The 144,179-nt window shown below is 37.9% G+C and overlaps 3 protein-coding genes across 6 annotated transcripts; 1 reads left to right on the top strand and 2 right to left on the bottom strand.

The window, feature by feature from the left end:
• Nucleotides 1-33,494: 33,494 nt before the first annotated feature.
• On the bottom strand, nt 33,495-34,103 carry LOC138080632 (securin-like). The gene has a single exon (XM_068973510.1). It carries the CDS (start codon nt 34,101-34,103, stop codon nt 33,495-33,497), a length of 609 nt encoding a protein of 202 aa, XP_068829611.1.
• Nucleotides 34,104-56,020: 21,917 nt separating this feature from the next.
• Nucleotides 56,021-77,740, bottom strand: CEP44 (centrosomal protein 44). Of its 4 annotated transcripts, XM_068973823.1 has the most exons (13): nt 77,124-77,740; nt 75,834-75,942; nt 74,354-74,401; nt 69,301-69,439; nt 66,625-66,772; nt 65,323-65,469; nt 64,597-64,719; nt 62,431-62,592; nt 61,539-61,745; nt 60,678-60,753; nt 58,039-58,163; nt 57,749-57,786; nt 56,021-56,966 (listed from the first exon to the last, which is right to left on the bottom strand). In XM_068973823.1, exons 4-13 carry the CDS (start codon nt 69,387-69,389, stop codon nt 56,924-56,926), a joined length of 1,158 nt encoding a protein of 385 aa, XP_068829924.1. In that variant the 5' UTR covers nt 69,390-69,439; nt 74,354-74,401; nt 75,834-75,942; nt 77,124-77,740; the 3' UTR covers nt 56,021-56,923. The 4 variants fall into 4 exon arrangements, with proteins under 4 accessions (XP_068829924.1, XP_068829925.1, XP_068829926.1 ...); XM_068973824.1 differs by lacking the exon at nt 75,834-75,942; XM_068973825.1 differs by lacking the exons at nt 56,021-56,966; nt 57,749-57,786 and having other exon boundaries at nt 57,971-58,163.
• On the top strand, nt 77,601-115,176 carry FBXO8 (F-box protein 8). Its single transcript, XM_068973827.1, has 6 exons — nt 77,601-77,830; nt 91,817-92,153; nt 93,705-93,831; nt 111,026-111,144; nt 113,184-113,380; nt 114,645-115,176. Exons 2-6 carry the CDS (start codon nt 91,825-91,827, stop codon nt 114,830-114,832), a joined length of 960 nt encoding a protein of 319 aa, XP_068829928.1. The 5' UTR covers nt 77,601-77,830; nt 91,817-91,824; the 3' UTR covers nt 114,833-115,176.
• Nucleotides 115,177-144,179: the final 29,003 nt, after the last annotated feature.

Genomic DNA, 144,179 nt, shown 5'->3' with positions numbered 1-144,179 from the left:
CCTGGTATTCAGGTGGTTAAGAATCTGTCTTTCAATGCAGGTGACACAGGATAGATCACTGGTGGGGGAACTAAAATCCCACATCCCGAGGGGCAACTAAGCCCAGATGCCACAAAGAACAGCCAGTGCCGCCAAAAAAAAAAAAGATGTTAAATTCAACAATAATGATGATAATCACTAAAACTGATATACTCACATTCTCACTCTATGAGAATTCAAGACATCAATAAGTATGTAAACAACAACGATAATATTTAAAGGCATTTCTACAACTTCTAGAAAATAGTTTAAATACAGACAAGAGATTATTTATTTTCCTGATTGTTTGATAAACATTTTGCTAAACAATTTTTTTAAGGTATTGAGTTTCCCTAAAGCTATCTTTTCTAAAAACTATTCTCTTCATCAGACAGCATGGTTTAAAATTTCAGGCATGATCAAAAAAATTTTTTTTATTTTTGCATGAGATACTCTGACTATATCCTTCCCCACAGTGATGCAAATCAAAGGACACTAAATCTGGCCGTCTTTTCAAAACCTGTTTTAAAGTATTTAACAGGAGGATACTGAACTTGACAGTAGGGTTTCTGGAAGTTATCAGCCTCAGCTTCTGTACAAATTCTGCCTCTTCCAGGCACCCCTGGTTGTGTCAGAACTTTCCCACCACAGCAACTTTGTGGTCGATTGACACAGTCATAGAGACCCGGACTAACAAGGCATGTCTGGAAGAGGGAGCGTTTGACTAAGCTGGGAATTCCAGGAAAATTACCAAAAAATAAAAAATAAAAAACACATTAAATGTTCATTAATTCAACCAATATCTCATGGACACCAACGTTCTGGACGACTTTTTGTTGTGCTTAACAGTAAAAATGAGTAAGATATCCCTCCCACCCTTGAATAAGTGTTACTTCGTCTACAGACCAGAGAGAATGAACTAGGAGCCTTAGTTGTTGTTGTTTAGTTGCTAAGTTGTGTCCAGCTCATTGCAATCCCATGGACTATAGCTCACCAGGCTCCTCTGTCCACGGAATTTTTGAGGCAACGCACTGGAGTGGATTGCCATTTCCTTCTCTGCAAGGGGCAGATCTTCCCAACCCAGGGATTGAACTCAAGTCTCCTGCATTGACAGGCAGATTCTTTACCACTGAATCACCAGGGAAGCCAAGTGTAGAGCACACATCAACCCTTGAAAGTACTTCAGAAAAAGGAAATGCTAATTTTTCTACTCAGGGGCCATTATTTTATATTTTGATTTCTCCTAATATAAGAATGTCCATTAGACATTATCTAGGAAAAAAATAGGTTTATTTCTCTGAACATATATTATTCCACTTTAATTTTTAGTAAACCCTTAGCCTTCACTAGGTTCCAAGTCTCATTGTAGTTACTTTTTGAAAATTAATCCATTACTTATTAAAACAATCCTGAGAAGTATACATTATTATTTTCCCCAGTTTTATAGATGAGGAAATTAAGGCTCAAAGCCTGTAAGTAGCCCATCCAGGTTTACACAGATAGCAAGTAAGTTACTTTTAAGTAAGATAATCAAAGATTAAAAAAAAAATTAAGTGTATCAAAATAAAAAGGAAAAAAATCACATTCCATATTCAGGGTTTAAATTAAATCAGAATGGGGTTCTTTAAGATTTTTCAGTGCCACACTAATTAGGACAAAATGTTCTGTCCTTGATATCTAAAGATATCTAATATCTCATGCAAGATATTCTCTTACATAAGAGAATAAAATGTGGAAAAATAAAATATTCCTCCCCATATCAGGTTATCTTACTATCCTCTTCAGACTGGGTAAAAAACAATTAATTAAATTATATGAACCTTCCTTGGATATATTTAAATGTTTGGCTTATGCACCCTCTATCAGGGAAAACATTTAATCACAGGTTCACATGGTAATTACCACTAGAATATGGTTTGCACATCTGAAAAGTGGGGATAAGGATAGTATGTACAATGCAGGATAGTGAAAGGATATCTCCTTTTATGGTGTGATGGCATAGCATCCAGGTAGATTACATAGGAACTGAAAAAGAATGTTCTTCAGCATGGCCCTTATGCTTTGCTATAAACAAAATATAGCTATAAAGAAAAAGGAAACTTAACATCCACAGAATCAAAAGTAAATGCTGGAATTTCCCTAGTGGTCCAGTGGTTAAGAGTTCACCTTCCACTGCAAGGGACACAGGTTTGATCCCAAGTTAGGGAATTAAGATCCTTTATACAGTGGAAACAGTGTCAGACTTTATACTGGGGGGCTCCAAAATCACTGCAGATGGTGACTGCAGCCATGAAATTAAAAGACGCTTACTCCTTGGAAGAAAAGTTATGACCAACCTAGATGGCATATTGAAAAGCAGAGACATTGCTTTGCCAACAAAGGTCCGTCTAGTTAAGGCTATGGTTTTTCCAGTAGTCATATATGGATGTGAGAGTTGGACTGTGAAGAAAGCTGAGCATGGAAGAATTGATGCTTTTGAACTGTGGTGTTAGAGAAGACTCTTGAGAGTCCCTTGGACTGCAAGGAGATCCAACCAGTCCATTCTGAAGGAGATCAGCCCTGGGATTTCTTTGGAAGGAATGATGCTAAAGCTGAAACTCCAGTATTTTGGCCACCTCATGCAAAGAGTTGACTCATTGGAAAAGACTCTGATGCTGGGAGGGATTGGGGGCAGGAGGAGAAGGGGATGACAGAGGATGAGATGGCTGGATGGCATCACGGACTCGATGGACGTGAGTCTGAGTGAACTCCGGGAGTTGGTGATGGACAGGGAGGCCTGGCATGCTGCGATTCATGGGGTCGCAAAGAGTCGGACATGACTGAGCAACTGAACTGAACTGAACTGAACTGATGCCATATGTAGTGACCAAAATAATAATAATAAAATTGAAAGAATAAAAATTAAAAATACAAAAACTGCAAATTGGCTTCTCAGAAAAAAAGTAAATGCCAACACATAAATCAACCAATAAACTAACATGGGCTCAAAAACTTCCTTCCTCAGACTTCCTCAGCCCACCAAAAACGTTCCTTTACTCTAGTTAGCAAATGGGCTTCCTTATCTTTCTAGTATTAAAGGTTTAAAAAAACAAATAAAAAACTTTATGCTTCAAAGCAATATGAAACAAAGTCCTACTTATTTTGGAAGACCTTATGGAACTTGTTTATGTACTTCTGATCTCTTGGTAAAGTGATTAAATCAGTACTTTTATGATAAATGATTGGGCTCTCAGACACAGAACAATCAATCCAAGAATCACATTTTTGAGGGAAGCTCAAGTTTTTAGCTGTATTATACCTTGGGCTAGGAAAGGAAAGTCATCCACATATCTGATTATGCTATCTCGAAAAATAAGCATTAATTAACAAGTTTCACTTCGTGTGCTGTGCTTAGTCATTCAATCATGCCCAACTCTTTTGCAACCCCATGAACTGTAGCCGGCCAGACTCTTCTGTCTGTAGGATTTTCCAGGGAAGAATACTGGAGTGAGTTGCCATTTCCTCCTGCAGGGGATCTTTCAGACCCAGGGATGGAATTTGAGTCTCCTGCATCTCCTGCATTGCAGGTGGATTCTTCACTGTTGAGTCATTCAGGAAACCCAAGCTTCACGTTAAGAGATTGAAATTCTAGTATTTTAGTGCAGATTAAAAAATAGGATGTAAATTGAATCCTCTGTTGTAAAACTGATGGCTCCCTTGAGCTTATTATCAGAGCAAACAATGTAAACCAAATTGCTTCAAGAACTGAGTCAACTGTTTCAATTGATTTCCATCAGATTCACAGGATTTCCGAACTCATGGAAATATATTTTTAATTTTACAAGAATTCTCATCAGACCTTCGCACTGGATACCTAGGATGACCTCTTTGTGTTGGGCTCCCTAGCTCATTGACTTTCTGGTCTCCAGTTCTTTCGGAAACCCAGACCAGTCTTCAGTCCTAATTTCTGGCTCAGCCCTTTCCCTAGTCCCATGATCCTGTGGATGGTGCATACAGGACCTTCTCTTGGACAATCTGCAGTAACATCTCCTGGTAACTGCTGGTGTGCTAAGGTGCATACTTTTGTTTTGTTGTGCTTAGAACCTTACATCCTAAAAAGTGAAGCATACCACCTTCTGACACACCTGTTTACATTATGTCTAAGAACTGTGGTCCCAGAAACTGTAGATATCTACAAACATGACAAAATCTTTCTAAAAACAACCCAGGCCATTATGAGAAACATTCCAATTGGACAAGACTATTTACTTAAGAAGTGAACTCAAAAGCAAGGACTCCCAAATCAAACATACTGAAATACCTATTTTAATTGGCATGCAGAAGCTTCCAAAGACTTAAAAACTGCAAAATAGCTCCGTGTAAAAATTTGTTGCAGATGGTAATGTATAAATGGCAACCCCAATCTCCCAATTCATTGCACCTCCCTTCCTTGCCCCGTGTCCAGAAATCCATTCTCTATGTCTGTGTTTCTATTCCTGCCCTGCAAATAGGTTCAGCTGTACCATTTATATGCATTAATATGTGGTATTTGCTTTTCACTTTCTGACTGACATCACTTTGTATGACAGTCTCTAGGTTCATCTATGAATGATCAAAATTTGTTCCTTTGTATGGCTAATAATCTAGGGGGTCCAAGAGGGAGGGGATACATGTATACATATAGCTGATTCTTTTTGTTGTACAGCAGAAACTAACACAACATTGTAAGGCGACTATGCACCAATTTTAAAAATGTTCCAAAAAGTTAGTGAAAAATTAAAGACTGTGGTTCCTAAATCAAAAGACTGAGTAACATAACTTTTACTGCTCCCCTCTGTCCTCCTTCAGGTGTCTGTCTGCCTGCAGCACCCAGTCCAGACAGAAAATTAAATTTTCCATTGTTCCCTCCTTTCCAAATCCAGATCCATTGTGAAACTGAGTCCCCCTAAAACTGAGCTCCTCTCCTGAGTTTATGATTAAATTCTCTACCCATTATCCCCCTTCTCATCCAACACTTATTCTTCTCATGACTGATGAGTATCGAAGAAAAGGGGGGACTGAAACCAAGCAGGACCCTGTGGGTATGAATCCTTTCCTTGTTCCTCATTTTTCTGTTTGGTCTGTTTTCCTGTCTCTGGCTAACACCCCAAAATTAGTGAACTTTGCTTCCAGGCTCTGTAAAAAAGAAAAGGAACATGAGACAAGGGTAACTAGTTTAAAACTTCTTGTGTTGTCTACAGACACTTAAAATTAGACTGGCATCCATGGCTGTCACTTTTTTCACCCTGATTCAAATACGAATTCCCAGGAGCCATTCGTGATTCAGCACTCACTTCCTCTGGTAAGGTCCTACTTCACTGGCCAAGGCTACCTTCTTCACCCAGATTAACACCTCTAGGGAAGTAGAAACTTTGTCACTTAAGATCACTGAATAAGCACTGGGCTTAACAAAGTGGCTCCATCAATGGAGTCTTTATTTGATTTATTTGATTTTGACTGGTTTGGGTCTTGGAGACTACAGTTCTGACATGAACCCCAGACATTGGGAATTACCCAGTGTATAGTAGTTACAGAATCTCCCTGGCATGCTCTGTACTCTCAAAGGTTTTCAATGCCTGTCCACAGCCACTTACCACCAAGCACATCATCTTCCTGAGACTGAAACATCAAAAAAAGGGACAAAGAGAAACACTGACTTAAATATTGTGAACCTAAAGTTGTAGCATGTGAATATCAGAGAAATTAAGGTCACAAAAACATTATGACCAAAGACTATCACACAAGGATCAACAAAAACTGCAAGAACTTCAGAATGGGAGCTGGAAAGAGCCCTCATGCCTTGCAATTTGATTACATTTTTCAATGAAGCTGAGTGTCTAATCAAAAGGGGAGAATTGTTTTTAAAAAAAGGAAAGAGAAGCCCAGAATGGGGTCACTTGCTTCACATAACAGCAAATCAAGATTTAATATCTAACCTAATTACAGTTTCCACCTCTCCCAGAAATGTGACCTTTAACCAGTTAATCTGGAATTACCTGATCAGTACTAATGAGGTCACCTGCAGGATAGAACCCCACCCATCTCCCAAAATATGACCTTACTGGAAACAACCCACTCTTTGTTAGAAACTTCCCTTTTCCACCCCTTTCTGCCTAGAAAACCCTTCCATTTTGACAGCTCCTCAGAACCCCTTTCTGCCTGCTAAATGGGATGATCCCTGGATCACGAATCATTAAATAAAGCTAATTAGATCTTCAAATTGGCTCACCTGGGTTTTGCAGAGCCATCACTTTGCCAACAAAGGTCTATAGATTCAAAGCCATGGTTTTTCCAGTAGTCATGTATGGATGTGAGAGCTAGACCATAAAAAAGGAAGAGCACTAAAGAACAGATGCTTTCAAACTGTGGTTCTTGTGAAGACTCTTTAGAGTCCCTTGGACAGCAAGGAGATCAAACCAGTCAATCCTACAACCCTGAATATTCATTGGAGAGACTGATGCTGAAGCTGAAGCTCCAATACTTTGGCCACCCAATGCAAAGGGCCGACTCATTGGAAAAGAGCCTGATGTTAGTAAATACTGAAGGCAAAACGAGGAGTGGCAGAGGATGAAATAGTTAGATGGCATCACCAACTCAATGGACATGAAATTGAACAAACTCTGGGAGATAGTGGGGCACAGGGAAGCCTTGTGTGCTGCAGCCCATGGGGTCACAAAGACTCAAATATGACTTAGTGACTGAATAGCAACAGCAACAAGTCCCTCAAAAAGTGCACCACGGAAAGGCAGTAATTTGCTTCATGATGAGTTCTATGCTAAGTACTTCAGATATCTTTTCTCACATCACACTATATTTATTCATTCATCTGTTAACAGATATCGAAGTTATTTTCATATACTGACTGTTGTGAATAATGCTACACTGAACTTGGAAGTGCAGATACTGCTTTGAGACACTTCTTTAATTTCCTCTGGGTATGTATTCCAAAGAAGGATTGCTGGATTACATGCTTAGTTCTATTTTTGGCTTTCTGAAATATTTCCACACTGCTTCCCATAATGGCTATACGCATTTACACTGCCACCAACAGTGTACAAGTGTGCTAAAAAGGACTAGGTCTTGAGGTAGACAAATCAGGGCTTAAAACCATGATCTGTGAACTTATAGACATTTTTTGCCAAGGGGGAAGGTTGGGGGGAAGGGACAGTTAGGGAGTTTGGGATCGATGTGTACACACTGCTATATTTAAAATGGATAACCAATGAGGCCCTACTGTATAACACAGGGAACTCTGCTTAATGTTATGTGGCAGCCTGGATGGGAGGGGAGTTTGGGGGAGAATGGATATGTGTGGATATGACTGATTCCCTTTGCTGTCTTAAACAATCATACTTAAAACTATCATAACATTTTAAATCAGCTATACTCCAACACAAAATGTTTTTGGTGTTAAAAAAATTGAAATTAAAAAAAAATCTTAAAAAACAGTAAGAAGCATGTTCTACCTTTTTCAAGCTATGTGATCAAAAGTCATCTCACCTCTCTAAATTCTAGTTTCCTTGTATGTAAAAAGAAATTTTCATCCTAGGGCTGTAAAGATTTGATGATAAAAAGCAGTTTTATAGTGCTTAGCACAACACCCATCACATACAAGGTGTTAAAACAATTTTGGATCTTTCTTTTTTTTTTCCTACCTGCCCTGATTTCCACTCAGTTGTGAATTTGATAGCACAGATTAATTGCCTGCTCACAGAAGTAAACTGTATTTTCATAGGTACAGCCAAATGCTTCTCAAGTGTTGGAAACCATCTTCCCCAGCATCTTCTCACTCTCTGCTTTAACCTTGGCACTAATGAAAATGGAGTAACTGCCTCTTGCTACCTTGCTAAGAAGGCAGAGATGAGGTTGCATGTAATGCTGCTTAGGAAGCGATCTGAGCATTTAAAAAGAGTTTCCATGTAAAGGACAAGGGATGCCAATCAGGTCAGCTGTGGGAAAGCTTGGAGGAAACTCTCTGACTTATTTATTACTATTTTAAAGCATGAAGTATTAAAAATTTCAGTGAGATTTATTCCAAAAGGTCTCTTCTTTATGACTTAGTGGACAATTTCTTTCCTACAAAGATTCAGGCAATTTTTCAGGAATGTGAATTATTGGGTGCCAATACTGAGCACAGGAATCAAATTAACTCTCACAGTAAAATATTCATCTGTTCCCCTGGTGCTTTTCCTGAAAGTACTAGAAATAAGCCTCTTAAAAACTGTTTCTAGGAGGTTCTAGAGCCCAACTTCAAGAAACAAGATAGGTAAGGTCAAAGCTTTATCAGAATATGATGGTATTTAACCTGACAGGACAATTTTGATATATATTCATCTTAAAACATAACACCTGGATTTTGAGGTCCAGAGCCATATTCTCTGAATGCCTGTCTGTAGCTATCTATATTACATATATTCTCCAAAAGACTCATTTGGATCAAGGATAGATTTTTCAAGGAGAAACATCATCAGCAAAGAAAAAACAGAAAAATGGAGGTGTTGAAAGGATTGAAGACAGTAGAGTGAAGAGACAAAAATACATGTTATGCAAGATTATCAGGGGCCTGAGCCTATGCCAGGTTTTAGAGAAAAATGAAACTGAGGGAAGACAAGATCAAAAGTATAAAGCCGAGAGGATTTGAGGGACTCACTTTTAATTATTGATCTCTCAGCGTTAGCCTCAGAAGCCCCAGAGAATTTACAAAACTCTCCAGAAAGCAGGAATAGAAGGAACATACCTCAACATAATAAAAGCTATATATGACTAACCCACAGCAAACATTATCCTCAATGGTGAAAAGTTGAAAGCATTTCCCCTAAAGTCAGGAACAAGACAAGGGTGTCCACTCTCACCACTACTATTCAACATAGTTTTGGAAGTTTTGGCCACAGCAATCAGACCAGGAAAAGAAATAAAAGGAATCCAAATTGGAAAAGAAGAAGTAAAACTCTCACTGTTTGAAGATGACATGATCCTCTACATAGAAAACCCTAAAGACTCCACCAGAAAATTACTAGAGCTAATCAATGAATATAGTAAAGTTGCAGGATATAAAATCAACACACAGAAATTAAGGAAACAATTCCATTCACTGTTGCAATGAAAAGAATAAAATACTTAGGAATATATCTACCTAAAGAAACTAAAGACCTATATATAGAAAACTATAAAACACTGGTGAAAGAAATCAAGAGGACACTAATAGACGGAGAAATATACCGTGTTCATGGATCAGAAGAATCAGTATAGTGAAAACGAGTATACCACCCAAAGCAGTCTATAGATTCAATGCATCCCTATCAAGCTACCAACGGTATTTTTCACAGAGCTAGAAAAATAATTTCACAATTTGTATGAAAATACAAAAAGCCTCGAATAGCCAAAGCAATCTTGAGAAAGAAGAATGGAACTGGAGGAATCAACCTGCCTGACTTCAGGCTCTACTACAAAGCCACAGTCATCAAGACGGTATGGTACTGGCACAAAGACAGAAATATAGATCAAAGGAACAAAATAGAAAGCCCAGAGATAAATCCATGCACCTATGGACACCTTATCTTTGACAAAGGATGCAAGAATACACAATGGATTAAAGACAATCTCTTTAACAAGTGGTGCTGGGAAAACTGGTCAACCACTTGTAAAAGAATGAAACTAGAAAACTTTCTAACACCATACACAAAAATAAACTCAAAATGGCTTAAAGATCTAAACATAAGACCAGAAACTATAAAACTCCTAGAGGAAAACATAGGCAAACACTCTCTGACATACATCACAGCAGGATCCTGTATGATCCACCTCCCAGAATACTGGAAATGAAAGCAAAAATAAATAATATGACCTAATTAAACTTAAAAGCTTCTGCACAACAAAGGAAACTATAAGCAAGGTGAAAAGACAGCCTTCAGAATCGCAGAAAATAATAGCAAATGAAGCAACTGACAAACAACTAATCTCAAAAATATACAAGCAACTCCTACAGCTCAATTCCAGAAAAATAAATGACCCAATCAAAAAATGGGCCAAAGAACTAAATAGACATTTCTCCAAAGAAGACATGGATGGCTAACAAACACATGAAAAGATGCTCGACATCACTCATTATCAGAGAAATGCAAATCAAAACCACAATGAGGTACCATTTCACAACAGAATGGCTGTGATCCAAAAGTCTACAAACAATAGATGCTGGAGACGGTGTGGAGAAAAGGGAACCTTCTTACACTGTTGGTGGGAATGCAAACTAGTACAGCCACTATGCAGAACAGTGTGGAGATTCCTTAAAAAACTAGAAATAGAACTGCCTTATGACCAGCAATCCCACTGCTGGGCATACACATGGAGGAAACCAGAATTGAAAGAGACACATGTACCCCAATATTCATCACAGCACTGTTTATAATAGCCAGGACATGGAAGCAACCTAGATGTCCATCAACAGACGAATGGATAAGAAAGCTGTGGTATATATACACAATGGAGTATTACTCAGCCATTGAAAGAATACATTTGAATCAGTTCTAATGAGGTGGATGAAACTGGAGCCGATTATACAGAGTGAAGTAAGCCAGAAAGAAAAATACCAATACAGTATACTAACACATATATATGGAATTTACAAAGATGGTAACGATAACCCTGTATGCGAGACAGCAAAAGAGACACAGATGTATAGAACAGTCTTTTGGACTCTTGGGAGAGGGAGAGGGCAGGATGATTTGGGAAAATGGCATTGAAACATTTATAATATCATATATGAAATGAATCACCATTCCAGGTTCAATGCATGATACTGGATGCTTGGGGCTGGTGCACTGAGATGACACAGAGGGATGGTACGGGGAGGGAGGAGGGAGGAGGGTTCAGGATGGGGAACACGTGTATACCTGTGGTGGATACATGTTGATGTATGGCAAAACCAATGCAATATTCTAAAGTAATTAACCTCCAATTAAAATAAATAAATTTATATTTTAAAAAAAGAAACTGTCTAATTTGAAAGTCTAAGATCCTGTTTGTTATCAAAGCTAAAGCAAAAGTAAAAAACTGATAAATATTCAACGAGGCCCTTTAATGGACCAGAACCTGGTGGTCCGGAGTCAACCGATAAGAAAGTAAAGGAGAGAGAAAGATGATGATATTCCTTGGTTTACACAGAAAGCCAATAAAGCACCTGGCACAGGGCTTGCTCTGTTCACGGAGGCCACATGCGCCCTCTCGATGGGGTGAAGGTGCAGAGCGCCTTCTCGAGAGGGACTTAGAAGCCAAGGCAGGAAAGTGAACTCAGAGAGCCTCTGTGCTCCAGGGGATCAGCCTGAAAGAGAGAGAGAGAAAGCAAGACACGGGGACCAAAGCTCTGATGGAGCAAAGGTGTTTTATCCAACATTGTGTAGGTATTTATACTGTCTTACAAGATAGCTATTTTCAGCAGAGATAAAATCAAAACTTACATGGAAACATGAGGTCATCCATATGAAAGAGAGAGGGTTGTAAATAATCACTTTTACCATATGGTTCATAAAAAGGAAGAGGGTACTTATCACCATATAGAAAAGCTAAGGAAGGAAATGCCTGGATTCCTAAGCCCCCGGAAGAGGGGGAGAGGCTTGCCTCTCCTCTTAATTCCTGAATATTCACGAATTAATAAGGAACAGAGAATTCCTGACAGATCCAAAACAGCACACAGAAAGCCTCCTGTTAAATGCTTCCTGACAAATATTGCAGTTGTGAAAAATATTTTAATTGCTTCATCTCATTATCAGTTATAGCAAAATTATAGTATAGAAGAATTAACTATCTTTATTACTCACTTATAGAAATACAGAGAAAATAAACAACCTTATTCTTCTACTAAAAAATAGACCTTACATGCTGGGGGAAAGAGTTACGGAGTTTGGGATGGACATGTACACAGTGCTATACTTAAAGCAGATAACCAATAAGGACCTATCGTACAGCACATAGAACTCTGCTCAATGTTATGTGGCAGCCTGGATGTGAGGGGAGTTTGGAGGGGAATGGATACATGCATATGTACGGTTGAGTCCCTTTGCTGTCCACCTGAAACTATCACATTATTAATTGTTCAATATGAAATAAAAATTTAAATTTGAGATAACAGTAAAAAAATAGACAAAGACACCCACATTCCTTGAAAAGCTGTGTTCCTATTTATACCAAAGATGGATATACAGAAGTATTATTATGTCATGAAAATCAGATTTCTTAAGGTTTGCTGATGTGGATAAAGTAAATGAGAGAATATCAGATATTTCTCTCTGCTGCTGCTGCTAAGTTGCTTCAGTTGTGTCCGACTCTGTGCGACCCCATAGACAGCAGCCCACCAGGCTCCCTCGTCCCTGGGATTCTCCAGGCAAGAATACTGGAGTGGGTTGCCATTTCCTTCTCCAATGCATGAAAGTGAAAAGTGAAAGTGAAGTCACTCAGTCGTGTCCGACTCCTAGCGACCCCATGGTCTGCAGCCTACCAAGCTCCTCCATCCATGGGATTTTGCAGGCAAGAGTACTGGAGTGGGATGCCATTGCTTCTCTGATATTTCTCTCTACTAAAGCATTAAGAATACTTGTTTATTTTTAAAGTCTGTTGTGCCAAGAAAGTACCATGAATTAGCATCTTCTTATCGCAATCAGGTTCACAGCCAATAGGATTTACTGATCACCTACTCTGGGGTGGGAAAAATGCCAGCCCCATCTTTTTTAATTTATTTATTAATATGGCTATGCTGAGTCTTCCTTGTGGTGCACAGGCTTCTCTAGTTGTCAGTATGTGGGCTTAGTTGCTCCGAGGCATGTGGGATCTTAGTTCCTCACCAGGAATCAAACCCTGATCCTCTGCATTAGCAGGCTGATTCTTAACTACTGGACCACCACAGAAGTCCCAGTGCCAGCTCTTTCTTTCCTGGCACTTTCATCCTCAAACTCCAGGATGGTGCTGTTCTGTGTTACCATCCCAGCCTCACCACTGAAGTCTCATTATGGTAATTTCACTCCTCTTTCAACATCTAGCGTCCATAAGGTTTAGATGGCATTGTAGAAGGCAGACTGAAAGTTGGACCATTTTTCTGTAAAAATTGTTCTGATGCCTGACTCATGTGGAAATTTGCTTCAACAATTCTGTGAATTTTCCACTGAGATTTTCAATGTGTCTCTCCTACACAGAGAAGGCCCAGACATAATACTCATTGTTTCATTTTGTCTGACATTAGGATGACACAGAGGAATAGTAACATATGCAAATAAATGCCTCAGAAATATTCCTGATGACAGTATATAGTTAGAGTGAGAAGCATGAATGGGTTAACCTTATTAGTTAACCTCTAGGAAGAAAAGCATAGGATCTCTTTCTCTCTCTTTTTAACCTAGAAAGCCTTTCATTAAAGACTAGGATGGAACCCTCATGGGCCTGTCAACCTCCACTTCCTCACTTCCCCATTGCAACCCCCATCTCTTGAACCTTAATATTAAGACAATGCTTCAATTTGTCCCTAGCAAATAAATTTCACAGAAAACCCAGCAAGTGATATAGAGATTTTTCAAGATGAAAAGATACTGAGTATTTTGAAATGTGATAACACAAAAACAGCAGAATTTTTTCCCTCTGCTTCATATGGCTTTAATCTGTAATCTAAAAGAGGAAGACTTTTTCCCGGTTATGAAATGATGGAGTGGAGAGGAGGATAAATTAAGAGTCTGGGATTAATATATATACATTACTATATATAAAATAGATAATAAGCAAAGACCTACTGTATAGCACAGGGAACTCTACTCAGTATTCTATAATAACCTAAATGGGGGGAAAATCTGAATAAGAATAGATATAGTGGCTCAGATGGTAAAGAATCTGCCTGCAATGCAAGAGACCTGGGTTCAGTCTTTGGGTCAGGAAGATTTCCTGGAGAATGGAATGACTACCCACTCTAGTATTCTAGCCTGGAAAATTTCATGGACAGAGAGGAGCCTGGCAGGCTCCAGTCTATAGGATCACAGAGTCTGACACTACTGAGGGACTAACACTTTCACTTCATTTTTTCTTTTTCATAATTGGATAAGTTTGCTGTATACCTGAAATTAATACAACATTGTAAATCAGCTATACTCCAATACAAAATTTAAAAATAAATTAAGTTAAATTAAAAACAAATGACAAGCAGCAGCTGAACTTTGTATAATCATTAGTGAGAGGAGGCAGAAATAAAAGAATAGCTTAAAATTTCTGAAAGATATTGAGATTTTGAACCATAAAATCTCACTTGCCATCACAGAGCTCAATGCCAAATTTTTTTCTCTGAAGTTTCTCATTTTCATCCAGACTGTTATCTCAAGATTTATTTTACAAAGTTTACTCTGCCTGTGATCTTTCAGTTTGTTATTTTTTGCAAGTTTATTTAACTTACACCATACTGACTATTTTTTAATGATAGCATTTGCAGCTTAAACCTTGCTAATTACAAATAATGTTTATCATTACAAATGTGTGTTTATTTTTTTATTTGGTTCTGAAAGCAGAACCAAATGTGTCCCTTATTTTCTCAGCCTTCCCCTGCCCCGCTCTCCTCCGCATATGCCAGGTAAACAAAAAAGCAAACCTCTACTGCCATCCAGTGGTGCCTCTGAATTTTTTCAAATAAAACCTCTGGTGCAGCAAACCATGACTAGAACTTTAAAAGGATTCTCTCTCTTAAATGGCTAGAATGTTTTAGATATTTTAATCTGAAACAACTAGATATAAAAAATTTTTCAAATAAACTGTGCGTGTCTATTATATGTACATTATTATTGATAATACCATTTTTATCATTACAATAAGATCATGAATGGAGTGATGGCCCATTCCCATCTTACCACGTTGGACATGTGATTTCTTTAACTTATTATAAAACAGAGATTCACATGAAACTAAGAAAATAGCATATAGACTCCCATGGAAAAAGTGCCAAATTCTTTCCAGAGTAGTTGTACCTTTTTAGATTCACATTATAATTGTGTGAGAAATTTAGGTTCTCAGCATCCTTGATAGCATTTGGTCTTATTACTGTTTCTTATTGTACATACTGACACATATATAGTGATGTCTTGTTGCAGCTTTCAGGTTTATTTCCCTAATGGCTAAAGATGCTAAATTTCTTTTCATGTGCTTGCATACTGTCTACCTCTTCTCTTTGGGAAATACTTGTTTGTACCTTTCGCCCATTTTCTATTTTTCTTTTTTTGCTGCTGATTTTTGACAGTTCTCTATATTCTAAATATAACTTCTTTGTCAGATAACCAGTTTGAAAACACTGTCTACCAGGATATAGCTTGTCTTTTTATTCTATTATTAACAGGAACTTTCATGGAGCAAAAGATTTTATTTTTTTATTGAAATATAGTTGATTTACAATGTTGTGTTATTTGAAGTGTATATTAAAGTGATTTTTATACATATATACACACATACATATATATATATATATAACATCAAAAGGGTGATACATAAATATATACATAAGGTTTTTTATTTTGATGAAGTCTAGTTTAGCAAAAAAATTTTATGTCACTTTTATCACACTTTTGATGTCATGTCCAAGAGTTCTACCCAGGCCTACCTCCTAAAGATATTCCCCTCTGTTTTTGTTTCAAATGTTTTATAGTCTTACATTGTATATTTAAATCTCTGATCCATTTTGAGTTCACTTATGAATAAGACATGAGGTTTTGGGTGAGCTTCACGTTTTAGTATGTTCAATTGCTCCAGCACCACTTGCTGAAAAGACTGTGCTTCCTCCATGGAATTACTTCTGCACTTTTGTTAAAAATCAGTACATAACATAGGATTTTTCTTTTGCTTTATAGTTAAATACATTGTACGAGGACTCCCAACCACAATCCTTTGGTGAAACTAATACAGAAAAATTTTAAAGAGATAATTTGACAAAAATGAAAATGAAAGCTCAATAACATGAAATATTATTGGCTAGAAATACACAGAAAATTATTCAAGATGAGAAACAGATTCATATATATAATCTTAACCTCACTCGCTGAATTCAAACCTAACTTTAAATGAAAAACTATATAACACATCAGATGAAAGTGGGTCCTTACAATGGCTTCCATGGCTTAAATCCTTGAGGAGCCCTCAGCAACAGGACCTTGGAGCCCCAGCAACTAAAACTTTGATTTCTGCATTTGTCATCTTTGAAATATAAGTAATAATTCATGTCTCACTTTGAATTGCTATGAGGCTGAGTTAATAAACATGAACCACTTTACATATGAGAAATGCAGTCAAAGCCAGCTATCACTAGTCAAATTCAACATAAAAAGCATGATAATTCCAGTGACAGCTTTATGTCAAATCTGTTTGTTAGCGTGAGCTATATTCATCTTAAGCCTTACGCAGGTTCTGTACTCTAAGTTCATTTCCTGCTTGTAAAGTAGGAACAGTGAGCAGGAGATTGTATCACCATGGTTGGTTCAGTTCAGTTCAGTTCAGTCGTGTCCAGCTGTTTGCAGCTCCATGAATCATAGCACCCCAGGCCTCGCTGTCCATCACCAACTCCCGGAGTTCACTCAAACTCATGTCCATCAAGACGGTGATGCCATCCAGTCATCTCATCCTCTGTCATCCCCTTCTCCTCCTTCCCCCAATCTCTCCCAGTATCAGGGTCTTTTCCAATGAGTCAACTTTTGGCATGAGGTGGCCAAAGTACTGGAGTTTCAGCTTTAGCATCAGTGCTTCCAATCAATACCCAGGACTGATCTGCTTTAGGATGAACTGGTTGGATTTCCTTGCAGTCCAAGGGACTCTCAAGAGTCTTCTCCAACACCGCAGTTTAAAAGCATCAATTCTTCAGTGCTCAGCTTTCTTCACAATCCAGCTCTCACATCCATACATGACTACTGGAAAAACCATAGCCTTGACTAGATGGACCTTAGTCGGCAAAGTAATGTCTCTGCTTTTCAATATGCTATCTAGGTTGGTCATAATTTTCCTTCCAAGGAGTAAGCGTCTTTTAATTTCATGGCTGCAGTCACCATTTGCAGTGATTTTGGAGCCCCCCAAAATAAAGTCTGACACTGTTGCCACTGTTTCCCCATCTATTTCCCATGAAGTGATGGGACCAGATGCCATGATCTTCGTTTTCTGAATGTTGAGCTTTAAGCCAACTTTTTCACTCTCCTCTTTCACTTTCATCAAGAGCCTTTTTAATTCCTCTTCACTTTCTGCCTTAAGGGTGCTGTCATCTGCATATCTGAGGTTATTGATATTTCTCCTGGCAATCTTGATTCCAGCTTGTGCTTCTTCCAGCCCAGCATTTCTCATGATATTCTCCATGGTCGGTTACTCTTTTAATAAAAAATACTTCTAAAATTTAAAATACTCTTTATCACCATTGACTGTTATCAATAACATCAAATGTTTCTGGAGCCCTGATATGTACAGAAAGTCCTGTGTTGGATACTAGAGTTAAAAAGCTATAAAAGCTGTTGTTATGCAAGATTGCATGTTACAGTCCACAAGCAAAAGTAGGCCATTCAAAATATAAAAAGGAGGAAAGTGGCTCCCAGAGGCTTATGAGACTAACCAGGTTCAGTATCCATCAAGCCCAAATGTAGTTAAAGGGCTGGACAATTTCAACTCCAACAACTCTATTGACCTAGCTTTTAAAGACAGAGGCAACTCCACAAAAACTCATACAAATCAAGTTTCTCAGCTATCCTAAGAGAAAGAAACAGAGATTAAGGAAATCTTCCGCAACAGAAGAATAGCAGACTTTGGTCAACAATTAGCATATGTGAGAATTAACCATCAACAAACAAAATTCCATATGGTACATTCAAGCATCACAGTTATTTATTTCTCATGAAGATAATGATCTACTTCATAATATTATTCTTTATATTTAAATATTTATATTACATTACTATAATATAATAATATTATATTTAAAGAATAATATTATGAAGTATTTAATATTTGGGCTTCCATGGGGGCTCAGCGGCAAAGAATCCATCTGCAACACAAGATACACCAGTTCAATCCCTGAGTTCGGAAGATCCTCTGGAGGAGGGCATGGCAACCTACTCCAGTATTCTTGCATGGAGAATCCCATGGACAGAGAAGCCTGGTGGGCTTCAGTCCATACAGGGTCACAAAGAGTCAGACATGACTGAAGCAACTGAATATGTATGCATTTAATATTTAATAGCATTATTTTGAAAGAAAAGTAGCACAGGCTGCTTGTTTGCAAGATCCTGGAACCTCTGTTAATATTCTAGAGTGCACCAGATCACTGCCCACATCACCACTGCCTCCTGACAAGGCACCAATTTTCAGCAAATACAGAGTGACATCTTGTTTATTCAACTCACTTTAGTGACAGCAAATACCTCCCTTGCCCAGAGAAGCACGATGACTCAGAAAAGTCATCTGAGCTCACTATAAGCAAAGCCACAGCCTGCACAGGGGAGCAGTTGCTGGAACAAAACCACAAGTGGCTTAGCAAGTTTAGATTGAAAAAGAAAATTTATTCATATTCATGTGATAAATAAGTAGATGCAACTTGGAAATCAAAGTCTCCTCTTGATTTTATAATATCACTCTCTCCATCCTAGTCTATTTCTTTTTTTTTTTTTTTGAAAAATCGTAACAGCATTATACTTTTCCTTATGGATTACTTTGTTGAATATTTAACATTTTGAAGACAGAAAATCTTAGCACTGTTATTTATTTATTCATTCATATATTTATTTTCAGGATCATGTCCATGTCTTTTCAAGAAAGATAAGAGTCCCAGTAATGTAGCCAAGATCTGAATGGCTCACTAAAGCTGAACCATTTCTGCCAATGGGAGCAGGAAAGAGAATTCACTTACTGATGCAGTGCAAACCCAGAACCATCCTGAAATGCTTTGGTCACCTGAAATGCCCAAGTGTCTGCTTCTTTTGATTTGCAACAGCCTGTCTCTCTGTTTTCTTGCCACCTAAATGTAGTTCATGAATCCAAGGAAGTGTGATCCTAAGCAACTCAGAGCAAGAAGGGATGTAGGAATTGAGACCAAGATAACTTGTTACCCTGTGAGGTGAAGGGGTACTGTTTGTTTTGATCATTTTGAAGAGGGCTCAGAAAGCAAGAGAAAGAACCAGTTTCAACTGAGGGACTGTGGGTGTTTTATTTCAATAGCATCCCAGGATCTCCCTGGTGGTTCAGATAGTAAAGAATCTGCCTGCAATGATGGAGACCTGGGTTCGATCCCTGGGTTGGGAAGATCCCCTGGAAGAGGGCATGGCAACCCACTCCACTATTCTTGCCTGAAGAATCCCATGGAGAGAGGAGCCTGGCGGGCTATAGTCCATGGCGTCACAAAGAGTCAGACACAACTTGGCAACTAAGCATACACAGAGCCCAGGGCTGACCACAGGTAAATTTCCATGGGTCAGTAAGACTTAAGTTCTTGCTCCTGGCTCCATCTGGAATTACTCTGAATGTGAGTTTCTCCCAAACCTCCAATTCTAATTACAAAGACTATCAGAGAAGGAACAGGAAACTGGAGCAAAATTCAGTGTGGAGATCTCAAAGAAGAAGGGAGGAAATGGCCCAAATGAAAGACATAATATCACTGGATGGCAAAGGAAAAGTTTTCTCTGAAGAAAAAATTAAAAACTGACAACACTTGACTTTGTAGTTGAAGTTTCCAAGAAGAGACCTATGAAGTATAACTTTAAACATACCTGTGCGAGAACAGAACATAAATAGTTTCATAATTTATCTCTATTTAAAGAATATGGATAAAGAAGATAGTGCTACATATACACAATGGAATATTATTCAGCTACTAAAAGAAATGAAATAGGGTCATTTGTAGAGATGTAAATGGACCTACCAGAGAAGGCAATGGTACCCCACTCCAGTACTCTTGCCTGGAAAAATCCCATGGATGGAGGAGCCTGGAAGGCTGCAATCCATGGGGTCGCTAAGAGTCGGATACGACTGAGTGACTTCAGTTTCACTTTTCACTTTCATGCATTGGAGAAGGAAATGGCAACCCACTCCAGTGTTCTTGCCTGGAGAATCCCAGGGACGGGGGAGCCTGGTGGGCTGCTGTCTCTGGGGTCGCACAGAGTCGGACACAACTGAAGTGACTTAGGTAATGGACCTACAGTCTGTCATACAGAGTGAAGTAAGTCAGAAAGAGAAAAACAAGTATTGTGTAGTAACACATCTATGTGAAACCTAGAAAAATGGTTCAAACAAGCCTATTTGCAGGGCAAGAATGGAGACACAGATGTAAAGAATGGATATGGGTACATGGGAGGAGGGAGCATGGGGGTGGGACAAACCGGGAGATTAGAATTGACATACATACACTGCGGAGAAGGCAATGGCACCCCACTCCAGTACTCTTGCCTGGAAAATCCTATGAATGAAGGAGCCTGGTAGGCTGCAGTCCATGGGGTCACTAAGAGTCGGATACGACTGAGCGACTTCACTTTCACTTTTCACTTTCATGCATTGGAGAAGAAAATGGCAACCCACTCCAGTGTTCTTGCCTGGAGAATCCCAGAGATGGGGGAGCCTGGTGGGCTGCCGTCTATGGGGTCGCACCGAGTCAGACACGACTGAAGTGACTTAGCAGTAGCAGTAGCAATACATACACTGGATCCTCAGGTGGTGCTGTGGTAAAACATCCTCCTGCCAATGCAGGAGATGCAAGAGATGCGGGGTTGATCCCTGGGTCAGGAAGATCCCCTGGAGGAGGAAATGGCAACTCGCTTCAATATTCTTGCCTGGAAAATTCCATGGACAGAGGAGCCTGGAAGGCTACAGTCCATGGGGTTGCAAAGAGTCAGACACAGCTGAACAACTGAACACACACACACACACACACACACACACACACACACATATATATACACTACCATGTGTAAAATAGATAGCTAGTGGGAAGCTGCTGTATAGCACAGAGAGTTCAGTTCAGTGTTCTGTGATGAACTAGAAACATGGGATGGTGGGGTTGGAGGAAGGTGCAAAAGGGAGGGGTTATATGTATGCTTATAGCTGATATACTTCATTGTACAGCAGAAACTAACACAACATTGTAAAAAAATTATGCTTCAATAAAAATAAATAAAATGAAACAAAACTAAAAGCACATTTTATCATTATGATCTTCAGTAGAGCAATTTTACTTTCTGTTCTGATGACCATGTAAGCAAGTCGTAGATGCGCAGGGATGTATTTGGCTTAGGAAAAGCCAAAGCTGAGGCAGCACAGGTGAACGAAGAGGGTATGGAATATGATTGATGTAAACAGAAGGATTTAACCTAAAGAATCTCATTCTATGTTAAAAATAAATGCCTAGTCAGGGAGCCAACTTTGAAACAGTGTGAACTCTTTTCTGGTGTCTTTATAAATTGGTGTAAGTCATGTGTCATATGAGAGCTCGTCTGATCCTTGGTGAGCACGGTAAACCTGAACTGAGCCCCGTACTTCCCCTTGCTGCTGAAATTCAAAGCCATTCTGGGACCCTTGGTGAATACCTAGACAGTTTACTATCACACAGCTTCCTCTACTTCCTGGGCTCCACACAGACTGACTGGGTGCCACCTCTCATTGATCTGGTTATAAACACAGTTCCTGTTTCATCATCCTCAGATGATGAATTAGAACTAAAGCATTTGTAAATATGTGTGATTTTACTGATAATTGGAAAGGTGGAAACAAAAACATATCACTTTTTTAAAGATTTTTTTCACGTGGGCCATTTTTTTAAGTCTAAATGTGTTAGATTAGTGTTTGTATTTTATGTTTTGGTTTTTTGACCATGAGGAATGTGGGGTCTTAGCTCTCTGACCAGGAATCAAACCTATAACCCCTGCAGTGGAAGGGGAAGTCTCAACCACTGGACCACCAGGGAAGTCCCCACATCACTTATTATATTGCCCTGTTCTCTGGTCCATTTTACCACTAAAGACCAGAAGTTTCTCTCCTGGCTTTTTCTCTGAAGTACCTGTTCTTCTGTTTTGCTGGCTTATGTCTGCTCTTCTCCTAAAACTTGTCTCTCTCTCCTACCCTGGCTTCTTGGTAAAAAAAAATACATTCCTCCTCTTACCTCACCCATAGCATCCCCTGTCCTCTGAAGTCACCAGCTGAAACTTTCCAATCATTTAGGAACTTGTTTTCTAAGCAGAAACAGCTCATAAAGAAGAATTCTGGCCCAAATGTTAGGCTGATATTTTCTAACCATATTATGTTATGTCTGCATTTGAATGAAAGAAATCTGGTGTGATAATGCTGAAAATCATTAGACTGGAACAAATGACTTCTCAACAGTTAATCTCATTTAATCCTTACAAGTATAGGGATGGAGAAACTTTTCCTCTATCCTTTTGGGCTCAGTATGAAGAACTTGAGAATTAAACAAGCAAGAGACACATTAAGTAGAAAAAGAAAGGTAAAATTTATATTGATGTTAATATTTTTACATGCACAGAGGCATCACAGAAACGTGAAAAACCTCAAGAAGTGGTCAGATTAAGGGGTCTATGGAACATTTTAACAAGGGCCAATAAATTGTGGGGGTGTCACAGTTGGTAAGAATCCATTTGCCAGTGCAAGACAATTGGCTCAAGACAATCCCCTGGAGAAGGGAATGGCAACCCACTCCAGTATTTTTGTCTGGATAATTCCATGGACAGAGGAGCCTGGTGGGTTACAGTTCCTGGGGTTGCAAAGGAGTCGGACACAACTGAGTGTGCACATGCACAATAAATTCTGAAGTAAGTAGACAAAAGAAGAGGGATTTGGGTCTTCTAAGGCTGATAAATTATGTGAGAAAAAATATATATGAGAGAAACTGATGCTAAAAACCTGGACTCTGTGCACCAGTGCCAAACCAAATCTCAGAGACAGAGTTTTGTGTGAGGTAGAAAAGAATAGTTTCATTGCTTTGCCAGGCAAGGGGGGACACAGTGGCTTGTGTCCTCAAAAATTGTCTGTCCCAACCTGGAGGGATTTGGTGAGGTGTTTCATAGGAATGTTTCAAGGGCAGGGTTATTGATAAAGATCAGCGTGTATATAGGGACAGGATTCCTTTAATCTGGCTTTAGGTGGTCTCCTGATGAGCTGTGGTTCCTGAGGTTTTGGAAGCTTCCTCAAGTAGTTAACATTTTCCATTTGTTGATGGTTTTATTTCTGCAGTTGAGCTCAAAGATACTGTTATGTGTATCCCTTCAAGAAAAGCTATGACAAACCTAGACAGTGTATTAAAAAGCAGGAACATTACTTTGCCAACAAAGGTCTGTACAGTCAAAGCTATGGTTTTCTAGCATTCATGTATGGATGTGAGATTTGGACCATAAAGAAAGCTGAGCACAGGAGAACTGATGCTTTTGAACTGTGGTGTTGGAGAAGACTCTTGAGAGTTCCTTGGACTGCAAAGAGATCAAACCAGCCAGTCCTAAAGGAAATCAATCCTGAATATTCATTGAAGGACTGATGCTGAAGCTGCAGCTCCAATATTTTGACCACCTGATGTGAAGAGCTGATTCATTAGAAAAGACCCTGATGCTACGAAAGATTGAAGGCAGGAGGAGAAGGGGACAACAGAGGACGAGATAGTTGGATGGCATCACAGACTCAATGGACATGAGTTTGAGCAACCTCCAGGAGATGGTGAAGGACAGGGAAGCCCGGCATGCTGTAATCCATGAGTTTACAAAGAGTCGGACACGACTGAGTGACTGAACAAAAAATCCCTTGAAGGGGAACCAGGACCTTGCCCCAAGGTTGCACAATTGTTTCTCCACTGCTCCTCCCTTGTCTCTGCACACCCTCCCTGATTAGCAACTGTTTGAACCTGCCCTTTGGAACTAAAGCACTCAAGGAAGTTCAAGAAACAGGGGACACACAAAGAATTTCAAGCCCAGGAGCCCCATAAGGTTCTACTCAGTTTCAGAACTAATGGAAGTAAAGTGTTATTTTAGTAAGGTTTTTCTTTATGTGCACTCACCTTGGTGCCAGGTCTCCAACTCTGATTATAATTGCTATCCTCATCTTGGTACAGGGTTTTTGGGAGGGAGTAGTTTGTGTGTGTGTGCTCAGTCATGTCCAACTCTTTGCAGCCCCGACAGCCTGTAGCCCTCCAGGCTTCTCTATCCATGGGATTTCCCAGGCAGGAATCCTGGGAAATCACTCTGGTGAGTGGGTTGCCACTTCCTCCTAAAAGGGATCTTCCTGACCCAGGGACCAAACCCATGTCTCTTGGGTCTTCTACACTGTCAGGCAAGTTCTTTACCACTAGCACACCTGGCGGGGAGTTCATACTCTACTTGTAGGTAGAAGGGTGAGGACAAAGGACTTTTCTTGGATGTGCTGTTTCTCAGTTGCTTTCAGTTCAAAAAAATCAATATGTCAAAGTAGCAAATTTGGGGTGGCGTGTCCTGATCCCCTTCACAAAACAGTGAAGTGTCTTTATGCTCACTTTATAGATGAAAGCTCTAAAGCAATAAAAAGCTAGGAAATTTCCTCAAGATGGCTCTGGAACTATCTGGAACCAGGATTTAAACAAGATGAACAAATATTTGAGTGGAAGTATTTGGAAGCATCATCACTTGGGATTAAACTTTAGCAAAATGTTGTGAAATGCAATTTGACACATATAAATCAGACAATCTCATTTTCCCCTATTGTTGTTTTGACCTTTCCCAGGAGCTCTTTTTTCCCAAGGTTATTTACTTTAACCCTTCTATCTGGAGCCACGCGTCTCATTAAGCCCTTCTTTCTATCTACCATATTAGTCAAGGGAATTCCTTGATGGTCCAGTGTTTAGGATCCACACTTCCATTTCAGGGGCATAGGTTCTACCCCTGGTCAGGGAACTATGATTCTACATGCTGCTAGATGAAGCCAAAAAAATGATATGAGTCAAATAAAACTATGCAGTTAAACAGGATTAAAAAAAGAAAGGAAAGAAAATCAGGTTTAAGATATGAGTTAATATAAATATCTAACCATTCATGGTGGGTTCTGATGTTATTTCATTTCTCTTTTTTCTTCTTTATCTTTCTTTTTTTCTGAGAAAGGGGAAAGAAAGAAGAAAGAGTACTGAGTGAATGTTAGAAATATTATATCACTAGTTGACTAGAAAAATTTTTGATTTCCATTATGTCTATTAAGCCCTCATCCTATACATAGCCTTCAAACTTTCTATTCCAGAATTTATACATTGTAGTGCACTGGTTGCTTCAGACGTCTTCCTCTACTAAACTGTAATCTTCTAGCACAATTGTTTTTCAAAAAATATTCTTGGAATAAGGCAGTAAGTATCAATGCAATTTTAGTGAAATTACTAAAGGAAGTTCCTCAGTTTTCCTCTAGAGGCTTGATATTCAACCAAAGTAGTGGATTGAATGAATCAAAATGAGTCAATCTTGAATTGGGGTTATTAACATCTAGCTTCAAATAGAGGAGGAATTCTATCTCACAATGTTTCATTCATGTTTCATTAAGTGTTATCCACTTACCCACAAGGGATATGAACTCTCATTATTTGGTAAGTTTTTCTCTAATATTGTTATATGCTCCTAGAGCCACAAAAACTGTGTTGGGTGGGTTCAGTTCAGTTCAGTTGCTCAGTCGTGTCTGACTCTTTGTGACCCCATAAATCGCAGCACACCAGGCCTCCCTGTCCATCACCAACTCCTGGAGTTCACTCAAACCCACATCCATCGAGTCAGGGATGCCATCCAGCCATCTCATCCTCAGTAGTCCCCTTCTCCTCCTGACCCCAATCCCTCCCAGCATCAGAGTCTTTTCCAGTGAGTCAACTCTTTGCATGAGGTGGCCAAAGTACTGGACTTTCAGCTTTAGCATCATTCCTTCCAAAGAAATCCCAGGGTTGATCTCCTTCAGAATGGACTGGTTGGATCTTCTTCCAGTCCATGGGACTGTCAAGAGTCTTCTCCAACACCACAGTTCAAAAGCATCAATTCCTCAACGCTCAGCTTTCTTCACAGTCCAACTCTCACATCCATACATGACCACTGGAAAAACCGTAGCCTTGACTAGATGGACCTTAGTCGGCAAAGTAATGTCTCCGCTTTTCAATATGCTATCTAGGTTGGTCATAATTTTCCTTCCAAGGAGTAAGTGTCTTTTAATTTCATGGCTGCAATCACCATCTGCAGTGATTTTGGAGCCCCCCAAAATAAAGTCTGACACTGTTTCCACTGTTTCCCCATCTATTTCCCATGAAGTGATGGGACCAGATGCCATAATCTGAGTTTTCTGGATGTTGAGCTTTAAGCCAACTTTTTCACTCTCCACTTTCACTTTCATCAAGGGGCTTTTTAGTTCCTCTTCACTTTCTGCCATAAGGGTGGTGTCATCTGCATATCTGAGGTTATTGATATCTCTCCTGGCAATCTTGATTCCAGCTTGTGCTTCTTCCAGCCCAGCATTTCTCATGATGTACTCTGCATAGAAGTTAAATAAGCAGGGTGACAATATACAGCCTTGACGTACTCCTTTTCCTATTTGGAACTAGACTGTTGTTTCCACATCCAGTTCTAACTGTTGCTTCCTGACCTGCATATAGGTTTCTCAAGAGGCAGGTCAGGTGGTCTGGTATTTCCATCTCTTTCAGAATTTTCCACAGTTTATTGTGATCCACACAGTCAAAGGCTTTGGCATACTCAATAAAGCAGAAATAGATGTTTTTCTGGAACTCTCTTCTTTTTCAATGATCTAGCAGATGTTGGCAATTTGATCTCTGGCTCTTCTGCCTTTTATAAAACCAGCTTGAACATCTGGAAGTTCACGTTTCACGTATTGCTGAAGCCTGGCTTGGAAAATTTTGAGCATTACTTTACTAGCGTGTGAGATGAGTGCAATTGTGTGGTAGTTTGAGCATTCTTTGGCATTGCCTTTCTTTGGGATTGGAATGAATACTGACCTTTTCCAGTCCTGTGGCCACTGCTGAGTTTTCCAAATTTGCTGGCATATTGGTTGGGTTAGAGTAATTTATTTTCTTAATTTCCTTAATGGATGCGTAGCTCAGAGAAGTAAAGTGAGCTGCCCAGTTCATCACAGTTCATCACCATGATTATCAAAATCATGCTCAGGTTTTTTAGAAAGAGCATCCGTGCTGCAAGCCAGAGTACCTGAAGCATAGCTGATGAGTAACTGAAATGTATTGAATTAATAAATCAACAAGTTAAAGCACAAGGGGTTTAAGTCCTAAAAATACCCATAATTTCCCCCTTTATTTAAGCCATTGGCTTTATCCTCCCTGAAACAGTGGTAAGAATTTGTCAATCAGAATCAACTCCCATCTTTGACCAGATGTGCAGGAGAGGAATGGGTACTTCTCTGAGAGACTTTTTCTAAAACAAAGGTCAAAACATTATCTACCTGAGGTCCTCCCCACCTTGCCTTTTTAATTTTTTTTTTTTTTTTTACCTGCATGATTGGGCCTGAAGGATCTTAGTTCCCCAGCCAGGAATGGAACTTGAGCCCCTTCAGTGGAAGTGCTAGAGTCTTAACCACTGGACCACCAGGGAAGTCCCTTAGCTTATCATCTTTAATTGTTGTCAGTTTCTTTGATTTTGACTCCAGGTTTCTCATCAGTGAACACTTGTCAGTAAGTCTCCCTCATGGGGAGGTTGTTCCTCAGAGGAGGACATGTAGTTTCTCTACCTTCCACAGAGCACCGAACAACACCTGGGCCACCCCAATGATTACAGAATCACAAGGAGCTCTCTTACCCTCTGTTGAGGTCCTTTAATGACTGGAACCTGGTGGTCCGGAGTCGACTGATAAGAAAGTAAAGGAGAGAGAAAGAGGCTGATATCCTTTGGTTTATGCAGAAGCCAATAAAGCCCCTGCACAGGGCTTGCTCTGTTCACGAAGGCCTCAGGCGCCCTCTCGATGGGGTGAGGGTGCAGAGCGCCTTCTCGAGAGGGTCTTAGAAGCCTGAGCAGCAAAGTGAACACAGAGGACCTCTGTGCTCCAAAGAAATAGCCAGGGAGACAGAGAGAGAGAGAGAGAGAGAAAGCAAGACACGGGGAACAAAGCTCTGATGGAGCAAAGGTGTTTTAATCAACATGGTGTGGGCATATATATTGTAGTTTTTCTCAGCAAAGATAAAGATTAAAACTCCAGACTTGCAAAACATAGGCGATCCATATTAAAGAGAGAGAGAGTTGTAAATAATTACTTTTACCATATGGTTCATAAAAAGGAAGAGGGTACTTATCACCGTATAGAAAAACTAACAAAGGAAATGCCTGGATTCCTCAGCCCCCGGGAGAGGCTTGCCTCTCCTCTTAATTCCTGAATATTCAGAAATTAATAAGGAACAGAGAATTCCTGACAGATCCAAAACAGCACACAGGAAGCCTCCTGTTAAATGCTTCCTGACGACCCTCAACTGATTTTCTGGGCTAAATTGCAAGGGAGGCAGAGTGATTGAAGAAAATGACAAAGCTATTGATTAGAACTTTCGCTCCCACTTCACAGCATGGGTGGCCAACTTCAGCTTCCTCTGAGCGCTACCGCCTTCTCCCTAGGGTGTGCCCTTGTCTGCATAACATGCCCTCCCAAAGCATAACCAGGAGAAAACGAATCAGAGTAGGATTCTGAGCTGATGTTGTTCATCACTGAGTGTGATGAACCCTTCCCAAGGCTGGGAAAGACAACCAGGAGCCAAGGTTTCTCCAGAAGAGGAGAAGCTGTGCTCTCCTTCCTTCCCATGAAGTCTTAGCCCAGCCCTTACCTCTATTTTTTAAGGTTTAGAATGATGCTGATTCTTGTCCTGCATCAGAATGATCATATTAGATGCATCAGCATAATAGGCAAAATTTGAGGCAAATGTTTGGCTCTGCTCAGAGAAGCCACATTTATGAAAGCTCAGTTAACAACAACTGGCCATTGGGGGAGGCAAAGAAAGCAAGTGAAGAGGCCCCTGTGGGATGAGGTTCTGTCTGCCTTTGACAGAAGGATGAGGAGGCTTCAGAGTCTGCAGGGAAATAAGTGCTGTGCTATCCAGCCTCAGAGGCCACCCCGTCAGGTCCAGACACATGGGCAACATGTCAGCACTTCCACCTGTCTCCAAAGGCACCCTCTTCACAGATGCTATAACTCCAATAACTTCAGTTTTTATGTGTTTCTTTAAGAATAGATGCATTGTTATTACCTTGTAATGGAACACCAGAAACACATCACTTTTACATCTCTCCCTTATCTAGAGTTCAAAGTATTGCAACAGAGTTCTTTTTTTTTTTTTTTTTTTTCTGTAAGAAACCACAGCAGGTGACCCAGAGGTTTCCCCAATGTGAAGAGTCAGGGGTTTGAAGATTTAGCTCATGAACTAAACGTCCACATTAACCATCATGTCGGTTTGAAATGACCTGCTGTTGGAAAATAAACTGCTCTAATAGTTCAGAGCGAACACTGAGTTTTGTCAAAAATCTGTCACTTTCAGTGAGAATGAGGATGACATTTAAGGAGTCATTCTGCTTCTTGCTTTGCAGATGTAGTTTCCGACACTGCCTATAAAATGAATCTGTGGAAGTAATCAAGACTGTCTAATACCCAATGATGAAATAAAAGAATCACTCAAGAATTATTAGTTTGTTTTGCTACATACCCATCAAAAAACAGGTTCCAACCTACTTTATTGATAATGGATGTCATCTATTTGGACTTAACTCTTTAATTTCATTTCTAGGAAACAAGGCACATGATTCTCTCTGTGAAAGTTCAATTACCAGCTGAAACCACATTAGGTTTTTAAGCTACTGAATTAAATTAGGTGCTTTGAAACAGTCATTGACTGAAGAGTTTAACATCAAGCTTTGAGAACACAGAGACATTTGCAGTGAATCAATAGTATTGGCAAAGCCATCTCCTGGCTTGCCTGCAAATAGTGAATCGCAGCTCCTATTCTTTGAAAATTAATGTGTTCTCACACTGGGAGTAAAATTGCCTCTTTTTTTCCCCTCAAATTAAATCTGAGAACAGGGAGAGGGCTATATTTTAGGGAAAGATGCTACCAAACAGCCTCCAAACCCTGAAGTAGAGGCAGTGAGGCCTTCTTTGTTCAGTTCCTTTTCTTCAGGCTCCACCCCTAAGCGTGCAGACCTTGCTGCTCTCAGGACCCACAGCCCCATTCTCCTCTCCCTCAGCTTGGGGACCCTCTGTGTCCTCTGGAGGAGCATGTGTTCCTTGATGGTTTTCCTAGGCATTCTGTTTCTGTTTTCAAATTATACCCCACCCCCACCTCACTTTCTGCTTCCTCCTAAACCTAACTTCCCTGAAGGTTTGAGCCTTTGAAGATACCAAAGAATGATTTGCAAGCCAGTTGCACTTTCTGCCCTGCCTCTAAACTGTTTAAAAGCAGAAAATACAAAGGGATAATATGCATTTACACACACACATCATATGCCAGAATATACACCACACATTTTACATATATTGGCTCATTTAAACCTCCTACAACCACATGAGAGAGTATTATCTCCATTTTATAAGTGAGAAAACTGAAGCTAAAGGATATTAAATTATTTGTCCAGGTTTAAAAAATAGTTCAAAGTAGAAGTAAGAATTCAAGTAAAAAAACCTCATCCCCAAGTCCATCTAATTAATCACTTGACTAAGCTTTGCCTAATGATAAGTTTTCTGAAGATAAAATAATGTGGTTCTTTATTTTACACAGATCTACTGAAACAGCAAGGGACTTCAGAAAGACCTGCCTTTTATTTATAGTTACGTGGAGTTTAAAGACATGATTAGTCCTGTTTCCCAGAGAAATTTAGGAAAAAGGACTTTAACGTGGATATAATAACATCCAATATTTTTTTGGAAAATTAGTCTTGAGACTTTTTGAGGACAGGGTTAACACTCCCCTTAAAAATGCTTAACACATCCCCTGTAAATAGTAAATAATAAATAGTAATCTATATTCCCACCTTTAAATAGATCTGGGCAATTACTCAGTGAGGCTCATACAGGGCTCAGGGAGGAGGTACAATAACTATCTTGGGAAAGCAAATCTTTAAATATTCACTGCCAGAAAGCCTTGTGCTTATCTTGAGGCACTAGTGCATTTTTATTTTAGGAGGCTTCTCAAGTATGCTGTTGATTCATAGGTGGCGCTAGTGGTAAAGATCCCACAGGAGACATAAGAGACAGGTTCGATCCCGCATCAGGAAGATCCCCTGGAGGAAGGCATGGCAACCCACTCCAGTATTCTTGCCTGGAGAATTCTGTGGACAGACAAGCCTGGCAGGCTATAGCTCACAGGGTCACAAAGAGTCAGACAGGACTGAAGCAACTTAGCATGCATGCATGCATGCATTGTGGTGTAGGTACCCCATTACCTTCCTGGGGTAGGTAGTCTGGTATCTATCCCAGGAAAATTCAGGGATAGAGTGGCAAAGCATAGAAAATTGTGACAACCCTTTAGAAAAGGGACTTAAATATATGTATCATATTTGGGGGTGCTTCCCAGGTGGTGCAGTGGTAAAGAATCCACCTGCCAATGCATGAGATACAAGGGACGTAAGTTCAGTCCCTGGGTCAGGAAGATCCCCTGGAGAAGGAAATGGAAACCCACTGCAGTATTCTTGCCTGGGAAATCCCATGGGCAGAGGAGCCTGGTAGGCTACAGTCCATGGGGTCGTAAAGAGTAGGACACATATCAGAATTTATTTTTAAAATCCATTTCCTTTAACTCAGTAATTCTACTTCTAAAAACTTTAGCCCTGATGGTCTTTGTTGTTGCTGTTGTTCTTGATGGTCTTTTAATGAGTCAGCTTTGCTAAGCTGCTGCTACTGCTGCTAAGTCGCCTCAGTCGTGTCCAACTCTGTGCGACCCCATAGACGGCAGCCCACCAGGCTTCCCTGTCCCTGGGATTCTCCAGGCAAGAACACTGGAGTGGGTTGCCAGTTCCTTCTCCAATGCATGAAAGTGAAAAGTGAAAGTGAAGTCGCTCAGTCCTGTCTGACCCTTAGCGACTCCCTGGACTGCAGCCTACCAGGCTCCTCCATTCATGGATTTTCCAGGCAAGAGTGGGTTGCCATTGCCTTCTCCTGCTAAGGTGCAGTCCTCAGTTATTCATAAATACTTATACAAATGTTGCCATGAAGGTGTTTTTTTTTTTTTTAAAGATGTGATTAAAGTAAAAAAAGTCAATTGACTGTAAGTAAAAGAGATCATCTTAGTCCACGGGGTCACAAAGAGTAGAGCATGACTGAATGACAAACATTTCACATGTTTTATCTGGTGGGATTTTTAGGACTTCCCTGGTGGCTCAGATGGCAAAGCGTCTCCCTACAATGCGGGAGACCTGGGTTCAATCCCTGGGTCAGGAAGATCCTCTGGAGAAGGAAATTGCAACCCACTCCAGTACCCTTGTGGTAGACTATAGTCCATGGGGTCGCAGAGTCGGACACAACTGAGCGACTTTCAGTTCACTTCCCTTAGGACTTTGAGCCCAGAAGACAGCATCTCAAGTAACCCCGAGAGAATTTCTCCAAGGAGGTGAGGGGAGGAGCCAGGTTATATATTAATAGAACTTTTGCAACAAAGGGCAGGTTATTGTTAACTAAAGAAAACCCAGGTTAAGGAACTTAATACTTTATCATGTACGGGAACATGCCAGAGTTTGGGCTTACTGAAATCATTCCTATATGAACCTCAACCCTCTGGTTCCAGTTTCTTTGTGTTTTCACACCCTGAGTTTTCTCAAGGCTCACCAGCTCACCATCCATGGTGGCTAATAATTGCTGATGAATGTGACATCCTTTGTTTACTGGTATGGCAGGAAATTTTCCATTTCTCACCTGCAATTCCACACTGGGCTGGCTGGCCTCCACGGGGTGAGCCAGATCCTGACAATAAATCCCTTGGCAAACATGTCCTACTGCTTCTGCTTCATATGGTAAGCCCTGACTGATACTATAAAAGAAATAATCTGAAATTTGTGGAACTTTGACATACTAAAGTTACCATGAGATCTTTTTTATAATAGCAAACTTAAATGTGCCCTAGTGGCTCAGATGGTAAAGAATTTGTCTGCAGTGCAGGAGACCCTAGGTTTGATCCCTGGATCAGTAAGATCCCCTGGAGAAGGGAATGGCTATCCTCTCCAGTATTCTTGCTTGGAGAATTTCATGGACAGAGGAGTCTGGTGGGCAGCTACAGTCCTTGGGGTCCCAAAGAGTTGGACATGACCTAGAAACTAAAACTTTCACTTCATTATGAATTCAACTACAGTAATTATGGCACAGTTACTTGTTGTATTTATATGTCTGAAATTGTGATAATATCATAAGAAAACATGTTTAATTTTAAGTTTATTTTTTTATTTTTATTTTTTGTTAAACAAAGAATTGCTTTATTAATACAAACCATTAATATATACCCAAACTATAAAGTGCTAAGAAATTTAAATATCTAAGTCACAGCAAACAGGTGGCAATTCAACATCCAGAGTCGACAGAATGCTTGAGGGAGACGGCAACAGATTAGACTCCCACAGCAGAGGAGGCATCTTCAGAGGCGAAGGGGGGCCCACGTGTAACAGCTGCTCAAGCTCCCTCTCCTCATCAAGGATCATGAGAGGCACTCCATTCAAGGGGAGGTGGGCGATCTGGTGCTCCTCAGGCAGGTCAAAACTCTCAAAATCTAATGGATTGAAGGGAAAGAATTTTTCTATTTCTGGATAGGTGTCATCTGAGGCAGGAACCGAAGTTTTTGCTATAACAGTCTTCTCAGCAATCTTTTTCATAGAGAAAGTTGTCTGTTTCTGTTTGAGCGGTCCATCCGTCTTAACTGATTTTTCTGTAGCTCTGTTGACAGTTCCCAAAGCCTTTCTCGCAGTTTTTGGTAAAGCTGGTGGAGCATCAAACATTTTGCCAACACGTGGTGTTGAAACCTGAGATCTCCCATCCAAGGCTTTGACTGAAGGCGCAGACCCCAGCTTCAGCCCGTCCTTAGGAGCCACATGGATGCCTGGTTCTCCATTTTCCTTATCAACATAGATCAGAGTAGCCATTCTGGATCAAATTCGGAGTAACAGCCAAACTCTTGGAAGCCTCTAAATCTAAATCTCGGAAGATTTTAAGTTTAAAATGCAGGATAGAAACTATAGGGAGTATGGTCCCAGTTATGTAAAAGTGTATTCAAAAAAAAAAAAAAGAGCCTAGAAAAAAACTTGTATTAAGAGAGGTTGTCTTTGGGAGGTAGAACTATTTATTTTATTTTAAACTGAGACAAAAACAGAGGAACTTTTAATCCTTTTAAAAAAATCTAGCAGTTTATGCTGTGCATTCTTTCAGAATTAAGGATATATTCAAATATACATAATTTTAAAACTAGTGCTTTAAATTCATGGGCATTTTTCCAAGAAATCTAGTGCTTTAAGATTTTATGCAATGTTAATATATTCTTACATAATACACAAACTTGGATAACTTTATTGTAAATCTGGTGGAGTACTTGATTCTAGAACCAACAACATAAATAAGATGAAACCAGGAATCATTGTAAACAAAGGGATGAGGGCTCTAAAGTTTCAAATATTAATAACTTGCTTTTATTTAAGTCACACATTGTGATACATTCTGTAGAGTGCTAGGAAAGGCCTACTATAACTAGCACAACCTGTCAGAAGAATATACACATAAAAAGCGCAGAAAAGATTCTTACTACAATTCTGCTTGCTGAATAGTTGCCTGAAATTAAATTTTGAGCTAGACATCTTTCTGTCAAAATGAACCATAATTTTAGCAGATGTTATAATAAGAATATATTTTAACACTTGTGTATCTGTTTCTAGGCAAAAATGTATATATGACAAATGTTTCTCACAAGCCCATGCCCCCCTCACCCCACCATCTGTGTGTGCACACGTCTAAATATGTCTTCCCTCTCTTAATCTGTCTCTGAAAATCAACAGTTTTTGTTAGAAAAAGAGTCAGGAAAGAAATAAAAAGAGATAGATGGAATCATGATTATACACCCATGAGATTTTTTCAGCTGTTAAATCTGATTGTGTACAGAAATGAGGTATAAAGAGAATGTTCTGTCTTCTAGGATTTTTCCAACAAGGATAAAAACTCAGCAACATGCCTTAGTTCAAGCTTCCACATTCAGTTATTGATCATCTAACCTCTTAGCATGTCTTAAACATGCTTTATGCATACATTTAAATAGACATTGAGTCTAACCACTACAGCAGAAACCATTGTTTTATGTTATGTTGCATTTTATGTGTAAGAACCAATCTTTTCTTTTATATCGTGAATGTATGTACTGTGAAAATACACATGTATATTCAGAAGGATAATGACATTTTGATAGGTTAACTTTGAAAATATATACTTGAAAGTCACAAGAATGTGGATGCCAAATACAGGGTCAATGGCTTTCCTTTTCTGCTTGCCTTGTGTCTCTAGATCTGGAGTGCCTCCAGACTGTCAAATTTGAAAGGAAGTCAAACTTCGGAGACTCTGAGGTCAGATGGCAGGGTTTACGTGAGGGACATCCTCCAATATGTGTGTGTACCTCCCTTCCCCACTCTCCAGGGGGTAAGAGCTTCTTTGGAAAAGGAGAACATCCTGGGGAGGCATGCTCTTTAGCCAACAGTCCTGAGTGCTATGAGGTCACAATCATAACTTCATAAAGAAATGCTGGAAGAAGTCAGTAAGGTTTGGCAATGTGCTGTGGGCATATGAGCTTGTTAGGGAAAACATGTAGTGACTGTGAAGAGTTGATGACAATTCTGGATACTCTTCTTCGAAGCATCTGTTTTCATTTATATTCAGTTGTTCATCTGTTATTCATTCAGGAAGGATTTTTAGTAGCTTAGATATATATAAAAACAGTTGAACAGTTGAATCTATCAATTCAGTTCAGTTCAGTCGCTCAGTCGTGTCCGACTCCTCGCGACCCCATGAATCGCAGCAGGCCAGGCCTCCCTGTCCATCACCAACTCCCGGAGTTTACCCAGACTCATGTCCATCGAGTCAGTAATGCCATCAAGCCATCTCATCTTCTGTCGTCCCCTTCTCCTCCAGCCCCCAATCCCTCCCAGCATCAGAGTCTTTTCCAGTGGGTCAACTCTTCTCATGAGGTGGTCAAAGTATTGGAGTTTCAACTTCAGCATCAGTGATTCCAATGAACACCCAGAACTGACCTCCTTTAGGATGCACTGGTTGGATCTTCTTGCAGTCCAAGGGACTCTCAAGAGTCTTCTCCAACACCACAGTTCAAAAGCATCAATTCTTCAGCACTCAGCTTTCTTCACAGTCCAGCTCTCACATCCATACATGACCACTGGAAAAACCATAGCCTTGACTAGACAGAACTTTGTTGGCAGAGTAATGTCTCTGCTTCTTAATATGCTGTCTAGGTTGGTCATAACTTTCCTTCCAAGGAGTAAGCGTCTTTTAATTTCATGGCTGCAATCACTGTCTGCAGTGATTTTAGAGCCCCCCAAAATAAAGTCTGATGCTGTTTCCACTGTTTCACAATCTATTTGCCATAAAGTGATGGGACCAGATGCCATGATCTGAGTTTTCTGAATGTTGCACTTTAAGACAACTTTTTCACTCTCCTCTTTCACTTTCATCAAGAGGCTTTTTAGTTCCTCTTCACTTTCTGCCATAAGAGTGGTGTCATCTGCATATCTGAAGTTATTGATATTTCTCCCAGCAATCTTGATTTCAGCTTGTGCTTCTTCCAGCCCAGCGTTTCTCATGATGTACTCTGCATAGAAGTTAAATAAGCAGGGTGACAATATACAGCCTTGACGTACTCCTTTTCCTATTTGGAACCAGACTGTTGTTTCAAATCCAGTTCTAACTGTTGCTTCCTGACCTGCATATAGGTTTCTCAAGAGGCACATCAGGTGGCCTGGTATTCCCATCTCTTTCAGAATTTTCCACAGTTTATTGTGATCCACACAGTCAAAGGCTTTGGCATAGTCAATAAAGCAGAAATAGATGTTTTTCTGGAACTCTCTTGCTTTTTCCATGATCCAGCAGATGTTGGCAATTTGATCTCTGGCTCTTCTGCCTTTTCTAAAACCAGCTTGAACATCTGGAAGCTCACAGTTCACATATTGCTGAAGACTGGCTTGGAGAATTTTGAGCATTACTTTACTAGCATGTGAGTGAGTGCAATTGTGCAGTAGTTTCAGCATTCTTTGGCATTGCCTTTCTTTGGGATTGGAATGAATACTGACCTTTTCCAGTTCTGTGGCCACTGCTGAGTTTTCCAAATTTGCTGGCATATTGAGTGCAGCACTTTCACAGCATCTTTCAGGATTTGAAATAGCTCAACTGGAATTCCATCACCTCCACTAGCTTTGTTCATAGTGATGATTCCTAAGGCCCACTTGACTTCACATTCCAGGATGTCTGGCTCTAGAAGAGTGATCACACCATCATGATTATCTGCTTCATAAATATCTTTTTTGTACAGTTCTTCTGTGTATTTTTTTGCTACCTCTTCTTAATATCTTCCACTTCTGTTAGGCCCATACCATTTCTGTCCTTTATTGAGCCCATCTTTCATGAAATGTTCCCTTGGTATCTCTAATTTTCTTGAAGAGATCTCTAGTCTTTCCCATTCTGTTGTTTTCCTCTATTTCTTTGCACTGATCGCTGAGCAAGCCTTTCTTATCTCTCCTTGCTATTCTTTGGAACTCTGCATTCAGATCCTTATATCTTTCCTTTTCTCCTTTGCTTTTCACAGCTATTTGTAAGGCCTCCTCAGACAGCCATTTTACTTTTTTGCATTTCTTTTCCACGGGGATGGTCTTGATCCCTGTCTCCTGTACAATGTCATGAACCTCTGTCCATAGTTCATCATGCACTCTATCAGATGTAGTCCCTTAGGGATTTGATTTAGGTCATACCTGAATGGTCTAGTGGTTTTCCCTATTTTCTTCAATTTCAGTCTGAATTTGGCAATAAGGAGTTCATGATCTGAGCCACAGTTAGCTCCTGGTCTTGTTTTTGCTGACTGCATTGAGCTTCTCCATCTTTGGCTGCAAAGAATATAATCAATCTGATTTCGGTGTTGACCATCTGGTGATGTCCATGTGTAGAGTCTTCTCTTGTGTTGTTGGAAGAGGGTGTTTGCTATGATCAGTGCATTCTCTTGGCAAAACTCTATTAGCCTTTGCCCTGCTTCATTCCATATTCCAAGGCCAAATCTGCCTGTTACTCCAGGTGTTTCCTGACTTCCTACTTTTGCAAGTTAATAATATAGTCAATGAGAAAAAGGTAAGGCAGAGTTCACTGTATATGTATGTGTATCTGTGTGCATATGTATAAATATATTTGGCAATTTTCCCTTTTAATTGTAACATTACTTTTATTTATACTAAAACTAATTATGAATAATAATGTTGTTAGTTTCTGAGGCAAGTCGCCATTCAGATCTTTGATTCTCAACCTACAGTTTTTATGTTCTGAAGGTGCACAGTTCTGTCCCCAGAGAAAATGTGGCTTTTTTATCCTGAAGCATTAGATAAACTCTTTTTTATCTAAGGCACTGTTTTTAATGTGAAGAGAAATAAGATTACTGCATTAAGTAGAATTCAAAATTCATTTTTAAATAAAACTCTTGGACCACTTCAAGTTACACCCTTAGACTCTAGGGTTACACTTGTCATTCACTCATTCATTCTTAAACAGAATACCAAACGCACAAAACATGGAAAGAAAATCATTGGTAAATCGAACTTCATTAAAATGAAAAGCATTTGTTTGTTTAAAAAAAAAAAACCACTAAGAAAATAAAGGAAAGCTGAAAACAGGAAATATATATATATATTCATGACACACATGCCAGAGGAAAAACTTGTAACCAGGATATAGAAAGAACACTTACAATCTAATAATAAGAAGATACACAACTCAAAAAGTGCCAAATTGTTTCCCAACTTGGTTGTACAAACCCCCACCCCCATCCCGCAGTCTATGAAAGTCAAGTTACTTATTAACTGTGTGACCTTTGGTCAGTCACCACACCTCACTGACTCAGTGATAAAAGTACAGTGCAAAAACAGTCACCATGAAGCTACCTCCAAGAAGTGAGGTCTTTCCCCAAAACTTTGGAACCTGGCAGGCACTGTGACTTGTACTGACCAACAGAAAGCTCTAGAAATAAGCCTAAGCTAGTTCCCAGCCTGGGCCCCAGGAGGTCTTGAAGATTCCACTCTGCAGTTTTTGGGACTCGAGGGGTTCCATGAACAAACCTGAGTTACCAGGTTAAAGAAGAGCCCTGATATCTCAGCTAAGGCCTTTCTAGACCAGGAAGCTTCAGACTCACTTGTGATCACAAGTTCATGTCTCTGTCAGATCACCTAGACCAACTTAAGATCAAGAACTGGGCAGTAAAGCCCTGTCCAGTTCACCATCTACAGAATCACATTTGGAGTTGATAGTATAAGCTGATAATTTTGGAGGTGGTTTGTTAATCACATAATTGATTGAGATACCTCACAGTGAGATTGGATAACATAAGCATCTACCTAATAGGACTGTGAAGGTAAAGGTGAAGGGGAAGTTGCTCAGTCGTGTCCGACTCTTTGCGACCCCGTGGACTGTAGCCTACCAGGCTCCTCCGTCCATGGGATTCTCTAGGCAAGAATGCTGGAGTGGGTTGCCATTTCCTTCTCCAGGGGATCTTCCCAACCCAGGGATCAAACCCAGGTCTCCCACATTAGAGGCAGATGCTTTAACCTCTGAGCCACCAGGGAAGCCCAATAGCACTGTAGGGAGATTTTTTAAATTAACTTTTTTACTGGAGTATAGTTGATTTTATAGTATTCTGTTAGTTTCTGCTGTACAGCAAAGTGAGTCGGTTATACATATACATATATCCCCTCTTTTTTAGACTCTATTCCCATATAAGGAATAGAGTTGCAGAGTATTGGCTAGAGTTCCCTGTGCTGTACATTTCAGTTCAGTTCAGTCGCTCAGTCATGTCTGACTCTTTGCGACCCCATGAACCTCAGCAGGCCAGGCCTCCCTGTCCATCACCAACTCCCAGAGTCCACCCAAACCCATGTCCATTGTGTCCGTGATGCTATCCAACCTTCTCATCCTCTGTCGTCCCCTTCTCCTCCTGCCCTCAATCTTTCCCAGCATCAGGGTCTTTACAAATGAGTCAGCTCTCCACATCAGGTGGCCAAAGTATTGGAGTTTCAGCTTCAACATCAGTCCCTCCAATGAACACTCAGGAGTGATCTCCTTTAGGATGGACTGGTTGGATCTCCTTGCTGTCCAAGGGACTCTCAAGAGTCTTCTCCAACATTATAGTTCAAAAGCATCAATTCTTGGGCACTCAGCTTTCTTTACAGTCCAACTCTCACATCCATACATGACTACTGGAAAAACCATAGCCTTGACTAGATGGACCTTTATTGGCAAAGTACTGTCTCTGCCTTTTAAATACACTGTCTACATTGGTCATAACTTTCCTTCCAAGGAGTAAACGCCTTTTAATTTCATGGCTGCAATCACCATTTGCAGTGATTTTGGAGCCCAGAAAAATAAAGTCCACCACTGTTTCCCCTGTTTCCCCATCTATTTCCCATGAAGTGATGGGACTGGATGCCATGATCTTAGTTTTCTGAATGTTGAGCTTTAAGCCAACTTTTTCACTCTCCTCTTTCACTTTCATCAAGAGGCTCTTTAGTTCTTCTTCACTTTCTGCTGTAAGGGTGGTGTCATCTGCATATCTGAAGCTGTTAATATTTCTCCCAGCAATCTTGATTCCAGCTTCTGCTTCCTCCAGCCCAGCGTCTGTTGTTCCATGTCCAGTTCTAACTGTTGCTTCCTGACCTGTATACAGGTTTTTCAAGAGGCAGGTGAGGTGGTCTGGTATTACCATTTCTTTCAGAATTTTCCAGTTTATTGTGATCCACACAAAGTCTTTGGCATAGTCAATAAGGCAGAAATACTGTGTTGTACAGTAGGTCCTTATTAGTCATTATTCTTGGGAGTTATTTTTTCTTTTTCTTTTTAATTGGAGTATTCTTGGGAAATTTAAATGAGATCATACATGTAATCCTCTCTGCCCAGTCAGAGTCACTCAACTATGTTAGCCACAATAATTGCTATTATCATAATCTTTATCTTGTGTGGGAGGGAGCTTTTTCAAAAGGCTTGGCACTTCATGTGACTCATGTTATAACCTAAGAAACTTCCCACTTTGAGAAAAAATGTCATTATGAGCTATGGTGTAGCCCTTGTATAATACTAGTTGAAAATTAGTCTTTCTGACAAGGAAAGTGGAGGCACTGCTCCAGAAGATGGCTGTTTAATGCAAATATGTTGCTGGTTAAGAGAGGAAGAAACATTGTGGTTCTTCTCCCTGTTAATCCATCAGCTTATGCATGCATGCTAAGGAGCTTCAGTCATGTCTGACTCTTTGTGACTCTATGGACTGCAGCCCACCAGGCTCCTCCATCCATAGCATTTCTCAGAGAAGGATATTGGAGTGGGTTGCCATTTCCTTCTCTAGGAGATTTTCCTAACTCAGGGATCAAACCCTGGTCTCCTGCATTGCAGGCAGTCTCCTGCATTGCTGGAGTATTCTTTACTGACTGAGCCACCAGGGAAGCCACAATAGAGGCTGATCAAACACTAATTCTTTTTAAATCTTCCCTTTAATTTTTTTGCATCATTTCCAAAATTTTACAAAGTCTTTTTCAGAAGTACATTAACTGTTATACTAACAAGTGTTAATGTAGTTCCTGTCTTTCCCCGAAAGGACTATAAAAACTTGCAAGGCTTTTAGGATTTAAGGCATGGATAGAAATACTCAACCCAGGTGTTTCTAAATCAACTTCCACCATCTCAAACGATGCTGTACTTGAACAGGTCTGGCAAAATGTCTTAGAACGTCATCTGTGTTTGTATCAAGTTATGTTACGTCCAGAATAAATGCATAAAATAAAGCAAAGCCTGCTGACATATTTATTTTCAGGACACTTCTGTCATATGAACTTTATAATCATATTTGAAAATCCAGCTGTAGAAAGGTATGTGTACTAGATGAATGGCTGTTGGTCATTTGCCAGACCACAAAATTGAACTGCATATAGTAAAGAAAATTACAAACCAATGTTGGAGCAGTTCATCCTTTCAAGTCAAATTCTTCAATTAATCACCTAATTGCTGTCAATATCAATATAATAACCCTTCTAACACCTATTAAAAATAAAAAAAGACTACAACATTTTTCTGAAATCTTGCTAAAAGTGATTTCTGGCTTTTAAAAGCCTTATCTAAAGTGTTTGTATAAATATAAATGTCCTCTGTGGCCAATGTAATCAATTTTCCATTTTCAGTAAATTCCAGAGAACTCTGCCCTCTGCAAGAAGTGTTGGCTGGATATCCTGGTGGACTGGTTTTACTAGCAAAAGTGTTCGTTACAGAGGAATGTCTCCATGTGGGATAGACTTCAATTCCAGGAAGGCAACAGGTTCAAGCATAAGTATTATTTCTACCCAATTAAGAACAAAATTGTGTTTATTACCCCCAAAATACATTGCTTGAGCCGGGATTTATGGATCTGCATAACTGGAGTAATTTTCTTTTTAGGCTGAGACCCTTTCTGGTGGTAGCCCTATGCTTTGAGCAAACATACGAACCAGAACTCTGAGTGGGTTATGGTTAATGCATACATCGCCGGAGATCTTTGGCAGTTCAAACATGAAGCACATAAAATCTCTGCCACTTTGAGACCCAAGACCACTTGGGGAGATATTCTCTGTTTTAAATATGGTCATAAAAATGAAAGTGAATTTTATTTGATGAGAATGACGTGAAAAAAAAATTATACGTTAGGTATTTGAGGAGTCAATAAATGGGCTGAATGGAGCCAAGGCCTATTACATGTGGTCTAAGGAAATGTGTTTACAAGATGTGAGTGATGCAATTAATAGAATGGATCTAGCCCTGCCAGTGCTGCAGGCTCTCAGGCTAAGCAAATGGTACCCCCGTTATATTCCCCTTCCTTCCTTTGCCACTGCTTTCTCCTACTCCACTAAAATGAATGCCATGGTGCAGCTCAGAATATATTACCACGCCAGGAGGAGCAATCTTAGATACAAGGACTCAATCTGTTTTCTCCTTGTCGCTCTAGCTTCTGTGAATACTACCAACCCTACGTGTGTGCTCAGTGGCTCAGTCTTGTCCAACTCTTGGTAACCCCATGGACTGTAGCCACCAGGCTCCTCTGTCCATGGGATTTCCCAGGCAAGAATACTGGAGTGGGTTGCCATTTCCTCCTCCAAGGGATCTTCTCAACCCAGGGGTTGAACCTCCGTCTCCTGCATTGGAAGGCAGGTTCTTTACCACTGAACCACCTGGGAATCTTTACCAACCCTACAGAACTATCCTATTTGCCCTGCCCAGCTTTTTCCTAGTTTTCACTGTTGAACTACATTTTAATTCCTACCTCTTCAGCCTATGTTTGTCCCTTTCACTATTCTGGTTACACAGTCCTTTACATTTGTGTGGACTTAGTTGAGGATGGGAGGAAAGTAAGGATGGGTGTTTTGTCCTATCTGAATATTTTTCTAGCAATCTTGCCCAAATTTTGTATTTTTATATTGTAAAGTCAATGAAAATATTTGAGTGAATGAAGCACGTTTTCTATTCGAAGAAAGCATGTATTTCCCTGCCTGTGGGGCCTTCCACCCCGTTCACCACAACAAAGGTATAGGTAAGTTATAAACACACATGAGGAATATGGGTGAGGGGCCATCAGCAGGGGTTTTCATGAGCTGGTGGAAAATGGAAATCAGATGGACAAGGATGGTGCTGCAGGAAGGAAAAGCGGAGGGTGAAGGTCCACCTACTGAGAGACTTACTGCTGAAGAAGGGGCTCCGGTTTAGTGGAGGAGCTCCCCTAAAACATCCGAGTGCAGCAAGGGAAGGGAGACGTGGGTTCCCAGAAATGAAGAGGCAACCCAGGAGAGGGACCCGGGAGAGTCCAGGACGAGCTGGATGGAGGAGGCCTAGAACGCAGCCGGCCGGGGTGGGAACAAGAGGATGGGACACTCCATGTGGGAAGGTTCTAGGAAACAGAAAACACAACAAGAGATTAAAATAGTGTATAAACAGATTAGCAGGAGGGGTACATAGCACTTAAGAATGCTAATTCTCCCTATTCCATAATAGGTGGTCTAGCGATAAGATCAAAAGTAGACCAAATGAGCAAAAACTAACCCGATTATTTACAAATACAGTTAAAACACCAGAGAAAGACTTTAAAATGGTCAAGATATTTTCCTCTGGGGAGTGGGGCTCAGGTGAAGAGCTGTAGGGATAAGAAGCCTCAGCAATCATTTTAATCTAATTAAAAAAATAGTAAATACAATGATGACATCATAATATAATAGTATAATAATATAGGTATTGATACTAATTAGTAGAGATCTACAAAGTGAATATATTCAATTAAGGCAAGTGTATACTTAAAAACTCCTATAAAAGATATAACTTTTGTGGACATAAAGTCAGAAATAGATACCAATTACCGTAATCACTGCATATCTTAAAAACTTATCCCAAGGAAATAATATGTACCTTCAAAGATGTACATGTAGGAAGGCTTATCATGGGCACTTTTTCTATTTAGGAACTTTATAGACCAGTAAAATGCACAACAGAGAAATTATTTAAAAGATTATGGTATCATGCCCAGCACATTGAAGGTCAAATGACTGTTAAATTTCTAGGACAGAATAGTGTGAAAAATCCATATTTTATATTCAGAAATATAATGACATGGAAAATGATCACTAGTCCCATGAAAAAATTAAAATTATATCTGAAATATAATCTCCATTTAATAACTCACACAATTCACATGAATGTGCACCTAGAAAAATAAAAAAGATAACACCAAAATATTAACAAAGTTCAAGGTGCTCTTTGTACTTTTTTTTTAAGGGCATAAATTTATTTTTTTTCTAATTTTATTTTTTTTTTTACTTTACAATACTGTAATGGTTTCAAAATGAGGAGAAAATGAACATGTGGTACTTTGAAAATGTGAAAATCAGAGAGTGCTATATAGTAAAATAAAACCATAAAAGATTGTATTTCTTACATAGTCATTTTAATAAGAAGCATGAAAGTTGAAACTATAATAAGTTTTCTTATCTAAAAATTTTGTGTTTGCATATTCTTTTTGACCTCAGGGTAGAGGATGTTATTTGTAACTCATCCAAACTCATCTTTTAAAATTTAACAAGACAGTTCAGTAGTCTATTTTTACTATAAATCTATCTTGAGCAAGAATGTTGATAACCTGAAGGTTAACATATATTCATTAGCATTTTTTTTTACTAAGTCAGAGAACAACATAATCCAAACAGTCTTATCCTTTCTCTAAACTTAAAAAAAAAAAAAAGGCAAAAAGTCATGGACTACCTTTTGAACTTTTCCCTTCAGTTTCTCATAACAGCTTTCATTTTCCCATGAGTACAGGACATTCTTAAAGCTATAAAGTGTGAGAACATTATCCTGAAAGCAAAATGTTATTGTTAAACTACCAGATATATTTTAACACTGACTACTTTATAACTTTGAAGATACACTGAAAACAATTTAAAAACACATGTCTCCTTTAACTTTAGCTTTTACAACTTAAAATCAACTAAAACTGGACCAAGAGGGGAAGAGGTAGCAACTTATCTGAACATTCTTAGGACCAGCTCTTTTTAAAATGTAATTTTTTGTGTGTTTGAGAAAAGTGCTTTCCTGTGTATTCTCCTACTCCTCCTGATTTACTTTCCTGATAAAATGGGGAAGTATAGTTGTCACAGGGTTTCCCCAGTGACTCAGTGGTAAAGAATCTGCCTGAAATAGAGGAGACGCTGGTTCAATCCCTGGATCGGGAAGATTCCCTGGAGAAGAACCCACTCCAGTATTGCAACCCACTCCAGTATTCCTTCCTGGGAAATCCCATGGACAGAGGAGCCAGGCAGCTTACAGTCCATGGGGCTGCAAAGAGACTTAGTGACCAAACAACATAGTTGTAATAATTCTTTACATCCTAATCTTAAACGTTAAAGGCTCACTGTTGTTATTGTTCTTAAATGATGGTCTGGACCTGAAAAGTTAAGAACAATTGATACCTTCTATGTTGAAGCTAATCTGCTTGAGTTGTGTAATTGTATCTTTTACATATGTCAAAGTATTAGGGTTAAGAAATCATATATATCAAATAGTTCTTGTCATGAGAAAATAATTAAGAAATGAGGTTGATTTTTCAAAAGTTACACATAATTTTCTGGGTACGTCATTACACCCATAAGGTCTCTAATAATAGCAGTGTACTGTTTCATGGCAGTGAAAATCCACAAAGAGACCTGGCTTTGCAAGAAGCTTCCTTCAGCATCTTAAATGCTGTGACCACATACCTTCCTCTGTGGGTTCCACATGGCAGCTTTTCACTCAGGCACAAGCAAGTATATCAACTCCAGAGCCACACCCTCACATCACACTGTACAGAGTTAAGAGTCTTTTCTGGTAGCTATGGAGGCAAGGGAAGGAAACTCGTCTTCCCCAGAAGACCAAGTTCTTTGCCTACAGTTGAGTGGCCTGCTCATCTGTCAATCAGTGTCTGGGAATCAGTAGAATGAGTTATAAGGCAAGTGGGCTTATACCTGAAGTCATTTTGCTTGAGGCTTAGGGCTTCCCTGGTGGTTGTATGGTAAAGAATCCCCTGCTAATCCAGGAGACACAAGAGATGCAGGTCAAGAATATCCCCTGGAGAAGGCAATGGCAACCCACTCCAGTATTCTTGCCTGGAAAATCCCATGGACAGAGAAGCCTGGCAAGTTATAGTCCATAGTGTCACAAGAGTCAAGCATGACCTAGCGAGTAAACCACAACAACCACACATGGCTCAGAAAGGGAAAGTATTGTTACCCACTAGGAAATTTGGGTAAATCCCCCAAAGAAAGTTAAGCATGAGAGCAGACAGCAAATGTGTCTACAATCCCCATCACCATTAAGTAGATTATTCCACATTAATAATTATACTTCTTTACTTTCCAGAGAAAACAAACAAAATGAAAAGACAAACAAAAAACAACAACAAAAACCCCAACCAATTTTATGGTCTTTAATTCCAAAACCAAAACGAACAATGTCATGTTTTTGACTTGAAGATAGGCCCCAGTTGATGAATCCATGCACAAAGGTTGCCTTTTGATATCACTGGGAGAACAGAGGAAACAGGGCCAGTTCCAGGACATAGCAGAGACCATCTTTAAGTAGTTCAAAGAAAAAGGGCTGTAGTTGAGTCTTTTAGAACTTTGTAAAACCACTGCCAGAAAACTGATTGCTACTATGAAGCAACTAAATCACTGAGGTAGACATTATACTAAATTGATATCAACCAGTATAAAGGAGCCCAGCCAACAAATCAAAATATTTATCTGAAATGATCTGTTGGATGTTATTTATCCTGTTGGACCCACTGGAGACAGGGAACTTTAAAGTGACTCCATGGGACTGCTGTCAATGTTGTCAGGTGATTATCACCTATCCAAGGCAGAAACACCCTTTCTTCCTTATCCAGTCAGTATCTCTCTTTTCTGGCCCCTCTTCATCTCCAATGCTCTTTCTTTACCTTCAGCCTCGTTTCTCTCCTGGACCCTGTAAGCATTCTCTAACTAGTCCCCCAGCCTCCAGCTTTGCCGTCTCCTTGTTCCTCCTCAAACACTACCAGGGACATCTTCCTAAAACAATATTCTAGTCCTTGTGGCTTCCCATTGTTTCACAAGATAAAGCTCCTTAGGATAATATATAAGATTCTACCTCTTCAGCCTCAGTTGTCATCAGTGGTTACTATTTTTGTTGGCAATTTGATGAAATGCTACTATAAATACTATGAATATCCTTATAAATTCTGTCAATACTTATGAGGGAATTTATCTAAGGTATATGCTGTGGTGTGGCATTGCTACTTCATAGGACACGCACATCTTACAAGTTTTTTGCCAAACTATCTGCAAAGTCATTGTACTGACTACACTTCAATCAGATATTTAAGACTTGGTTGACCACACCCTTAATAAAACTTAGTAATGACTTAAAATTTTGCACATTGACTGTATTTTTTTTATTGTATATTGCTCATTCAGGATGTCTTTTCTCAGTAACTCATCTTTTGTATTCTATTGGAATATTTATTTAGGGATGTTCTTTTTACATGCTGAATACTAACTTGTTGGTTATTCCTACTAAAAAAAATTCTGCTTTGTCATCTCACATCTTTTGATAGACTGAAATATTTTTAAGGGATTCTCAAATTTGTATTTTAGTGGTAAAAATCACATTTGTAAGAATAAAATTTACAAATGGAGAGGGAGGCATCAGCTGGGAGTCATGGGGGACGAGTGCTCAGAGTTCCTGGGGCTCCTCTCATGGTTTCTGTGCTTCCTACCAAAGTCTTCCATGAACTTCTGGAACCTCCACGGGTTCCATAGTGCCCAGTTTGAGAACCAGTACCCTAGGGCAAACTTCCCTTCACAGGAGAAGAAACCAAGCTCAGAGGTTGAGCTATTTGCCCCAAGAACTCTGATGGTGGCTTCCTCCACCACAGCTATCAGGAAGGAAAGGCTGGGGAAATATGCCTGCACAGTGGCCGTGGTCTCGGAGGATGGCCCTCCTTCACCAGCATGGTCACTCCCGTAGTTTGGCTTCCAGGTGTGTGCAACCTGAGGGCTTCAGTCAGTGCTGCTCCAGAGTGACCTTGCACCCATGGACTCTGTGTGGCCAGCTCACCTCTGCAATCTCAATCGGCTCCACTGTAGACATTTTATGCGACATTAAAGAAGAAATGTGAGTGCTGGGACCACTGTCTTCGCACACTCTGTTGGGGAAGATCAGAGCTCACAGAGTGGGTGAGGTGGAGAAGGAGAAAGTAGAAAATACAGACGTGCAAAGATCTGGCCATTCTCCATGACCCGCAGTTAGGTCTCTTGCCATTGAGGTGGAAGGGGCGCTCCAGGTTGCAGGTGCATCTCCAGTTGGTATGAAGCAGCTGAACAAGCCCTCTGGAGATGGAGACTGGGCTTGACAGTCAAGCCAGAGCCACCAGCACTAACTCATGCCTCTGTGAACTCATCCTGTGTTTCATCCATATGAACATCTATACCATCTTGAGAGGCACAAATGGTGTTGGTTTTGGAACTGTTAAGGCCCTTTAACGTTGACAGCATTTCCACAGACAGGTCCAGACAGTTGCCCCTCAACATACATACCTGGGCTTTGTGGGCAGATATCCTGTGGGATGGCAGGGAGTGGAGAGATGGGATAGCAGGGCAGTCATGAGCCCCAACCACCTCTCCTGCACACACACCATGGCTGCCCGCACTGGCCCGAGCCCCAGTGCCCGATTCTCATTCCCTCCAGACTGGAATGCCTGCAGAGCTGTCTCCTCCTTCTCAGTGAGATTTCTGGGCTCTGCCATGTCTATGGTTCCCTTTACCCATCACATTGTTTCCTGTTTTGGCTAGTTTAAGCCACGCCATTTGTGCAGGAGGTGTAGGATGCTGGGGGTGCTCAGCCAAGTACCTTCCAGCCAACACATCTGCAGGGAGGGCTACCTTCTGCATCAACAACCAACCCTCCAGGAAGCCACCATCTTTCTAGTTAGTAATTCAACTCCCATATGTCAAGTTTATATTTTCTTTTATGACCTGTGCAATTTGAGTTAAGAACTATTTCCACAAAGATCATCTTTTCCAGTGCTTCCCTAACGTTCATATGCATATTTTTAAATGCAGATTTAATTTGCACGTGATGCTGGTGCTGCTGCTCACAGATCTCACTTTCATTTCTATTTCCATATTTATGTCTTTAATCTACCTTTAAATGACTGAATGGTATAAAATGAGGCTCTAATTTAATCTCCCCCACCCCATGACAGCCAGGCCTTCCTAAAACTATTCACTGAATGTAGAGTAACACATGCTCAGTCGTGCATGACTCTGCAACCTCATGGACTGTAGCCCTCCAGGCTCCTCTGTCCATGGGATTCTCCAGGCAAGAATACTGGAATGGGTTGCCATTTCCTTCTCCACAGGATCTTCCCAACCAAGCGATCTAACCCATCTCCTGCATTGGCAGGCAGATTCTGAGTCACCAGGGAAGCCCATATTCACTGAATAGTCCATCCTTTTCCCACTAGTCAGTAATGCAGTTCGTCATAATCGTTATTCTGTGTTGAGTCTGGTAGGAAGCTCTGTACTCTGCTTATTGCAATAGCCTATTTTTCTGCCCTGCAATACCATAACTACTTAGCAATCATAGTTACTGTTATAATTACAACAGTTTTATAATAATTTCAAATACCTTTTAGGAAACCTCTTTAAAAAATAAATAAATGTTTAAAGCCAAAATAATGACAATGTTTTGTGGAATTAAAACATGTAGAAGTAAAATGCCTAACAAAAAAGGCATGAGGGGTGAATGTACATGTAGTTATCATGTTCATATACTATACTTGAAGTGGTATAATATTACTTGAAAGTAGCCTGTGGTAAGTTAAAGATGTATCCTACAAACCTGTAGCAACTACACACATAAATATAAAGTATAATTAGTAAGTCAAGAGATAAAATAGAAATATTAAAAAATACTCAACTAATGCAAAATAATGCATAAAAAGAGGTTAAGAAAAGAATTAAGAACAAATGGGAAATAAGAAAACAAATAAGGTGGTATATTTAAACCTAACCATGTCCATAATCAAGTTAAATGTAAACGATCTAAACACTCCAGAGATTTACAGACTGCATGAAACAGCAAGGACAGAGTATATATTCTCTTCAGGAAAACCACTTCAAATACATTAAAAGTAAAAAGATGGGGAGTAACACCATAATAATACTTTCTAAAAGAAAGGTGGAGTGGATATATTAAATCAGACAAAGTAGATTTCCAGATGAGAGACTATTACTCAAGATAAAGAGGGCCATTTCATAGTGATAAAGGAATAAATTTATCATGAAGAAATAACAGCCCAAAGTGTTTATGAATCTATATAACAACAGATTCAAAATACAGGACAGAACTGAAAGAAATGAGAATTTTTTGCAGCCTTCAACTACAGTTATAATTGAGATTTCAACACTCCTGTTCCAACAACTAATAAATTGATCAGCTGAATGTCATTAAAATTTAAAACTTCTGCTCTTTGAAAGTACCTAGTTAAGGGAAATGAATTTGAGAAGTCAGAGAGTAGGAGAAAAATCTTTGCAAAACAGGTATTCAACAAGGGACTCCTACAACTCAGTAGGAAGACAAACCACTCAATATAAAAAAATAGGGAAAAGAAGAAACTCACCAAGGAATATACACAGACAGCAAATAAAGACATGATACTCAACATCTTAGAGAAATGCACACTAAAACCACCATGAGAGGGACTTCCCCGGTGGCTCAGTGCTGGAGAAGCTGTCTGCCAATTCAAGAGGCACGTTCAGTCCCTGACCTGGGAAGATCCCACAGGCCACGGAGCAACCAGGCCTGTGCGCCACGGCTAGAGTCTGTGCTCTAGAGCCTGGGAGCCGCAGCTACTAAGCTCACTTGCCCTATAGCCCATGCTCTGCAACAAGACAAACCACCACAATGAGAAGCCTGCGCACTACAACTAGAGAGTAGCTCTCACTCACCACAACTAAGAGAAAAGCCAGAACAGCAATGAAAGTCCAGTACAGCCAAAAACAAATAAAATTGTTTTAAAAAAAACACCATGAGGTACCATGTTGTCACCTCCTGTTTACTAATCACTGGTGAAGAGGAGTGTCCTACCTTAGGGTGATGGAGATGATCTCAGGACAGGTGAGATCTCTTAACAGTTTCTAAGTTAGGTGTGCTCACCACCTGTGGGAAGAGAATGCTGCAGGCCAAGTGGAGCCATGTGAGGGTTGCGCTTGGAAACTGACCAGCCGGGGTCACACACCCACCAAAGGACTGACAAAACCAAGTGTTGGTGAGGATGTAGAGCAAGTGGAACTCTCAGACTGCTGGTGGGAAAAGCAACGGCACAGCCACTTTGGAAAACAGTGTAGCAGTTTCTCATAAAAGTTAAACATAACCTATCACATGACCCAGCCATTCCATTGGTAGGTATTTACCCAAGAGAAGCAAAAGTGTATTTTTAAATAGACTTGCATCCTAATGTCCACAGCAGCTTTCTTCATAACATTCCCAAACCAGAAATAACCCAATGTCCATCAACTGATAAGTCATCTAGAAACTGTGGTATTTCCACACAATGAAATATGGCTCAGTGATATAAGGGAAAGAACTTTCCCTTATACAACATGTTGCTCCTGCTGCTGCTAAGTTGCTTCAGTCGTGTCTGACTCTGTGCAACCCCAAAGACGGCAGTCCACCGGCAGCCTGGTGGGATTCTCCAGGCAAGAACACTGGAGTGGGTTGCCATTTCCTTCTCCAATGCATGAAAGTGAAAAGTGAAACTGAAGTCACTCAGTTGTGTCAGACTCTTCACAACCCCATGGACTGCAGCCCACCAGGCCCCTCCGCCCATGGGATTTTCCAGGCAAGAGTACATGAGTGAACCTCAAAAGGAAAATACTGTATAATTACATTTACGTGAAATTTTAGAAACGGCAATATTAAAATGACGGAATGCAAACCAGTGGTTGTTAAGACAAGAGTGGAGGTGGAGGACTAGGTACAGAGCAGCATGTTCTAGATCTTGATTAGGAAAGTAATCTCATGAACGTAAAAACTCACTGAATTCTGTTAACTGGTGAATTAATTTAAAACATTTGTATGTAATTTAAAAAATTTTAATTTTTGGCTTTGCTGGGTCTTCTTTGCTGAGCACGGGCTTTCTCTAGTTTCAACGCATGGGCTTTTCATTCCAACAGCTTCTCATTGCAGCAGCGGCTTCTTTATTGCAGAGAATGGGCTCCAGGGCATAAGCTTCAGTAGTTGTGGTACTCCGACTTAGCCCCCCTGAACTTCCAGACCAGGAATGGAACCCTTGTCCCCTGCATTGGCAGGCGGATTCTCAACCACTGGACCACCAAGGAAGTTTTATTATATGTAAATTATTCCTCAATCAGGCTGATGAGAAAACAAGAAGGAAAAACCCTCAAGGCCTTAGGTTCCTACTGTCAACAAACTACCCCAAGTCAGCTGCAAGCCCTCTGAATTTTTGCTTCCTCTTCTTTAGGTCCTTAAGAATTTCTTTCAATTTCTTGTGATAAATATTTACCACATTTCCTCCAGAATGTTTGATGGTTTCTTGCAGGAGTTTAAAAAATTCTTTTAATATCTTGTCATACTGCTGCAAGCAGAAATCTCACTTTTTTTTTTTTTGGTAAAAATTCTCTGGCTTTTAGTGCTTTAAATTAGACCTACCTAGTTTTGTGCAAGCTTTTAAAATTATGGTAGTTTCTAAAAATTGCTCACCTTTTTTATTGGGAGAAACTTACTGCATTAAGGCTCAGAAATATTCATGCTTTAAGTATGGGAAATTAAGTTAAAAATAATCAACTTATAAATTCATGCTACATATTATTTTCCACCTTTAAATACATTACCAGATATAGCAAGATGATATAACATCTAAATGACTGATGTTAAATTGAAATTAAGATGTCAGATTCAGAAATCAGTAATTATGATGCCCTCCTTTATCTTAATACCCATCCATAATATATAGTTCAAATTATTTATGCATTTGGGATACTTATTGAATAAATGCTTTTTTGGCTATACTGGGTCTATGTTGCTGCCATGGGCTCTTCTCTAGTTGAGGTAAGCAGAGGCTACTGTCTAGCTTTGGTGTGACAGCTTCTAATTGTAGTGGCTTATTGCAGAGGACAGGCTCTAGGTGCTCAGACTTCAGTAGTTGAGGCATGTGATTTCAGCAGTTGTGGCTGCCAGGCTCGAGAGCATAGGCTCAGTAGCTGTGGTGTACAGGCTTTAGTTGCTCCGCAGCATGTGGGATCCTCCCATCAGGGATCGAAGCCATGTCTCCTGCAATGGCAGGTGGATTCTTTACCACTGAGCCATCAGGGGAATCCAAGTGCTCTATTCTTAATCTTAAAATGTTGAGTTGAATATTTCATATTAAAATTTTTTTAAATCAAATAATTTTTGTGATTTGTGAACTTTAGAGACAAGACATTCATACTACTACAAGTATTAGATATAAAAACCATAATCAAACGAGTATGGATTTTGAAAGATCCCCTCCCATCCCAATAAATCTGCATGTTCTCTGTGTCACTACTGCTGTCTTTTATCACTCTGAGTGAGTAGGGTAAGAAACCTGACATTTTCACTAGATGAACTTGGGAATTGTTAAAAAGTAAAAATTAAACCTATAATGTTATTGGATCTCAGAAAGTGTTGTAGTTTGTAAAATTGACAAGGTTCATTTACCTTTTAATGCCTCCCCAAGTGCCTGTCAACGATGTAAAGCTGTAGGAATGAGTAGCATGAAATGCAGCCTCCAAAGTCTTGAAGTTTTATTTTTCAGGGAATGTATTACATGTTAAAACATGACATTACAAAGTGTTAGAGTGAAACAAACAAACAAATGTAGTGCCATTTTTTCCAACTTAATAGTCCTGAGTTATGCCTACAATTTTCATAGAGTTGACATTACTTCTTACTTCACCTTATGAATTCTCAGTGTTTCTATCTGATCTCTATCCAGATGTATTCAGAGCACAGCATAGGTAGGGCCACACCAGGTGCTGATACCTTTGTGAGCAATATAATAAATACCTTTCATCCCACTTAGGGGAAAATTAAGGGGATGGAGTTCGTGAAAATTCTAGTTAACTGCGGGTTTAATTATGTAGCTCCAAATAATCTCACCAGGAGTCCCCTTCCTTACTTTCTTAAGAACTTCAAGTGGCTGGTTTATGGTTTCAAGCTACTCACCAAATCACCTAAGAGGAAAGTTTTCTACCATTTCCAGGAGAGTTAAAAGAATAATAAATAACTTCAATGAAGTCAAATTTGCTTTCTTTTCCCCAAAAAATTACATTGTCAAAGTAGTAAGATTCTTAGTAAGTGTAAATGCATGGTGTTCTTATGAGTTGTTTTCATTAATTCCTGTGTAAGTTTGTTAGATAAAAGTAAGAAAAAATTTGGATTCCAAATTCTACTAGACAATATGACATCTTTTATTATATTTTCAATAGAAATTTATATTTGGCACACTTAATATATATCAGGAAATTTAAAATGTTTAAAATCTTTTAATTGGTATTCAGGGCTTCCCTGGTGGCTCAGTGGTAAAGAATATACCTGCCAATGCAGGAGACACGTGTTCTATCCCTGGGTCAGGAAGATCCCCTGGAGAAGGAAATGGCAACCCACTACGATATTCTTGCCTGGGAATTCCATGGACAGAGGAGCCTGGCGAGCTACAGTCCATGAGGTCACGGACTGGACACAACTTAAGAGCCTAAACAATAACAATTGGTATATGTGTATACTACATAAAGGAGAGAGAGGGGAAAAAGAGACCATGAGAAAAGAAGATAACTTCTCTTTTGTGCAAAAAAGAAGATTCCAAAACATTTCTTTTTAAAACTTGAATCTGATTTTTCAAAGGGAAAATACGATCCTATATTTCACAGGAAACCACATATCTTAATAAAAGATAAAATACCAGCATATAAACCACAAGGTGGTGCTACAATTCCATGCCTACGGATACTAAATTTTTAGAAGTTTCATTGATAAAGTGGTTTTTCATAATCTCTTGGTTTATAACTTTTTGCAAATGAAAGAAATAAAGCTAAATGAATTCATTAATTCTAGAAATATTTACTGAAACTACTAAACTCAAAGTTGTATGCTAACTTCAAAAGTTCATAATTTTAAAGTATGATGACTCCACATGTCCCTGTATTAGAATAATAAAAATATTTTTTAGGTTACTTATACTTAGAATTTTAACTTACTATTAATGTTTCACATGTGGCAAATATCAAATTACATTATATAAATATATGAGGAAATAAAATAATTCATCTAGTTATTTAAAATGAATTCCACTTTTCTCTAAGTTCATCTAAGATTATTTTCTCTCTCAAAAAGAACATAACTTCCCATCATTTAAAAAAACAAACAAACAAAAATACTCATTGTGTATCTTGTAATACTGAACGGCCACCATCTGAGCTGCTGGTCTTAAAATGTGTTACAGAACAGAGTACTAAAACACTCAACACGTTTTTCACAACTGTCCAACTTGCTGCCAAACACAAAAGGAGAATCATGCCGTGACTTCCTCAACATTAACTGAAAATGTGTTGCTGCCTTTTGACTGCGCATGAAACAGTTGTATATTTATTTAAATTTCAATGAGTATTTTCAAATTTTCATTACAACATATTCGTTAGTACAGATGGCAAGATGGTAGGTATGAGAGCCTCCTAGGGACAACATGCAAGTCACAGGTGGAACGTTTCCAACAGGATGTGAACCATGGTCCTCAAGCCTGTACTTTAAAAAACATATTATTTAGCACACTGCCAACAAATGTCGACACAAAAATACAGTGCTGGAATGACTTCACGCTCTAAAAGAAGTGTACTGGCACCTTAGCTGTCCTAACAGCAAAACAGTAAAGCAGTATAATCAAAGCGCAAAAATATTTAAGTATTTATTCAATATGGAACCAAAAAGCAAATATACCAAATGGAATTCAAATTCTAATAAGAACATTCCAGTGTATTGAAATTGCATAGAGAACTCTTTAAAATATACAACATGTACAGTAGCCAAAGTCCTAGAGAAGTTCATGCAGACAATTCTATAATTAGTGATTTGGACATTTCAGTAACTCTGCAGTTTCTTCAAACCTGAAATATAATAAATAAATAATATATTAAGTAAATAACTAATCCATAGTGAGGTGTAGGATTTAGGTTGCTGAAATTATGCTTTTGAGCCTTAAATCAACTTCAGTGCCTATTTATAGGCACAAGTACTGTTAATAAGTATACTGGGGCCAGAAGGGAAAGTAAAATAACGAGTCAATTTTAAGTCTTTAAATCGTGGAGCATAAGTTATTTCAGCACATTTCAAATTTCAAAAAAAAAAAAAATATGGTTTTTTAAAGTAGTAGGCTGCATGATAACCTTACATAATTTCATATTTTATTTCAACTTCTCTCTAAAAAATACACGTAATTTATATTTATATTAGATGAAAGTATCATATTCAGTATTATCATACCAACAACTTTCTGAAAAAGACTAGCAACACTTTAACAATACTTATATGTCCCCACACCATTCATCTACATACATAAAATTTAACAGTTTGACAAACTAGTTATCAAAAATAGATAATTTCTTGATTAACTATTAATATCAACCAAAAATATCATCACACTCTTTAATCTGCAATTAATTTCATTAACAATGTTTTACATCGCTTGTTGGAAACAAAAACAGTGACTCATCTCACAAACACATAACTGTAGATGGATTTATTATTCACTGGAGTCTTGAAGGAAATTCCACACCTGATTGAGAGACCTTCAAGGTTTGAAACACACATGTACATTCTTTATATACTGTAATCCAACACAATTCCCTATAGAGAAATGAATCTCTGTTGCCCTTTTCTGGTTACTTACATTTTTTTCATCCTTTCCATTTTCTGCATTGTTGTTTCCTTTAATTTAAAAAGCAACAAATTTAGGCGATTTCTCAAAGTAAACCATAATCCAAGACGGACCGTGAACATATAAAACACAGTCTAAAACACTGCACTAAGTACTGTTTATTTATCACAAAGAATTTTTATGAGATTGAGATTTATAGTTTCACTAGTTGTCTTGCCAATGGCATCTACAACTAAATCTAATACTTACTTTTTCTGGCATTACAAAGGAAATCATGTAAGTGGTTGCCAGATTCTTCTTACCTCTGAGATCTCTTTCAAACCACAGTAATTAACAGTTGAGGTTCTGGGAGTTGAATTTGATGACACTGTACTATAACCAAAGGATAAAGGAATATTTGCATGCCTTTCCTCTTTGCTTTTTCTATCTGTGGAGAAATTAATTTTTAGATTAACTTTTCCTTTCATGGGAGAGTCAAATATCTAAAATTTAATGTATAGAGGGAAGGAAAATAAACATCTCAATATAAAATGGCTACTGGTATATATAGGTCTAGATGAGTCTTTAATATTCTTTTAGGATAATGACCTGCACATGAGGATCTAGATGTTAAAAACTGGCCAATAAAAATCAAGAAAAGTAATATTATCTTTATCATGATAGCAATCAACTGAATATACAAGTTAATGTATTTTTAAATATAGGCCACCAACCCATGAATTTTCTTTTCTTAAAATAGTGGCAATTATTACTAAAACTGACTGTATATACTTCCTAAAAATCAAGAAACATTCTACCCTTAGTTGATATGTATGGAAAAAATTGCTTAAAATTCAGGGTTCACAGATTTATTTCTCTATATAACTGAATAACTTTCCTTTTCCAGTATCCTGATATTATTCATGCAGCAAAATGATGGCAAGTCTTTCCTACAACTGAATCAATTATAGAACATCACAGAAAAGACAAGTTTCTGTCCAATCAACCCCATAAGCCCTGCATTTTTAGTCATGGTACATATGCAAAAACAAGGCCAAAAAAAAAGAAAAATCAGGTACCCATTTAAACTATTTTACAGTTTACCATAAGCCTACACAGACAATCTTTGTATTGTGGAAGAGAATATGAGAACTTTAGGCTCTCATCAAGCCACAGTCTCTTGCCTGTTGGCTCCATTCCTCTACTCACATCAGCATGAACTTCACAGAAACCACCCCCAACCCAACATGATTCTAAGATCAGATTGGTGAACTGCTACTCTCAGCATCAAAAGAAGTCAAACCCTCTTCTTCCAGGTAGCATGTATAGGTAAGATATAATGTAGAAACTTCATAAATTTGACTCTTAATTGATCAGGGTCAGACTAAAAATTTTTTGAGACAAGTATTCACCTCATTCCTAATCTATAATCCATGTCAGACAGTAGTCTGTCTGCTCATCACTCTGAGTCCTAGCGCAGGTCTTAAACTTGGTTATGTGTTTAACTAAGGGGTTAGTAGTATGTGCTGCAATATGCTATTTAAAAAGTTTAAGCCCAAACAGGCAACATCGAACTTGGCAAAGACAATGTTTGCAAATAGCAGGCATTCAGTATTCTTGCAATGCATGAAAACTTGATGTCTACCGTAAATATTTACTGGGGATAAAAATACAGACATTATGTGGACAGACCATAAGATAAAGTTCTTGCTCTCAAGGGTCTTGGAACTGAGCTTAGAAATTTGTTGAGTAATGAATAATAAAGAGAAAAAAAGCCAACTTTTACCAAATCTGAAACTTGTAGTCTATAATAAATTTAGTGCCAGAAACAGCATCTCTAATAACTGTACCTAATAACCTAAATATTGAAATTGTTGCTGTGGAATGAAACTGGCATGTACACTAAGTATGCAGTGCTGAGAAGAAAACGTCAGAGCTAATTTGCCTCAATTCAAACACGTCCCATCTTTCAGTAGCTATGTAGCTTTTGGCAGTTAAATATCTCTCTTCCTCATCTGTAAAATATGGATAATAAAGCACTTGTATTGTCTTGAGAATTAAATTTTTATTACTATAGCTTGATTATGAATTCTCAGTCGGAAAAATATCTCTTCTGCAAATATGATTTAATTATAATGTGAGATAAAATTTAGACCTTTGTCTTTTCAAAAAGTGTAAGAATCAAAAAAAAAAAGAAAAAAAAAAGCTATCACTGAAAAGCAGCTTAGAAACCTTATCCCTGCTGTTCAGTCACAATGGAAATGCCAGTAGCCAAAGAAGTTAAGGGACATGGCGACTGCCCCAATTTTAGGTCCTTCATATTCTATAATCATCAGTAAACTGTTGAAATATAAGAGGTTTTTAACACATTACAGGTTACTGACAAATGTGTTTTTTTTTCCTTTTACATATATTATTCACATACGTGAAAGTTATTATGTGTTAGGCACTCAGTCATGTCCAGCTCTTTGTGATCCCACGGACTGTAGCTGCCAGGCTCCTCTGTCCATGGGATTTTCCAGCCAAGAATACTACAGTGCGTTTCCATGCCCTTCTCCAGGGGATCTTCTGACCCAGGGATAAAACCCAGGTCTCCTGCATTGCAGGCAGATTCTTTACCATCTGAGCCACCAGGGAAGCCATTCCTGGTGAAAGTTATTGTTAAATTTAAATGAGAAACTACGGAGGTCCATTTATTATTCTAAAGCACTTTGCAAATAAAAGAATAAAATGCCTCTACAAGTTTGCAATTTTGTACATTGGAATTTATTTCACTACTATATGTAAGTTGGCTTTTCTAGAAACTCTTGACTTGTCTATAAGTTCAGTATTTTCTTTCTTCTTAGGAGTTTTGCAATTTCTAAAAAAATAAGGTTTCAGGGATTAAAATAATCAAATACTATAAAAACATTTTTGTGAGATCTCCTATTATATCACCAATTCCAATACACCAAGAGCTCACCTGGATTGAGACTGTCCATGTCACTACTGGAAGCACAGTCTTCACTCATCTCATTAAACTCTATATATTCATTATTCTGAAATAATACAATTTAGTATTTAGAATAAAATGAAAAGATATGTTCTCAATTTATATTCTTACTGCTAAGCATAACATATATATGCTTACTTTTATTTTATTTACAAGCAAAACATAAATATCTCTACATATAAAAATTGATCTTTCTGGTAACGATAACCCTGTATGTGAGAGAGCAAAAGAGATGCAGATGAACAGAACAGACTTTTTGACTCTGTGGGAGAGGGAGAGGGCAGGATGATTTGGGAGAATGGCATTGAAACATATATAATATCATATAAGAAACGAATCGCCAGTCTAGGTTCGATGCAGGATACAGGATGCTTGGGGCTAGTGCACTGGGATAACCCAGAGGGATGGTATGGGGAGGGAGGTGGGAGGGGGGTTCAGGAGTGGGAACTTATGTACACCCGTGGTGGATTCATGTTGATGTATGGCAAAACCAATACAGTATTGTAAAGTAAAAAAAAAAAAAAAAAAAAATGATCTTTCAAATGTGGAAGGAGATAGAAACCTTGAATCTACTTTTTAAGAAGGAAAGATAGACTAGGACCAGAATTGATACAAGTTCATCAGATTTTCTTAATGGGTAAAGGGAAAAGCAATAGTCACAACAGGCACCACCAAACAGGCTGTGTCCAACTAGGACTTCATTCCAACTAAATATTTCCCAAGACCCAAAACAGTCTCTTATTTAGCATCCCGAAGAATAGACACATAATAATGAATAAAAGTACTTTATTATATCTGAGATACTCTGTAAAAGCAAAGGAAAGAAAATACCTTTTTAGATAAAAGCATTTCTGTTTCAAGAAGAGTGACACGACTCAGAAGATTAGCCCAGGTTTTTTCATTCACCATCACTTTCCCTTTCATTTTTTCTTCCAAAGATTCTAATCTACTCTCTATGCAAGTCAGTTTCTTAAGCTTTTCCTGGCATTCAGCAAGCATAGACTGTAATGCAGTAACCTCAGGATTGACTTTTATATCCTAAAATGATAGAATAGTATCAGTTAGGAAAATAAAACTATAACTAATAGCTTCTTATAATTAGGAAAACTAAGAGGAAATGACCAACAAATGAAAGTTCACTGAGATTGTTCCCTTTGCTATAAACAGGAAATAAGCCTAATGGATATCTGGTGGCTTTTACATATCAACTATATAACAAGATGTAAGTCACAAAGCATAAAAGACATAAAAAGAAGTTTTAACAGAAGCAGTAATGACCAGACATTATAACAGGGGTCTGTGACTACAAAGTAATAGAAATAATACTCATGGAAAGAGAGGGAAAAGAGGGCACAAAGGACACCAAGGGCCCCAAAAGGAAAATGAAAGGGCTGTAGTGCATCATTTTTTTCCATTCATCAATATAGGGAAGAGGTGGAAAAGAACCTTCACTACAAAGTAGTCTATGTCTCTCACTAGATTGTAAAGCTTGAAGAAGTCCTATGTCTTATTCGTCTTTGCATCATCTCTCCTAGTACCCTAAACATGAGCAGCAAATAATATCTTTTTAATTATATTCAGTATGACTTAGTGATTCTTAAGTAATAGTAACATGTCATGATCAATAGTTTAAAAGACTAGAAATGTTAACAAAGGTTAGACACTTAAATAATTATGTACATCAAAGCAAGAAATACTGGTTCAGGAAGCCCCAAATTCTTACTTGTTGTTCACAGTTAATGTCAGGAACCTGTAATTCAGGAATTGTTATTTCAGCAGCCTTTAAGTCACAAACATCAAATGCTTCATTAACATCTGTTACTGTATCTTCAGGAATGTTAGCACCATCTTCATTGTACAGATGTCGGATCACCACAGCTTTCTTCTGCATAGAGAAAAATACATCAGAGATGCTTTCATGTTCTCTTCCACAATTATTTTAAACACACACAGAGTAATTTTTCAAAACAAACATTCTATTTTCCATTTAAGATTTACAGAAGTATAAATTACCATATATGCATACACCAAATATTACAAATTTATTAATATTTTATATGTGATGATAAAGTTGTGGTCATGATTTTTAAAAAGCATTTTTATATTTTACAAAATATTGAAATAATCTATTCAACGACGTCTGTGACTTGTTTCAAAAGGTTTCAATTTGGGGGAAAAGATGTTGAGAAAAGTGATTACAATTAAGATAAAAGAAGATTAGCAAAGAGTTGACAAATTGCTAAAACTCTGAATGGATACTTTGGTAAATGTTTGAGACGGTCCATAAGAGGAAGTTGTTTTTAAAAGGTTAACACACTATTCATGCATATAGATAATTGAGCTGGCTTTATGAGTAGGACTCATTACAATGTTTTTTTTCTACTAAATAAACCACAAAACATCAGACCCCCCCTCAATAACAATTACAAAAGGAAAGCATTGAGAGGAAGGCTTTAGGTGAAACTGCATTTATGCAGGACTCTTCTGCCAGTTCCTTTTTCTACAGACGATCTGCATATGTACAATGAAAACTCAGCACACATTGACACAGAAGTTACAACTAGCACTCCAAAAAAGCATGGGAGAAGGAGACAATTCGCTTTAGCACTGACTCAGCTTCTCATGTAAACCAGGGTACTTACTGACTCCAACTTCTCTAAATTGGAAGAATTTTAATACCTACCCAAGTTTCTGATAATTTTGATATAATTGATAAAACTTTGATGGATAACAAAAGAAATTTTAAGAAAATTAAAAATAAGTCTAATGTCTTAAAATTTTGTATCTTTTTCCATTAAGACAATTTAGATCATTTCTCAGCCCCACACTGAAATAGAAGATTGAAAAATGTATTCAGTTATATCAACTCAGATTCATTAAGTCCTTACAATGTACCTAATACTGTGCTAAAAAAGCACAATGAAGATCTGAAAAATCTGGAATAAGAAATTCCTTGTTTAGATAAATTCTAGTTGGGAAAGGATTCAGGACAGTTACATTTGTTTTCACAGTGCCCTCATTACCTGAGACAGAACAGGCACAGTTTTCTTTTTAAGTTCCTGACATAGGAGCCTTTTTAGTATAGTTAAGTGTCACTACATTTTATAATGGAGTAAAGTATAAATAAATTCAGAAATAAATTATATAAGCAGAATCTGTGAATTTATTTATACTTTACTCATAATATAACTCATATTATGAATTGGGGAAAAATAACTCCCTGAATCTTACTCAAATATACTCAAATCCTGTATCTAATGACACATTGATTATTTGTCTGATAGTCTATTCTCCAGTCTCGATGGGTTTGCCCCATGCGGAAAACAGCTGAAAGCATATTTACCATTATAAAATAATATTATGGTTTCATTTTCCCTTGGAGATAGAAAAACTATCCTTAAATGCATTGAACTCATTCAGCCACAGCTTCTTGAAGCAGACAAGGGCAGGGAAAGTATCGGCCAACAAAAAGAAAATATTCAGAACACCATCCCCAAACCAGATTATAGATTTAAGGACTATCAACCATTGGCTAACCTATATTCCTGGTACAGAAATATAAATGTATATAAATCAAGACCTAGAACTAAAGCGAAGGCCTTTAGGAAGATTAGATACCTAATTAAGAGTAAATTTTCACCATCACAAGAGGCAGAATTTGGGATTAGAAATATAAAGAGAAAACATGTTCAACTGTACATTTCTACCCTCTTCTTCTAACTTTAGGAATGTTCCCAGAAAATACACGATATGTATTGTGAAAAATCCTTATACTCTAATGTTTGAGTAGAATGTTTTTCTAGATGTTAGGCAGAAAAGTGAACCTTGTGTGTTGGATCAGTCAGGCAGGTAATTCTTAACGCGACACACTGTCTTTGTACTGTCCCACCTTTCCTGAAGTCACAAATCTGCCAGTGACATCAATGCCCACAGGTTCAGTAGATGCCTTCTCAGCACTTGAACAAGGTTCTGACTTGGCAGAACTGGTCTTTTTTCTTTGTTGTGATGGAGTCTGAAAAAAAAAGGTATTAAGATTTCATAAACTATGTGCTTCCCTGGTGGCTCAGATTTTAAAGCGTCTGCCTGGAATGCGGGAGACCCGGGTTTGATCCCTGGGTCGGGAAGATCCCCTGGAGAAGGAAACGGCAACCCACTCCAGTACTCTTGCCTGGAGAATCCCATGGAGGGAGGAGCCTGTTAGGACAGTCCATGGGGTTGCAAAGAGTCGGACATGACTGAGCAACTTCACTTTCTTTCTTTCTAAACTATGTGGGAAGGTAGCATGTATATATTAAATTCCTCTGTCATTTAAATTTTCATGAAATGTGACTGCCAAATACTGCAAGTCTAATGAGACCACATGTTTTTTGAAAACTACAAAGTGATGAAAATATTATGTTAGTTTGTTATATTAGTTTAGCACTAGTAGCTCCAAGTCACTAATGTGTCAAAACAAATGACTTGTATTTAAAGCAAACATCAGGCATTGTAAGGCCACTCAAATCTGTGAGTAGCACAGTAATTGTACTGTGCATTAATTTGCTGACTAGGTATTGACTTTATATATTAAAATATAGCCACTTAACATAAGTTAAAAATCTATTAATAAAATTACCTTCTCAAGACTACTCAACTCCTTGTGCTTTTTCATCACACAATTCAAAATATCACATATAATTTGGATTTTCCATTCTGCAAATCCACACTGGATAAACTGCTTTTTTGTCAAGATTGGTTTATAATTAAATTGATCACGAAGAAGCTGTAAAGAGGAAATAATAGACCAGCATAATGGTTGGGAGCAATTTCTTTCAAAAATCTAAAATGGTAAGTGACCAGGGATGTACTACCATTTTTAAGAGATGGGAGAGGATTAAGCCACTATAGAAAGGGCACTAAAGAGATTTGTAGGGGTGCAGAGATCGGATCAAGTAGGAAATAGGTAGAAAACAGGTAGCTAGGAATGTACCAGATAGCTATCCAGAAAGATGGAAAAGATAATCATCAAAAGCTTCAAATATTCTCATAGGAACTAGAAAAACTCTTTTGTTTGCTAATACCAGGTATCAGAAAACCATAGTTCTCTTTGTTTATAGAAATTATGACAATTTTTAGACAAGTCAGTAGGCTACTCAGTTTCAATTTCTCGTGTGTAAAATGAAAGAAACAGATTAAAACAGTAATTTCCAAAATCTCTTCTGTGTAACCTCAGATTTCCTAGAAGTCCTTTTAGGCTGCCATGGATGCTTTCTGAGGTAAGAAGCAAAGAAAGGGAAGATTAAACAGAGACTACATATAAAAGCTACCATCTCATCAAACTCTTTACTTAAAAAAGAACAAAAAAAAGCAGATTTGATTTGATAAATTGGCTTTTACTATTTTTTTAAGGTTACATAAATCACAGTACATAAATAAAATTAATGATACAAAGTAGGGCTTTGAAAAATCAAACAGAGATTAAGTCTAGGATACATGTAGTACAAGTGTAGATGCCAAAGTAGATAATAAGACATGGTTTCAGATCTCAAGGAACACAAGTTGTTCTAACATAAGTTGCAGTTCCTTCTTACAAACAACTAAATTAATAAATTAACTCACAATTCTATGAACCACAAATTTTACTTAATAAAACTACATTCACTCTAACTTCTGCCAGTATACCAAATTTTACTAAAAACAGATATAAAATAGACAAATGATAATCAATGATAAATGTTTACCAGTCATCATATTTATTAGAGTATGAAACATAAAAGCAAACAAATTGCATCTTGATTGTAAGAGAGACTGCATTTACATAAGATAAATACATATGAAAATACTATCAACTATATATGTAAGGAGTTATAAAAATATTGATCTAAAAAAATCATTCGATGACTTCTAAAAGAATTATTGTTTCATAAACTCAAAATACCTTATAGACAGTATCTATGAAGCGCAAGTCATTCTTTGCTAGGAGCTCAACATTGGAGTCGACCAGAAGTTCTGCTACATAGGGTGAGTATGAGGTAAGGGAATAGCTGATGATGGGCAGAGAGGCTGCTGTATCTCCCTTTACCAAACTGTATGGAAAAAAGAGAAAAAAGATTTTTAATATGCTTAATTCCACAACGAAAAGCTGTTAAAAACTCATAATTTAACACAACAGCCATAATAATTAGGGGATGCACGAGACCCTTCAGATTCCACCCCCTACTCTAAACCAGTGCAGCCAAATTACTATGAAACAAAAACTCTTCAGCATCAATACCAACAGCCTGTTTATCACAGTATTTATTGATTTTCCAAAGACTGGCCTTACTTGATCTAGTCTATTTTCTCCTACCAATACAGCAAATGTACCTCCTTAGAGTACGCAACTAGGCTTTATGGTTTTGCAAATATTCTCATATTACCTCACTTACTCTTTATCATAAACCTCCAAGAGAAAAATACTATGAATTCTAAGTTACAGATGAGGATACCAGGACTGGAAAAGGTATCACTGCTAACAAGGTTGACCAGTTTACGATCTTCCCCTGACATCAGGCTCATTTGGAATCTACCTTGTTATATTATGCTAATTCTTCTAGCCTAGACAAGTATGTCTTACTCTTCAGTTATGTGTCATTCATTCTGTATGAATAAATCCATTCAATCTCAAGCCTTCCATGAAGCTATCTTTCTGACCCACAAGGATCTCTCTAGAACAACTCCCCAGGTGTTCAGGATCTGATGCCTCATGCCCTTGTCTGGTACTGTTGTCTAACTGTCTCCACACATGGATCTTTCTCACCAAGAAGTGCCTTCACTGACTGTCTCTCAACAAAGCACAGCAAGTATTTGTTCAACTGATGTAACAATGCACTTACTTCAAATGATTGTTTTCCACAAAATTCAAACATGTATATAAGTCTCCCCATCCTGCCCCCAATTTTAAAATAAGGAAGAGAACAAATATAATACAATTACATTTTGTTTTTTCAGGACAAAAATAAATTGTTTCTCTTTTATTTTTATGGGTACAATTATAATTTACTCAATGAGAAAATTGCTCTGGCAACTCTGTCTCTCTGTAAGACAGTTCAAAACAGAACATGAAAAAGTACTTTTTACAGAAAAATCTGTCTATTTTATGAACATTATAATAGAAAACAGTCAGTCTGTAATGAATACCTCTTTTGCTAAATAATCTCAAAAATCTTGGTTATCCAGTTTCCATAGACTTAGACTAGAAACAGTAAGAAAAACAAATAGTATAAACTGGCAAGCCAACACAAAAAACAACAGATGTCAGGATAAAACTTTAAAAAGGGAAAAAGTATAAAGAAACCCAAAATACATGGGGTGGGGAGGGGTAGGGGTGTGTGTGTGTGTGTGTGTGTGTGTGTGTGTGTGTGTGTGCACGTGTGCATGTGTGTGTGTGTGTGTGTGTGTGTGTGTGTGCACGTGTGCGTGGCCAAGGAGAGCAATCTGAAGCAGCAAGATAGTGTTACCTCCCCCAACCCCGTGTCAATAAACCCTGCAGACATTACTACATTATAAAATACTCTAAACTTGTTCTTGATGATAAGCTTGGGTCAATAAGAAAAATCAAATGTTTGAATGCTATACTCAGAAGAGAGGAGAATAATCAGTACATTTCAGAATTATTTCTATCCAAAATGCCTTTTAAAATGTTAATGCTTAAAAGTGGGAAGAAGAAAATGTGGTTACTCAAACTGATTAGTCCCTGCAAGTCTGGATAATAGAGATGTCCTTGTTTTGAGAAACCAATATATGACCGGAACATAGCATGGGAGCAGATTAGGGAATAATGCTCCTGAGTTGGTTTAACTCAGGTTCACTCACTACTTGAACACATACCTAATATGAATTTGTCCCTCAATACATTCATAGAATAAATGTCTAATTAGCTTCTAAGATGTTCCATGCAGTTCTAGAAAGGGGGAAACTGCAGTGAATTGAATAAAAGCACCAGATGTCAAGCTGCATTCTCCTGGGAGAAATATTTAATCAGTCAGCAACCCCACATAGGAAGGAAAAGAGGTATCAAAGCTAAAGAATGATAGGAGTGTATATTAGACTAGCAGAATTAGAGAAGAAAGATATGTTGCTATATTTTATAAAGGCAAGTCAGTCATATTTGGACAATGGAAACTAAAGCAAATGGTTCAAAGTGGGGCTATTAAGTGAGATAGCTTAATAATAATCTACAAGTGTGATATAAATTGTCATAAGAAATCTGTTAACTAGAATCTTCCAAATCAAAAAGGAATACCACCCAACTAAATGTGGGAGGCTGGTAAACTAAAGAATTAATGAAATCCATTATACTTCCATGAGATTAAAAGTTGTACAGAGACCATACTTACAATATCGTGCTTCTACTTCTAAAAGCTGTTTCAAATCTCTTGAGTTGGAATTTTTCATTAATTCCTACTTAGAAACAAACTCCTAACTGCTTTCTAAAATATCTCAGTAACTTCGATGAAAAAAATTAAAGGACCTATATAAAATCTGTATTTTTATTTAGATACTCCTCCCATGTCAAATGTTACCTCACATCATTAGTGAAAATAATACAAAGAAGTTCAATATTGCAGCTTACCCTACACAATCCACCTCTCTAGGATAATTTAGCGAGCGAAGCACTTGTTCTAAGTTCCGTAAGCTTCTTTTTAAATCACCTGTTGCCATTATTTAACGTTTGATTCAACTCCAGCTTTGAAAATTATCTAATTTTTCAGCTGAAAAAAAAAAAAAAGAAATCCATGAGACATTAACTCTTTGTATTTCTGAAGCTTATTTAATCTCTTTTGTTCATAGCTCATACACACTTAAAGTATTTATTTTAGCTATTTTTCCCCAATTTATCTTCCCTATTGGTCTGGTATCCTCTATATATTCCTGAATGTCACGTGCACTTTTCCCTTCAGTATTTTTTCATTAAAAAAAAAAAAAGTAAGTTTGCCAGATGTTCATCTTCTTACAATGAGTCTGATATTACATGTGTGTGTTCTCAGTCATGTCTGACTCTTTGTGATCCCATGAACTGTAGCCCATGGGCTCCTCTGTCCATAGCATTTTCCAGGCAAGAATACTGGAGTAGGTTGCCATTTCCTCCTCCAGGGCAGCTTCCCAACTCAGGGATTGAACCCACATCTCTTGTGCCTCCTGCATTGGCGTGCAGATTCTTTACCACTGATATCATATGACACTCTTGCAAATACTTAAATTATGGTACAACAAAGTACCATTTGGGAAGACATATCCCCCTAAAATAATCTCTATCAATGACTATTTTGGCTACTTTTTAAAGGGTACATAATAAAATCAGTAGGAAATGGAGACAAAGAAATTAAGCACAGGTTTAGTCAGTATTCCCAGGGCTCTGAACTTACATAGCTGTAAATCAGATGGCTTGCTTAAAAAATAAAAATAGATGAGTTTAAAAAAATTCAGGATTCGACTAATTACGTATGGCAGATTAAAATGTATGTTACCTTCATTCCCTTTTCTAAACTCCAGTAAAATGAAAGTAAATGATTAGCAACCATATATACTCATTAGGAAAAAGAAAACCAGAGGGGACTCCACATGACAAAATTTTGGAAGATGGAAAACAGATGGATGAGTTAACAACCAACCTAGCAGAGCAAAGTTAGATCAATCCCATCCACCTATTTAGGAGGAAACCAACAACAGCAAGACAGGTTCAGAAATGAGGGTCCTTGATTTTCCTGAGTGGTACAGCCAGGGGCTTGAAATAAGAATGATTATTTGAAGGTTGACATAAGAAGCAACTAAACCCTAGAGATTTACTGTTCCTCTGCTTCCACTCCCTCCCTCCATATATAACCTGCTCCGATAGGCAACTACCTCTGATCCCCAGGTTTAACAAGGAGTTTTTAGAAAAATCAGCACAACCCACAAAATATTGAGTTGGAATTCATTAAAATTTAAAACTTCTACAAAATACACTGTTAGAGAATGAACAGATAGGTCACAGATAGAATATTGATAAAATACATACTAGATAAAAGACTTATTTCCAAAGTACACAAAGAACTCTTAAATGTTAGAGTAAGAAAACAACCCTATTTAAAAATGGGCCTAGTATCTGAAAGTCTCATTAAAGATGTGGTGGTGGTGGTTTAAGTGTGTCCGACTCTTTGCGAACTCATGGACTATAGCCTGCCAGGCTCCTCTGTCCATGGGATTTCCCAAGGAAGAATACTGGAGTAGGTTGCCATTTCCTCCTGCATGGGATCTTCCTGACCTAGGTATCAAACTCCCGTTTCCTACTTGGCAGGCGGATTCTTTACCACTGAGCCAACTGGAAAGCCCCAAAGAAGATATAGATGGCAAATAAGCATGTAAGATGCTCAACATCAAATGTCATTGTGTAATTATACATTAAAAAATGACACCACTGCATATCTTATTATAATGGTTAGAATCCAAAAAATTGACAGTACCAAATGCCTATGAGAATAGCAACAAGAACTCAAATTTTTGGTAGATGGGAATTCGAACTGCATAGTTATGTTGGAAGATGGTCTGGCAGACTCTTACAAAGCTAAATGTCACACAATCAGCAGTTGTGCTAGTAAGTATTTACCCAACTGATTTAAAATTTTAAATGTACATACAAGATCCTGCATGGAAATATTTATAGTAGCTTTCCTCTTAATCATCCAAAACCAAAAGATATTAGGATGTCCTTCAATAGGCAAATGACTTAAAAAAAAAAACAAAAAACTAATACATCTATACAACAGTATATCATTCAACAACAAAGAAAGGCAACCAAGACAGAAATGAACCTTAATGCATCTTGCTAAGTAAAAGGCTTCCCTGGTGGCTCAGAGGTTAAAGCATCTGCCTCCAATGCAGGAGACCCAGGTTCGATCTCTGGGTCAGGAAGACCCCTTGGAGAAGGAAATGGCAACCCACTCCAGTATTCTTGCCTGGAAAATCCCATGGACTGAGGAGCCTGGTGGGCTCCACAAAGAGTTGGACACAACTGAGTGACTTTACTTACTTGCTTACTTAAGTAAAAGAAACAAGTTTGAAAAGACTACATATTGTTTGTTTTCCGTTTTACGACACTCTGGAAAAGGCAAAACTGTAAAGACAATAAAACTAGAGATTATGGCTGCAAGGATTCAGAAGAAGAAAGATCACAAACAGTTAATGTGCAAAGCAACCTCAAAGAAAGGGAAGGTGAAAAAGTCGAAAGCTAAGTTAACTTTGGAAATGAGAGGCATCTAGAAGACTAAAGGAAAAATGAACTGCACATAAACACTGTACTCTAAGTATAAAGTCGTTTCCCATGTACATCGGAGTTATGATGCTTCTACACATATACGCTGGAATTGAACAATTAGGTAAATGGATGGCTGAATAGTAGAAGGTATGATTCTCACTGCTGGAGTGGGAGTTTACAGAGAAGCAAAGGGAGGCGACTGGAATCAGCCCTGCCTTGCGGATTAGTTCAACATATCAGTGTGAACTCATGTTTAGCTTAATATAGATACAGAAATATGTGCAATGCTGGCTCCCTGGAGAAATGGCCAATTCTCAGACTGGGGCAGGAAATATACAAGATGAGCCTGAGGCTCGTTTTATCATTGTATCATTCTAGAAAGTAAAAAAGTACACACAAAACAAAGAAACCAATCCCACACTGATAGGAGTATGTCATAGGGAATGAAACAGCTTCCAGAGATCAAAACTGAAACTATCTGAACAACAACAACAAAAATCAGCATGAGTCAATGTGAAAAAATAAAGAAAAAAAGTCTTACAATGATTTCAATATATGTAAAATAAGCATTGATAAAATTCAACATTTACAATACTTAGGAATAGAAGGGAACTGCTTGCCATCATGTACAGGATATTTACAAAAAATTTACTGTAAACATCATATGTAAAGGTGAAATATTGAAAGCTTTCTTCCTGAGATGGGGAAAAGGCAAGTTTATTCACTCTTACCATTTCTATTCAATATTGTACTACGGGTCTTAGTACAAAAAAACAAGAAAAAGAAATAAAAACTAAAAAGGAAGAAAATAAAAATGTTACTACTCACAGATTGTATTTGAAAAAATTCAAAAGAAATAAAACAAATTTAGCAAGGTTGCTGGACTGAAGGTCAATATACAAATATCGATTGTATTTCTCTGTTATTTCTCAAATAATTTAGAAAATATGTTTAAAAATATATGTATAAATAATTCACTAGCCTCAAATATCATAAATGTGTGAATAAATTTAAAACGGATCTGTAAGACCTCAAACAAAACAAAACAAAAAAACAGAAAACTTTATTGATATAAAGCCCTAAATAAGAGGTCTACATTCAGATCAAGGATTTAAAGACTCAATAAGTTGATCTCATAATTCAATGTATTCCCTCCATCCCATGCCCCACCAAAACACACTATAGTTTTTTAAAGGTGGAAATTCACAAGTTGATTCTAAAATTTGCATAGATATGCAAAAGATAAATGGGAAATAACACCACGGTGAAGATGATTAAAATTGGAAAATTCAACCACTGGATATGGAGAGTCATTATAAAGTTAAATTTAGAATCTACCAACACAACAATGAAATAGAATAATGCACAGAAATAGACCATGCATATATCAACACTAGACTTATGACAAAGTTGATGGAGAATAGCCCTGGAGAATGGATGCTCTTTTTCAATAAAGTGTACTGTGTCAACTGAACACCCAGATGGGATAAATAAATGTTGACCTCCTCGATGTAAAGGGAACTTTATATCCTTTACAATCAATTACAGGTTTGTCAAAGATCCAAATGTGAAATATAAGACAGATAGGCTTTTTGGAGATTACAGAATAGAATACATGATTCTTCAGGTACAAAAAGATTTCTTAAGATTGATAAAATGAGCCACAATAAACTTTCTATCTTCTGTTCATCGAAAGATACCATTAGGAGAATGGAAAGATACGTCATTGAGGGGAAGCTGATACTGTCAATATATATAACCAACAAAAAGATTTTTTAAAAAAACCCTACAAAGTAATAAGAAAGACAACTCAATAGAAAAACAGGGAAGAGATCTGAACAGGAACTTTACAGAAAAGTAAACGTGAAAACAACAAAAATGTGAAAAGATATGCAACCTTATTAATCATTAGGAAATTACAAAGTAAACCCAAAGGCAAGGTTGCAAAGCATCTGAAACAGAGCACAATGCTTTGAAAGTGTCAAGTCATACAATGATTTTGGGAAACTTATTAGTGATATATACTAACATACTCAGGGTCCATGAAACAGGAGTATGAGGCCAATGGATACAAAGAATATGTGCGTACTTTTATGTGCACAAAAAGATATGAACAATACTTGAGATTTTAAATGGTTCATTTTTTTAAATCTCAAAGAAAATAATATTATGGAATTATATTTTTAAATGACTCATTTTATTGCATGGGGCAGGGCTTTCTTTAGACTAAAGGAGGTTATTCCCAAGGGAGGTACCTAAACAGGTAAACAAATGGTTAAAAACTTTTGCAAGAAAAAGACAAAGGGCTTCTAAACTATAACCAATGAGGCAAAGCTCAGTAACACACTTCAAAATATCTAGTATTTATAACTGTCCAAATATATAACAATACCTTGAGTACTGAATCCTCTGGGAATGCTGCTCCTCTCAAATGAAGTCACTGACATTAAAAACAAAACAGAACAATCCATAAATCAGGGGAACTAGAGTCAGCATGATCATGTCCCTCTGGTCAACATCTCAGCAGTTGCCTAGGGTACAAATCACCTTCTCACACACCTTTCCTGTATCTATATATAACCTGAGATGGGGTACAAATGTGCAAAATCCTAGATTTAGTAAACTTTCTATATTAAGCCACTGGCCGCAATTCTGTACCCTTTCCTCCTCTTAAACATAGTATCTTTTTCCTTATAGCTCAGCTGGTAAAGAATAATCTGCAAAGCAGAATACCCAGGTTAGATTCCTGGATTGGGAAGATCCCCTGGAGAAGGGATAGGTTACCCACTGAAGTATTCTTGGGCTTCCCTTGTGGCTCAGTTGGTAAATAAGCTGACTGCAATGCAGAAAACCTGGGATTGATCCCTGGGTTGGGAAGATCCCCTGGAGAAGGGAAAGGCTGCCCACTCCAGTATTCTGGCCTGGAGAATTCCATTGACTGTTTAAGTCCATGCAAAGAGTCCAGCGCAACTTTCACTTTCACTTCCTGTTCCAAGTCTCCCCTCCTTTATCCACACGGTAAAGAATACATTATCGAATATACTTTTAAATGCTCATATGTGAGTTTTAGTCAATATTTTCCAGCCAATCAACCACCTCAACTAAGCATTTACATTTTTAAGCAGAGGAAATTTCAAGTGTGTCAAATGCAAAAAAACTAGAAAAAAAAGGAAGTCATTCTAAAAATCACTTTCAACAATATATTGGCCAAGAAAGATCAACCTTATTTAACATCTTTCAGGATAACTGGCGGAATATATGTACATAGGGAAGCAGTTAAGGATGACTTCCCAAGACCAGCCTTAATTTTCCTGGAAAAGATGAAGTAGGAATTAATCTGGCTGTTGACTGCAAAAAATATATATATTTTTGGGTGTTGTCACTGGCCAATATAGTAGGTCTTAGTTTGTTAAGTTCCAGACCCAGGTGCAAGTGCTAAGTTGCTTCAGTTGCCTCCGACTCTTTGCAACTCCATGGTGTATAGTCTGCAAGGCTCCTCTATCCCTGGGATTCTCCAGGCAAGAATACTGGAGTGAGTTGCCATGCCTTCCTCCAGGGAATCCTCCCCACCCAGGAATAGAACCTGAGTCTCTTACCTTCTCCTGTATTGGCAGGTGGGTTCTTTACTGCTCGTGCCACCTGGGAAGGCTCCAGACCCATGTACCTTAATCAATTCTTCTAGGGGCACCTTTTCTCCTAAGACATTCTATTAATTTAGTATAAATTTTATCTCTTTCCACAGATTTCTTTTAACCCTTTTTGAGGTATATTCCACCTCTGTGATACATGAAATTTTGTTTTATTTAACACTTTATAGTATCTTTCCTTTCTCTTAAGTCCTGTAACATATATTAATGTCTCATTATTTCTACCTCTGCTAATGGAGTTTCTGACAACAAAGTACGTCCCTGGAACACATCCTCTTCTGTACCAGTAGAATAAATATTCTGAAGAAGAGTATGATAAAAGTACAGCTGGGATCTGTAGGTGAGGAAGATAAGTGATAAAATAGGAAAGAAAAAAATTAAAGGATTAAAAAAATTGAGTATTACAGAAAAAAATTACAGCTACTGCTCTACATTTTCATGGAAGGCTCTACAGTTTATTATAAAACTGAAAATCACTAAAAATTAAGACATTAACAAAAAGCCAATGTAGGAATTGTGCACATTTTAACACAGTAGTTTCAGACATGAAAAATAACTTAAGAAGTCACTTAACATTTTCATTTTATAAAACTTATAAAAAGAAATTAAAAGACAAGGCATATACCACTCAGCTTGTAGCACAGATTCAATCACTAAAATGGTCTCAATATTGCTGCCTAGCTTCCTCCAGAGTTCTCTGCTATGAGTTAGACCTGCCCCACTGTATTACAGGAGGCATCGTGAAAATGGTATAAAATAGCAGTTTAAGACGATTAATCTAATTCAGTCTCACTGCCACTAAAGGTCATTAAATGACACCTCCCAATGGAATGCCAATGAACTCAGTGATTTTTGTTCAGAATGAAGCAATTTAACCGATCGTTGTAAGGACTATGGTTGATGACTAAGAGTTTGTAACAGCTACTGATATCATCTATTAAAAATAACAGAAGAGAAAATTGGGGGGAAGGGGGAGTAAGGGTCAAGTATATAACTCTGCGGGACAGCTGTGTTCATATATAAAACCGTGTAAAGGTCTGCGGATAATTTTAGAAAAAGTCTACTACAGCCCTGATTCCAGAATCCAAATTTCAGTATTTTTTCCCCCCAGTAACGAAAAAATCCAGTCCTGTAAGAAAGTGAAGTACTTTTTCTTTCCCCCTGAAATACTCGGGAAAGGTAAAACAAGGAAAACATCAACTATCCTCAGCTCTTCCCTCTCATCAGTATTTGCGAGGAACCGGATTGCTTAGCTCAGAGGCTCCAGTAAGAGGAATCGGTCCGTCCAGGACCCTAAGTCATAACCTATCTGAGAGGATCAGCTCTTCCCACTTGGACGTTATCAAAAGGATACCCCAGTCGGGTTCATGGGCAAGGCACATCTAGGGCTCTCCTCCTCCCACTTAATTTAAAAGGATAAGACAGAGCTGTTTCCCAGGGCTTCGGTTAGGGCAGGGAAGAGAGGCGACCCCCGCCAAATCCCGGGGGCAGCCCCGTCGGCTCCTCCGCGCTCACCCAGAACGGCCCAGCAAAGAAAGGGCTCCGAAGGCCTCTGGCCCCCGCACAACGGGCAAAGGAGGTGCTAGCATATGCAACCCGAGAACCCCGGGAGCCCAGCCTCCAGCAACGAGTCCCTGCGGCCCGACGCCGCTCCCGGGGCGCGCTTCTCGCGCCGACCGTTTGTATTTGGAGCACCGCGGCAGGACCTTCCAAGCTGTCGGCTCCCCCACGTCCCTGGATTCTCCGCCGCAGATTCCACAGAATGTCTATCCAGAGCCCTTGGAAGACTCTTCCTGCCGAGAGGTTTTTCTACATTCAGTCAGATCCCAAGGTGCAGACTGGAAGTCTGCCCAGTTTTGAGACTCAGAGGGGCTCGAACTGGGAAATGAGAAGCCGAGACCCTGTGACGAATCGTAGACCATGGAGATGAAAATACTTTCTGAAGCCTCTGAACCCTAACGTCACTTCCGGCAACAATAGGAAACGTCAAAAGTCGGCCGCTGAGGGGGCTGCAGCTTGAGGCTCTCTGAGTTCGGAAGGATCCGGTGCTGTTTCTGGGATTCTCCCCCACCTCACCTCCACCGGCGTGAACAAGCGAAGTTTGAACCGGCTTCTCCATGGCCTGGGCGCCCGTTCCTGGCTGAGTCGTTTTCTTTTTGGCTTGAAAGCCCCCGCCCAGAGGCCGATTCGTCGCGGCGGCGGTTGGATCGCAGGTCGCTCAGGTAAGGGCGTCACCCTACATATTTCATAGCTCTTGAGTCTCTTCGCTGTACACCCCTACTTAGCTTCTCGGAAATAATGACAACCGATGCTTACCAGCTGGCAGAAACTTGCCAACCTGTAAGACTTTGGGGCCAATGACAGTGCAGAACATCTTGAGTGACAGCGGTGCTGGCTAATTAAAACAAGGAATCCGTGTCAGGAGGCGGGAGTAGGTGTGTACTTGTATTCCTAGGTCACTGGGGTGTAGGTCAACTTGGGACCCCAGGTAGGACCCGGCTTCAGTCTGAAATAAAGCCGTGAAAAAGCAGAGGTTACTCTTCTAACCTAGATGTAGCTTTTAAGTAGAGTGGGTTTGGGGGGAGTTCATAAGCACAGTTTTCGATTTTTTACATACTTTCCAGTAACATGAATGCAAAACACTAACGTACAGTTAATGTTATGATGGATTGCTAGTTGCTTTAGCTGTTAAACTTTGATTATAAACTTGGAAAATTCTTTGTCGTTTCGTTTGTTTCTCTGTGATTGGGCTCTAGTTTCTTATTATGAAAAGTGGGTGAAATCACAAATGGATCCTAATCCTCAGTCAATTAAGGGTTTTACTTTAGGTTTTGTGTATATTTAGCAATTTAATCTTTGAATCTAGTTCTTTTAACAAGTGGAGTTTTTATTTTCAGGAATCCCAGATGTTTCTCTCCATATCAATAGATCATGAACTTTATTACTGCAAAGTGAAGCTAATTTAGTTTTCCATTTCAGCTTTCCTTGTTTTTTTTTTTTTAAATTTGGAGTTGGTGACCATATTTCTGGGTTAGGAGGGATTTTTTACCACCTAAGAAAATGGTTTACAAAATTGAGAAGATATCAGAATGAGAAATAAGTTTTATTCTATTTTCAGGTTGAATAGGAAGCTTGCAATTTTTATCCAGATAACTTGACAGTTTGTCTGAGGTATTGTACACAATGTGGCACCTGGCTTTCCCTCAAGTGAGCAATCTGAGAGAGCGAGCACCCAAAACTCTCTCTAGTCTTTTATAACCTAGTATCAGAAGTTGCCTCTTCTCATCACTACTGCCAACTGCCATATTCTTTTGTTAGAAGTGAGTCAGTAAATCCAACTCAGTCATTGTGGAAAGGATTACACAAGGGCATAAATCCAAGAGTGCAAGGGTCTTTAGGAGCCATCTTAGAGGCAGTTTAACACAGTTACCCTGGCTGATAACTTTTAGGAGTTAATAGGAATAACTGAGCAAAATTATATCCAAGAGAAATGCCTGGTTGTAATGAAACAGGCCAACTTAGACAAGGATTTTCCTCCTTGAAAAGAGTTTTTTTTCCAAGGGGGGAATTGTGTAGGGGGTCTTTTTTCCTACTGATTACATAAAGAAAGGCTTATTGTTTTTCTTGGAAAACTGCTTGAGAAATGGCATGTGTGAGAGGAAGGTTTGTGTTTTAAGGATATATATGAGCAGAGTACCTCATAACTGGAGATTGTGTATTCCTTACCGATTGCCATTTTTCATAGTTGAAGTGATTTCAAAATAAACATGGGCAAAGATAGATTTTAAGGTGGAAAGAAGTTAGGAAAGGCTAGAGGTAAGCCTTTCTAGTGTAGAAAGAATATGGCATCTCTATGTTGGTATGAGAGCAAATAGGGATAGGAGAGGTGTGTCTGAGAACAGAAACACATCTGTGTGTTTGTCTTTAAGCATTATTAGATGTCAGATTACATTCTTTCAGCACAACTGGACACGTATCACCAGCACAGTTTTTGTCAGTGAAGCAAATAACCTTATTAGACATGAAAGGTATAGGCTTCAAGGTTTATTATTTTGGCTTTGACCCACTATAAAATTGCCTATGCTTCTTCCAATTTTGAAAGATGTTGTCAATCCTTAGTAAAGCATTGTTCAAGTTTATCTTTTAAACTTCAGGTGCTTAACACTAGCCAGTGTAAATTTTCAAATTGTAGATTTGGCTTTTAAAATGGTGCTCCCTATCAAGTTAACATACTTCATTTATAGTAGGATATAGCCAATTAACTAATGTACTTTTAGGCCCTTAGATGTCTGCCAAATTTTAAAGAGGTGCTTGCAAAATAACACAGTTGAAATACTTCATTCATAAAAATATTTTATGGTAATAACTAGATAAGCTAAACCATGCATCATAATTTATTATACCTATGATCAGTTTAATAGGGAATATTTTGTGTGTTTATTGTGCCTTTGAATAGGTTAAAAATAGTTATTTTCCTTACTTCACAGTATAAAAGCAATGAATTACCAAGAAATTATCTTTTCTTTGATCACAGAGCATTGAAGTTAGTCATTCAAATTTACAAATTTATCGTTCATTACTTAACCAACGGCTATATACAAGTCTGTTTTTTTCCCCTACATTTTGATTCAGAATTGAAAATTGAGGGTAATCCATTGGCTGATATGATAACGTGTCAAAATCATTAATATGAAGTCTGTGAATTATTTGTCTAACTCATGTTGCATTTTCAATGATTATTTTACTTAATATTTTAAAACAACTTTAGTGAAATACATCCACTTCTAGAAATTCATGTTTTCCATTTATTTTTTTTTCTCATGGTTTTGTTTTTCTGATATTTATTGACATAGATTCTATGGTAAAACTTGAATGAGTTTATATTCTGTTTAGGGCAAATGTTTTTATGATGGAGAGATGAGAAAAGATATTTGGTTTCAAGTTTAGGCAGCAGGTTTGGTTTAGGTCTGTGATCAGCAATTTGTGTATTCTGCAAGAACAGGTTGCAGAGGATTTCATAAGCTATTTGAAAGAAGGAACACAATTTCAGCAAGTGAGCCATGCTTGAAGAACCCCTATTTGCTTATGCTGAGCAGTAATTTGTAGAAGTCACGAACACAGGGAAAAGAGACAGAAAGGACTAATGCTAAATACACACGTACATGCACACACTTCCATCTCTATCACCTCTTCATTTTGTTTTAATTTTTCAGATTTTCTCATCTTTAGAGGATCACAGAATTTTATAGCTAAAAGAGAACTTAGAGATCATCAAGTTTGAAACTCTCTTTATAGGTGAGGAAAGTGAAACTTCGAGTATGTGCCTTGTAGTTGAAGGAGCCTGAATAAAGCACACATTTTGTGTTAGTCTGTTTTCACTGTTGGATGTTTTCTCATCTTACTTCTGACTTTTCTATTGGCTGCTGTCAGTATTTATTTTATTTTAAGGGCTTCCCTGGCCCTCCAATGGTTAAGACTTTATGGACCCAAATGCAGGGGTCACAGGTTGGATCCCTGGTTGGGGAACTAAGATCCCACATGCTGCAGGGCATGGCCAAAAATAAAATTAAAAATATATTTATTTTATTTGATACTTTGTCTTTATTTGTATAAAAGTATGTCAATGACAATGACAGTTTTTGTTTTGTTTTTTTTTATTTCCACAACTCTGATAAGAGTGGCCTTGTGGTCAGTGGGCATGGAGTGTGCTATGCCCTGAGGGTTGGGAATGTGCTGCCATGACCACTGCTGATACAACTGGGTCGAGTAAAGAGTGCAGTTAAACAATCAGTGCAACTAAAGGATAATTCTGGCGAGAAATTCAATAAATGTATTTTACTCTAAAGTTAAAACAGACAGTGGAACATCTCTCTGCAAAAGAAGCTGAAGAAATAAGTGAAATTGAATAAGCCCCCAGTTCTCTGCTTTTTGGTTACACTTTAAGTGATGTATCTTAATTTTTACACTTGTTTAGATACCATTTGGTAACATTCATTACAGAATCAAATTAAAGAACAGGAAAAAAAAACCTTCAGAAAACAGTGATATTGTAAATCTTTTTTGAATTAAAAAAAACTACAAATGGTATGCCTTTTACTAACAAAAAACTGCTCTTGCAGGACCAGATCTTTAAATTTAATGAGTGTTTTTTTTTTTTATGTGTTTAATGTACCCTGTGACCTCTTAGTACTTAGCTATTTCCCTTTTCTCCTTAGAAGGACCTCCTTGTGGACTTAGCCTCCTTCATTTCTCTACAGTTGTTGCCTTTCAGATTTAGAAGTGTGCTTGGTTATCAGGGTTTTTTTTTTTTCCTTTTTTCCCCCTTCTCAGTCTGTTTTAAACTACCTTGGTGGTCTGTTCTTTTGGAAAAAGAGAAATAAATGCCGGGGCTGCCAATTTGGTTATAAATGTGGAAAATATTTTCTCACAGAATCTCTCATGTTCTTATGCAATCACATGATAACACTTAGAAAGTAACTAAAAATCTAGTTACTTCCTAGTTGGAAAAAAAATTGAAAATTTCTAAGGCAATATAAAGGAGTGAATTTCCTCATCTTTAAGTTTTAGATGTGTGTTAAAACAAGATAACTCTTTTGGTACACAGAGTTTTAGATCTTTATCTGAGATAGGAAATTTCTTATTTGTAAATCCAACTATTTAGACATTTAGGAAATATTGAAAACTAATGATTTATAATGAGTATTTAAAGTAGCTTATTCATGTCACTCACCACAGACTGGTGATTTAACACTGCTTATTCACACTTTATAGAATCTCCTTTGCTTCAAATGAAAGTGTTTAAAGCAGAATGCTTTTCTGAGACTTCCAGACTCCTTTGTTCTCTTCCCATCTTCCCCTGTGTGTCATCCATCCATCTAAATGGTATATGAACCATTCTTTATCACGTATAGTTGTTTCCACAGCGTGTGTTATTTGAATCCTTAGTGCCATAGAATTACTGAAAGCAGTAGAGCAGTGTGTTCCTTTAGAATAATACTTAATTTGATGTTTAACTTGTTACATAGGGATGTTTTGATTAAAGATGATTAATATACTTTACAGATAATTTTATATTAGATATACCAGTAGGTATTAATAAAACAATCTTTAGCATTCTTTTGTGGAAAAGTTCTACTTTTTTGAAAAGAGAACAAGATATTACAATAACAGAAAAGTATTGTTCTCATAAATGTTAATAATTAACTTGATAGAGCTTTTGGTAATTAATGTAATCTATGCAAAGAGTTGACTCATTGGAAAAGACTCTGATGCTGGGAGGGATTGGGGGCAGGAGGAGAAGGGGATGACAGAGGATGAAATGGCTGGATGGCATCACTGACTTGATTGTCGTGAATCTGAGTGAACTCAGGAAGTTGGTGATGGACAGGGAGGCCTGGCGTGCTGCGATTCATGGGGTCGCAGAGTCAGACACGACTGAGCGACTGAACTGAACTGATGCTGCCTTCTAAGTGGAAATGCTTTTGTGCTGTTACAACAGTTATGTTTAGACTGCCACTGTATCTCTTTTCTTTAAAAATGAAAATTATATCTAAAATATGTCAGAAAAGTTTCTCAGATTTTTGCATTAGAGAAAAGGGAATGAGTTGGGATATACATACTGCTTGACAATTAAAAGATGCCTTTATATATTCAATATATTATCTCAGTTAAGACTTATAGCAATCCTATAATATAGATAGGAGTGATTTCCTCCATTTTACAGGAAACCAAAGATCAGAAACCTTGTTTGAAATATCTAAGGTCACACAGCATATTGTGTAATTGGAACTCCAACTTTAAATTCACTCTCCAGAATAGCTGTGTCAAGAAAACCTACACAGTTCTGTCATGCAGACCTCATATAGGCCACATTCTCTAGTCTCAGCATAATAAAACTAGACATTAAATTTAAAAACCAGAAGGCCTTTAGATTAAAAAAAGAAAGAGCTCTTCTAAATTATTTGGTCAACGTGTAAAAAAAAGTACTATTGTTATTGACACTGTTATTTTAATAGAAATAAGGATAGTAGTTAGGAGATTAAACAACTGATGGTTTTTAAAAATATTTTAAAAATATTTTAAAGCAACTAGATCATTATTCTCACAAATTTGAAATATTATAAAATTATTATATTGTAACTTTTAGTATTATTAACATTATAAAATTATCTCCAGCAATCAAAATTAAATTACATTATTTCCTGTACTTTGATTTTTAATGAGTAAACCACTTTTAATGTAGTTTGCATTTATGCTGTTTCTTTATTAGACCCAGGAATAGGCACACATCAATTCTTTTGTATTTATACCTCTACTCGATTATTGATACATCCTAAGTAAACAGTCTACACATTATTATAACCTGTATGCTTAAAGATTTGTATTCCTTGATTCTCTCTTCTTTGATCTGTATAATGTGTTCCACAAAGTCAGAGGTGATTCAGAGGTCATAGATTTTTAATATGGATTTCCTTAAATCTAAAATAGTTCAGTTCAGTTCAGTTCAGTCGCTCAGTCGTGTCCAACTCTTTGCTGTTTGTCAAATGTCACTAGACTTGCTGTGTCCTTGGTCACCCTCTTTAGAATGTTTATTAGAGTGTCTAGTTATTTAAAGAACTTTATTGTGACATCATTTATTTATTATAAAATTCACTTGTACACCTTTTTTAGTTAATTGTAGCTACACATGCAGTTGTGAGGAATATAGCAAGAGAGCTCTTGTACACTTTGCTTAGTTTCCCTGAGCAGTGTGCCATATTACAAAATCATAATATACTGTCATAACCAGGGTATTGAAATTAACATTTCTCACTTATCTTACTCAGAATTCTGCGGTTTATTTTTGCTCACATGTGTATGTGCATGTATGAGATTCTGAGCAGATTCACATATCCAGTACCACAGTCAAGATACTGAACAGTTCAACCACCACTGGGATCCCTGGTGCTGCCATTTAAAAATACAGCCACTTCCCTTCTGGGTAGTGATGCTGAATATCTATCATGTGATTATGTACCATTTGTGTATCCTCTTTGGCAAAGTATCTGTTCATGTCATGTCCTTTTTTAATTGAATTGTTTGATTTTTTTTTTTTTGGCTGTTGTGTTTGAGATATTTTCTCTCCATCTGTAGCTTGTGTTTTTGTTTTCTTCATATGGACTTTTCAAAGAGCAAAAGTTTTTAATACCGATGAGATTGACTTTACCAACTTTTACTTTTATAGATTGTACTTTTGATGAACTCTTTGCCTAGATGTAGACCCCTAAGATCTCCTTCTCTATGTTTTTCTAAAAGTTGTATTATTATGTTTTGCATTTAAGTCTATGATCTATTCTGATGATTTTTTGAAAGATGTGAAATTTAGATAAGGTTGGTCTAATTCAGTTTTGCTTGTTGTTTACCATTTAAAGATTCATTCAGTCAACAAATATTGCTGAGTGCTTTGTAGGTCTAAGGCACTGTGTTTGGTACTGGATTTTTCCTTGTAGCCTATTGTGTTGAATCATTCCCCCATCTTAGTACTTACAGGCAGTTCTTGCTGTACAAAGTCCCATAGAACTGTTATTAAGTAGTTAGCATGGTCCTGTACAAGGACTACCTGTGTATGTATTTTAATTTGTATTTCTTACAGTAATAAAGCACAATATGATAGGTGAGTCCCAAAATTATTGTTGTTTTAAGGAACATATGTTTGAGTAATTCATATTTTATAATCAAGAAATATGCTTAAAAATACAGATCTCAACAGTTGTAAATTGATTTCAGAGATCTAACAAATTAGCTTTCTATACATAAAGCTCTTTATAATTCAGGTTCCTAGAGATGCGAAAATGTCATAAAGATCTATAGTAGAAATTTCCTGTTAATAAATTTAGTTTGTGATACTGCAAAAAGGACTTTTGATATATTGAATCTTCCCATAAAGTCATAAAGTTTCCATTTCTAGAAATATATCTGTAGTGATTAAAGATGATGATAGTACTGATACTGAATTGCCAATATGGTCTCTCTGTTATCACTGACTGATGACTATATACTTGACTTTATTTGCCAAACTGTGTCAATCTAAGCAAAGTTAGTTTCTTCTAACTTTATATATTTACTAGATGTTATTTTTCTTTCTCCTAGCAAAAGTAAATGGCATCTCCAAATTCACAGATCCTAAGTTCATGAAATTTAGAACCAGGATTGTAACTGTTCAGATCATTATGTCCAGAATAATCAGGTATACTCTGAAATGGAAGAACCAAAATAAGAGTTATCCTTTAAAGGTGGTTGAATGGTGACTACAAAACTACCTGTGATGGTAAATTACCTATGTGTTAGGTTCTCTTAACCCCTCTAAGTTCTTTGGAGTAAGAGTTATTCACTGTTAAGTAAGAGTTATTCACAGGAAAATAAGGACCACAGATTGAAGTAGATCTTTTTTCACATCAAAGCCTATGTGCTTTCCACAAGAACAGTAGCTTGAAAGAGAAACTGCAGCTGGAAGCAACGGTGGAGGTAATAAGCAGCTGCAGAGGTAAAAGAGATGAGAGTCGGTGATGAAGAAACAGATGGTAAATTGTCTTTGCCAGTTCTGCACATAGGGCTCAGTGGTTAGGAATAAAAGCTTTGGACTCAGACCTGAGTTTGAATCTTTAGTTTTCTACTTGTCAGCTCTGAGATTTTGGGCAAAGTTGCTTAACCTCTCTGAGTCACTATTTCCTCAGCTATAAAATAGGTAGAATAATATCTAATATCTACCTGTTAAGGTTGTTTTCAGGACAAAAATGGCATAATGTAATTAAAACTTCCACAATCCTTGGCACAGAGTAAGTATTAAATAAATTGTGGTTTATAGTACAAGAACAATATTATTGTTTAATATTTGTTATTAAATATATTTAAAATATTGTGTACATAATATTACACACAAAAGGAGGGAACACAGCCAGTAATCCCAAGCCTTAAATCTGCACACACAAAATTAAAGTGTTTTCCCCTCTGCTTTCTTTAAGAAACATTTCTTCTCCCTTTAAATAAAAATTTTTATCATAAATGGCAAAAATAATTCTTACTGTTTTAATGTTTGCCTTGACAAGGGTCGCTTACTACTCTTAAACCGTGATGCTGAACTTTTATCTCCTTAATGATGGTTTTCAGTCTGTATGACACTAAGCTCAAAGAACAGTACTTCTTAAACTTAGTGCACATCAGACTCAGTTATTTTCCAATTTTACATGCTTGGATTCCTCAATCAGAAGATTTCTGTTTACAGGAAGTTTGTGAGATTAATAAAAATAATTGGTGCATACCTTTTATCCTGGTAGCTCAGACAGTAAAGAACCTGCCTGCAATGCAGGAGACCTGAGTTTGATCCCTAGGTCAGAAAGGTCACCTGGAGAAGGAATGGCAACCCACTCCAGTATTCTTGCCTGGAGAATTCCGTGAACAGAGGAGCATGGCAGGCTACAGACCATGTGGTCACAAAGAGTCAGACAGGACTGCCAGACTAACACTTTTCACCTTTTACCCAGATTCACAAATTTTAAACATTTTACAACATGCTTTAACATTCTCTCTGTGTGGAGATTGACATTACTGTTTTTCTGAACCATTTGAGACTAGGTTGTATACATTATGCCTTAACAATTCAGTATTTTTCCTAAGAACAAGAATATATTAAAAAGTTCATTTGGGTTTTTCTTTAATATCTAACATTACAAACTTTTTGGTCAACCCAATATTCTGGCAAAGCCATTACACAGTTATCAAATTCATTAAAGTTAACATTCATGTAAGTATTTTTATCCAATCTTGGGCTGTATATCTAGTTTTTTAGTTATTCCAATAATGTCCTTTATAGCACTTCTTTTTGCAGTATATTATCCAGTCCACACATTGAATTTAGATGTCATGTTTTTCAGTCTTCTTTAATCTGGAATTATTCCTTTCTTTAGCTTCATGGCATTGGCAATTTTGAAGGAAAAAAAAATGATTGTAGACTCGGGTTTCTCTGATATTCCTCATGATTAGATAAAGATTATACATTTTTTGGCCAAAATACTGTATAATTGTTATGTCCTTCTCAGGATTCAGAGGCACATATGTCCATTTGTCTTTTATTGATAAAAGTTAAGTTTGAACACTTGGTTAAATACTATCTGATTTCTTAATTTCTTTTTGTAATTAATGGGTAATGTATAGGGGCAGATACTTTGAGACTCTGTAAACTTTCCATTCTTTATCAAACTCCACATTCAGCACTCATTGATAATTCTTGCCTGAATTATTTTTTCTATGATGATAGTAAAATGATAATTTTTCTAACTCCATATTATTCAGAATTTTTCTATAATGAAGTGCTTTCCTTTCGTCTTTGTTTATTGATCATCAGTGCAGACTCACTCATGGATTCTTCTTTATGTGATAATTGGAGTATCATTCTATAAGTTTTATTACTAAAGTGAAAGTGAAAGTCATTCAGTATTGTCAAACTCTTTGCCATCCCATGGACTATGTAGTCCATGGAATTCTCCAGGCCAAAATACTGGAGTGGGTAGCCACTTCTCCAGGGGATCTTCCCAACCCAGGGATCAAACCCAAGTCTCAGGTCTCCCACATGGTAGGCGGATTCTTTACCAACCGAGCTACAAGGGAAGTCCAAGAATACTGGAGTGGGTAGCCTGTCCCTTCTCCAGCAGATCTTCCTGACCCAGGAATTGAACCAGGGTCTCCTGCATTGCAGGCAGATTCTTTACCAACTGAGCTATCAGGGAGCTATTTATTATTGTTTATTATATAAAGAGCTATTTATTAACAAAGGGCTCATCATTTTCACTCTGTAAAAATATGGTTTTGTCAAAACAAATGAGCTAACATTTTATAATTATCTGTGAAGTGAACTCTATATGTAATATTTAATATACCAGCCTTTTGAACTGTGTGTATTACTATTATAGTATACATAAATTATCACCTTAAATATGACAAAACCAGAGCTTAGACTGTATGTGTGTGTTAGTCGCTCAGTCATGTCCGACTCTTTGTGACTCCATGGAATTTCCTTCTGAAGTGGGTTGAACTGGAGTGGGTTGCCATTTCCTTCTCCAGGGGTCTTCCCAACCCAGGGATCAAACCCAAGTCTCCTGCATTGTGGGCAGGTTCTTTACCCTCCGAGCCACAGGGGAAGTAAATTCCCCAGAGTCCTGTAAGTGCTGACCAGTGGAGACAGGACTTGAACTCAAGTGTCTGTTCAGCATCAGAGTCCTTAATACCATGCTCCCTCTGTGACGTGCTTCACAACTTCTGCAATGGATCTCATGTCTTTTTGAGTTTAATCACTTTTCTGACAGTTTCATCCACATGCCACACACCTGTTACCCTAAGGAAGACTGGGAGTAGGATGGAACACTGTGGCCACCCTTTCCTTTCTCCAAAGGAGAAATTTATGATATTAATCCTTCTCAAGTGATTTATCATGCTGCGTTCTTCCCCCGAATCCAGAACTGCTTTAAAGGGAAAAAGACATCCCACAACGGTAATTTGCAATATTATTTAGCAGTAGAAGGATAGAAAATGCAGTTTTGTTTGTCTAAATCATGTGTATAATGTGCCTCAAACCTCCACCCTCCCCATTAACTTTTTTTTAATCCTAAGAACCATCTGCTGGCTTTACCTCTTTTCTACCTGCTGGATGCTTTCTGAGTCCCTTTATCCAGTGCTCTATTTAAATGATCCCATTTAAGTCCAGAGCCTAGGGAAATCACCCTGATTCTGCGTTCCCTAGCAACATCCCTGAGAAGAATAACAGCTGCCTAACCATATGCCACCATAAAGAGGTAGGGAAGTACATACAAATTGACATTAGATGCCTTAAATCTCGAGACTTCAGACATCATAGTCATCATATTTGATTATTTACCTTTGGTAGTGCAAGTGCAAAAGAGAAGAATAAATATAATTATCTAAAGTGACAACAGATATACTGTGGATGAGCTTAGCAATCAATTCAATTTCTAGATATGTTCTTGCTAAGATCAGCAGAGAAATGGCTATGATAAAATTTTTTAAATGTTTATGAGTCTTGTGTCAAAATTAAGCTGTACTTATGTTGTAATATGACAGCATATTTAAACCTTAAGGAAACTTAAAGTTCTTTCCAAGTTTTTTGTTGATATTCTGTACTTTTTTCATTGTTAATTTATTGTCCGTGGTTTTGCTTCTTCCAGAATGTCTTATAATTGAAATCACACACACAATGTAGCTTTTTCAGATCAGCTGCTCTTACTTAGTAATAAATGTTTAAGTTTCTTCTGTATCTTTTCATACCTCATTTCTTTCTAGCACTAAACATTCCTTTGTCTGGATATATCACAGTGAATTTATCCATTCACCTACTCAAGGACAATTTGGTTGCTTACAAGTTTCGGTAATTATGACTAAAGCTACAGGTCCATGTGCAGGTTTTTGTATGGACATGAGTTCTCCACTTATTTGGGTAGATACCAAGGAGCATGAATGCTGAAGCATATGGTAAAAGCATGTTTATTTTTGTAAAAAACTGTCAAACTGTCTTCCAAAGTGACTGTATTGTTTTTGAGTTTCCACATCTTTCCAGTATTTGGTGTTATCAGTTTGGGATCTCAATCATTCTGATAGAAAATAAGAATTTAATTATTATAGCTTAAGTACTACTTTAGGAACTGATACCATAATGGTAATATGTGTTATAAGGAGGAAAAGTTACTACCTTTTTTAGTTTCTTTGCAAAAATACATTTTCCTACATTTAAAAATTATTAATATGTTCCTTCTCTCTTTACCTCCTCCTTCTCTCCCCCTACCCCACCCAATCTCTTTATAGCTTAAGCTTTTGGATTTCCAAGGACGAAGAGTGAAAAATTATCCTGGACTGTTTTTCCTGTTTTAATCAACAAGTAGTCATTATCCAAATAATAACCAACAATTCAGTAAATATACATGCTTTTTTAAATATTGAAAAAATAGCCTTTGATCTTTCAAATTCCACTCAGTTTTCAAATTTATTTGAAATATTTCCATTTTCAAAAATTATTCCTGATAATTTTCAGAATTTCTGGTCACCAGTAGTCTGGGGGAGGGGTTGCTTTTTTATATTTTGATTACTACTCTTTATTGTAAACAGCCAATTAAAACAAAACCATATTTTAAGGTTAGATCATGCAATGAAATTTAATGATTTTGAACAAAAACCAGTTTCTTCCTCCAAACTTTTTGGGTTTTTAAAACAGGAATATTTTATTTGTAAAAGAAATCTTGGAAATAATTTTTTATGTTAGTTAAAAATACTACCTGTTTTCATTTTTCTCAATGAATTTATTTGCCCTGGAAAAGTTACTTATTTGCAAAACCAAATGAAATGGAAAGGCTAGACCAGTAGCCTTCTAAATATTTGCATATGAGGAAGTCTGGTATTTGTAACAGATAAATGCAGAGCTGCTCTGGTGGGAGGTGGAGTGGAGGCAAGAGAGACTGGAGCACCCTCTCCCCTTCTGCCTTTTCCCAGGGACCTCTGAGGAGTCCATAGGACCATGTGGAGAAGAACTGGAAAATTGATTTTAAGATTTGTATTAAATAGTCATCACTGAGCTCTTTATCGTGGAGATCTAGGTGTCTAATTTATAAGGTTTCTGAATTAGACTTCAGGGCCTATGTTACATTTTATTACAGCCAACAACTTAAGAGCAGACTGGCAAGAATTAAACGAAAAGCCTGTTTCACAGCTGTTATGCATCTGGGAATTTGGTTAAAAGGGGCTAGCTTAGCTTAGCCTGGGTTGTGATAAAAAGCAGTGTGTAGGGACCTTTTAAATGAAGTCCTGTGCTCTGATCAGAGTTATATTTAATACTGGCCCATAAGTCCACATAATTATAATTTTGTAAGAGTCTTTAGGACGTCAGTAACTTGTAAATCTTACCTTGTGAAAAATGATTATGTCACCTGTGGATTTTAAAAGCAGTTAGCAAACCGAGATAAAGGTGATAATCAAACCAAATAGTTCTCCATATCCAAGTTTCATACTTACAATGTTCTGACTGTTTTTTGTAATTTGCTATTCCATTTAATATGTTTTAATGAGGCATGTTAATTCTGATAAACGAATGCTTCGTGTAGACCTGTCGTATTGCAGGGAAAGGTGGATTACTTTCTTAATGGAGCCTTACTCCATTCTGGCTTTTCTCCCAGGCTTGCAGATGGGTCAGGGGCTGTGGAGAGTGGCCAGAAACCAGCAGCTACAGCAGGAAGGCTACGGTGAGCAAGGCTACCTCAGCAGAGAGCAGAGCAGGAGGGTGGCTGCCAGCAGCATGTCTCACACCAGTCATCGCAAACACGTCCAGGGAGGCATTGACATATATCATCTTCTGAAGACAAGAAAGTCTAAAGAACAGGAAGGATTCATTAATTTGGAAATGCTGCCTCCCGAACTAAGCTTTACCATCTTGTCCTACCTGAATGCGACCGACCTCTGCTTAGCTTCCTGCGTTTGGCAGGACCTGGCCAATGATGAACTTCTCTGGCAAGGGTAAGTTCAACTCACCATATTTGACCCAGATATCTCTACGTATAACCTTGCCTAAACGCTTTTTTTTTTTTTTGGAGGGTGGAGTGCTGCTTTTTTCCATTTTAATATTCCCATCAAACTTAATTTATGGTCCTATATTTGAACTTTGTAAAAAAAAATGTTTATTTCTTTGCTTATCAGAACTCAATCAGAATATAGTTTTCATTTGGGATTTAAATCTAGATTGTTCATTTCTAAGAGAAATGCTTCCTTTATGCCTATATCTCTGACTCTTGATTTTTTTTTTCCTTGATAAATTTAAAGGCTGGCTTAGTTTTTGCTTTTTAATTTAGGAGAGGTTCTGTTGCCTTTACATAGCTTAGTAATAAAAGTCAAAAGCTATGGGACTAGAGTAAAGAGGCTGTTAAAATACTGATAATTTTCTAAACAAGTTACTAAACTCCCTGTTGCAGAATCATCTTATTTGGCTGGGGAAAAAAATGCAATGATATAAATTAACTATGAAGAAGATATTCCCATGTAAAAGTGAATATTCTACCCACTTTCCTCAGAAATTTTGATGTTACAGGCTGAGATAGTAACTTTCTTATTTTCCTGTAAGCTCACTCTCTCTCTCTCTGCGTGTGTGTGTAAAAGAGAGAAAAGAAGGAAATTTGGAAGTTTGAGTCAAAAATCAATAATATCAGAAAGTGAAACTATGGTATCCATCCAGAATTTCTAGGAATTGTAACAAGATGAAAGGTTAGCTTTTAAATAATAACCAGTAGCTAATGCCCTTGAACAAAATTGGAAACAAGTGTCCCAATGTGTATTAATAGAAACAATGTGTTTTGAGGTATTTTAAGTATTACAGATTTTGTAAAAAGTCATGTTTAGCTCTGTTAGTAAAGAACCAGTGTTTTAAAGCAATATCCTAACATATACTAATCTTAATGTTGCAACTTTTCATTTAAGTGTTAAAGTTACAGCATTACAGTTTCTCCCTCTGCCCAGCAGTTCCCCCATCCCCCACTGAGTTATATTTCACAATGGAGCACATAATTGTTTAATTCTGTTTAGACTCTTGGTTAGTACTGCAAGCTTGAGAGTAAGTTCCTTTGATTCAGATCCTGCCTCTACACAAATTAGCTGTGTGACCATAGGCAGCTTTTTTATGGTGTCTGTGTTTATCTGTAGTGCCAAATCATAGGATGGTTGTAAAGATTAAGCAAATTAATACTATTACAATGCTTTAAATAGTGCCTGACATCTGTTAAGCACTTGGTAAATGTTAGCTGTTATCATTGTCATCATTAATGTTTAACTTCAGTGGGACTCGAATATTACTAATCTTTTTAATTCACATTTATTAAGTGTCAGAATTTGAAGATGTTTGTCTGTTTTACTCTAGTAAATAAATAAAACAAGCATAAAATTAAGCAGTTTATACTTCAGAGCTGTAAAATCCAATTTTATATCATTTCATATCACTGTTTTGTCATGTATTACATCTTTAACTTAGAAGATTCAATCTGGTCATGTTTTCTCATTTGATTTTTATCATACTTACAGGCTGTGTAAATCCACTTGGGGTCACTGTTCCATTTACAACAAGAACCCACCTCTAGGATTTTCTTTCAGAAAATTGTACATGCAGCTGGATGAAGGCAGTCTCACCTTTAATGCCAACCCAGATGAGGTAAGTGAAGAATTTGAACATTTGTAACTGTTGAACTTAATTGCTCCAACATAATACATTTGCAAGTAAAATTATAAGTCTCTGAACATGACTTTTGAATCACTGTGAAGCCCAGTATTTGGAGTAATTGCTGTATGACTCAGTCATTTCTTTCTTCCTTACTGTGTCAAGTACTAATCTTGCTATCTGCTCACTTTGTATGGCAGCTTCCATGACGCACATGCAGCCATCGCCTACATTTGGTTGAGATACCACTACATTATCAGTTGAGAGCACAAAATATATTCATCAGACTTTATCTGCAGCATTTTCTTCATTTCCTCATTTCCACTTAGTTATGATTATCAGAGGATACAAAGGATATTTTTCTAGTTCGTGACACATCAAAATATCTTTAAATAATGCCTTTAAAAATCTTAATCCCATGATAACATAGAAACAACTTATAGATTGTTATAAAAATTGCATAATTTTGCATTAATTATCTGATTTTTTTTCTTAAGACAATAAGCAAACACAAATAAGAGAGAGAGTGGGAGAATCAAAAAGAACTGCTTGAAATGAATTAATTATTTAATCATTTCTTAAGATATGAGTGATCAAAATATGAAGACAGTTCTGTTGCTGGCTCCCCTTCTCCCCTATTCTTATTTCAATGTATTCTGGAAAAGTTCAGATTTTTAGAAATGTTTCCTATTCTTATAAATCTAATAGAAATTGTGTAACACTCAAAACTATGACTTTTGGGTGGATCATTTAAGTCTTAGCCCCACAAATACAGCAAAGTATATATGTTATAAAGCAAATATGTTATAAAGAACAGGTATGTTATATTTGTTCTCTTCTTTCACCACTTATTTTCAATGAATAGAAGACATACTTTTAATGAAAGTAGAATGATTTATTAGAAGTTAAAGCTCAAAGTATACATTTAAAACCAGTATAATATTGATGTTGTCAGTTTAAACAGGCATATGACTAGTGTTACAATAAGAAATAGTTTGCATTAGTGTCTTGAGTTAATTGAATGATGATTACTAGAAAATTGAGGCAGAGGGGTATGGTGTTTTACTGTAGATATGTGGGAATCAGGAAAGGCAGCTATAATAGACCTGTCTTATTAGGACTAATTTATCAAGTCATACTGGCTCCAGTCATGAATTATGCCAATGTTGAGCAAAACTGTCATCCCCAATTCATATCAGTTGCAAATATTACATTCTAAGGAAAGTGTAACTTGGTAAGTACTGAGTTGTAGCTTTTCAAAGTCAGAAAAGTTGGATGTAATTGCTCATATTGATTATGGTAAGTAGTCATTCCTTGCTAAAAGAGTACCATTTTAAAAATAAATTATAAAGCATCCTTTTTATGCAAAAATGAAACTATAGATAGGCCCTTATATACTAGAATATTATATGGGTAGTTTTAAATATCTAAATTGGAAAAGTTAGATGTCAAAATATGTTTCCATCTTTGCAGCTACATATATCAGACTATAGAGTTCTTTTGTACCTCCTCTAGAGTGTTTGGAGGGGGGCAGAGAAAAGAGGTAAGATTAAAGTCCTCTTTATCTGATAATAAACTATAAAAGTCAAATGTTTGCTTAAAGAGGGGATTCAAGTTACTAATTAAAAATTAGATTTTTAGACCTTCAGATTTTTACTTATCCATCCTACCTCCCATTGTTATTGAGAGTTGGCTGTATTTTCTTTCTTTTACTCCCTGACCTGATTCAAAGATATCCTGGAGCATTCCAGAAGTATTGAATTCACTGTTCTGAAAGGGGCACATACTGTTGTCAAGGAGCATGGAACTAAACCATTCAAAGTGACTTTGGTTCCAGAATTCTGCTTCTGTACTTTTATGAACATCACCCAGGCTCTCAGCAAGCAGCTGTTGCCTAATAACAAAATCTAATTCTCTCTTTACCAGAGTACCCTTAGGACATAAGTAGGCATGGAAGGACATTGAACTACACTTGTAGGTGCAGGGAAATGAGGAGAAGTATTTTAATTAATATTCTACACTTGCTTTCATTGACTGATAAATAATCAATGTCAGTTTGGTTGTTTAACCAACCAAAATATAATCAAAAGATCATCCAAGTAGATGTTTTTATATAGAACTCACCTACATGAGTCATATTTCAGCCAGGTCTTAGAATGACTCTTGCCATGATTTTTTAGTGCTAGCAATCAGAAAGTACCTATGGAGGTTGACTATTTTTCCCCCTCACTGGAGCACTGTCATCAGATGTATTATTTGGGTTTATTTAAGCCTGAGAAGTAAATTAATTACGTTTAATGTTATGTTTAAATGTAAGCGGTGTTTATTTTAAGTACCTGAGATAAGATGTATATAATTGTTCAGTATTGTAATAAATCTACTTTTCCATAATTTCTAGTTCTGTACTTAACATTTTGATAGCAAGCATCATTAAAATATTATAAAAATAAGAATACTTACAGCCACAGGGAGCAAGATTCTCCAAAGGACATCGTTCATGTCACGGATATGGGTAACCAAACTCCACAGCAGCTGCTGGCAGTGGCTCATGGGGTGGGGGAGAACTTCTGCACAGTTTGTGGTACGATTGTCTAGCACGCTGCTGTTATATGCATGACGTTGTGATCTCAGCTGTATGTAAAGTCTTGATCTTGTGCATGAGCTTGTGTACCTTGTGGCAGGTGACCACATTCTAGTAAAGGAATGTGCTAAAAACCATCTGTTTATATTAGGCCCTATTTCCCCTGCATGTACAAGTTACGTGTGTGATTTTATTCCCCAGCATTATTATAATAAAGTAATTTTACTTATAAACCAGTAACTTATTCCACTGAGTAATAAATGTTTTCTTGACATAGTTATTTGTAAATTTAGAGGCTGAAATTGGTAGTGAACATGGTTTAACTTTATGTTATAGGCTTATTTTTGTTTCTATATATGTTTATAAATTTTTAAAATAATATCCTCATTAAAGTGAAGTCACTCAGTCATGTCCGACTCTTTGCAACCCCATGGACTGTAGCCCACCAGGCTTATCTGTCCATGGAATTTTCCAGGCAAGAGTACTGGAGTGGATTGCCATTTCCTTCTCTAGGGGATCTTCCTGACCCAGGGATCAAACCTGGGTCTCCCGCATTGCAGGCAGACGCTTTACCGTCTGAGCCATCAGGGAATCACCAGTATCCTCACTGGGGTCAGGTAAAGAAGTCTTTTAAACACTATATAAGCACATTTTTCCTGTGTTCATGTAGAAAGGGCCACATGCATACAGTTATATGTATTTTATTAGACAGATCTGGGATAAAATCTATTATGAGAAACATTTTAAATTTTACCTAAGCATATATTTTAGATGTAAATGTGTAAGCAAATTATTTTCAAGGGATCATCTTTTTGTTGTTGGACCAGCTAAAATACAAACAGGAAATTTGGAGGAGTTCTCCATTATAGAAAAGGACTTGGGTGTTTGTACTCAATTTTTACATTGTCTCATATATAAAATCTTACTTTTTTGTTCCAATATACAGCACCAAAATGTTCATTGCCATGACTTCATACCATAAAAGCAGTGATGAACAGTAACTATTTTCCTGGAGGTATAAAACTCTGATATCATCAGGAAGTACACATTTCCCAAATGTATTTTTTGGAATAATTATTCCACAAGATAATGGACACAGTCAAGAGATTTCCCAAGTCTAATAAATTTGATCATGATAAGTTACAATTAGTTGGCTTATTTAAAGAGTAACTTTTCAAAGCCTTTATAATATATTGATGCCCATTGTGACTATCTAAGAGGAAAGTGTTGTGAGTGAGTTTTTTTGTCATAGTCTCTTTTTGTCGAGGTGGGGTGGAGGGCTATAAAGTAACATTCTGGGGGACACATTCTGAGGTATGCTAGGGTAGATTATCTGTAGTCTTACTCTGTGTGAATGTGTTTCTAAATGAATTAAATAAACCTGGATTAAATGATGGAAATACCATATTATTCACTGACAGCTATATGATGTTTATTTTATCTATAATCTCCTTTCCTATTTAAAGTCTATGGATCTATAATTTTTTGTTCTCTTTCCTTTGGTCTGATAGTATTAATTACAATAATAATAATAATAAAACAGAGTTGAGTCTAGACAACCAAGAGTTTTATTCATGTTCTATATTTTGATTGTAGTCAAACATGTTAAGTGTGGAAAATAAGGGTAGGACATCAAACCTGATAGCAATATTGTATTCAAATAACTACCTGTAGACACTGATTAAGTACTTGTGTCAATAACTTGGAACAGATCATTCATCAACATACCCTTGGTGTCTCATTCTCTACACTAACTCTGTTAAATCTCCTGCAACAGCGGTATTCCCAGGGAAGATTGACAGGCCACAAAAGATGCTTTTTAGTTTGGCAAATGTACCGCTTTTGGGGGTTTTATCCCAGCTCTGCAGGCCTTGAAGTTTGACTTTATCTTTTCACTGAAGTTAGAGCAGTCTCTCAGGAATACACTTAAGCCATATAGTAGAACCTGAGCCAGTTTGACAGTCAGATGGGTGTACTTTAAACAGTGCCTCATAGCACAGAGAGAGAATGCCTAAGCTCTTAGCTAATGTCACAAACTAAAATGTGTCTAGGAATGACTGGGTCCTCACTCCCCTTCACTGTGCTGCTCTACTCGGTACCACATTTTATGATGTACCTTTAGTACCCACTTTCCCTGTATGGTTCATCTAGGTGTTTTTGGCTTGAAAGAACAAAGAACCTAATAATGGTTTAAGCCGTATAAATTTATTTGCTTCAGAAGACACCCAGAATGGGTATCCCAAAGTTGTTTCAGTGATACAGTGGGAGCTCAATGTGTTGACTGGCTACCACTACTCAAGGCATCACATTCTCATATGAAAGTACCCTCAGCACAAAGATCAGCGGCAAACTCCTCAAATTCCTTATGCTGATTAAGGAGAAAAAAAATTCTCTTCTGGAGCCTTCAGTATGCTTCTGCTCATGTCTTATGACCCAAACTGAATCACATGAACACCTCTAGACCAGTGGAGAACAGAAGAGAAAGGGTCATGCAATTGGCTTAGACTTAACATGATTTAGAAACTGTGGCTGAGATGCTAGAAGCAGTGAAAGAGCAAAACGGCCTTTGAGCTGGCTTCCAAGAGTCTGCAGCAGTGTTTTCACTAGTGAGACACTCGAAAAATGTGTGATTCTGCTTCCCTTGTTCCTGGGGCTCTGCTGGTTTAGAGACATTAATAGTCAAGGCAAGAGTATCGACACCAGAGACACAACAATTCAAATTGCTTACAGAGACCACCCTCTCGCTGTTTTAGGTCCTCCTGCCACTGAACAAATAGACCTAAAGGGAGGAAGAAAAGGTACAAGCATAGATAATTATTCTGTGGTTGAAGTGACTATACTTAATTACCAGAAGGCAATAGTTACTGCTACACAGTGTGGAAAAACGAAAGAATATAAGCAGAACTCAGGAGATGTCTGGAGTTCCTTCCAGTTCCACTATTGTGAAAGTTATTTTTTTAAAAATCCCTATAGTCCTACCTGGGTAGGATTTAAATCCCATCACTTAGATACCTCACTAGATAAAGACCCTCAACAGCTGAGAGCCCAGCTCCATTCCTCAGGAGTTGAGTATAGATTATCCCAAGCTAATGATGTTGCTTTCATTCCCTTTGGCTTCCATGACATCCATGTAATGCAGTGTCAACCTATGAGATTGGAAGAAAGAATACTGTGTGCTGTCTGTGCACACGTGTACTTCTGGACATGGGTGTATAGGGATGGAGTGATAGAAACACCTCTGACCACCTTGCAGCCATGTAGGTTGTTAACACACCCAGAAAGACACACTGGAAAGAAAGAATTGGGTCTGTGTTCTGTGTGTGAGCCTAAAAATCCTAGAGCCTTAGTAATTTGGGACTTCTTATACGAGGCAATAAATCACTGGACATTTTTTGAATTGAGGTTCCTGCTCTTTGTAGTTAAAACCTACTAATGCTACATAATCATCATCACCCAAACTCATAGGAGTTTGAGATGTAATTCTGAGCCAAGTTTTTTCAGAAAAAATAGACATTGCTGGTTCTCATTAGCAAATTAATTTTATCTTCAGTTTGCTGATGAGAATTTATTTAGAGCAAAAAGAGCTTGTTGACAATGAGAGGAATCCCTTACCAAATATACCTTCTCTATAAAAATATATATATATACTCAAAAGACCTAAAATGCTCTCATTCATTAGCAAAATCCCTTTACCTTGATCATTGTTAGAGTCAAAGTACAAAAAAACTCTGCCTCTCAGACACTGAATATTAATTAACCTCTGTCTAGATAACTTAATAACCTTGTACCTGGTACAGCTAGTCAAGTCGTACTAAACTAAAATTAGTCATACATAACTAAGCATTTAGTCATACTAAACATTAAAACTCTCTTAAGGGCAACATGATGTATATGTCGGTATGTGCGTATGTATGTATGTTTCTGTCTGTTTCAGTCTGATCTGTCATATGTTGGTTTTGTCTGGTGTCTACTAGATCACCTTTATTTTACACTTTGTCCTGACCATACTGTATCTTTGACCATCCTCCCATACCCTCCCCTGTCTCCAAGTCATTCCCACACGTGGTTTAGAATCAGTCTGCAGAAGGACATTTATAGACTTGGCATAAACCTTTCAGAAGCTTCAGAGAAAATTAGTTTCCCAGGCCCCTTTCTAGTCTGTATCTAATTGAAAAAGATTCAGGACTAGAGTATTCCATCGTTTATTTATCACCCAAACCACCTGATGGGCTTTGCTTTTGTTTTCCTCTGTATGTTATGTCGCTCAGTTGTGTCCAACTGAGCTCTTTGCGACCCCATGGACCATACAGTCAGTGGAATTCTCCAGGCCAGAATACTAGAGTGGGTAGCCTTTCCCTTCTCCAGGGGATCTTCCTGACCCAGGAATCAAACCGGGGTCTCCTGCATTGCAGGCACATTCTTTACCAACTGAGCTATGAGAGAAGCCCTCTGTATGTTACAGGAAATACTAATTTGCTACTGGAGTAAAAACATACTGAAATTAATGCACAGTGTACTGAGGACTAAGAACTAGAGGAAAGAATAAAATTAGTGTATTTTAATTAGAATATTTTTGACACCACAGCACTCATACTTCATATTTTAAAATAGGAAATGCTAAAAATTAGGGAGATTTTTTTCTTCGTATGAATTTAGTTACCAATTTAGATAAATGTTCCTAGAAACTGCAGTATTGTATTTATAGTTTCCAAGGAAATTGTTTGTCTTTTATTTCCTAATTATACCCTATCTGACTACCTTGACACCTCTCCAGTGTTCTTTATCTGATGTAATCATAGTTTCAGTGAAACTTGACATCACTTTCTAGATTTAAGTTCTCAGCTTTACCATCAGAAGTAGTTGTCTCCCCTGAATGTCTTTCCTAAATTTGAAATTGTTGCTACCAGTGTCACAGTAGATGTCACTCAAATATGACGACTTTATCAGAAATTGAAAAGACAATATTTCCTCAATTATTGGATATCATCAGTTGCACACCATCTATCAATTTAATTGCAGCTTTGAAATATGGAAGTATTAAAGAAACACTATGCATTTTCAACCAGCTAGTTGTAGTGTACATTTATCCATAAGATTATGTAACGTTTTTCCCTTTCATAAGATTTTTAGAGATACCTTCTATATAATAAAAGTCTTAAGATCTTTCTGAACCACTTATTAGCAAAAATATAAATATAATTAAATATATCATTAGAATGACATGTCGCTTTTTATTTTGGGAATAATGATTTCAACCTTTATGAGTTTATAATTTGAGGTGTTTATAGTGCACCTATCTAACTCATAGGTTTTAGATATACTTTTTTTTCTTTTTTATGTTACAATTATCTTTTCTCCCCGCTGTTTGAATTATATAATCCTTACAAGTTTACAGCTTCTCTTGAAAGTCATCTGGAAGCTTTATACAGAAAGAGTTGAGCATTCATTCAACAGATATTTATTAAGTATCTCTGCACTTCCTAGGCATATAACTCTGGCCTCTGGCAAATTATTTACACCTTCTGTGTTTCAATTTCCCCAACTCCAAAATGGGAATAATAGTAGTATGTATATCATGGAGGTGTCATGAAGATTTAATGAAATAGTATGTGTTAAATGCTTAGTGCTCACCAAACTGTAGCTTTATTTTATACTAGAAGCACAACTGCACACACCATAGTATCAGCAGCAGGTACTGCTCTAGGTTTAGGGGTTCTTTGTCTCCTGGAACTTTTGGGTTGTAGTAGATAAATATTTTACACCTGAGTAATGGTCCTTCATCAAGTATGTATCAGAAATACCAGCATCTTCTAGCTTTAGATAGTGATAAACTTTGCCTTTAATTTTGTTTTCTGACATGTGATGAGCAGTTTTTGCATATTTTAATAGTGTTATTAACCAGTAACTTTTTGGTTCAGTGGTAATGCTTAATCTTTTAAAAGACATTTTAAGCAATAAATCAAGGTACATACAACATTATGCTCAAATTTAAACATGCTTGGCTGAAATAGTGGTAGGATGAACAGAGACTTCAATTACATGAAAGAGTATGCACCTGTGATGACAACAAAACTTCCATTTAAACCCCAACTTCTCTAGTAATAAGATTTGGGTTTTTGAAAAATCTTTTTTTTTTTAATGTCCTTTTAAAAGTATTCATTTGTTCTCAGTCAGGAAAACATTTAAAAAGTCTTGTTTATTTGAAAATTGCTTCAGAGCTGTTAAAATATATTTATAAATGTATATTCCAGATAATATAAATTTGTAAGTTTTATTTATCAAAGTCTGTCATTTAAATAGCTATATATGTATGTGTATTTCTGTAAATGCACATATGGCAAGTGAAATGTTTGTGTGTGATTTTTATAAAGCAGGAATTCTAGACATAACATTAGTGCTTAAATGTGTCACTTTGTCATTAGTTTGAAGTGTTAGTAACCATACCTTAACCTAATAGAGATTTATCTCCATATTTTGATTAATGCTATCTTTTTCTAATTTACAGACAGATCAGAGATAGTATTTTTCTAGAAGCTTACATAGCCTACCAGCAATTTTGTCAATATAATTACAATAATGATTGCTATATTTAACTTTTAGTAGTAATTTATCTCCTCTTACGGCAGAAAGTGAAGAAGAACTAAAGAGCCTCTTGATGAAACTGAAAGAGGAGAGTGAAAAAGTTGGCTTAAAGCTCAACATTCAGAAAACTAAGATCATGACATCTGGTCCCATCACTTCATGGGAAATAGATGGGGAAACAGTGGAAAAAGTGACAGACTTTATTTTGGGGGGCTCCAGAATCACTGCAGATGGTGACTGCAGCCATGAAATTAAAAGACACCTAAGTCCTTGGAAGAAAAGTTATGACCAACCTAGACAGCATATTAAAAAGTAGAGACATTCCTTTGCCAACAAAAGCCCAGCTAGTGAAGGCTATGGTTTTTCCAGTGGTCGTGTATGGATGTGAGAGTTGGACTATAAAGAAAGCTGAGCGCCAAAGAATTGATGCTTTTGAACTGTGGTGTTGGAGAAGACTCTTGAGAGTCCCTTCTACAGCAAGGAGATCCAGTCAGTCCACCCTAAAGGAAATCAGTCCTGAATATTCATTGGAAGGACTGATGTTGAAACTGAAACTCCAATACTTTGGCCACCTAATGTGAAGAACTGACTCATTTGAAAAGACCTTGATGCTGGGAAAGATTAAAGGCAGGAGAAGACGGGGACGACAGAGGATAAGATGGTTGGATGGCATCACCGACTCAACAGACATGAGTTTGAGTAAACTCCGGGAGTTAGTGATGGACAGGGAGGCCTGGCATGCAGTCCATGAGGTCACAAAGAGTCAGACATGACTGAGGGACTGAACTGAAGTGAACTGAGTAATTTATCACTTTAGAAGTAACGTCATCTTCATGCAGTGGTCTGTCCCAGTGACGGGTGTGACTCCTGGTGACTCTTAGAACTCACAGATACAGCTTGCTTTCTGTTTGAAGCTGTTAGAACCAATGAATAGGAACTTTGTAGTGTTATTTGAAACCTTAGACAACGAAGTTCATGTAATTTTTGTCTCATGGCATTGCTTTCTCTCCTATGAAAAAGAAACAGAAAGATCTGTCCTCCACCTCACCTCCATTTTTCCTGGACTCCATTTGAGATGATTTTCCATTTTTCTTTTTATTTTCTTTGAACTATCCCTGCTTTTTTTGAGTTTCCTGTTGACATTTTCTAATAGCTACAAATAATTTAGGGTGTAGTTGTGACTGTTCTTAGCAGTTCCTCAGCATTGTGTACTTTACTTTCATGTACCAAAAGCCCTCCGTAAATTGTTTTTGGAGACTGAAATCCTTGCCAACTCAGACAGGTCCATGAGTAAGCTGACTTCAGTCCATATTCCATACTCATGACTTTTCATCATCTTCCAGACAGAATATGGGGTTCTGACCAATTCCAGTTAGAGAACTTTAAAAATTTGGTCAGAGCTTTTCCTTTAGTCTTCTATTGATTAGATTAACGATAATTAAATTACTATGAGTAAAAGTATTGTGTGACATTTCTGAAGTTACATGCTGAAGGACAGTGTTGTACACCAGAGAGTGGCATAGCTAAACTTAGTGGGTAGAATGAAATGAAATGACAGCATAAAAACATGGATACCTAGTTTTAAAACTAGCCCTTTAAGTAATATAATCTTTATTTTACTTCAGCTAAAATACAAAATGTTGATATTTTAATTTGCAGAGTATATATCCCTAGAAGAATTTCTAGATGTGTTTTTTCCATTAACTATAGTGCCCATGTTCTCTAAATAAATAGGAAGAATGAGAAATTCTGCACTGGCTAATATTAATAGATTTTACATTTTTATTGGCAATTATGGTAACACTAGGAAAAGGAAAAATGGTATCAGAGCTGTCATCTTAGCCACTGCTGCTGCTATTTTCAAATAAGACAATGGGAATACTCTGACTGGGGGAAGGGCTTCCCCTGATGTGCTAATTTTTTTTAGAAATAATTAAAATTTTAAAATTAAAGCTTTTATAATATAATATCTTACTTTTATGTTTTTTTACTGTGAAAATGTACATTTCAATTGCTCATTTCCCTGTGTTTAAAATGTACACTTGACTATTAATAGATCAGTTCCATATTGAAACAAAAATTAGAAATCTAGATTGAAGTATTTCATTTTATAAGTATTTATTGTTAAAATTTAAGGATTGTTTTCTAAAAGTTTTCAAATGTCCTTTTAAAAAGGAAATCAAATGCAGTGTCCAGTTTGCTTTCTGTTGTGTAATGCTCGAAGGACAGATTTATTACCTGAAAAGTAGTAGCTGTAATACTTGTTTTTTACATTTTCTACAACAGCAAGTTTGAACAAAACTAGTTAAAGCAATTTTTTTCACTAAATTTCTTTCCTAAGTTGTTCTTTAGGAAAACACATTAAAGATACTCCCTAGTATGTCAGTTTTGTTTTATTAGTAATTTTTTCTATTGATACCAACTGTTACACAATGTTTCTGCCAAGTGTCTGGGCCAATTGCCAGTACTTTCAGTACTAGTATTCAGCACTTAAAAAAATTAAGACTTTAAAGCAATTTTAGGTTCACAGCAGAAGTCAGTACTTTACATGCCTAGTTTCCTAGAATTCACTTTGTCCCCAGATATATATTTTTTGGTTCTGAACATATATATAGTAGATTTTTCCCTTTGAAGTACACTATGGGTAATAATGATTTTATTTTTAAAAAAAGAGAAAAACCTGTCACTCGCTCAGTCGCTCAGTCATGTCCGACTCTGCAATCCCATGGACTGTAGCCTACCAGGCTCCTCCCTCCACAGGATTCTCCAGGCAAGAGTACTGGAGTGGGTTGCCATTTCCTTCTCCAGAAATAGAGAAAAACATGAGTTTAATACAATAGAAGAAAAGCAAAGAATGTATATCTTAAAACAGAAATGGCTGTGTGAAAGAGCCATCCTTACAGTAATAAGAAAATGGGGACTGAGCTTCATTCAACACATCGTTCTTCTATCTGAATGCCTTCTTAATATTGGTTTTAGCTATTTGCATATGTTTTCTTAACTTACTTGTTTTTGCTACCTAAATAAACCTTATGTTTAAACAACTTACCACTCTAATTATATTGATTAAGTCTTGGTGCTGTCATTTGCATAATAAATTTTAGTGACGGACTCCAGGGAGGATGCTTTACAGAATTTCTTGACATATATATATTATCTTTGAATCACTGAAAGCATGTATTCTATTTAAAGCTTTAACATGAGGTGAGATGAATTCACCTTAACTGCTCTTGGGTTTTCATTGCTGCTTACCATTCCTTTTGTTTGTTCCTAATGGATTTCCTGTTATACCCTCCACCACTGTTGATAGAAATCTTTACCATTTTGCTCAAGGAGCCAAGAGTTTGCTCTTGTCCAACTCTTTCTGGATGGCTTATCTTCCCTAAAAAGAAAACCAACGTGCACTCTGTTTTTGTCTTTTAATGCTTTCTCCAAACACCTGTCTCTGAACCAGTACAGCCATCCCGTCCTCCAGGCTGAGAAAGTATCTTAGACCCCACCTGTATTTTCGATCCTTTCCCCTGTTCTCCTCTACTTGCAGCTCCAATTATGTCCTCTTACTTTTTTGCCATTAATTTTGCCATTTTTTTCTCCTATGGCAACCCATTCCAGTATTCTTATCTGGAGAATCCCATGGACAGAGGAGCCTGATGGGCTACAATCCATGAGGTCACAAAGGATTGGATATGACTGAGCGACTAACACACACGTACTACTACATTAAGTCAGTAGATTTGTATTCAATTTTCTCACCTTGCTCATGCCTTAGTTTTTTACTTTTCCCATTACTATGTGAAAAGGGACCCCTTGAAAGTCACTATTTTTATATATTCTTAAGGTGAAACTCTGATACTTGTTACTTTCTATCACTGAAAACCTAGCAGTATGTATTTTGGGGGGCAAGAAGTTCTAAGTTTCATCAGTTTAAATCAAACCACACACACTGTTTATTTTCTTTGTGACACAGATGTCACAAGTCTTAACCTCTTCAGATGTCTCAATGTCTTAATCTTTTCTTCTTTCCTAAATAGCTTCATCTTTAGACCTAATATCTCTATCTCCCTTGGTTCTTCCCTATTTAACATAAAGTCTAACCTTCCAACAACCCACTCAGACCCTGGTTTCCTTTATTCGGATGGTTCTAGTTTGTCAATATGTCCCATAAAACGCAACACCCAGAATTGGACACTTATTTTACTATATCACGTGGATGGTAATGAGCTACACCCTTCCTTCTTCTGGAAACTGTGTTAATTTAGACGAGTACTGGGTCATGATTTCCTTGCTACTTATAAGACACAGACTCACAGAAGCACCTATCTATACTGCTGAGAGTTCTAGTCCTGATTAATAACTATCATTAATGCTATAGGGTCTAGCATATTCCTCTGTCCATGGAATTCTCCACGTTACCTACCATCTGAGAAACCTGTATTCAGGAAGCAACGTATTGGTTGCTGACATGGAACAACAGACTGGTTCAAAATTGGGAAAGCAGTACGTCAAGGCTGTATATTGTCACCCTGCTTATTTAACTTATGTGCAGGGTAAAAGTGAAAGTGAAGTCGCTCAGTCATGTCTGACTCTTTGCGACCCCATAGATTGTAGCCTACCAGGCTCCTCCCTCCATGGGATTCTCCAGGCAAGAGTACTGGAGTGGGTTGCCATTTCCTTCTCCAGGGGATCTTCCTGACCCAGGGATCGAACCCTGGTCTCCTGCATTCCAGGCAGACACTTAAACCTCTGAGCCACCAGGGTACATCATGTTAAATGCCAGGCTGGATGAAGCACAAGCTGGAATCAAGAGTACCAGGAGAAATATCAATAACCTCAGATACACAGATGACACCATTCTTATGGCAGAAAGCTAAGAGGAACTAAAGAGCCTCTTGATGAAGGTGAAAAGAGAAGAGTGAAAAAGCTGGCTTAGAACTCAGCATTCAAAAAATGAAGATCATGGCATCCGGTCCCATAACTTCATGGCAAATAGATGGGGAAAATGTGGAAACAGTGTCAGATTTCATTTCCTTGGGCTCCAAAATCACTGTGGATGGTGACTGCAGCCACAAAATTGAAAGACTCTTGCTCCTTGAAAGAATAGCTATGACAAACCTAGACAGGGTATTAAAAAGCAGAGACATCACTTTGCTGACAAAGGTCCGTCTAGTCAAAGCTATGGTTTTTGCAGTAGTCATGTACGGTTGTGAGATGTGGACTATAAAGACAGCTGAGTACCAAAGAATTGATGCTTTTGAACTGTGGTGCTGGAGAAGACTCTTGGTGGTAGAATCCTTTGGCCAGCAAGGAGATCAAACCAGTCAATCCCTAAAGGAAATCAACCCTTTTGATTGATTTCGGCACCATTCTGAAGCTGAAGCTCCGATTCTTTGGCCACCTGATGCGAAGAGCTGACTCACTGGAAAAGATTCTGATGCTGGAAAAGATTGAGGGCAAGAGGAAAAGGGGGCGACAGAGAATATGATTGGATAGCAATCACCAACTCAATAGACATGAGTCTGAGCAAACTCTGGGAGATAGTGAAGGACAGGAAAGCCTGGCGTGCTGCAGTTCATGGGGTCGCAACTTAGTGATTAAACAACACCTCCAATATGGTGTAAGGATTCCTCTATAACATTCTTCTGAAACTTAAATTTAAAAATCAACAAGACTTATACACGTATTCAGCAAATGTATAGTTACTCAACAGAGTTCATGCTGTAGTTTCTTTTGTATTTACTGCTTACAAAACAAGATAGTTTTGGATGGTTGCCAGCTTGCTTATTGAAGACAATTGTAATCTGGTCCTATGCCTTTTTATGTTGTGTCATCTCTTAACCCTTCACTCCAACAGCCCTTCTGAAGTAATCTTCCTTTCCAGAGGAATCCCAGGCTTGAAATTGAGGCTGTCTTTCCTCAAAACCAACAGTGCTACTGATTTCAAGTTTGTGTTGCTGGTTTTCAGGATTGTGTTTAAAACCATCTGCTTCCTCCCTTGCGTTTAATTGATTTTGGAGAACTCAAGTGAGATTATATGTTAAATTTTCAAACATGTAGTCCATAGAAAGAGGAAATGACCAATAATTTTATGATGCTTGCATAAGGCAAATGCCAGTGTTTGTTTATAAGTGAGGAGCATCAAGCAATATTAAAAATGGCATATATCATATAATTAGAGAATTATATACTATTTAATAGATCACATTAGTTTTTTTATATTTTGTAAATTTTTAGAAAGTAAATTAGAATTAGTTTTGTATCTCTTAAATACTGATTTACAAGTAAGCTTGAATAAAGAACCTGTTCATTACTACTTAACTGACATGCCTTTGTCTTTGAATCATTTGGATTAAAATTAACACTGGAAATAACTTCTAATATTTTGTTACACTTTTTAAATGGATGAATTTTGGAAAAGAAATCAAACCTGACTTAATCTTGCTAAGTAGATTAATTAAATATACAGTCAACTCTCGATTGTTCAAACTAATGGAGGGAAGGATGGAAAACTCATTCCTATTTCCCTGGTTCCTACCCCCTCAGGCTATTGCTGAGAGCCTTACTGCAAACAAGTTCCTTGGCTTTCCTTTCCACCTTGACCATATTACATGCTCTAGCCTCCTATCCGGGTACAGTGCAGTCTGAAAGATGGCTTCCCACTGAGTTGACAGAGTCACATGTTCTCACACTTCATTCTTTTTAAAGTCAGTGCTTTTTAAAATCAATGCTTTTAGGATTGCTTTTACACTTTTAAAATTCTCATGAAAATTTGATAACATTGCTAATATCCTATTATCTTGATGGCTCATAAAATTAATTTTGTATAAAAATCTTATCTTTTTGAATTACATTCTATAGATAATTATAACCTTTCAAAAGCGTAACCTCATGGTACCAAATTGCTCTAAAAATGTAATATAAAATTTTTATGGGAGTTTTTATAAAAATTCTTCCAACTCTTTGAGTTCCTAATGTATGCAGTGTTTCTGAGTACTGTGTCATTGTTTGTAAAGGGAAGAAATGCTGAAGGAATTTATGTGTGAAAACAGTATGTTACGTGTACATAATATGTCATTTTCTCTACCAATTAACTGCACACATTGTGCTATTATCCAGACATGAACATTCATGGGAATGCATGTATCTGGATAACTGTAAGTTGAAATAAACACACCTGCCTTTTATTTCAATAACTGCACATTCAAATCCACATGAGACATTTATTTGAATGTGACCTTCATATACATGAGAAAACATTGGTTTCAGTGTTTGATTTTTTTGTTGTTGCTGTTTTGTTGTTGTTGGTTTAAATCTAAAGTAGGGCACAACCTTATGGATAATGCTTCTCTGGAAGATTTGGCATGCAGAGAAAAGGAAATTCAAAGATAAACCCTATGAAAAACATTGAAATTGTTTTGCCTCAGTGTGTATTGGAGCCAAATTCTTACAGAACGTAACAATACTTAAAGCCAAACTATATACAACCCATAAACTAGTCTAGAATTCTACCCATTTTACTTTAAGTTAAATAACTTCATTATTCTTCCCCACCCCACCCCCAAAAAATGCTAGTCTGTAACTTGGAGAATCCTTTTTTCTCAAGAATCTGTTTCCTTGAAAAGTGTGTTAGAATGTATATCTGAACTTTCATGTTTTCCATTAGACAATTGAAGTTTTCATTACAAGGCTTATTTTTAAAATCTGTGTAATAGTTATTCATTACCCCTACCCATAACCCAGTTTAGGTGATATTTCTGGATACTTTTTTTTAATTGACATGAGTCAGAAAATTGAATCAGACCTTCTTTAGAAGTCTTAACTTTGAATTTCCTACTTTTCATTGCATGTAAACTATCAACCATAAATAATAGTGTCAGTTCAAGTTCTAGCTTGTATTTTGCATGCAAAAGCTATGAACAGTCTGTCGATGCTGGAAAGACTCTATAGCTATTGTTTTGCTATTGCCTAATTGTTAAATTTATAAATGAAGACTGATTTTATTTATGTAGACTTGTCTTTCTGTCTTAGGGAGTGAACTACTTTATGTCCAAGGGCATCCTTGATGATTCACCAAAGGAAATAGCAAAGTTTATCTTCTGTACAAGGACACTAAATTGGAAAAAACTGAGAATTTATCTTGATGAAAGGTAAAAAAATAAATTTAATTTTTCATGGGAAAAGAGTTGAGGAATGCTTTTAATTAGTTAAGTTTTACTTTAAAAATCACAGTCATCTAGTTGTAAAATTGAGTGAAGACAGGGAAAAGATTCCTGTGCCTTGCAAATCATTACTCTTGCGGACTTGAACTTGCCTGTGAGTTTACTGTTTACTGTTGTAAACATTAAAAAAAAGCCCAGGAAGTCCAACATCTTTGTGATAGCAAAGATCACAAAACCAAATATTTTTGAGAAAGTCGAAGCCTTTTTTCCTTAATAACTAGCCCTAAGATCTAAGTGTTTGGTAGCTAAAAGTTCTGAATTTTGAAATTGCCCATGCAAAAATCAAATAGACAAATTGTACTCATAAACACAAATCCTAGAGGTATAAGAGGTATATATTTGTGATACAGTACATGAAAAGTGTCATGTAAAAGTTTGAAAATTCGAAAAGTATGATTTAATAGTGTGCTTTCCAGAGACAGTGTCTGATGTGCTGTCCTGACTTGATAGTTACTCATTTGTACTCTTGAATTCTGGGTATCAAGGACATAAAAATATTGTGGTAATATTTTGATATGATATCACCATAAGCTATGATTTTTAAAATTATAGATTTCATAGTAATCTAAAGAATGTTGCAAAAATAGGTTTACCTTTTCATTATGATTCTCATTTTTGTTTAATTTCTCAGGATTTTCCAACAATTTGTATTTATTTTATGCCAGGAACTTTGCTAGAATTTGCAGTATGCAGTTGATTAAAACATAATCCCTAGCCATGAGGGGTGCACAATTCAGCATATTGGTCACTGAAAAAAATTTCTTACATAAAGATGGTATCATTAACTCTTTTTGTCCTGAAATGCTGGGTACCGATGGATTGGCAGGGTTTTGTTTTTTGTGTTTTTTTTGGAAAAACCTGATTTTTCTGTAAATATTTTAGACTTTGAAGGACATATGATCTCTGTTGCAGCCACTTATAACTATGCCATTGTGTCATCAAAGCAGACATGGACAATAAGTAAACAAATGAGAAAAGCTGTGTTCTAATAAAGCTTTATTTAAAGAACAGCCCATGGGCCTCTGTAGTATTTGGCCCACTAGCCATAGTTTGCCTGTCTCTGCCATAAGCACCTGGTAGAAATTAAGATTATGATCATATAATCATTGTTGAGTTTAATGAGGATTGAAGCATAATGTAACAAAGCATGATTGTGCTGTGCTTAGTCAGTCATGTCTGATCTTTGTGACCCCATGAACTGTAGCCCACCAGGCTCCTCTGTCCATGGGGATTCTCCAGGCAAGAATCTTCCCAATCCAGGGATTGAACCCAGGTCTCCTGCATTGCAGGCAGATTCTTTATCATCTGAGCCAGCAGGGAACCCCAAAGCATGATTATTGGAATGCCATTGATAATAGTATATATGCACATATGTACACAAATTGTAAACAACCTAAATGTATTTCATTAGAATTATGTCCTTAGGATGGGATACTGTGGAGCCATTAGAATGAATGAGTTAGATCCATGTATAAAAACACAAAAAGCTGTTCAAATTATACTATATGAAATATGCAAAAGCAGATTCTTAAGGTATAGATAGACACTTTAAAAAGCTTCACATCAGCAGTTGTTACCTCTGGCAATGTGGATTGGTACAGAAAGTGTAGATTCTCCTTATTTTCAGAATTAAAAAGGTAAAGAATTCTGTTGATCATATGAATTTAGCCAAGAAGATTCTTGAAAAGAAGTTACATTTTTAATTCTGAAAAATTCATCTTTTCATTTCAGAATTAAAATTTCTAGTTTCACCTTGTTTTTGTTCTATTCCTGAAAGATTTTTTTAAATTGTTTAACTTGATAATTACACTTTGATTTTTTTAACTTTTAAGACATATATGCTTTATAAGACTGGTAATAAATAGTAAAGTATTTTTATCCAAAAAGTAAATAATCTATGATGTTTCCCATCTTTTTTTAATAGAGAAAAGTTAACTAAAGCTGTACCTTTTCCTTTTTTCTACTAGGAGAGATGTCTTGGATGACCTTGTAACACTGCATAACTTTAGAAATCAATTCTTACCCAATGCACTGAGAGAATTTTTTCGTCACATCCATGCCCCTGAAGAGCGCGGGGAGTATCTTGAAACACTTATAACAAAGTTCTCACATAGATTCTGTGCTTGTAACCCTGATTTAATGAGAGAACTTGGCCTTAGTCCTGGTAAGAATATATATAGTGAATTCCTTCCTTCTCCCATTCCCATCTCTGGGTAAAAATAGTAGTAAATGAGACATTTTCCTCACTCTGGGGAAAAATACTTCCCATAATTACAAATAGTTGTTTCATTGCTTCTAGCAGTGACTAGTTTGTCAAAGCTATTATTTACATGTAGTAAATATACTGTTTTAGGAGGAAAGTTACACTTAAGTATGTAAATTCTTACTTAAGCATTGGAAATTTTTTTGCTAGTCTAATCAAAATCTTGAGAATTTATTTTTAAAGCTTTTAATAATACACATATTACATAGGTAACACCTAGAATTTTTCTACTAAAGTGTAATTTTGATATAACTAGTTTTCACTCTGTGTGTATGTGTATATGTGCATGATGTAGGCTGAGTCACCTATATATTTTTTCATGTGATGCAGCTTTATTTCTTTCTTCCTATCAAGAATGTTGTTCTTATCTTATTACAGAGATTGCCAAACCTTTTCCTAGCATACGAAATTTGTTGAACATGCTTGTGCAAGACGGTCTTTATTAAGACTGCAAGATTCTGAAAAAATAAACACCATAGTAGTAGTAGTAAGCAGTTGTAGCAAGAATCATGAGGATAACAATAAGCTTCAACTATTGCCCTGAAAATATATAGAGAAGAAAATTTTTTGCTGCATGGGCTCATGTTTAGCAATCTAAAGATTTACTTTTGAGATTAATATGTAAATTCCATAGAATTTTTTTAGACCTTTTATACATATCTTAAATAAGAATAATAATAATTTATGAGATGTTTACATTTTATTTTCTAATACCAAGTTAATACATTTTCTTGTTGTGTAAAATGCTTCCAAATTAAATTAGGTTTCTGTAAAAGCATATGTAAATAAATATCTTACTTTGTTTTAATAGGGTATACTGAGAGTACAAATATATTTTATGGGTAGTTGAATGGGAATATCACATTTGAAAGCAAGAGGGAAATAAAACCAATTCTGAAATTTTTAAATTTAGAATGAGTTTTCACTAAAAATTCCTAAATAATTTGAAGAATATGCTCAATGAATTGGTGTTTGGATAATTGACATCCCTGTTTGCCCAGAAGACAAGGTTTCTAGGACACAAGACTTTCATCACCAAATTGGAAAAGGCCCAGGCAGTTCTCTTTAATTTTAATCTAAATCTTTTGGAATTATGAACACTATTCCTTTGGGAGCACTGTTTAATAACCAGCTAATAATTGGAGGTGTTTCTTTTTCCTTCCAGATGCTGTCTATGTACTGTGCTACTCTTTGATTCTACTTTCCATTGACCTCACTAGCCCTCATGTGAAGAATAAAATGTCAAAAAGAGAATTTATTCGAAATACCCGGCGTGCTGCTCAAAACATTAGTGAAGATTTCGTGGGGCACCTTTATGACAACATCTACCTTATTGGCCATGTGGCTGCATAAAAGCACAGTTGCTGGGACTTCAGCTTTTAACTGCAAACTAAAGCTACCCAAGGACCTATTTAGCAGATATGGGAGTGACATTAGTGCTGGTCATTCTAGCCTCTGTATACAATCAAGCTTGAGTGTACAACTTTTTTTCTTTTACTCTTTTCTTTTTTAGTGACTTCTTTGGGGAACTAAAGAATTTTGCAGAATTTTTCTTAATTTTGCTTATCATGTTTTGCACAAAGCAGAGCCATTGTCTGACACAGCTGTTAAGAATGTTAAACTGACGTTATATTCTAAAACAGATGGTATATTTGTGCATTAGATTTTGCCTGAAAACTTTATTCATTTCCATTCTTTTTTAAAATACCATGTAATATGTACATATTTAACTAAAAATTTATAATCATAATTATTTTATTGTAAAGATTTTGACTAAAGCCTTTCCTTTTTCTCTCAAACTGAGTTCTGAGATTTATTTGATAAGAAATTATGACTGTCTTCATAAAAGTTGCATCTAACCTGGATAGAAACCGTACCAGCTTCTCTTTCCAAACTTTGAAGAGTATATTTGTCTCTATGCAAAGTGGGCACTTATTTTTAAAACATAAATTCATCACCTGACTTCATTTTTAAAATTTCTGCCTTATTTAAGTCTGAAGTCCTTGAAACCATAGCAAAACACATTAAAATCTAAGGTTTCTACACATAAGAACAAAATGCTATTAGAACTTATATCCAAAATAATTAGTCAGACCTTACTATTCTTCTAATTGTGATGATTTCAGCTCAGAATCAGCTGGGAAGGGAATGTCGTGAATGATAGTAAACTGTCTTTATTCATTCATTCAGTAAATATTATCAAGGGCCTTCCATGTGCTAATATTGTGCCAAGTACTCTTGGTACCTGGACAGGGACTCTGCCTTCACAGATGTTATGAGATTGGGTAATGAGAGGAAAACTGCTGCTTGGTGCTAAGTCGCTTCAGTCATGTTCGACTCTATGACCCCATTGACTGTAGCCCACCATGCTCCTCTGTCCATGGGATTCTCCAGGCAAAAATACCTGAGTGGGTTGCCATTTCCTCCTGTAAAACTACTGCTTAATGGAGAGCAAAGGTATGAAGTGGATCTTAATTAACAGTTATTTAATCATTAAAACACTTAGCATTGGAGTGATAAAGAACAATGCATTTATATGGTAAGTCACAAATGCCCTGGAAATGGCTCTAGATGAAAAGCATCAGCTTTGGCATGATACAGCTGCTATGTTTAGGGGGAGTCAATTGGGGGAGGGGGAGCCCCTTGCAAGAAGTGTAGGATCCTGACTTACAGATCTTGGCCTACTATTACAACTGAACAATGGACTACAGAATTCTCAAAAACAAGATAATCAAAACAGCTTTTGAGAGTCAAAGGGACTTTTAGGCTGGTAGTAAACAATTTCTAGGGTTTTCCCAGGTAGCGCAATGGTAGGATTGGCAGGTAGCACCTGCCAATGCAGGAGACTTGGGTTTGATCCCTGGGGAAGGAAATGGCAACCCACTCCAGTATTCTTGCCTGGAAAATCACATGGACAGAGGAGCCTGGTGGGTTACAGTCCATGGAATCACAAGAGTCTAGCACGACTGAGCACATAGCACACACACACACATACACACACACACACAATTTCTAAGATTCCAAAGCAAATATCTAATTATGTTTCACACGTACATAAGTTTGAATTCCATGACAAAATAATTCTAATAAATGTCTTTATAAATCCCTCACCTATGTAAACCAAACCCATATCTGTCTTTTTACAAGCTACTCTTTCTGATATCCTTAACTCTTTTTGGTATCTAAGGTCCCCATACTATCATCTAAGATCCACTTCAAATATAATTTCTTGGTCACAGCTATCAAAGACTGTCTCTATCATATCATATATACCACTGGTGTTAATTTTCTACATGTCCAACTTCTTTATCAAACTGTAGTCTTACTAAGGTCAAGGATTACTGCTAGTCTGTCTATTCTATTGGATTCTATTCTAAGGCTTGAACTAGGCAAGTGGTGGAGGACTTAGGAAGAAAAAGTTTTAAAAACACACAACTGAAAATTGATAGGATTTAGTGATTTGGAAGAAAAGTTTCTAATATGAGGATCTGCTTATTCTATTATCAAAGGTAACTAGTAGGAAAAGCAACCAGTGGAATGAAGTGGAAAAGATAATGATTCTAATTTGGGGATGTCTTGAATTTGAAAGTATCAATAGAACATTAAAGCTAAAGAATAACACTAGATACATAAGTTTGAGGGTGATTAGAATTTGGAGTATGCTATCCGAGGTGAAGCATGAAGTCTGAAAACAAAGGTTTGTAAAAACTGTAGAAGGACCAGGGGATAACGGAATCCCAAGAGCTAGGGATTGCTGAGCTTTGCATGTGTTGCAGCCCAAGTGGATCTGTTTTTCCATTTATCCTCAGGCCTTTTTTGAGTATACCTTCTCCACTTCGGGCTGAGTTGTTTGAGGCTAGAAATGATGGTAGTGCTAATGCCTTTTATATTGTCTCTGGCCAAATACCTCCTTGTTCTGTGTATAATCTGAACTCTGCTGAAACCTATAAGAATGCTTACGGTCCTCTGCAACTCAGACCTGTCTACACTTTCCTTCCCAGAAGGGGCTCTGCTGTTTCAAGCCCAGAATACACCATACCAACTATGTGCTGCTAGTGCCTCCTTCCTATACACCATCACCACTTATACTTTAATATACAGTACAAGTTATATTAAGACAAACAAAGGGAGAATATGCTTGAAAACTTTTACAGCCTCCAAATTTATCATCAACAGGGCTTTTTTCTAACAGTATTCTGTCCAAACTAATACTCTCTAATCTCATCTGTTCTACTTTCTCTCTGGAAAGCTTGTAATCCCTGTTTACCTGTTGAGATGTTATTTGCCCTTCAAAGTCCCCTCAGACTCTTTTGCCTCCAGGGCAGCTTTCTAAATTCTTACAGGTGGGAATTGTATTCTTAGATCTCCCTCAATACCTAACATAGACCTTGACCTGGAAGCAGTTTCTCAACCCAAAATAGTATTATTCTAGCCCTGGTTTAGTTTCTATCTAAGTATACAGAAAGATGGCTTTACTATTTGCATTTCAAAAAAATACATCCAGACCTTTCAGGTGTACCCATTTTCCAAATTAGGATGTATTAGAGTTAACTCAAAATAATGCAGATTCAACCTATATATTTTTCTAGTGAACATTTTCTTAAATATTACTATTAATAATGTAACTAACTGACTATGGTTTCTTTCCAAGCATTGTAAGCAAATATGTCTACTTTAGGAAACCATCCTAAGGAAATAATCCAAAATAGAGGAAGGGCATTAGGTACAGTCTTTGTCACATCACTGTTTTAATAAAAAAGAAAAAGAAACAATTGGAATGCCCCAAACTTGGGGCTGTTCTAACAAATAATAAATATTTGAGTTTATACTTGACACCAGAAACTAAGGACTGGTCAGCTAGACCAGAACACATCCTCATGACTATGATGTCATGATGTTAATAATGTGTTAGCAGTTGTAAATTATGGTAAATATTTAAGAGGATATTGAATTACATATCTACACACTCATTATAATTACTATGTAATACAAAGCAAAAGCCTATGACTGGAAAGAACAGATTGGCACACAATATACCAAAATAGTATGGATAATGAAATTTTTAAAATTTCTTCTTTCAAATGTTCTTAAGGGTCATGTATTTTAGACAGAACAAAATAAATTCTTTGAAGTATTCAGAAAATGATAGAGTGTTCCTAAGTTAGCTAGCAGAGTTTCCCTTCATAATGTTTCCATGCATTTTTATTCAAAGCTTGTTTTATTTTTAAAAGACACTTGGTTGATCTGTTAAATCATATCTGGATAAATGTTTTGTTTTCAACCTTAGAAAAGTGGATTGTTTTGTTTTATTTTTGTCTCATCAAATTAAAGACCAACAAGAGAAAGATACCAAATCTTTACGGAGGAAATTTTCATTTGTTAAAAAAAAAAAAATTACTTTCTTCTTGGCCTGGTTGGACAGGAGGGTTGGATTTAATTTAAAATGATTAATGAGATTTTGTCAGGCTTCTTGACTTTACCCCACTGCAGTTTGTCAATGCAACAACCTGGGAAGCCAGGACGCCACTCTGTCGCCCAAAACCACTCTCTGGGGAAAAAATTAACTGGCAGAACTAGTGCCAGGCACACATCAATGGCATCGTCTCTCGGGCATTGACAGTTTAAAAGTCTCAATTGGAAAATGTATGTTTTAGGAACACACATACCTGGGATATTTTCAGTCTCTTGCAAGTGGTTAATCGCTTTTTAAATATTTAAGTGTTGATGTTTTCCAAAGGAAACTATTTAAAGACAAAATCTTTACTAATATATCTCTTTTCCCTAAATCATTTAAAAATTTCAAGAAACAAGGTATCCTACGATCTTGGATCACTTTTTGTTTTTGTTTTTGTTTTTAACTTAAAGAATTAAGTTGGAGCTTTAAAAAAAAAAAAGTGAAATGATTTTTCACTTTTGAAAATGGTGTTTTTAACCATTAGCATGACCAAATTTTAGCATCAAGTTTTTATAATAAGCTATAAATTTATGATCTGACATAGTACACTCCTCTTTTACTTGAGTACTTTTATTTTTAAATAGTCAATGATATGACTAGCCAAAACAAAGTTGCTGAATGTGGCTAGTTACTACGGGGTAAATGCAATATGTATTTTTGCTTTGTTGTTTAATTAATCACATAAGGAAACAATACTAATGTTGGACTCTCTTCTTTAGAAATAACATAATGTCTACTTGCCAATTATTAATCAAAGCAAAAAATTAGCATAGAGTGCTTTCCTATTCACAATATCAAGATGGTGATCTGTTCTGAACTGTGTGCCTGTAGACAATTTGAGGGAAAATTTTCTCAGCCAGAGCCAGGCTTCCAGTGACTGTCGGCTTCATTCCCACAGTAGGAAAGCTGAGGAAAGTACAGAGAAGTGGAAATGCCTTGAGCAGTTGATCAAGGCTGCTGCTCTTACTAAGAGAACAGTAAAAAGCAGTATGTGTGATCTTAGTTCTCTGACCAGGGATCGAACCCAGGCCCCTTATTTGGGAGCATGGGATCTTAGCCACTGGACCACCAGGGACATCCCATAAATATTAATACATAAATAAGTTTTGTTAACTGAAGTCACTTTCTACCAGATATTACCAGTATTAGCTGCTTGTTTCTCTTTCCGTTATGCTAAGTGGAACAATAATTTTCCCTTCTCAGTAGTTTCTCTTTTTATTGACTCAGAATGTTTCTAATACTTTCATGATTATTACATCAAGTTATTTAAAACTTTACTATAGCTAATCACTTGGGCATGGTTTGCTCTTCTAAAGTTATTCTGATGCATTTTTTTGTTTTTCTGTTCAAGGAGAATTTCATTTCTCACATATTCAGGATCACTATAGCTCCCCAGTATGTATAATATGACATGAGTTTACAGCAGTACATTTTACATGACAGTGAAATTTTCATTTAAATATTTAAGTAAGCATTTAAATATGGCTCATTTTGTGCAAGGAAGGATTTAACGAGGTGCTGCAAAAGAAAGCAAAAACAAAAACAAAAACAAACTATGCCCTGCCATTGAGAGCTTTGCTGGGAGGAAGACGACCATAATCACATACAATTCTACAATACTTTATATCTACCATTGCAACTTTGCAGGGGTCTGGAGATGTTATGTGAGTTTTGGAGGTTCATGTGACCATTTATCGGGATCAGGAGAGACAGACCCCGAATACATTTGGTATATTACTAACCATAAAAAGCTTTGGAAGATGTGTTGAAAAAAGCTTTCTTCTTTTTTTTTTTTTAAAAAGCCCCCCTTAAAAAGACAAAACAACCATATGACCCAGCAATCCCACTCCTGAGCATATACCCTGAGAAAATCATAATTCAGAAAAACACATGCACCCCAGCGTTCATAGCAGCACCATTTACCATAGCCAGGACAATGGAAGCAACATAAATGCCCATCAATAGACAAATGGATAAAGAAGATGTATATATATACAATGGAGTATCACTCGGCCCTAAAAAGGAACAAACTGGGTCATTTGTAGTGATGTGGATGAACCTAGAGTCTGTCACCCAGTGTGAAGTAAGTCAGGAAGAGAAGAAACAAATGTTATTGCATATACGTGGGCACTAGCAAAAGGGTTCAGGTGACCTTATCTGCAGGGTAGCAACAGAGACCCAGAGAACAGACGCAGGCACAGGGAGGGAAGGGTAGGGTGAGACGGACTGGGAGATTAGGATCGAATAGACACGCTACTATGCGTGAAGTAGATAGCTAGTGGGGACGTGCTGCACAGGAAGCTCAGTTTGGTGCTCTGTGATGACCTAGAGGGGTGAGATGGTGGGGGTATGAGGGAGGCTCAAGAAGGAGCGGATATGTGTATACTTACACCTGATTCAAGTTGTTTTACAGAGAAAGTAACAACATCATACAGTAATAATTCTCCAACAATAAAATAAAAATTTTTTAAATATGGGGAAAAAAGTAACAAGTTTGTTATGGAGTTAGTTAATAAAAACACTATAGAAAAGGCCCTATGATTTTATACAGAGAAGAGTGAGCAATTAGTACTGGCTTACCTCATAGCTCAGTCAGTAAAGAATTTGCCTGCAATGCAGGAGACCCGGGTTCGTTTCCTGGGTCGGGAAGATCCCCAGGAGAAGGAAATGGCAACCCACTCTAGTATTCTTGCCTGGAGAATCCCAGGGACAGAGGAGCCTCACAGGCTATAGTCTATGGGGTTGCAAGAGTCAGACATGACTGAGCGGCTAAATGCACAGCCAAGTATTAAGGAAGGAATGTGATATCAGCAGGTATACTGCTGGATGGGGCAATAGCTTGACCAAAAGCTTGGAAACATACAAATGTCTGAGGTCATGGAACAGTGAACAATTTGCTGGAATTAGAGGGCAAGCTCTCAGGAGTGATTTAGTGGAAGAAAAGCCTGGAAAATACAGATTGGACAAACAGAATGCTACAAGGGAGAGTTGGGACTTTTTGTAAGCAATTGGAGATATTATGAACACAGATGTCATTTCTGATCTATGATTTAGGAAGCTCTTTTTAAAGCCAATCTAAAATGTTAAACAAAAACACACTAGAATGTTTTATAAGGAAACTAGTGAAAATGCTTCTGGAATTCTGGCAGTGAAATTTGGTGCAAATCTGAACTTCAGCATGGCTATCGGAATGGAAATGATAGAGGAAAGATTTGAGAGATATTTCAGAAATAAATCCTCCTGGCACAAGACTGAACATTGGCCTTTAAGATGAAGGAGTTAAAAATGATTCTGCATGATCTGAAGAAGGTGTTGCTGCTATAAACAGAGAAAACCCAAGTGATCAACAGGTTTATTTGGGTTGGAAGTAGGCAGCGAGGAGAGAGAGAGGATTTCTCTGTGTGTGTGTATATGTTAGCCACTCAGTTGTGTCTGACCCTTTGCAACCCCATGGACTGTAGCCCACCAGACTTCTCTCTCCGTGGGATTTCCCAGGCAAGAATACTGGAGTGGGTTGCCGTTTCCTTAAGTACAGAGAGGACAATTATGCGAAAGAATTCAGCAGTTAGTTTGAAAGGTAATCTAATGCAAGGATTGGAGATAAAAGCTAAGATTACATTTTGAGAGAGTCCTCTGCACAAATATGATAGAAGAAAAAGAAGAGATACATATGTTAAGGTTGTCAAGATCATTTTGCACAGTACGTGGGGGTTAAATGAGCAAGTTGACATTGATGAGTGTTCTCAAATATCCAAAAATCTCAAAGTATTTTAATAATATGCCTTGGATAGAGAGGGAAAAAAGCACCCTGTTACATTTGAAAGAACCTTTCACAACCCAATTTAAAAACTAAATAACTGAGGTAGATCTGTTCAGAAAAGTGTTTCCTTTTGACCATCCACGTCTTTGCCAGGATGTGAATGTACTGTAGCTCATGGCCTGTAGCCCACCAGGCTCCTCTGTCCATGGGATTTCCCAGGCAAGAATGCTGGAGTGGGTTGCCATGCCCTCCTCCAGGGGATCTTTCCAACCTAGGGATAGAGGCTAGGTCTCCCTTTTTGCAGGCAGATTCTTTACCATCTGAACCACCAGCGAAACCCAAGGGCTCTATTTATCAAATAGCCTTTTTTTTTTTTAATAAATGGAGAAATTCCAATTGACCCTATAGTTGGAATACTCAAAGCTAAAAATGATAATAAACCAAAACTTGCACTGATGATTAAGAACCATGCAAATCCACTACTCCCATCCCCACACCCAAAACACCCAACCTGACTATTTCTGAGTCCTTGGAAACTCAAGTTGAGTTGCCTTCATGGCATGCTGAGGTTCAAAGGATCTTTGGGTTATGTCTTATTGCCCCACTTCCTTCACCAGGATGCTGTTCCTGATCCACGTGTAACTAAGCTCTTAAAGAGCCAAAATGATGCTCTTCTCTGCAGTCTCTTCGTCTTAGGATATGGTGTGTTCTTAGCAGAAATGGGAAGGCAAACTCCTCACACGGCTTATAGCACAATCTCTGAGGCCCTCTTGACTCTCCTCCACTGACTGCCTTTAGCCTCCAGAGTTTCATTTTCCCCTCAAAGCCCTGCTCTATGTGCAAATCGGCCAGACATCCCTGGGTCACCAGCCTTGCCAATTTCTCCAACAGACCCACCCATGGCTGAGGACCACCCCAGTGCTCCTCAGCCTCTCCAGCCAGGCACCTGCCTCATAACCTGGGGGTCTATAGACTTTATTGTCCACACCAGGATACTTCTGAGAGTGCTAAAATGCTAAACCAGATGGTACTTCAAGACAACATGCATCAACTAGGAAGTGTGGTCGCCCTACCCGTTACTATAATACAATGTGATAAACATAACAATAAAAGTTTAAACACTTTGCAGGGGGAACATTGTGAATGTAACACACCGATGGGTCCAAATTTGTTTCCAATCAGAAACATCTCTAAATTATTTTTCAGTCAGCATCCATGATAAAAAACCATGCCATTAAGCCAGGGTTATTTGCACCAGGCAGCACAGCAGAGCTCAAGCTCCAGAAGGAAATAATGTTTCAGCTTGTTGGAAACACATTTGGTAATTTAGAATCCCTGGAGAGGAGCTTGTTTGGTAGTTTGGTCAAAATCCTAAGGAATTGAGTCTCAGAAACCTCTGGAAAGATTATGGAGATATTTAACTGGCAATGATGATAATAAAATAAAAATTACAGATAATGTTTCTCTTATTTAATATTCACAAGTGCACACAGAGAACATAAATGTAACTTAACTTACAGGTCATAGGCTTCTGAGTCCTGTATACACTGACATATTTGTCTGTCTGTATCTGTTTAAATATTCCATCCACCCTTGAGCAGATCTGGAGAAGAGTCTGCCAAAGCACCATGCATGCATGCTAAGTCGCTTCAGTTGTGTCCAACTCCTTGTGACCCTTGGACTGTAGCCTGCCAGGCTCTTCTGTCCATGGGATTCTCCAGGCAAGAATACTGAAGTGAGTTGCCATGTCCTTCTCCAGGGGATCTCCTCAACCCAGGGATCAAATCCATGTCTCATGTCTCCTGCACTGGCAGATGGGTTCTTTAGCACCACTTGGGAAGCCCCTGCCAAGCAGAGAAAACAGCAAATACAAAGACTGTGAGGCAAAAACAGTCTTTGGTACATGGGCTGGTCCATGTACCATAGAATGAAAGCTTCAGGAAGGAAATACTTTTGTTTTGTTTTGTTTTTCAATTTAGCTGTGCAGGATGCGGGTCTTAGTTCCCTGACCAGGATTAGAACCTGTGCCACCTGCACTGGAACAGCAGAGTCTTAACCTCTGAACCACCAGGGAAGTCCCAGGAAGACACTGCTTTATTCACTCTTCTATTCCAAGGACCTAAAAATGTCACTGAAACATAAGGAAAAGTCAGTAAATATTTAAGGAATGTGTGAATGAATGAATGGATGGATGGAAGAACCCCTGATGATGGTTTTCTAATGTAAAGTCCCCAGTTTCCCTATATTTCACTTTTTCTTGTTTTGGTGTTGGTGGGAATGGATTACAATGCACTGCCAGCTTCAGAGAGAAGTATTTCATATACTTGCGCACCTTCTAATTATCCCTTCTTTTCTTCTGGGCTTCCCTTGTGGCTCAGCTGGTAGAGAATCTGCCTGCAATGCGGGAGACCTGGGTTTGATCCCTGGGTTGGGACGATCCCCTGGAGAGGGGAAAGGCTACCCACTCCAGTATTCTGGCCTGGAGGAATTCCATGGACTGTATAGTTCACGGGGTTGCAAAGAGTCAGACACACCTGAGCAATTTGCACTTTCACTCACTTTTCTTCAGAGGTAAATCCTGTTACTCTTATAAGCATGTTAAGAATAGATTACTCACAACACACCCTTAGCTTTGCTACACTGAGAGTTACAAACGGACTTTTTTTTTTTTTTTTTTCTGGCCATACCTCACATAAGGAACTTCCTCCACCACAGGACCATGAGGGAAACTCCTACAAATGGATTTTATACAAATGATTTCTGCATGAAATTATCCTCATTGTCAATAATGAAGTTGTTACAATTCAGCTTACTGTGGGGCCCCCAGCAAAACAGGGCAGGTATAAATCAGTGCCTTCTTCATATACATATTTTCACTTTCTATCAAACAAATGACCCTAAAACTCCACAAACTCAAGAAGAGCCACATCTGCAAGAAAACTTACCCACATTTCCAGTTTCCATATAAAATCATTCTTCCTTTCTCATTGACAATTATTATCTAATCCTATGACCAAACTGATAAACTCTACTGTGATCCATGCTTTTCAAATATATGAACTACCAAAGCTAGTGTGAAAATGCAAGAAGAAAAATTTTCAACAACACTTACTAAAACGTGAGTGTTCTACTAACTCGGTCCTTAGGAAAAGAGCTCACAAATTGGTTGACGAGAGCATCTTTCCATATAGAAATGTTTCTCTGTAACATTTCATTTTTAGGTTGAAAGAACACTCCTCCGGAAACAAAGATTCACACAGTATACAAGCAGAGAAAAATCTCAAATTCTTCATTTAAACCCCTCTACAAGTATTCTTACATCATGTATAAACCTTTTTTTTCTTTTTTTCTGGGAAGGGAAGATTCTTTTAAAATGTCTTTACTAGATCTAAAAACAAATGCAGATCCCAATTTTATTAATATCTTCATTCTGTGCCAGAGAGATCTGATTAAATGAAGTAATTTTGTTTCTTTGGTGTTTCCCTGGTGGCTCAGATAGTAAAGAATCTGCCTGCAGTGTGGGAGACCAGGGTTTGATTTCTGGGTTGGGAAGATCCCCTGGAGAAGGGAATGGCTACCCACTCCAGTATTCTTGCCTGGAGAATTCCATGAACAGAAGAACGTGGGTGGACTACAGTCAATGAGGTGGCAAAGAGTCAGACAGAACTGAGCAACTAACACTTTCACTTTGTTCGACGTAAGTGTAAGATCTTACTTAAGGGACCTCTGAATACAAAATATATGCATGACTGTACGAATGTATACATTAGCAAATGTGTTTGGCTACTCCATGGCATGAATGTTACTCTAAGATGTTAGTGTTTTTGAACAATTTCTCCTCAAATTAGCAAACTGAAGTCTAATGACTGAATTTCTCTATGTAAATTTGAATAAAATCGACCCAAGCCTTCGTGAGGCCCTATGCAAAGCCAGATAGTCATATCCTTAGACAGATGTCTATACCCTACACACCTGAGGGTACAGAGAAATAAGGTATGGAAAGTACAACAACGTCTTAAAATAATTTTGGGATTCTTGCAGACAGGACTCCAGGAAAAGCAGCTGGCAATGCTTTATAAACTAAACACTAGATGTAATCCGACCATTAGCTGTTAACTGTAGTGCTCAAAAAGAGACGGTTTAAGCAAAATATGAACGAGATTTTCAAAGAAATACGCTATTCTTTGCACCAAATTTTGCTCCCCAGTAGGCGGTCAGTTTTTCACATTTTGCCACCTAGTGGACAACCGGAGAACTACAGTCTTCCCTCGCCCCTAATGATTAATTTCCATACACGTGGGAAAGAATTGCGTAGGAAGAGGATTTTATTTGTTTTGTTCATTGATGATACTCCTGCTACAGTGCCTGGCACTTAGTAAGCCATCACTATAGAGCTGTTTAATGGAGGATGACTTACCATTGGAGGTACTCTCCATTTAAAGATTATTATTATGGAGAATGTCATTGAAAATAGTTACAATATGATGTTGGCAAAATATGTTTCCTAACTGAAATAAAAGTTCTCAATTATTTCAAAAGTAAATGGTGCTCTATATTCTCAGGTTACAGAAATGTCTACATAGCTCATTAGAATAAGAAAAGTCTCATTGCTCTATGTAGACAGATTATCCAGTTGACTTAATTTAGAGAGTGAGCACCTACCTCTTCTTCATCTCAACTGCTCCAAATAAAGCTAAATTTACCCTGGAAAATGCCCTTTCTCCTCTACTTAAAAAATCATGACTGGCTTTCTTCTCGTTTGGTCTGTGATACTTGCTATTCCTTTTTTATTGCCAAAAGTTAGGAAGCTTCTTTAGGCCTCTTTTTAAAAGAGTACATATGCACATGTATGAATATATATACATATATATTTATTTTAAAAATAACATTCTGTGCTTCTCTTTCAATGAGCCTACAATGTTAATGACTCCTAAACATATTTCTCCTGGCATAAAGATTGGTAATCTTAAAGAGTAGAATGATAGCTTTTAAATTGAATATTCCTCAAACATTTTTTTTATTTTTAAGACTTTTGAAAATATTTTAAAAAGCAAAACATATGACTGTGTTTTAGTACCTTAACATTAGGCTAAAGATAATTCATTAGGTAATCACCTCAAATTTCTTTCTCAGGAGAATGAGTTTCCATTTTAAAATCAGAAAAATAGGTATACATATAACATAGGCCAGTATTTCATTAAAAGAACTTATTCTTTTATTTATTTTAATTAGGTTGGTCTTAGGCTGACAATATCCTAACACATTTTAATAATATATTGTCAAGATACAAAGCCTGTTTTTTTTTCAGCTGAAACATATATATTCATTATATAAAACTCATTTATGTCACGTAGAATGAAAACTCTCCAGAGTTCATAGTCTTAAACAGATTTGCACACACATCCAAATAAATATTAAATGCAAAGCATTTTGACAGAGTCAATGGGAAAGGCAACCCAACATGCCTAGCCCACCAAACCACAGAAAATTTTTAAGTGCCAGCTTTGAAGAAGCCTAACATTTTTTAAGACGATAAGGATATAAGTTATAAATTAAAATATTCAAATTTCAAAGGCTTTAAGCAACTGCTTTCTGAGGTGATTTTTGCCCCTTTGAAAACAAAAGGTTTAAGTAGTATTTGTATCAGTAAAATAATTTCTTTCATATTTGTGTGAATGAGGATAATGTTCATATGTACATACAAAAATATTCAAGAAAAACAAGTTTAGAATAACATGGTAATTATTTTTTAGTGCATGTGAAATATTGGTTTTCCTCAACTCTGTCCCAGCGTCAAGGTCTCTAGCTTTTATTGGAACCAGCTATCTCATTTTCATAGGGTCCCAGGAGGCAAGAGTCATACATTGTTACTTCAGCCTTCAAAGAGGCAAAACAGTACAGAGCCTTGTACTGTAATAGACAACACAGAACAGTCCCAATTTCAGTTCCTGTTATATTGACAAGCCTCCTTTCAGGTAAGAGATGGAAACATTCTTTTATCATTATAAGGTTAGTGACCATTTTAATGGAATAAAAAGATTATTCTTACTGCATCAGGGATAAAAGTTTAGGGTGTGGATATGTGGGGAAGATGTCTTTTCCCTTTCATGTTTATGTTGCTCAGAAATTCTCTTTAAATGGTATAAAGCTAGCTCTATAATCTCAGCGTTAATACTGGAGATCAAAACTATTGAGGACACGTTATTAATATATACAGAGCCTAACCAAAGAATTCAGTGTACTTTTTTTTTTTAATCAAGAGAAGATAGGTCGTTGATGTTCACAAGCTGAGAGGTTTTCTCTTTTAACATTAATGATATAGCATTCCTTACATTTGCTCTATCATTGTGAAAAAATATTGTAAATTTAGTTTACTTGCCTCATACATACAATGTCTAGCATTTAAAAAAAAATATGAGTCTCCAAATTAACTTTTCCTTCCTGATATACATGACTTATGTGGGGAAAGATAGTGAGTTACACAAACACATATTCACATATGGAAATTACGGAAAGTAGCGAGAAAGAGAAAAAATACCAACACGTATACTCTCCAAAGTTATCAAAAGACTTTAAAATAGCCAATTCCTTTAGATTTTATATTTTGACATAATTTGCTGCTTAAGGAAAAGATCTTTCATTGGGGAGAGGGGTTTTTCAAAGATAAAGGAAAATAGTAATACAGTTTGTGCTTGAACTAAACAATAAGGCTCCAAGTTTGTTACCAAATACATTTAACATAAGTGAATTATGTTTCACAAGAGTATAAAATTTATAAATGACAGTTTCATACAGTCAGAGGTGAAATTTATATAAATTTTATTTTCTAGTATGTTTATGTTTTATTATATTTTATAATCTAGGAAGATTATGCAATTATTAATCTTGCTTTTTAATGATTTCTTAAAAACAGTCATTTATTACTTTTCAATCAACATTTAGGAACTAATAAGAAAAAGTTGTTGAAACCAAAGAGTTAGCTATTTATTCTTGGTTTAAATAGGTAAAACTCTGATCTCATAGAGGAGGAGGTATGATAATTCCTAAAATATGTTTTTAGTGTTTTGTGTTTGTGCCATAGTTAAAGACATTTTGTTTTAAAATAACTATGTATGTTTAAAAAGCCAAAGGTACTAATTTTTCTGCAAAGTCAAGTTTTATAACCAAATGTCATCAATTTTGAAAGTCTGTTGAAACCACCAAAAGAACTAAATTTTATTAAATTAGAAAATGTATTTTCTTCATTGTAACTGGCCTCATAAAAGTTATGTGAACATTTTGTATGTAATTATCTTAAAATGTTACGTGTGTCTTTTTAAACATTCTTAGTTCCCTTTTCCCTTTCACTTTAACAGTGTTCTGGCGCTTGACTAGCACAAACAGTACCAGATCCCTTTCAGCGGAGACTGCAATCGGAATAAAAAATCACTTGAGGTCTCTAATACACTCGCAGTAATATTTATGAATGAGAGAGGGTTGTCTCCTTTTGAGCTTCGGTGCGTCGGACCATTCCTGTGTCTTCTCATCTTAGCATCTTCTTAGCATCTGTCTTAGCATCTTCTGTGACCTCCACCAGAACTGGGCAAATCGCGTGGCCTTAGAAGAGTCTGATCTCCTGGTGGGTGGGAGCGTCTCTCCAGCCTCCCCTCCATCCATTTCCCCTCCCTCCAGGTGTGTGTGTCATGAGGAGGAGGTGGGAGATATAAAGGAGAGGAACAGCAGGGAAGCAAGGCCCAACTCCTCAGAGATCTCCACACCTCAGCCCTGCAGAGCATTAAGGCCTGACCCACGGCCTTCTGGTCTCACCTTCTTCCTGCTGGTGCGTAGAGATGCTTGCTTCTCCGCGTCCCTGCATCCAGGGCGGGGTGGGCTGGCGATGGCAGTGGGTTCGAGATTACACACCTGAGCTAAGGAGAGGAGCCCCACTTTCCGCCCCGCCTGGTTTCACACCGTGTCCACATCGCTTCTTGTAACCAAGCAGAACACAGAGTTGGAAGAAATGGGGTGAATGAATCGTAAAGGGGCACAGCCCCCCTTGTCCCAAGCTCAAGGGAAAAAAATCTCCCCGAAACGTGGGTGCCTGATTTCACTTTAATTCTTGGCAGTCTTTCTTAGCCGCGCGTTGTTGTTCAAAGAAGATTATAAAATGAATGTTTGAACCCCTGGGTCGACAAGGGAACCGCGGAGGATCGAGCCAGCATCCCCCAACACCTCAGAAGTCCCGGGGCCCCGCCCGAGGCCTGCCGGGCGGAGGCGTTCGCTTTGTGGTCCCGGGAGGCGGCCTCCAGCTTCAGTGAACCGCGAGGGAAGTGCGGCCCTGGCCGGTGGCTGTAAAACAAACAAACAAGAAACTATTTGCAACCGCATTGATCCAGTCTCGCTGCTTCCCAGAGAGCGCGCTTGCCTGGTGCGGGGGCTATAGCCGCAGGGAGGCTGGGCTCTGGATCTGGAGGAGTTAATGTCTTAAAATAAATGACCAGGGACAGTTTTTTCCCGAGGCAAAGCATCCACCCCGCCCCCCTCCCCCATGAAGGCAGTTGGCTTTGAACTCTAGGACAACTCTCTCACCATCGGCGCGAGACCTGCACCTCGAGTTCGGTCCAGAGCCCAGGGCTCGAGGGCGACACATCCAGGAGTGGAAATGCCTTCGGTTAACCGAGAAGGTTGACAATCCATCTGAGCAGGAAAATCTGCCGCATCCGCGCGCTGGAACTGCGAGCACCCGAGAGAGGCCGTGCAGGCTGCAAGACCTTTCTCAGCGCCGCGCTGAGCGGTCCTGCTTTAACTCCGTGCAGCCCCTGAGAACCGTCCAACCATCCAGGTTCACGGCCGCTTGTGTCACCGGCGCATAAATCACTGTCAGCCCGGAACAGAGCAGGCCGAGAGAAAGCTCGCTCGTCCTAGCCACGCGGGCTCTAGGCAGATTAACTATCCCGGCTCAGAGCGAATTGCCCGCTAATTTTCCCACCCCAATTTCCTGGGCTCCAAAGGCGAGCTTTTCTCAGACGCTCAGAGGGAGCCAAGGAGATGGTTCTAGCCCCCTACAGCCTCTTCTCGCCAGGGCCTGATTACTGACCTGCAGTCAGAGAGGTCGAGAGCGCACCATCATCAGATCTCATTTTGTGCACGGGGATCCCTGAGCCCATTAAGGTTAAAGTGACATTCCCAAGGTCATTTAAAGCTCTAGGAAACCTTCTGCTTGACCCGAAGTCCCTTGGTTCCCGCTATCACTGCCTGGCCCCTCCATCGTCCTGCCTCTCAAGTTCATTGTTTTAGAGATGTCAGGATGTAAGGATGCTAATAAAGGGGAAATCACTGTATGCTGAATTTGCAATGGACCAGTATAATTTTCAGCGTGATATTTCTAGTCATAGTACCAGAAACGTACTTCAGATCTTTCCTCATTCTACCTCACAAATTCAGATACGCAGAATCTTGGGCGATCTTAGATATCAGGGTGCTAGACACCCAAGCCACCTCCCGACAATTTGCCCTCCCCCTCCACACCCCCACCCGGCAGTGGGTTCTGGGCGCTCATCCAAGTCAGAAGGAGGAATTCCGAGCAGTCAGAGGACTGGAGGGGTGGGGGACCTGGGGAAGGCGCGGGCTCAGGGAAATGCCGATCCAGGCGAGTGGTTAGGCAATCAGCTTTCACCTTCCCATAAACTATTAGAGAAGGGACTGGTTTTCGTCCAGCAAGCTCTGCCCTTAGGCGCTCTGGGCTTGACGCTATCTTACTATTGCTCACTATTCACATTAATTATTCTAGGAAAGCTCACGCACACCTCTGCACTCTTTGAGTAAAGGCAAGCCATTTCGGATTCTTTCTCCCGGTGGCATTCTTTTTTTCCCCTCAATCATTCATGCATGCATTCAGTCATTCAGTTAAATCTGGGTTGGAAGTTGGTGGTCCCTCAAAGCATTTATTTCTGTAAGAGACCACAGTGATGATCTCTTCCCTTTTATTCTCAAATGACTCTCTGCCTGTCCCCCCTCCCCTCCCCGTTTTAGTCCTACTGTAGCAAAGAGAGAAACCCCAACCTTCAACTGTCAACTGTTTTCCAAACACGAGATTAATGTTCCCCAGGACTCAGGGGTAATGTGACCTTTCTGTTTTCAGATGTGTTTTTCAACATGTAATCGTTTGTTTGTTATGTCTCCCGGTGTGGACTCGGGAAAGCTGGGAAGGGGTGTGGGTTGCCAAGGGGGGAAATGAATTTGGAGACATTTTATTCCCTTTTCAACACAGGAAAACTCAGAGCATTTTATTTTTATTTACCAGAAGATAATCCCCTGAAAAAAAAAATCCACAATACTGATACTGAAAAGAAATCTGAGCATGTGATGAGCAACTATTTTAAAAAGCATATCTCCAAACCAAAAGCAAACCTATTTTTCTTTTAAATAAGGGGGACTTCTTGGATGTTGGTAATGTTTTTTTTCTTGATCTCGGTAGTCACATGGGATGTACTGTTTTTAACAATTTATTGAGCTTTTAATGTATTATTTGTGGCTCTTTTTGCATTGTTATACTTCCATTAAAAGCTTTAAAAATCTAAAAAATAGGAAACCTCTGGTATGTGTGTATGTCACTAAATCTCCTAAAATCTATTTCTAATGAATTTCCAAACCAATATATTTGTTAAACTATATATAAGAAATTTACCAATAACTTGGTTTCTCAGTAATAGGTTCTGAATCAGACTGAGAACAGTGCACTTGAATTAGTTATTAGAAAACCAGTATAAAAATTGAATGGCTTTCTAATATAGTAAAACATCAAATAAGCAGTGAGAGTTTAAAGCTTGTCTAAGAAAATACCTAAAGAAACAAAATAGCTATTTGGTTGAAAACAACAACCAGACTTCATACTATAAAACCGTATTTAATTGTTTGATACTAACTCCTATTCGAAAATGTTTTATCCCAAATGAGAATTTTAAAAAGGGTCTCAGCCATACTCAAAAGTTAATTTCTGTCACTAAAAAGAAGGCAGTTTGAAACGTGTTTTCCCTCCATAAAATATTGTTAGGTTCCTTTCCTGATTGGTCACTTTGTATTTCACCAAGAACCAAAGACTAAATTGGTCTTCCCATTTAATCAATAGCTTTTATTGCTGGCATCAACAACCCCACTTATGACTTTAAGCTGTCTAATTTTTCTGCTACCCTGTTCCATTCAAAAAAAAAATCGTGATTCTCAAAAATCTAGTAAGTGATTTTCCGACAAATGGCTTTGTTGTTGACTCCACGCCACCCCAAACCTCTTCCCTCTCTCTTTCTCTCTCTCAAGGACCCTTCGTCTCCAGGAACGGTCACTGAGCCCGCGCTGCTCACACCAAGGCTTACTTTACAGGCCCTTCCGCGGTTTTATGATCGGTTGCTGTGGCTGGAATGTTTATAGATAATAAACAACTAATCCTCTTCTTGCCTAATGAATTGCCCCACGCGTACCAGTGGAAAGGCTGTAACTTAGCTCCAGAATCGAGAGCCGGTGATAGCCGGGACCGAAACGACCCAACATAGCCGCAGCTCAGTATTAAAGCCGAATGATCCAGGGCCAGCACAAGTCTATTTCGCATTTTCTAGTTCCTCTGCTCTGGAGCCCCTAGACTCCACTCGGGCTTTGCTCCACCCGCTCCTCTCCCCACCGCTTTGAAGGATGTATTCCAATGAACAGAAGCTTTCTGAAAACCGTGCGTCTGAAAAGCGGGGCAGCGATGTGGAGCCTGGTCGCAGGCACAGGACCCGCACTCCCGGGACCGCGGCGCTAGGTCGGCAGCAGCTCTCATTTGGCCGCACTGGCCCCTCAGTCTTCCGGCGGCATATGGCAGTTTAAATCGTCCTGACTCTGAATCAGATTTTACACTCGAAGATGCAAAAGGCTGGGTCTGCCAGGTCTCACGCCCTCGAGTCCCCGCGCGCTCGGGGCTGGCAGGGACGAGTGCACGGCTAGGAGGAGGAGAGGGGTAGGAAGCGCTCAAGGTAGTGAACACTTTGTAATCTAGTCTGAAATAAAGAAAATGTGTGTTTAGACTCCCAAGAGACCCGGGAAACGGGGGGAATCTGCCAAAAACATTCCAAGAACAGAGGAAACCAATGTCTGGGAGAGGTTATTTTATACACATTATGGCAGCTGCTCAAGGCCTCGGTCAGTAGCTGGGGGGTGGGTGGGGGTAGGGGCTGTGACAACGGGGATTGGGGGCCAGAACCTAAGGTCTCTGAGCAGCGAAAGGGACACTGATTTCGGCCTTGGAGCATCCTCTTTCCGTAAGGACCCACAAGAAGGAAGCGGAGAAAGAGTCTAAACCAGAAGCTCCAAGATTAACACTTGAAAAAAAAAAAAAAAACTAGAGCCATTTCCAAAGCCCGTTTTCCAGTTACCTGCATTTTGAATGAATACATTTCCTTAACGTAGTAGTCTGCAAGTTCTGCAGTTTTGCATTGATGCGTTTGATGTTTATGCCATCTTTCATCTGGTCACCCAGTACCCAGGCTCTCTTTTCTCCAAGAATCTCAGGAAAGGTCCTTAGGAGTGCTCAGGCCCCTCCCCATGCCAAGGTCCCCAGCACACGTGTGGTTTTGCTTCCCTTATTCATAAAGAGTAGGTGAAGATGGTGTTGAGTCAGAACTTATCTTCCTGGGTGGCCAGTTCTTCCCCAAACTGTGGTTAGAAAGCACTTCTTTCTACCAGCGGCTCCCTTTTTCACTGGCTTTGGTTTATAAATCCTGTTGTTTCATGGGGATGGGGAGGGAGGAGGACATGGAAAACTCTATCTGTCAATGAGCAAATATGCACTGAATGCCTGCCTGTTTAGGTGATGGGGACACACAATTAAAAATCAAAACAACAACAAAAACAAAACACTTTTCTAGAGCTTTTACTCTAACGGGGAGTGTCAGCTTTATATTAGGACTCACTTTGGGCTGGACACACAGAGGATGTGATTTTTAATAGAAGCATAAGGTACAGTCCTAGCCATCTGGTTGAGACCTCTCTCCTTGTCACCTAAGAGGTTTCTTTATTGTGTACAATCCTATTACATAATAAATCAAATTACACTGCCTTTCTTTCCCCAGTCTTTCTACTAGGTACCTGCTTCGACACAAAGCAGATAGCAGCACCCTCCATCCTTTTCGCCTGGCTCACACCATTTCCATCTGTGGCAGTGGGTAAAGGGCTCTCCATACCCCTCTCAAACTAGTGTTGGTCTTGTTTCAAGCCATGGAGTCAACAATTCAGTATACTTAGTGCCGTTTATGGGATCTCGGCCCCATGGATCTTCAGTGACACCAGGCCAAATTCAAAATGAAGAACAGGTCACATCTCTCAGGGATAGAGTGGGTTTCCTCCGTTTACCTACCTGGGATCTCACTGCCCTCTCCTTTCTGGGGACAGAAGTGTTGCCTGGGGAAAGCTGAGCGTCTTCTCAACAATAGCCAAAACTGGCCGGGTTTCCAAGTAATGCCTGGTTTTGCAGAAAGGTCTCCCAGTGTCTCTGTTTCTCCACTGAAAGCTTCCCCTTGGGAAGTTGCCCATTGAGGACCAAGACACGGTAGCCATCAGGGTCTCAGTGGTTTTGCCTGAACCTGGGGCTACCACCTGCCCTGGGGGCAGGAAACCTACTTAATTGCCCTTGATGAAGAAGAGAGTTGAAAACGATCAGTGGAGGAAAACTAGAACAAATACAAAGGCAAAAAGCCTTCCACGAGCTGTTTGATTATTTTCTCGGACTTTGCTGTTTGATTTGAACTTGCCTCATTAGAAATAAAATAAATAAAAACACAAAATGTTCACTGGTTCTCCAGCACTGAATGTGTGTGTGGTTGATACAAAGAGGAAAGAAAAGAAATCCTGGTTGCTCATTAAAAAGAAGTAATTTGTGTAAATATGGGCTTCCCTAATGGCTCTGTGGTAAAGAATTTGCCTGCCAATGCAGGACACTTGGGTTTGATCCCTGGGTCACGAAGATCCCTTGGAGAAGGAAATGGCAACCCACTCCAGTATTCCTGCCTGGGAAATTCTATGGACAGAGGAGCCTGGGGGGCTACAGTCCATGGGGTTGCAAAAGAGTTGGACGTGGCTTAGAAACTAAACAACAACTTGTGTCAATAGGGCTTTGGAAAAGGAAGAGTCAGCCTGTTAGCATCCTACCTTTCACAGGTCCTTCACAGACAGATGAAGACTGGGAGGCTGTATTATGAGTGACCAGCAGGGCTCCCTCGCTGGACGTAGCTGAATATCAAACAGCAGTGGGGATCAGGGCTTGATTTTGTTCATCATCAAAGGACTGGGTAAATCAGCAAGACATCTCTGTCAGCATCCTAGGTAGCACGGAGAGTTTTCAAAGGGTGTTTGGATGTGGGTGTGGCTTCTCAATGTGATGGACAGTAGATTGTGCAGAAGAGAGAGCTCTGACCTGCAGAAAGAAGGTGCAGTTGTTCCTTGTGTCTTGACCTTGCAACGTGCAGTAGAGACAGTGTGCACGCAAACACACACACAGTCCTGAGACCCATGGACCTAGGGGGGGTACCATGGGGTGTATCTATCCACAGGTGGTGCCTGAAGAAAGCTGAGGTCTAGAAGGCTCTTCTTTAGCCTCCAGCAGCATCCTGGATGACTGATTGATGTTCAAGGCTCACAGCCTGCAAAGAAGGGAAAACACACACGAAAGCACTTTATCAATTGGAGACTATTAGCTGGCAGTATTACTAGGTGTATCTGAAATGTTCATGTGTATATGTGGGGACAATTGGTGTGAAAATTCTTGGTGGAGATCTGTTTTCATTTCAGTCAAGTTCTCTGCCACCTCTCTTTCACTTCCACTCTCATCTGAGGTTGACTTCTACTGAAACTTGACACAGTCTTTGTAAAAACACAATCCTGTTTCCTTCTTCTTCTATTGTACAGTTAAGCAGCCTGCCAACTTGGCTTTAGAATTTACCTCAGCTCACTCTCAATTCAGAAGCACGTTTCTCTGGAGCACGTTTCTTCAGAGAAACGTCCTCCAGTGCAGGCCGGGAGATGTGGGATGGTAATTTGCAGAGAGTGAGACATGGCTATAACTCAATTTTACTTATCACTTTAATGTAATGTAAAAACTAGACCCAGTAGGCTTTTCCTTCTGCCGTTTTACAAATTGTACAAGTTAAGTAAAGACTCTGCTCATACCTTGCTGCAAGGAGAATGTAATTTAAGGAACCGACTGCATACATCCTCCCTTTGTACCCTAGGTGAGCTTTTATCCATCACTTCTTGTGCCAAAATGGGAGACCTAAACATCAGTGTGTATAGCCGGTTCTGTGGATAGATTTGAGAACTTTGTGGCTTGAATTTGGAAAAAAAATAGGCAGGCTTTATAAAAGTAGCAAAACTCAAGATGAATATAGGTTAGGCATTATTATTGGTACTGGTGACAACAGGACCATTTATTTATTTATGTTTAATTTTTTATTAGAGTATTTTTGCTTTACAATGTTGTGTTAGTTTCTGCTGTACAGGACAGTGGATCGGCTATGCATATACATATATCCCCTCTTTTTTGGACTTCCTTCCCATTTAGGCTACCACAGAGCATTGAGTAGAGTTCCTTGTGCTATAAAGCAGATTCTTGTTAGTTATCTATTATATATATAGTAGTGTATATATGCCAAACCCTATCTGCCAATCCATCCCAACCTCTTCCCTTTCCCCCTTGGTGTTCATAGGTTTGTTCTCTATGTCTGTGTCTCTATTCCTATCTTACAAATAAGTTCAGCTATACCATTTTTCTAGATTCCACATATAAGCATTAATATAACTATTTGCTTTTCTCTTTCTGACTTAACTTCACTCTGTATGACAATCTCTAGGTCCACCGATGTCTCTGCAAATGGAACAATTTCATTTTTTTATGGCCGAATAATATTCCTTTATATATATGTACACCACATCTTCTTTATCCTTTCCTCCAACAGAAGCCTTTTAGAGTAAAATTCAGTTAAGCAAAAAATATTTATGTTAATAGTTGACACAATCAGAAGAATCAAGTTCTTATATTAGAGAAGAAAAACTCTATTGATCTGGAGAGAGGAGCTCTGCTAACCAAGATGGGATTGGGGAGGGTCGGGGAGCAGGGGGGGGTAAATGAACTACCCCCCCACACACCCTTACCAGCCGCCAGCTCTCCGCTCTCCTTGACTCATGGGTCTCAACTTTCAGAACCTAGGTTTCCTATCATTGCTCTTTTTTTGCTCAGGTTTCCAGTCCTTTCCTTCTTGTCTCCTCCACAGAATGAGATGGTTGGATGGTATCACCGACTCAGTGGACATGAGTTTGAGTAGCCTCCAGGAGTTGGTGATGGGCAGGGAAGCCTGGCATGCTGTAGTCCATGGAGTCGCAAAGAGTCGGACATGCCTGAGTGACTGAACTGACTGACTGGGGAGCTAAGATCCCACATGCCTTATGGCCTAAAAAACAAAAACATAAAACAGAATCAATATTTTAGCAAATTCAATAATGACTTTAAAAGTGGTCCACATAAAAAAAAAATCTTAAAAAAAAAAATTAAAAAGAACTACCCTGGTAGACAGAAAGGTGCTGGGCAGCAGCCTGCCACTTGGATCTCTTCCATTCATCCCCCTGGACTCTTGGGAGTACAGTTTGAAAATGATTATTTTGCCTGAGGTTGATAGGAAGATATTGGAATAAAAAACAACTAGTTGGAAGGAGAGAGAAATTGATTACTTAGGATTCTCAGAGACTATGAATGGGAACAACCACATGTGTGTACTATGTATAGAATGAATAGGTTGCATATTCCTAGGTTCATAAATACATTCATAAACAGTGATTACTGGAAAGGGTTCACTTTTATATCTTTCTTGAACTCAGGGTCTAGTATTGTCCCCATCTGTGGTGAGGAATAAATGCGAGAAAAGCACAGCTTGTGGTCTGGGAAGAGAACCACAGGAATGAGATGCTGTGTAAGTCTTGAAGATGATTTTCTCTGGGATCCTCATCTGCAGCAGGTCAGACTGCACTGATAGCAGCTGCAGAAACAATTGGGGACCTTATTCATAAAATAAAAGGCACACTGCCAGATGGCAGGCCACCAAAGGCACGGCGGATGGAGGAGATTACAAAACGCTGGTGAAACAGGGAACGAGTCCTTAGGGGAATAAACATCCCTGTGTTTTCTGCTAACATGTAGAAATCAATTTGTGTGTGTGTGTGTGTGCAAAATCACAATAGGGTATGAAATAAAAACAATAAGTGTTTGTTAATTGGAAAGTTTATCTGGGGAAAAAAACAATTTTCTTAGTGGGAAGTTTGATGGGCTGTTTAGGCTCCTCTGTCATTTTTCTTGTCTCTCTTCGTAATCTCTATGTAACCCAGAAACAGCCAGTAAAAGAGGAGAATCTTTGGTTCTTTAATTACTTCCTGTAAATTTGACAACTGCTACCTCAGTCTCGTTGGTTGTTCTGCTTATAAATAGGCCACTCTTTCAAAGACAGCATAATTATTTGGGGACACTCACTTCCCCAACTATATATCATGCCTATCAAAGCTCAGCCTTTCCAACCTACCTTCGGTGTGTCTTAACATCGAACATGAGCATTCTGTTGAATTGTTAAATTTACTTAATTTCTTAGCTAGCAAACGTCCAAACCATGGATGAGAACAGATACTCCCATTCTGAAATAAAACCCAAAACAAAATGTATCCCGGGGTAGGATAACACAAATCTGAAATATTGCAAGAATTACCAAACTGTGACACACAGACATGAAGTGAGCAAATGCTGTTACAAAAATGGTGCTGATTGACTTGCTTAATGCAGGGTCGCCATAAACCTTCAAGATGTAAAAAAAAAGAAGTGCAATACCTGCAAAGCACAGTAAAGTAAGCCTGTATGGCAGCCCGTCTCCTCCAAAAAACCGGAAACAAACAATTCCTCCAAAACCTTCAGTCTTTGTGAGGATGAATGAACTATTGAATCTCATTTAATCTCACTCACACTTACTGTGAATTTTATACTTAGAGGACTGCCGTAGGTAGAAGGCTCATAGGAATAAAAATGAGCCTATGACCATTTTATGTTATTTAGTTGGGAAGAACAGATGCCATTAAGAAAAATAACATAAACCAAAACTATGCTGCAATTATGGTGATTTAATGAGTTACTAAAATTCTTAAGCCTAAAATACTAGTGTTTTCCATAGAGTTCTGTGGGAAAATTTTTCAAACTTTAAAAACCATCAATATTAGTAGAGATAAAAATCATTTAGGTTAACTTTTTGAAACTAGAATTTTATTTGTTGGTTCAAGACAGTTCCCCCCACCAAGGAAAATTGAGGCTTTATAATTAATATTTAAATCTTGGAGATGGATTTAAATACAAGATTAACTAGCAAGAAATATCATAATTCCAGGAACAAGTGTGGGGTATACCTTAAAGTTCTGTTTGGCATGGTGTGAAGTGAAGACAGTATTTGGAACTATCTATTCAGTTTCTTCCATTAAAAACAGACAACTTCATAGTTAAAGACTTTTTAACTAATGGATTTTGAGGGATTCTGGCTTATCTGCTTTGTTTCTTTATTGACCAAATAAACTGTTTGATTACAAACACTTACTCATATACTAGGTAACACTTTAAATTAATACGACTGGGTGCAATGTTTAGCTATGAATGAAACTTACTTGGATACCAATGCTTCACTCCTAGGTATTATTTCATGACTTTATTAAACAAAATATTGGAAGGTTTATCATTTCACAGTTTGGTATATACATTTAAAATAATTATAGGAGACTGTAGGGCACTAAGAAGCAGTAACAAGGTGGGTGGGCTTTCACGTCATTTCTGATACATGCAACATGAAATGGAGATGGACTCAATTACGAAGCAAAAATTTTAGTGCAAACATACCTTGGGCGAACTTGGAATGCTGCAGGAATGAAAGATTTCTAAAATGAAACAGAATCGTCCATTGCAAATCAGTGATTTTGTTCATCTTTGTATCAGCAGATGTATCAGAACCAAAGGAAATACGGTAATGTGTGCTTGAATCTGGAACGCATTAAACGATCGCAGGGAAACAATGCTATCTGCATATGCGATTAGTCATGCAGTTTCCCTTTAATGGTGCTGGTGGATGGGGAGGACGTGCTCGAGGAAAACCTACTGCTTACATTTTCATCCTTACTTGAGGAGGTGCTGGAGATTCAGTCTTCCCATTGCATACTCTATCCCAAACTTGAAAGGAAGAATTGCACAATCAAGCAATATTTGTGTGACAGCTTTTCTTTCTTCTTTTTTTATTTTGTATAAAGAAGCCAAGACTTACAGTCTCCATAAGCGGGAAGATAATATGTAAGTATATAAAATGTTAAATATCTAGAGAAGGAGATATGTAGATACATAGGTGTTTGGTACAAAATGTGAAACGTATTAAAAGGCAGTACATTTTATTTACTTCTAATAAATAAATCTCTAGGATACACAAGAAGCTGACAACACTGGTTATTACCAGGAGGGAAACTACCTGGGTGAAGGAAGAGAAGTATTTTTAAATATATATATATATTTATTTATTTGGTTGTGTTGGGTCTTAGTTGAGGCATGTGGGATCTAGTTCCCAGACCAGGAATTGAACCTGGGCCCTCTGCATTGGGAGCACAGAGTTTTAGCTACTGGACCACTAGTGATGTCCCTGGCATTTTTTTTCTGGTATATACTTTTTTGCACCTCTTGATTTTTCAATACCAACAACGTATTACAAAAGTACTCCAAATGAACAAAATAAAAAGAAAATCGGTATTTAAGTACATGGTTACTTTCCAAAACAATGGTGCAAATGGACACCATTATACTTGAAATATTTAAATTATGAATTCTTCTTAATGAAGAAATAGGAATCTGGACTGAATATTAAAAGATAGATACTATTTGGATACTCCAAAAGGAGGTGGAAGCATTCTGAATTCAACTGACATTGAACAAAAGCCCTACAGAGGAAAATAGACAACATTTATGGTCCTAATAAATAAGTGGGGATGACTGTAAGTAATTTGAGCTGGAGAGATTAAGGGATAGATTATAAAGGGCCTTGAATGCCAGGATAAGGAGTTTAGATTTAATAATAATATAAACAGAGAGAAGCTTTCAAAATTTTGAACAGGGGATAGTAAAGCCCCTAATAACTTTCAGTGTGGATTGAGACGGGAGAGGCTGAAATCAAAGACAGCATCCCAGGCAAGGAGATTGGGGTGGAGGTGGTGAGGTGAGTTCGTAAAATTTATTTTTAAATTTCTTTATCTTGTTGGCTGTGCCATGTAGCTTGTAGGGTCTTAGTTCCCCAATCAGGGATCAAACCCAGGCCCCTCCAGCCATGAAAGCAAGGAGTTCTAACCACTGGACTGTCAGGAAACTCCCAGAGTTCACAAAGTTTAGATGAAGGAAACAGAGATGAATTCCCAGTGATTGTAACATGAGGAGAGCCAGCGCCCTGGAAAGTCACCAAAGAAAGTCCTTGTGTGTGCGCGCTAAATCACTTCAGTTGTGTCTGACTGTGTGACCCTATGCACCCCACCAGGCTCCTCTGTCCTCATCAGCCTCCAATTCTTAAGGGTCAAAAACAGTGAGGGCTGAGACAATGCTATTGTACTTACTGACCTGTAAGTAAGTGTTGAGAAAGTATAAACCATGTATTTTTGATGAGTGTACATTTTCATGTGAGTGGTGGGGTGGAAACCAGATTTTCAGAAATGATGGTGACATTGGTAAGAAAAAGAAGAAGTACTTATTAAAATTAAATAATCTAATATAATCAATGGTTTTTTGGATCACTTATTATGTGCCAGAAACAGTATTAAGTGTTGAGAGAATAGGCTGGAACAAGACAACTTAATCTCTGCTTTTATGGAGTTTATAGATTGCTTGTGAAAATAGACAGGAAACAAGTCATTAATGATGTATAGATTATGTCATAGAAGGAGAAAAATGAATGCTTTGGAAGTTTATAGCAGTGAAAAGAAGGATAGAAATGGAAAAATAGCTGGAAGAATGTGGTAGGGACACATGAAATAATTTTGTTTTTCCCAATGGATCCAATATGGAGGCATATTGGGAGGAGTCAGTGAGGAGGTCAAGGGTGCAAATTTCTTGGGGAGGCAAGAGAAGGTGAAATTCGGCACAGATGGAGAGGTTTACTTGTGGAAAAGAAGGACATTGTTTTTTTTTAAGGCAAGAGGAATAAGAGAACACTATAGCATAGAGATAATGCTGTTCAGAGCTGGCAAGGTTCAAGAGTGGGTGCCTTAGCCTTGAGGTGAAGTTGAGTCATGGGGAATGTGAGTGTGGAAAGCCTTTGTGGTCTCATGCTGGAACTGACTGGCCTTATTGTGTTTCAAGGGTGAAGGCCGCACTCTCAACCCCATGTCAGCCCAGGGTGGTGGAGAGGTTCTGATTCATAGACCCTGGGGGTGTGAAACGCTTTGAT

This window comes from Capricornis sumatraensis, chromosome 6, assembly GCF_032405125.1.
Source record: "Capricornis sumatraensis isolate serow.1 chromosome 6, serow.2, whole genome shotgun sequence".
Classification (NCBI taxonomy): domain Eukaryota; kingdom Metazoa; phylum Chordata; class Mammalia; order Artiodactyla; family Bovidae; genus Capricornis; species Capricornis sumatraensis.
The sequence above is the reverse complement of the archived record's forward strand: the minus strand, read 5'-3'. Positions and strand labels throughout refer to the sequence as shown.

Bases quoted from the DNA above. Each gene is read 5' to 3' on its own strand.
- LOC138080632 (XM_068973510.1), bottom strand. From the start codon at position 34,103: ATGGCTACTCTGATCTATGTTGATAAGGAAAATGGAGAACCAGGCATC.
- CEP44 (XM_068973823.1), bottom strand. From the start codon at position 69,389: ATGGCAACAGGTGATTTAAAAAGAAGCTTACGGAACTTAGAACAAGTG. The intron at 62,593-64,596 runs GTGGGACAGTAC...TTCTCTATGCAG, and splicing joins GATTTGTGACTTCAGGAAAG to AAGAAAGCTGTGGTGATCCG. The intron at 58,164-60,677 runs GTGAGCTCTTGG...ATTTCTCCACAG, and splicing joins CATGGACAGTCTCAATCCAG to ATAGAAAAAGCAAAGAGGAA.
- FBXO8 (XM_068973827.1), top strand. From the start codon at position 91,825: ATGGGTCAGGGGCTGTGGAGAGTGGCCAGAAACCAGCAGCTACAGCAG. The intron at 92,154-93,704 runs GTAAGTTCAACT...TCATACTTACAG, and splicing joins GATGAACTTCTCTGGCAAGG to GCTGTGTAAATCCACTTGGG. The intron at 111,145-113,183 runs GTAAAAAAATAA...TTTTTCTACTAG, and splicing joins AGAATTTATCTTGATGAAAG to GAGAGATGTCTTGGATGACC.